Source organism: Leptonotus elevatus, chromosome 6 (assembly GCF_054856555.1).
Source record: "Leptonotus elevatus isolate MCC_2025b chromosome 6, RoL_Lele_1.0, whole genome shotgun sequence".
NCBI classification, from domain to species: domain Eukaryota; kingdom Metazoa; phylum Chordata; class Actinopteri; order Syngnathiformes; family Syngnathidae; genus Leptonotus; species Leptonotus elevatus.
This window is the reverse complement of record NC_141244.1, coordinates 5,984,371-6,128,549: the sequence shown is the minus strand read 5'-3', so window position 1 is coordinate 6,128,549 and position 144,179 is coordinate 5,984,371. Positions and strand designations below refer to the sequence as shown.

Here is a 144,179-nt window from a genome sequence, read left to right as displayed (position 1 = left end):
CTAATGAGAACTCATTGGGGCATGAGCAACGACTGCTGTGAGGTCTCTCTTTTCTTCAGTAGGAATTCTTCTTAGCTGTTATTATTATTCTCCGCAAACAATTGAATTTTTGGGACCCTAAACATGAACAGAAACTCACCAAACCTTCCTTACATATCAGTAAAAAAAGTATATAGTATTCATACAGAATTACAAAAAAAAAGGTGTCTTTAGCACCCCGTACAAAGGTTTAAAGGAGCCCTATGCAGGTATATTTGACCTAGGGCTATGGAATTTATAGGGAGGGGGAGATCGACAGGCGGATGGGTGCAGTGATGCAGACTCTGTAACGGTCTGTTGTGGTAAAGAAGTAGCTGAGCCAAAAGGCGAAGCTCTCGATTTACCGGTCGATCTATGTTCCTACCCTCACCTATGGTCACGAGCTGTGGGTTGTAACAGAAAGAAAAATATCCCGGATACAAGCGACCAAAATGAGTTTCATTCCGCAGGATGTCCAGGCTCACCCTTAGAGATAGGGTGAGAAACTTGGTCATCCGGGAGAGAAAGTCGAGCCGCTACTCCTCCGTATGGGCATCTGGTTAGGATGCCTCCTGGACGCCTCCCTTGAGAGGTGTTCTGGGCATGTCCCACCGGCGGGAGGCCCTAGGGACGACCCATGACCTGGCCTGGGAACGCCTTGGGATCCCGCTGGAGGAGCTGGTTGAAGTGGCTGGGGAGAGGGTAGTCTGGGCTTCCCTCCTAAACCTGCTGCCCTCGCGACCCGGCTAAGCGGTAGTAAATAGGTGGATGGATGGATTTTGGTTCTATGTTTCACCAACATCTGTGCAAAGGGGTTTAATCCGGCCCACAAAATGCTCTTGTAAAGTAAAATAAAATGAGTAATGTCGGACCAATTATTCTGACGGCCAAAATCAAAACATACATATTTGTAATTTCACAAGCAATCGTCAGATGAGCAATGCAAATTGTACATGGAATTGACCTGGATGTCATTATTTTACACGCAACCTAAAGTTACGGTTTGTTGAAAAAAAAAAAACCCATATAGACCAACAAAAATCAAACATAAACATGCTGAATGTGACACATATTCAGCAACTGGTAATACAAACACATGTGACATGGATTAACGTCCTATAACTTTATTAACTGTGCCACGCAATGTATTCTGGGAACAATATTATATAGTGTATGCAAAACAGGTAGGTATAACATGCCCGGAACTCATACGGGTAAAGTGTTGCCGCGTTACTTTTGCATTCATGTTATTTTTGGTACAATATATTAACAGTTGAGCCACGCAATTTAGCGAATATGTGTGTTTAACTGATGCCAATTGTTTTTAACAGGATTCTCGCGGGGTCTAAAAAAGCCTTAAAAAGTCAAAAATTCAGAAACTTACATTTTAGGCCTTAAATGTCTTCATCCCAGGTCTAAAATTTGATTTACCCAAGTCTTAAATTCTTATATCCGCTCCGTCCATTTCGAGAACAAAAAATGCGCCTGTTGCGTTGTTTTTTCTCCTGTTTCCGTGCTGGAAAACGTCCTCACCCAAACCAAAGGGGTGTATTTGAGGGGATGCGTTTGTATTGTAGTCAATGCAGTTTGGGCGGGTGGGTAGTTCGTAGTAGTTAGCATAGCAACTAGCTTGTTGTGTTCGGACCACGGCAGATAAAAGCCTTCAATTGCCGCAAATAGTTTTAAATCGGGTGGGGGTCGCTGTCTTTGCCTGTAGCGGACATTGATTTTGATGACCTGTGCAGCATTCTCCGCAATTAGTCTTGTATTTGTCTTTATTCATTTTATTAACAGCTTCGATTTGAAGTTAGCGCATGATCTTCGCAGCTCTCTTCTTCAGCTAAAGTACGTCATTTTGTGGATGCGCCCCAGTGTGCCACCAATTGTTCAGACGGAGACACTACAGTTTGTGTGGAAACCGGTCAAATGGGAATTACTTTAGCTACTTTCACACTGTTGTATATTGAATTTTAATTAATTGCACTTGCCTTGAAAAAAACTTGTACAACTACATATTTCAAATGTGACTTTTATGGCCACTGAATATTTTACTTTTATTTTATTTACGTATTTAGTTTTTAAAATTAATTTTATTGTGTATTGTACAGGGTGCCTGGACACCGGTAAAAAAAAAAGCCCTAGAAATTTGATCAATAAATGTGATGAAATCAACATTTTAATATACAAAGTTTTAGAGTTATGTTTTACTAATTGTGAATTACTTTTTCTCTTATTAGGAATCAGTACATTACGTATTCTCTTTTTTTTTCTCTCTCTTATTATTACAGCTATCTTTTTTTGTTTTGCCGAGTGATGTCGTGCTTGCGGTGATGAAGTGACGAGTTCCGGTGATGTGCTGTGTTGTCGTCATCCTCAAAAACAGAATGTTTGTTCAATCACTGACATTGCGTCATCAAAAAAAGAAAGCGATTTTCAACACTCGAGATTGGTGAATCATTTGTAAAAATAATAATAATAATAATAATACACATGCGGGGACAATTAATAGTATTGATTTTAGATTTTTTTTTTAATTGACCAAATTCTGATTGAGGTATTGGCCCAAGGCTAGCAATATACAGAGCCAGTGCTGGTTCTGGCAGCGCCACCACCCGAAAAGGCTTAACGTAGAACCCTGCATTAGCTAAAGTATTATAGCACAGTGTCGGCCACAAACTTTTTTTTTTTCTGGGAGGAGTTTTGCCGTAGTGGTAGTGGTCGCGATAAGAGAAGCAAAGCAAAGCCCCTCTCTCCGGTGTGTGCAAATCAAGCACCCGTGTACACTCCGGCAGTGAAAAGCTAGTAAAGCGAGCCGATACGCTCCCTTCGCTTTTAGTGAGAATGTAACATTATAATTAGGCGACTCAGTGTGTCCACTAACGCCTACCGTACCTTTCAAGTTTCCACCGAGTTTATGCAGTTAGTCAGAATGGGTCAGTTTAACAAGAATTGGCTTGATTTCCAGCTGGTTGGAAGAGGTAGAAGGCGATATGCACTCGGCTCGTTGCAAAGTATGCAAAAAAATATATAAAGTTGGGAACTCTGGGCGTGAAGGCCCTCGAGTCACACGCGAAAGCCGGAAAGCGACTTGAAGTGTTTCACATAATGGTCTAAAAAAAAAGGTCTAATATTTAACTTACTGATTCCTGCAAGAACCCTGTTTTAAGTTATATACCATGATTTTACCTGTCCGGCCCACTTGGTAATATATTTTCCTCCATGTGGCCCCTGAGGTAAAGAGTTTGACAGTTGTGTTCTAAACAGAACAGAAAGTCCACCATTTTGATTTTAATGTTGAATTTTGGGGCCATTTTTGACCTTTTAAAGGTCATATTTTCACTAACTCCTCCTACAAAATGTATTGGATCTTTTTCAAACTTTGGGTGTTTCATCTAAAGATGTTTATGGTAAAAAGTATCAAAAGCTTTTTATTATTTTGCGCGCTGTTGCAATAGCGATGCGCTGTTTGCAATGAAAAATTAAGCTGTTTTTGAGGGTCTAAGACTCTAAACCAGGGGTGGGCAAACTCGGTCCTCAAAGGCCAGAGTCCTGCAGGTTTTGGAGGTTTCCCTCTTCCAACACAAGCTGATTCTAATCAACAGGATCATTATCAGGCTAAGGCAGAGCTTGCTGATGAGCTGATCATATACCGCTTCTCTTTATAGCTGGTAGCAGCTCTAGTTTAAATATTTGTTCTTCTTTTTATTCTTTGATTTATATACGAATGCAGACCTACAGTATGTTCATGGCAGGGATTTCATTAAAAAGGTAAATCACTAAGTGACCCAAAGAAACAGTTATGAACATCTTATGCAGCCAAACATTCCGTGGCATCTCATTTGTGAGTCCCTGTATAATGTATAGGGTGGTATATTGTGTGTTTGAGGCACTCTTCTTCAGCTCTAACCAGGGGGTGAATAAAATCACACACACAGGCTTTTGCTTTTCGTTTTTAAGACAAAAGGTTTTGTTTACCTTGACTAGTTTCGGCGTCGGGTTGCCGATTTGAAGACAAGATGAACCTTTTTAACCATCACTCCACAGGGTTCATTCATTCCATTTCTGTCTCACTGACCCTTATTTACAGTTCTTTTTCCCCCCACTTCAGTATTTTGTTCTGTATCTATTCCAAAGTATATAAACAAGAAAAGTAATTAGGTTTTATAAATAAATTACATTAGCTATACAGTTATAAATTCCATTAAAGTCCCTTTATTAAAATAAGTTGACATTAACATTAACGGTTGACATTAAACGTTAACATTTTAACTAGGGGTGTGTCTCGATCCAATATTGATATTCGGTCCGATATCAGCCAAAGAAAAAAATATTATTGGATTACATCGGTCTACATCCAAAATCTGTGATATTAGTACTCGGATAGAAGCAGTTCTATGTACCCCAAAAGTTTGGTATAAATTGATTATATTTTCTCATACTTAATGTTGCTGTTGCTGACTATTGTTCTTTGTTTGAATAGTATCACTTGATCAAGTCTCTTCTAACATTTTATGCTAAAAAATTAGTAAAAGCATGTGTCATTCCTAGTAATATCGCATCGGATCTATTTCGGTATCGGACAGTACACTAGGCTGCAATATCGGTATTGTAACAGAAGTGAAAAAGTTTTGGGACACCCTTACTTTTAACAGACTAACATTCAACTCATTGACCTTGTGAATTAGGTAGGAAAAACATGTATCCGCATGCGTGTTTGTTAATTGGAATGACTAAGTAGGATAGAGTGTGGGCGTGTGTTAGTTGGATCTGTTGATTTGGTTCATTATTTGGCTGGCTGGAGAAACACAGAGGCAACAAAATAAAGAGGGCACAATTTAGGGCATACAAACTTCTGGGAAGTGATTAATTTGCACGCTTCTTGTGTGCTTATGCGTACTTGCTTAGAACTCAGTTCCATACTTTTACAGTAAGAATGTTAGTATTTTGTTTATACTTGAAATGCCCTGTGATTTACTTACAGTATCCAATAGTGAATTGTTGCAGTAAACTTGGATTGGTAGTTCCCAGAAAAATATTGTGGCATTTTGTAACGAGACATGATATGATTTCACAACTTCCGGTCGAAAACAGAGAAAATACTTATCATGTTGGTATCTATGTTCTGTTCTTTGTTTCTGAGTAAGGATTACAATGGCTGCAAGCAAGATGAAAAGTAATCTGAGATGTTTTACAGTAAGTAGTTGCTTTCCTTGCTTTTGAGACTGCTGAACTGACTCTGAATGGAGAATGAGCAATGCGAGGGGGTTGGGATGTTGTATGAGTGGGTGGGTGGGTATCAGAGTGGGTGTGGGTCTCTTCTTTTGTAGCCTGCACTTCTCTCCCTCGCCACCAAAAGGGGGAATGGGCTGAGGCAGCTGTCACTTAACATGTGAATGTTTCGAGGGCGGCCCGGGGGCCTTTAGAAAACTCTTCTTTTTCTTGCCCCCCACCCACTCAAGACCCAGCGGCGTGGAGTTTTTAAGCCGCATTCAAATCCAGAGGATGGGCTTTATCGGGTGAAAAGAGGGAGGGTGTGAGGGGAGAACCGGTGAAAAGGTAGAAAGGGGGACTTTGCCATCCAGCTGCCTGGTACAGGACCAACCTGAGCAGCATCAGAGCTGGTGAGAATGACATCATCTCCTTGTTAAATGGATCTGTCAGAGTCTGACCTCCATGGATAAGCTCCTCTTGGCGGGGAACTGTGGGAGTTCAACGGAGTCGTTGGAATACATTGTCTCCATCTAGGCGCGCTATCCCATCAGCGACGTTAACAAGGAAGGAATTCCTCTATCACAGCTCCCACAACAAAGAAGAAAGGGAGAAGAGCAGAGCCAGTGGGAGGAGAAGTGAGCTGAGGGGAGGGGTGCACTGTGAGGGGAAAGGAGGAGGACATTGTTTCCCTGTGACTGTGGGCAACGGAAAAGCATGAGTTATCAGGACATGTGCGTGGTTGTGTTTAGAAAGTGTGTTTGTAGGTGAGCATGGGTAAATGAGTTGACGTGATTGGGAGCATTCAAGAGAGCATGGATGTGTTTGTGTGGACAGTTTTCAGTTTGGGATGTTGGAACTGGGAGGCCACTCAAAGGATGCTCAGACAAAGCTTTTTTTCTTTCCCGTTTGAATGCTGAATGGGGACTGGCTGGATTCCTTTACTCATGCTGTTGGTCCCTGGCATAGGGTAAGTGTAGTTCACGTAATCTCAACAGACCAAAACTCTCAGAATTAAACAAAAATTTGTGTTTGGATGTTGCTGGCCAGTGCTTGAAATAGGAATCCACATCATGAAAAAGCGCTTGGGTGACTTGGTGTTTTGGATATATTTAAATAAATAGCAATTACTTCGAACAGACATTGCAAAATCCCAGCCCCCAAAAAACATTTTTACATGGACCTTAATCAGTCCTTATTAACTTTTGAATGTTGTTGATCCATTTGGGAACTGTTCTATGAATAACTATGGACTTATTTTGTTTTATGAGTCCCGGGGGTAAATGCATTGCACCTATATGCGCGTTCAGGGACCACTACAATGATTACTATTTTTAACACCTCACTTAACGGAGAGTGTCAAAACAACATAGTGCTCTAATGTGATTGATGAATATTACTCTGCTGCTAATTAAAAATCCCATATATATATATATATATATATATATATATATATATATATATTGATTAATAGCTTCAAATGAGTGCATTAATTTGCCAGAAATAACTATTGAGAATACAGAGCCGACTGGTTAAGTGATGCGCTGGTTTGGTCATCCCAAAATGAATGAAATGGATCAGTAGTACTCTGGCTGCTATTTCACAGTTAGTTGCATATCAGATGCAGGGGCAAGGGATTTTAAGGGTGCTTTGATTATAATGTAAGTCAGGACAATGAAAGGAAACATTATTTATTATTTTATATAACGTAACCTCACAAGTTACAAACCTAAAAATAATAATAATAATAATGTCTGGTGCTACTAAAGTGTATAAAGTGACTAACTAACACATAAGAAAATATGGAATGTTTAAAAGCCCTGTTTTTGGCAGTACAATGCCAAAGCTATTTATGTAAGAACTTGTGGAATGATTTTGGTTATGATAAAGAAAACCTTTGGAAAATGTCTCGATCAGCTCTTAAATTCAGCTATCATGAGCTGTTTTTTTTTTATATATATATATGTATAAACTAATTTAGAAAATGAACAGGAAACTGAATAAACAAGGGTGGTCTCTTAATTTTTGTCCATGGCTCTATATTGAAGAATCTGCTTATATACTGTAGCTTAATGAATGGTTTTGTAAGATCACTGTGGAGCCAAACCAGTAATTTATCAAATGGCTACATCTGGCAATAAAATGACACACCCTTTCTCTTGAATTGTAAACCTATGTGGACATGGCCACAGATACTCTGTGCCCCACTAAGACTCACTGGTGGGCAGTGATGTGAGCTAACTGGGTAATCATTGATCGAGATGCTGGGGCTTTGTCTGGGACCACTCTCTGATTTGACTTAGTACTCCCCTGTGGATTTCTTGACAGCATCAGCTGCCTGGCGAGACATACAGTACATGATTGGTAATTACTAATGCACATGAAGGCATCATATTTAGACTCTCATTTAGTTAAAAGCCATCTCCTCTAGAATGTCAGTGATTTCAAATTTTAGAGGAAAATGAAATTCAAATTCAATATCGTAATTAATGATTCCTCATTTCCCATGGCTACAGACTCTTTGCATCCCAAAAGTAATTAAAAACATTACATACACAGTCAATTCTGTAGAGTAAATTTGACTCTATTTAGAGTAAATTTGACTCTATTAAGATAGGGACCAAATAGACTCAGTTGTAGAATAGGCTAAGATTTACACTAGGAGGAGAATAAAATAAAGAATTGAAAAAAAAAAAAATACAAAATAAAAGTCACTTAAGGGTTGAGGAACGAAGCTTAGGAGAAAGCCACACTACAACCTGAGCTTTACCCCTCCTACTGTTTGCTTATCTCCAAGAGACCAAAGACATAGTTTTTGGTCTCTTTGAGTTAGGAAGATTCCAGCTGACATGAGTGATATATTAACACACAGCAGGAGCTGTGTGGTTCAGGGAGTAGATCGGCTGTCTCCCAAGCTGAAGGTCGTGAGTTTGTTCCTCCAACATTTAGTGACTTTTATTTCCCCAATACTTTATTTTACTCTCTTCCAAGTGTAAATATTACTCTAAAACTGAGTCTATTTGGTCCCACTCTAAATAAAGTGAAATTTACTCTACAGAATGTACTGTGTATCTACTAAAAGTATGAACTACAGCCTGCCAAACATTTAATTCTCACTTTTATTTGATTAGCCAACCATCTATTTGTCTATTTATTGATGCAGTTACCATGTTGCAGATCCACTTTGGTCAGCAAGCATGAACTAAGGTGATCTTGAGAGTTCTGAATTGGGACAATAGAGGGAGGACACTATTGCACCAGGGACCTCTCCTGTGATCACCTGATGGGCTCACCTTAGCTCCTCTAGCCTAGCTCAACATAATTGCATTCACCTTTAACCTTTAACCACAATGAAACAATTAAAACAATGAAGGCATGGCACTGGGGAGGAATCAAACAGCAGTGTTTTTTATGGTCCTCTTAGGTCAAAATATGTTGATGGTGTTAAGAATGGTGAGACAATTTTAACAGAAAAGGTCCCCTGGACTTGGCTGAGTGAATAGAGTTGGATCATTGCCACTGATTCTTCATGCCGACAGTGGGATCCTTTACAAGCCCGTCACATAGATTTGTAAAACCAGAATATTTTAGCTACGGGAATGAGCATGTGTGTATGTGGCCTAAATGAAAACAAAGGCACAGCAAAAATCAGAGCCAAGTGTCTCGCTAGGGTTCCCTCTAGCCAAGAGTGGAGTGATGTAGAGTGCTAGTTTCATTTTAGCTGTGGAATGTTGTGCTGTTAAAAAAATAGTATTTTATATTTTTGCATGATGATTCATTTGTCCTATTTTAGGTAGCTAAAGGAGATTCCACATGCATGGCTGAGGGCTCTTACCTCAGTTATTACCTCATTAGCCTCTGGGCTGAAGGATTATGGGTAACCTCATAAGCCGGCCCAGCTGCCTGGGCCAAAAGTCAAAACATGTACGATCGGATGAGAACTACCTGAAGGAGTGCTATCAACGGCCAAAAGAGTGGCAGCCTCCTCAGCATGGGCAGGATAAGAACAAGGACAGTGTGGCGGAGACAGAAAAGGAGACACAAGAACTTCATCACAAAAGAGAAGAAGGAGCTTATACACCAGTTTCTGACAAACCTCTCCACAGCTCCCCAGCCTCCACAATCAGGAGTACCAGTACTTTGGATAATGCCTGGCAGAGGACCCCCTCTCCTCTAAAAACATCACGCAATGGGACACTGACAAGAAGAACCATGCCCCCAGAGTTGTCAAGATCCCCATTGGCTTATCCTGATAAAACTGCTGCAGAGAGAAGGACTAGTTTTCAGAGGAGAGACTCTCGAGAAGGCAGCCCCTGGTCCTGGAAGACTGTGGCATCACGAGAAGTGACGGAAGTGACAGAGGTGACAGAAACTGTCGTGACTGAGATTGTGGAGGTCACAGAGTATCCTACAGGAGATAAGGGAGGGGACCCTATAATCACAAGAACTGTTCGAGTCCTGAATGGAGTTGCGCAGGAACTTGCTGAGGTTGATACAAAAAAAACTTTTAACCCTATCAAATCACATCATTTCATCCATTTCATCCCTTTGTTTTGTCTTCTAAAGTAACATTCTGTTTTTTTAAAAGCAATGTTTGCTCTTAATGAGTGTTTTTGTTCTGACCTTCAGAAACTGCATATAACTACAACAACATTAATTTTAAAAAGAATGATGCAATCTTGTCTACTTCACAGCTCCAAAGTGATGGGCACTCAAGCTCAGATCAAGATTCCTGTGTGGCTAATTGGAAGGTATGTTTTATCCCCAACCCTGTTACAGTTTCACAGTTACAAAACGGATCACATTTTCCATTTGCCTTTCCATCTTTCTAAAGGAAACCAAGTCTACATTGGCTCTGCCAAACATATCTACCAACTCTGAGACTTTCCTTAAAAGTCTGGAAGCCTTGCTGACATGGGTGTGTGAAATAGAGGAGCTAACAGCAAATCAGAAGCCTCCATCTTCAGAGGTCAAAGTGGTGAAAGCACAGCTTCAAGAACAAAGGGTTTGTTTCTTATCACCTCATTTCACACCCCATTATCATATTAAATTGCCTGCAGTAGGGAAATACACCAAAATAGTTATGTTACAGAGGACAGAGAAGGTGGAGCAAGGTGAGAACCCTTTTAAAAATGCTCTGTTCAGGGGTGAGTGGGCAAAGTTTGTGTCCACAATGACCTCTTGTATGCTTGGCTTGCCCTTTCCTTGGGGAAAGAACAAACAGGCAGATTTCTCACCTTTCCACTATAACCTCAGCTATTGTGAGCTCTTCCAATGAGGTGGAACCAACCTGGCAATAAACAATAGCGTCTTGACACATGAGAAGGCCACACTGATGAAAAGGTACCAAGTTGTAAGAACCAAACAAGAACAGTCTTATGAACATGAATCAAACTAATCAGAAGCATACGCCCAAAGCAGGTTTGCTAACATGGTCGTCAGGAGTCAATATGTATATAAATAAATGTTGACAATAAAGTTTCCATGTTTACCTTTGTCATGTGCATGCCTATGGGCCTAATATTGTTGACACAACCAGTCGTGATGCTTTTTGATATAGTCATAAATCATCAACTGAACGTAATCTGTATTTTTTAGCTCCTGCAGCGCCTCCTAACAGACCGACGGAAAAGTATGCATACCATGATGTTAGAGGGTCCTCGGCTAGTGGAGGCCCACCCAGGAGAGGAGGGGGAGCAGGCTAAGATCGAGATCTCTGCTCTCAAACAGAAGTGGGAGTCCATACAGTGGCAGGCAGATCAAAGGTCAACCAGTTTCACAGACAATGTCACACTTGAGCACACACACTTTGACGCATCTTATTTATGTTTAACTATATTTGTTTATAGGAGGGACAGCCTGGAGTGCATTCTACCTAGGGCCCAACTCTTCCAGGAAGGTGTAGACAATCTGCAGCAGTGGCTCATATCTGTTGAGCAAGCCCTTGCTGAACTACGTAATGCTGAAAGAGTGATGCTGCATCTTTCAGAAGCAACAGAGAAGGCTAAGGTTGGAAGTGTAGCCCTATTCTACATAAGTTTTTTTTGGTTTGTTTGTTTCTTGGAGAAGTAGAACTTAACATACAGTAATTTCTTTTCAGACCATCACTGATGAAATTCAGGCTAAAACTACTGAGCTTGCAAAAGTTCAAAAAGCAGGGCATGAGCTCATGGAATTGATATCAGGTAATAGTAATTAACACCCACCCAAATCATGAGGATTTGTTGATGATTTCAGAACAGAAGGTTACAGTAAACTCTTGTTTTTGTTTTACATTCCAAAAACAACAATGAATTAAAATCTGCAAACGATGCATGCCACTCCGTTTTATGCCACCCCTGTAGTCAAATTGCAAATTGTAGACAGTGAAGCTGCTCAATGCAGGAAATTTCAAATACATGCTCCTTCTTCACGTACACAGTGCGCGCATGACATTCGCAGACAGAGGGTGGAATATTCGAACCCAAATCCTGTGTGAAAACGACTGGCCAGAGGCTTGCAGGAATACCCATTGTGAACAGCTAAGGTGTTTAATCTACTAATAGAGATCCTGACGTTGATGTCAAGCGTCCCAAAATGGCCGTAAGCGCAACCATTTTGGCAGCATAGAAGACTCGCCTGCCACTCTGAGTAAACGGCAAATGCCACACTTTAACAATGATTGACAGGTGTTGTGGACACGCTGCCACAACGAGAAGAGGCACACAAAAAAAAGGATCAAGCATGCTCCAGGCTACCAAAAGAGGAACCAATGCGTAGCCAATGTTGCACTTTGTACATGGTGGCTAAATCAGCAGATGCTAACTGTTACCACCCACAAAATATGGAGGAAATAATCTGTTTCATTCATTTGTGCTGCTACGGTTTAATAGATATTACACAATTGAATTTAATAACTGATCAACACCATAAAAAATACTTTTTACGGTATAAAAAGACGGCGGCCGATTTAGCAGCATTTTTAGCACACATAAATGTATGATTTATTTGTATGATCAGATTTGAAAGGACTCACCGGCAGTGCTCTTGGGTGGAAAGTTGTCATATACAGTAAATGCTAGTATTAGCACTCCCCGCCATTGTCGCCCATTAACGCTGTACCAATACTTTCCTGCTGCAGGGGGCCTTGTTCAGAAAAATAGTCACGTGACGTCAGGATCTCTATTAGAAAAAGTTTGAGTCATAAATGGTCAAATAAAATGGCTATTGTAAAGATAACTTTGGGAAAATTTCTACATTCAGCAGCTTTAATACATATTGTAACAAATTTAAAAGTCAGCATACTTTCTAGTGGCGATATGAAACTTGAATGAAGATTATGGTGATGAACAAAGTTTAATTAATAATTGCCTTCGGCCCCGGTCACTACCAAAGGAACGGCATTAATTTATTTCTTGTAATATCAGTCAGAGCTGCCGCATTGATTATCTCACATGAACATTCCGAACTATTGTATTTTTCTTATTATCAGCATGACTGTGATTTCAGAGGAAGAACAACACCAGGTGCAAGAGAAATTAGATGGACTTCGTATCCGATGCTCAGTGTTAAATCTGAGTAGTCTGGATGTCCTCCAAAGGCTGGGGCAGGCTCTGGAAGCCTCAAGTCGCTGTACATCCAGCCAGGAGGACCTCCACCTGTGGCTGGGCCGCATTGAGAGAGAACTCCTGGGTGCAGCAGGGGCACATGCTGGAGATGCAGTGCTATGTGCAGCTGAAAGACAACAAGTAAGATCAAATATTAAAATGTTGCTCTGTTTGACTTTGGCTTTGTTACCAAGCTTGTCAGACATACGGTTGTTATTAAAGCCCATCATTTACATAAAACATTTTCGAATTTAGCACAATAATCAAGATGGAATCATGTCAATTGCTGCACTTCACATTTAACTCATTTGCTTCCAAAAATGTATAAATACGTTCTATTTTAAATGTTTTAAATGTCCTAATGCCGTATTTATACGTTTAAAAAAAAAAAGAAAAGAAAGAATTATGCTAGAGCATACAGAAGGCTTTGATGCAGCCCTCTCAACAGCAAAGAACGGTAGAAGAAATGGTAGTTATTACACAAACGGCCAGCTGGGGGCAGCAGAGCAAAAGAGATGAACGAGGGCTATGTCGAACAAAAATCTATTTTACTCACATTTCTAAATAGATTTGTGAATAATGATGAAACTTAGCTATATTCTAATGCTAAATGCTGCAAAACGGAAACCGATATAAATGTACTTTTTTCCTGATGAAAGAAGAGACTAATCTTTCTTTTGGTAGGTTACATGTTTTTATAGCATTAAAACACAATATTCAGTAGGCCTTGCCAAATCAGTCAAAATCCAGTAAAACAGTCGGAGTGAAAGGGGTTGCTTTAGCGAAAATGGCTGGGAGTGAATGAGTTAAACATAATGTTCCTCTCATTAGCAAGACAGCTAAGCAAATAAGAAATAAATAGCTCATTAACTTCAACTATCACTGTTGACTGTGTATTTAATGCTCGGGTAAAGCAAGTGGAGTTAAATATCTTGTGACTTAAAGCATTAACATCTGCTAATATATAGCTAGTTGTAGTAAGTATATCCAATCTAGCATTGCATTTTGTGAAGACAAAACAGATTGCATTGTCAATTCACTGTTTGCTTAGTAGCTGTAAAGTAACTTAATTATTTAGGAGTCACATTGACATCAAAAACATTTGGCTTGGGCATATGTTATTTTTTATTAATAGGCTATTAATATTTCTGTATTGTTGACTTGTAATGATCTTTTTAGTTTCATACTTAATATAAATAATACTATAGACCTAAGCCTACTTATTCTTTTTTTCTGTGCACTACATAATGTTACTTTAGTTGTCAAATGTGTATATTGTTATTTATGACCTTATGAACACTTTTCCAATATATGTTTTAATAGCTGGACCAGGCTGTCGTGAAAGAGGTGGCTTGGTTTAAGGACGCAGCGCAAAGGCTTGAAAAGATGAAAACTGTTCACCTTGATTCAGTCCTCATATCAGAACAACTCAATGAGCAGAAGGTTGTGAACAATGAACAATACATTCAATTTGTTCTGTGTGAAAAATGTGCAATTTTACTAGTTCCGAGCATAAACAAATGGAGTGTTTTGTCTGCTAAATAGATTTTGGCTGTGGAGATTCTTCAACACAGGTTCAACATTGAGAAGATGGTAAAAATAGCTGAAATCTTGCAAACGTACAGCGAGGAAAGTGAAGCATGGAATCTGCAGGTAATCTCTTCATTGCTGTAAATGTGATATGTTCAATGAAAAATGTGTTACATTTCCTTTTATCTCTGTATGCAGACCCCATTAGATGCCTTACAGGAACAATGCGCCACTACGTCAGCAACAAATTCCCATGCAGTTCTGCAGCTTGAACATGCACAATCACTTCTTGTTCAGTTCTCAGAGGGCCTTGCTGAAGTTTCACCCTGGCTAGAAGAAACACAAAGCCTTGTCGGCCAGCTCTCCCTCAGCACAATTAGCTTTGAAACATTCCGTGGGCACCAAGATCTTTTACAGGTAAAAGGAGACTTCTCCACATTACATCATTACATCACTCTTGGAGTTCTCTTTAAACAAAGAAACCCTTTTTACCTTATATTTTACTGTTATATAAATATCAAGGCATTGATTTCCGAAGATCATAAATCATGGACATTAAATTATGTTCACAAACCAATTGCGTGCTCTGTAGGTGGGTGTGTTGCATGTTATCTACTCAAATTTAGATCCTTTACTAAAATCCCAAATGACGGTCAAGGCAAGTTTATTTGTATTGTTCATTTCATACACAAGGCAACTGTGCAATGTGCTTCACGCAAAGAAAGACAACACCTACAAGCATCAACAAACACAGTAGTTAACAACATTCAGAGCAAATAAGAGTAAACAAAGGTTACAAAATGTACTAAATAGCATGTACACTCATTGTAACAAAGGGATGGACAACTTAAAAGGATACAAGGGGCTAAAAAAAATTGTGAATACGGAAGAGGATTAGTGCCAGTAAAGAAAAAAAATTGTGGGGAGGGGAGGCACGATTCTCACTTTATTCTCAGAATTCTCACTTTAAAGTCAGAATTTTGACTTTAAAGTGACAATTCTGACTTTAATTTCAGAATTCTGACTTTAAAGTGAGAATTCTCACTTTAAAGTCAGAATTCTCACTAATCTCATAATTCTGACTTTAAAGTGGGAATAATACTAGCGCTAACTAATAAAGTCAGAATCCTGCCAAACTTTTTTTCTCTCTCTTCACTGGCCCTAATCCTCTTCCGTACGTGAATGCTCCTGGGTAATTATTATTCATTTGCAGCATAATTAATTAATCTAATTAACGCGTTACACTGACAGCGCTACTTTTAACTTAAATGAATATATTTATGCACTAAAGCATTTCTGACGATGGTGAAACTCATGTGAGCAGCTACCAGCTCCCCCCTTTTGCAATAGCCAGTTACATATATAAAAAAATCCACTTCAAAGCAATCGTAACTGCTGTTGTTCAAATCAAATAAAAAAAAAAGTTTTGAAGCAAACAAAAAGTAACAATATACTTTGATGATTTATTTTATTTTTGCATAAAAATTCAGATTTAAAGATGGCACAAAACTGTTAAACAGCAAGCCAACATTAAGTGTAAGAACCTAAAACCTAAATTATAATTTAATTTTACACACTGTTCATCCCCAATGCAGTAATTTTTGTTCATGGTGTTTCTAAAATGTTAATACAAGCAGAAAAAAAATATTTTCTGTCTTGCCTGTGCCTCCTCATCCTTGTTATGCTCAGCCTATTTATAGATGCAAAATCAACCATTGCAATTTGTCTCAGGCTTGATAAATCACAATGTGCAAGCATACTTGATATACTTCTCCTAAAACATGCAAGATGAACTCAAGTTTTGCAAATTTGACTGACACTCCTTCTGTTTCCATGAGCAATCAAGTTTGCGCCCGTTTTTGCACACGCAAGCCTTAAACAAATCAGGCCCAAAGAGTTTAAACTCAGTGATGTTAAACTATTTAAATCTTTTCCTCCAATGCTAAGGGTCTGAGAGAATCAATAGCTGAGCATCGGCCGTTGATCTCACGCTTATGCTCCTTGGCAAAACGCCTGTCAGAGCTAAACCCAATTCAAGGAGAGGGATTTTGTCGCAAAGCTACTGAAGCTGAGGAGCGGCACAGAGCCATTAGAGACCGTGTCAGGGAGACCGCCGTTCTACTTGAAGAGTCCTTACCCAGATTCACTCAAGTAAGGTTTCACATTTTGCAAATTACCGCTAAGAACATGCAAATACAATAATCTGATACCTCAATTTGTGTCATTTTATGTATATTAAAACAAAAAAAGACGCTCTACGGTAATAATGGTTGTTTGAATGACAAATCGGGGCTTATCACGGCATTCTTGTTACTGCAGCTCAACGAGAAGATGGTTCTTCTCAGAGAAAGTCTTGACCGCCTGCGCAGTCGCATCCAAACTCCAACACCTCTTCAGTGCCTGTCCCTGAGGATTCAAGAGCAGCTGCATGACAACAAGCACACGCTGTCTGAACTTTCCAAGTTGGAGCTCAGCCTCAAAAGTGTCAAAACACAGGCACAAGACTTGCTGGCTAACACACAGGCGGCAGGGGATACGTCCATTGGCACAGGTGATAAACATTTCCTGAATGTAACTTCTTTACACATAGTGATGGTACCCTAATCCATATTACATGCATCATCCATGTTGCTTCTCAACAAGATTTTTCTCAACATCCTTACAATGCTAGCAATCCAGGAGCAAGTCTTGACTCTTTCCCGGCTGTTGGGTGAGACACAAAGTCAGGTTCAAGAAAGGGAGAGCTGGTTGCTCAAACTACTGGATCTGTCCATGAAGTTCTGGAGTGGTGTTGCTGAGGTCACAGCAGCTCTCAGTAATACACAACAGGCAGTTTTGGATCTTAATTCAAGCCAGACAGACTCTGAAACAATTCGCCAGAGCTTAGAGACCATGCAGGTTAGCCTGGGAAATCTTAAGCCTTATATTGGTATAAAACACAAAGTTTGACTTAATTATCCTCATTCTGACTAATAATAGACGCTCAGGGAGGATATTGACACTTTGCAAGGAGACTTAGACACTCTTGGTGTTCTCGGAATGGATCTGATGTCAGCATGTGGGGACACAGAAAAACCAGATGTAACAAAAAGCCTGGACGAAGTAAGCAATACATTGAAATTCTTCATTTATGATGATATGAGATGTTATGAGAAAAAACAATGTGTTTGACCTTTTTAAGCTTTATTGCCTGTGGAACCATTTGAATAAACTGTGCAATGAATGCCACGACAAGCTGGAGGAGTCCTTGCAAATAGCCTTGGATTATCAAGACACTATGCAGGTATGTATATGAATATGAACTTTAATGTTCGTTTGTGCCTCTTGTTTGTTGTAGAAATTTGTCAGCCTAACATTTCGTATCATAGGGACTTTTTGAGTGGTTGAAATCTGCAGAACTGAGGTCAACTGAAGAATTCATGGTTGAAACTGACTTGGAACCAGTCAAAGAGCAGCTGCGTGAACTCAAGGTGAGGACTCACAATGCAAAAAGGACAGTAGAAAATTTAAGAAGAAGAAAATAGGAAAATTATTACTTCAAATAAGCAAAATTATCTGCCAACAGAACAAGACATTTTTACTTAAATTTACCTGTAAGATTTTGAAAAATAAGAAAATAATACTCAGCCCATGTCAACCACATTGGTCTTGAAAACAATATTTTTAGACTAAAAACAAGTCCTATTGAATTTTTTCAAGAACTATTTCCTTAAAACACATACGTATTCATTTATGTTTGGCCAACTTATCTTAACTTAACAGGTTTTTATTGTATGACCCAGCCAGGGATTGAACCCACAACCTCCCAGTCTGAGGGCAGACACTCTACCACTAGACCACTGAGTTCATAGCGCATTTACTGGAATGAGGAAAAATGAGCTGAATAAATATAACGAAACAAACAGATTTTACAAGGAAAAAATGCAACAAATGCTACAATAAAGACCTAGTTTGCACTTTTGTCTGATTGTTTCCAGACTTGTATTTTAAGTCTTAAAATAAGAACAATCAACTTATGAAACCCCACTTCAGGGCCTTTGTTGTTGGTTAGTCATCTTAAAATGTGGAAAATGTTTGTTTTAAGCCTCACAGTACTTAAAACTGGCTGTTAACACTAAATACCAAGACTGCTTGATCAAATAAGATAATTAAGTAATAAGTATCTTAAAATAAGGTAACATGATCTTGTCTGCCAATTTTATTTAAGTAAAGATAACTTGTCAAAGCAAAATAAGCTAATTTAGGTTACATGTCAGAAATTATGTCTAAAGATTTCAATTTTTGCAGTGTGCACGATGAGATGACCAATTGACCACTGTGGCTACAATGGTCCTCCATATGTTTTCATGATGCTATTTATAAGCAACTTTCATAGCAGACCCCCAGTTTAACTTTTTTGCAAATATTTGTTTTCAATATTAAAAAAAAAAGCCGTATATTTTATTCAAGAATTTTGGGTGTTAAAAGAAGAAAAAAAATACAGACTACTGACACAATTATGGATCTCACTGTGGATTCGTCGTTGTCTTAATAGCCGTCAATTGTTCATATATTTTCGCTATTTGGGGGCCGGCCCATTCCCTATACCCCAGAAATAGCGGGGCTCAGTTTATTATCTCTGTATTTGTTTTCCTCAGGAATTTAAGCGAGAACTGTACCAGAAGAAGATTGAAATAGAAAGCCAAAACCATCGCTTTGTGTGCCGATTGTCTCCAGGCTCAGAGCGTCCATGCTCAGTCTCGCCCCTGTGCGACTTTCGATTGCGTTGGGACAGTCTGGAGTCAGAGACTGTCAGTAGACAGGTGAGGTTCCGCCATTTTAGAGTTGAATTTTCCAATAAAACTGGGAATGATCATGCTGTTCAAGTCTTACTTTTCTGTTTTCAGCATCAACTGGAGTGTGCTCTACTGGGTCTGGGGCAGTTCCGAAACACACTGGATGAATTGCACACATGGCTTGCCCATACTGCTGAACAATTGGAGGGCAAAAAACCCATCAGCATCGACCTGCAGGCTTGCGAAATAGAGCTCGCCAAACACAAGGTCGGTGATGAGATAATGATTTAAAAAAAGAAATTTGCTGAGTCAAATATGTTTCAAACATAGTAAAAACATACCACAGCCTTGAATGACAAACAGAAACATACCTGCCCGCTGTGTACCATATCCTGAAAAGTTATGTATAACAAATAACAATGGGCACAAAAATCTACAACAAGAATTTACCAGCATTGTATAACATTAACACACCAACAGACAAAAGCCATGAGTTTGCTTATGAAACTAACTCTGGAGTGTCTCTCTTTTCTTACAGGTCTTGCGTAATGATGTCATGTCTCACGTTCGCACAATGGAGTCCCTGAACCAGGCAGGCAAGGAGTTGCTGGAGGTTGGCTCCGGGGACTGCGCACATGGTCTTCAGTCTCGATTGGACCAACTCAGTGAAAGCTGGGAATTTGTTCGTTGTGAAACTGAACGTTATCAGTTGGAGTTAGAGAACAGACTCAGTCAGGTAATGCTTTTCACTTGTAAGGCTACAATTATGGGGTGTCGTTTGTAAAGCGGCTCACACATTTAGCCTCAAACAATATTCAATGTTACACATAAATGATTAATCTAAATGTTAAATATAAATGTTAAATCTCTGTTTTTAACTCAAAATGGTTTGTGTGAAGCTAAATATTTAGATAACATGCAAATTCAAACTGCAGATAACAGGAAATAGCAAAATAAGAGCTTGACGAGGTCAGTGTTTGTAGTGTTAAAGAATGAATAAAAAGCACCTTGGACTCTTGGACATAGAAAATGGTGATAACGACTACCTGAAATACCAAACATGTATGGAGAAACTTTATTTGACATGTACTTTTGAGTTTTTACGGCCCATGCACTCAGGGCCGTAGTCTTCCGTTCATGTATAAGTCCTATTTTACGGGTTTCCTGTTGCATTATTCATCGGTGTGTATTCATTTGTCCTGATTTCTGGCACACACGCTGCCTATAAGCTGAGAATGAATGGGGAAATACCAAAGAGGTGTGATTCACTGAGAACTTAGGCTGTGTGAATGTTTGTTTCCTGAGTCTTACAAATGTCATTTCAATGTATGAAAAAGATCATTCACACTTTAAATTAGAAAATACTTGATACCAGCTGTGAAGTTGGCCACAGATGCGCAGACCTCCCTGGCTGACGGCCACACTTAAACTTTGAAGGAGAGCATGTGTTTTATTTATTTATTTATTTGTCTGTTTGTTTGTTTACACCATCTTTAAAAAAATACAAATATGGCAGTAAGATTTAAAATAAATACAACACATGTAAATACAACACATGAAAGTGAGGTAGAAACCCATTACGCGTCTATTTATTTATTTGTTTGTTTATTTACTTCTTAAGTTATGTTTTAAATAGTGCTGTGATTCTGACTCAGTAAAGTTTGGAGGTCTAGCAAATATACTTGTCAAATAAAGTTACTCCAAACGTGTTGGTTATTTCAGGTATTTATCACCATAATCTATGTCCAATAGTCCATATCCCTAAATTAGCTTTTTTTTACGTTGAGCTTTTATTTTTGGTACTTCCAGTTTTCAGCAGTTTGCATTTACATATTAGCTGAATAAGTAATTATAATTTCGTTCAAAACAATTGAAGTATAGTTAGATTTAAGTGTAGATTCAGATTTAGACTTAACATTTTTATTTCATATTTTTATTTTAGGGGTGTCAAAATGAGTGTGTTAATTATGAGGTAATTTAAAGTTCCTTTAACGCCACTAATTTTCTTCATGCACGATTAATGACCACCCTTTACTTGGAAAGCCTGTACTGGGGGAATTCCAGAGCAGACATGTCCACGTCAAAATTTTGCAGTAATAAATGTAATAATAATGCATATATTTGTGGAGACAGGGGTCAAGTTGTATTTTAATATTTTTTTAAATGTGCAGCATTTCACAAGTTACTTCATGTTAAAGATTAGATAGCGCTTAATATGAAAAGAAAAATGCACTCAGCTTTCACCAATGTCTTACAAATGCAATTATGCCATCCAGTGGCAGAAAAATGACCTAAACACAAATCAATATCACATTTGTTTTTACAGTACAGTACATCTTTTTAATTTTAAATTGTTTTTATGATTATGAAATTACTGTATCAATGTTTAAAAGACGCATCTATATTTATTTTAGTTTTTTACATTAGTTTTTCAATTTCCACTTTTAGGTTACAATGAGGATGAAAACTTGGAAAAAAATTTTTACTGTACATTTAAAACAGATATAAAACTTGTGATTAATCGTGAGTTAACTATTGAAATCATGCGATTAGTTCAGATTTAAAAAAATTATCACCTGACACCCTTATTTTATTTACATTTAACATTTAGGTGTAAACTATTAAATTATCTTTAAGTTGACAAATATTTTTGTATGCGCAAAAAAGTAACTCTCAAAAATCCATGCCAGTTTTAAAAACATTCTTGAAAGGGAAATGTGGCAAAATATTGCTATTATGTTCATCGTGAGCTGCTTTACAAACAGCGCAATACTGTATACTGTAATTGTGAGTGTCATTCCATTCATATTTCCACCCATTCAATTTCTATGCGTTTGTAATGAGAGTGGCTTTGTTGGGTTGCCAATTATGTGTGTGTACACTTACTCAAGCAAAATGCATTTTATGTCGTCTGCTGCAGGTGCAAGATATTACAATGGAGATTCAGGACCTCCTTCAATGGCTCGACAACACAGACATCAGATTGCCATCTTCCAAATCCATGTGGGGTATGCCGGAATCAACCACTGAGAGGCTTAATGCTCATTTGGTGAGACACACAAACTCAGTTACAACTCTTTGAAGTAGCTCAAAGTTAATCTCCTACTTCCTTTGTTCTGCACACATGCGACAGGAGTTGTGCAATGAGATGGAGTCAAAGCTTCACACCTACACAGATGTGAAAAATGCCATTCAAAGAATGCTGGAAAGCAGCAATGTTGTGCCAGGATCCAGTATAGAACACAGCCTGTCGATCTTAGAACAAAGGTGGTCTTCGGTGTACAACAAAGTTCAAGAGCGAAAGGTTTCTCAATTTATCCGTTTGTTTTCTGTTCTAACTGCTTTATCATTGCACAATTAAGTGTGTGTTGCTGTTTTTAGGCAAAGCTTACAAAGGGCTTGAGTCTGGCCAAGGAATTCCACGGTGACATCCAGGATATTCTCACCAAGATGTCCAAGTGTAAGGAGTCTATCGGACTCCTTCCATCTCCCAGCTTCGTTCTGAATACAATTTATAACCAACTGCAGGATCATAGAGTGGGTCATTTTGTATACCGTTCAGTATATTATTTTCTTCTTCTGTCTTCATCTTGTGATGCCTGTTTGTTCTCAAATGTACCTATCTGTAAAGACACTGGTGGATGAAGTGAATGGTTATGGGGAGAAGAAGACCACAGTGGAGCGTGCTGGCAGTAGACTCGCTGAGCTTAGCAGGAGAGAGGATTGTGATGTTATTCATAACCTCATCATGACTGTCCAGGACCGCTACAAAAATCTGCAGCAGTGTATTTCAGACAGAGGCATTATGCTGGAGGAGGTGAAAAAGAATGCCAAACAGGTATAGAGGATTTTCGACATTTATGTAAATGTTTACCTTAACTGGGAAACTTGACAAGTCACCTACACTTTATTTCAGTTTAATGAATCTTGGCGCCTCCTGGTGGACTGGATGTTTGATGTAGAAGAAACATTAGACAACCATAAAGAGATTGCACCGTCACATGAGGAGATTAAACAACAACTAACTGAGCAGAAGGTGCAGTCCACTTTTAACAACGTTTATTTGTTTTTGGGTTTTTTTGTTTTTACTTTGCATATTCACTGATCCCATTCCCAATAATTTTCTTCAGGAGTTCCAGAAAGTGCTGAGATCCAAGAGGCCCATGTATGAGGCGACACTAAAGAGTGGCCGCAAACTTCATGAGAGAGCTCAAAGCAGCCAAGACCAACAACACCTGGAAAACCTCTTGGCCGAATTGAAAGACACGTGGGACACCATCAGTGGAAAGTCTATGGAGAGGTATCGGGATCTGTTGCTGTTGGCAGGACAACATTCATTCCCACTACATTTAACAGCTGCTTATGTTTTTCTTTTTGCAGACAACACAAGCTGGAGGAAGCTTTGCTGTTCTCAGGAAGGTTCACAGATGCTCTTCAAGCACTGAATGACTGGCTTTATAGAGCTGAGCCCCACTTAGCTGAGGACGTTCCTGTCAGTGGAGACAAGGACATGGTCAACAATCTGATAGACAAACATAAGGTATGGCATCAAAACAGAATTTATATGTCAAGTTACATTTTCTGCTAAACATACAATCATTGTCTTATTTTCTTTCTTTGTTCTGCTGAACATATTTCATTCTGTTCTTCGTGATTCTATAAACCTGTGAGAACTGATTTGGAACTATTGGTTGACACTTTCATTCAGATAATGATGCTCTCAGTCACTTTATATTTCACGGGCTTTGCGTGTAGTGTATTAGTGTCACAATTCTGCAGGTTGTCCTAATTGTTTTTATCGCAAAGGCATTTCAAAAGGAGCTGGGTAAGCGAGCAGGGTGCATCAAGACCCTGAAGCGCTCTGTAAAGGACCTGACTAGGAGCAGCACTGCTGATTCACACTGGCTGCAGGAGCAAATGGATGAACTAGAGGGCCGCTGGGAGGTGGTGTGCAAGCTGTCAGTCGGCAAACAGGACAGACTTGAGGCTGCATTTCAGCAGGTACGTAGTTCAAGTATAGTATTAATGGTCAATGGAAGTGCACTTATGTATACAGCGCTTTTATCTACACCATATGCTGCTCAAAGTGCTTTACAAAGGCTCACATTCATCCATTACATTATGGTATGTGGAATACACGCTTGATACTTAAACCTGTTAAAATAAGTCAAATATAAATAAGTTGAACTGTTTGGGCCCTATTTTCATGCCCAGCTCAAGTCTAGCACAAAGTCCAGTCTAAATTTGGGTTGTGTTTCCTTTCTTTTTGTATTTTGCCTAGCACAGACTTCCGGCCAATGGAAGTCGCTGCCCTCATTTCCTTTAAAATCAGGGCGGTCAAATCGCACACAGACATTGACATTGCTGAAACAGAAATTAACCCGCAGTGGTCCTTGCATAAGATTAGCGCACACAAAGCCCGATTATTTAGGTAAACTTATGGATGATGTTGTCGGCCGCACTTATGATATATGGGCAATTAAGACCTAAACATGTGTCAATGTGTGACCCGCCCATGGTTGTACCACATGGTCAGGCTACAATGATACAGAAGGATTGTCCCACACTTCTATCACATTTCTGAATGAAATACGATGACACCCGCCACACATGTCCGCGGAACACCAAATCTGTCTGCCCGCGCTTCGATTAAATCCACCCAAATCACATTACACAACATTCGTCACCACTTAGACCTGTTTTTTACGAGTCTAAAATCAAATGGAATTTTTAGTTATCAAATTGCCTGGTTTGCGGAGACGCGGCAGCTTTCAGCTTTGTCTGCTGGAATGCCCAGCGAGGCACAATGCAGTCTCAAATACGCTGAACCATACTTGCTCCGGCTTGAAAATGAAGACGCACCCGTTTTTACACAGAGCGCATGGACCCCTTAGTGTCTATATTTCACTCGTTGTTAATTCGTGAAATTGAAAATGAAATTGAGGTTTTACATCAGGGGTTTGGTCCGCAAGAGCCCCTATCCAGCCTGTTGTCCATGTTTCTCTCCACTAACACACCTGATTCATGATCAGGATTGTTATCAGGCTTCTGCAAAGCTTGCTGATCAGCTGATCATTAGATTCAGCTGTGCTGCAGGAGGGAAACATGAAAAACAGACTGGAAAGGGGCTCTCGAAGACCGAACTTAAGCACCCCTGTTTTACATGATGCTTTCTATTTGATTGACAAATATGATAATGTTGCTAACTATCGTGTCTTAATCTTTGTTCTCTTGAGGCTGAGAAATTTGATGGCCTTGTCCACTCTTTCATGGAGCATCTCAGTGAGGTGGAGAGGCTTTTTAAATACGGAGTCGTACCAGAGGAAGAGCAAAGTTTGCTTGCCTTCTACAAGCAAAGTCAGGTAAAGACTATTTACACATGTGTTGAAAACATGTGTGAAGGTTATATGTGGGGTGAGGTCAGGGCCACGGAACAAGCCTGATTAGGATTTAATAACATCCAGTCTGGCAATGTGGATGTTCCTTACGTGAAATGTTTTTTGCTTCCTTATCCACAGGAGACAATGTTTACTTTAAAAACTCAGGCAGCACAGTTAGAGAATATCCAGTGTCTGGGTGAAAAGATTCTTTCCTCTTGTCACCCAGACTCAATAATAACACTCAAGTCCTGGATGGGTGTCACCAAGACCCGCTATGAGGAGGTGAGCGATTGTGTGTCAATTACTGGTTAGATAAATTAAATGAATTAGCAGCAGTATTCATCAGCATAGGATCCTTTTGTGATTTTCTGAGATAGGTTCTGACATGGGCCCAGCAACAAGACTTAAGGGTTCAGAAGAGTTTAGCTTTACTGGAGGAGGAGAGAGAGGAAGTCCAGAGGTTGTTGGAGTGGATCTCCTCCGCACAAGAAGCTCTCAGCATCCGAGATGAAGAACCTGTGCCTGAAAACACAGAGCAGAATCAAGAACTTATTGAGCAGCACAGTGTATGTGTTTTTTCTTTCTTTCTGTCATCTCAAAAAAAAAGAAGAAAAAAATCTATAATTGTTCACTTGTGTGATTTCCTCCTGTAGGTATTCACGGAGGAGCTAAATAAGAAGTTGCCAGAAGTTGAACATGCAACAAAGTCCTGCAAACACAAGAGTGTTTCTAAACTGCAAGTTTCCCCCAGCAAACGGCCAATCATGAGTAAGGACACCAGTTTTAATGTGATATAAACTGCTTGTGTTTAACATTGACTTAATGCAACCAACATTCGACTTCCACTCTTTGTCTACGCAGAGAGGCGGAGCACTCTGAAGTTGCAGCCTCCAGCACCACTCCCCCTGGAGCATCTCGAACCCCACACCCCACAGCTCAGTCAGCTGGTCAGTCAGTGGCAGAAACTTTGGCTCCTGGCGCGAGCAAGACAAAAACATCTCGAACAACACCGGCAAAAACTCAAAGAGGTTATTGTGTTGTTTTTTTAAGGATGTTAGTATGAAACAAGTCCATGTTAGAAAGGTACAACGTATATGCACCTATTTTGATGTCTCATGAGGTAGTAAGCCCTTCATTTCTGCTTTTTTAAATACAGATAGAAGAATTTGCCAACTTTGACTTCAATATTTGGCGAAAACGCTACATTCAGTGGATCAGCCATTTGAAGTCTCGCATTCTAGATGTATTCCGCAACATTGACCGGGATCAGGATGGCCGCATCAGTCAGAAAGAGTTCATCGACTATGTTCTGGCTTCCAGTAAGACCTTTTGTTGTTTTGTGGAAATGTGAAACGAATACCTTACCTGATTTCAATGACAAATGGCCAGTAAATGTGATGCAGTTTAAAGCACAGAAACCATAACAAAATAATGTCTGTTTATAACTACTATTTATTGAAGTCATAAAATTACATTTCAGAAGTATTTGCAGCAAAGTACATTTACAAATTATCTTTATTATTACATTCTTATTATTATTTTATATTATTATTATTATATTATTGTATTGTACTATTGTTATTATATTAATATTTGTATTATTATAATTACTATTATTAAATAAATTAAATTATCTTCATTAAATGCAACATTTTTTAGACCCATGTGCACCATTGTCACAGACATTTTTTTATGTACTGTATTTTATTATATTTTAGTAGTCTTATTATTTCCCTGTTTCCCCTGTATGGACCAATGATGCATACAGATCCTACACAGTACATTTTGCAGAGTACATTTTACTCTAAAAAGAGTCTGTTTGTTCCCACTCTAAATAGAGTAAAATTTACACTTAGAAGGTAGTAAAATATTTAAAGTAAATTTTACTCAAAGTATTTTTACTGTGTGCGAATTGGCCTATCCAATAACTAAAACCTAGCAATTTTTTTTTCACTTAGAAATTCTAATTACATTTTAGAAGGACATTTTGCGAGTACATTTTATAAGTTACACAGGAGTTGAGGAACGAACTGACGACCTTCAGCTTGGGAGAAGGCCATTCTACCACCTGAGCTATTTTACTCGAACTCTTTGCTCCTATCCAAAAATAAACCCCCCAAAATTATCTCGTGCACACAAAATACTTTGAGTAAAATGTACTGAATATTTTACTCTCTTCCAAGTGTAAATTTTACTCTGTTTATAGTGGGACCAAATAGACTCTTATTAGAGTAAAATGTACTCTAAAAAATTCACTATGTAGTTTCCATAGTACATCAAATAGGATACAGTTATGTGTTAACTCTGAACAACTCCTCGTCACTGCAGAATTCCCCACCAACTCGCTGGAGATGAATGCCGTGGCAACCATCTTTGACATGAACAGTGATGGTTTCATTGATTACTATGAGTTTGTGAGCGCGCTGCACCCCAACAGAGATCCTTACAGAAAAACTCTGGATGCAGATCAAATCAATGAAGAGGTACAAACAATTCATACTAGCCATACAATTACTTGTCGTGACTCGCATGTTACACAAATGGCTCTACACACTTTTCCAGGTGAGCCGCCAGGTATCACAATGCAACTGTTCCAAGAGGTTTCAAGTGGAGCAGATAAGTGCTAACAGATACAGAGTGAGTTATCGTTTGGACTTTACATTTGCTTACAAGCAATATTTTCACAATGAATTGCTATTGCAAATTTTCAATTGTGTGCAGTTTGGAGATTCCCAACAGTTGCGCATGGTTCGTATGTTGCGGAGCACACTGATGGTCAGAGTGGGAGGAGGCTGGACTGCTCTAGATGAGTTCCTGGTGAAGAACGATCCCTGCAGAGGTAACGTCACTACAAACTGGGCGTGCACCAATAGCATTTTTACATCAAGGACATTGTTGGATGACAAAATGTGCCAATAAAAATAAACAAATAGTTATTAATTCAAATGGCAACAATATGAGAATACAGTGTTCTCTCGCTACTGCGCTGTTTGGTTAATGCAGATTCATTTTATTGCAGATTTTCATTTGTGACATTTTTATGGTTAAAGCAAGACATGTTAAGATTAAAAAGAGAAACTTTAATGTAGTTATTCAGCCAACATGTCATCGTACTTGTGCTCAATGTGCTGCCGGGGTGCTGGCGCAGAGCGTGCATCTGTCCACATGAATTTATTAGCGTAGCCTTTAATCCAGGGATGTCAAACATACGGCCCGGAGTTTAATCCGGCCCGCGAGAGGATTTTGTAAAGTAAAAAAAAAAAAGAGTAATGTCAGACCAATTAATCAGCCGGCCACAATCAAAGCATATAAATTCATAATTTCACAAGCAGTCCTCAGATGACCAACACAACTGATGATGTGTCTCGCTGGTGAAGCCTCTTAGCAGTCCCCCACACCCCCCACACACCCACACCCCCGATCCGGACCACTTGGTAATATATTTTCCTCCATGCGGCCCCTGAGCTAATATGAGTTTGACACCCCTGTATAATCAATAGCTCGGTATTTGTTTTACATTTTGCATTTTAAAAGTTTAATTTATTAAGTGTAAGAGCTTAACCCAAGAGTGGTATTTTTTTTTATAGACTTGTATTAAACTCAAAATTGACTCTGCTCTTGAAGTGTGATAACTAAGTCAATAATGAATATATTCAACAACTCAAAACGTTCATGTTCAATGCACCAACAAAATATTAAATTAACAAGATGCATGGTCCAGGCTAGTTTCATTAGTTTTTCTGCTGGACCATAATACAAAAGCAACACTGATTGTTATTAGTTGAGTTTCAGTCTATTTTGTTTTTCATTAATTTTGAACAATGTTATTTCAGAGAAGGGTAACAACAACAACAAATTGGTCTAGTGTGCACATGCCGACATCAGGCAGTATTTTGATGAATTGCTATTATAAAATAAAAAACACTTTTTACAACATTGTGAAAACTGCTCTTTTGCCAACAGTAAAAGGTCGGACCAACCTGAAGATCAAAGAGAAGTACTTGTCTCCCACGGGGAGCACCTCGAAAGGTTTGACTGTCAGCAGGTCCAACTCAAGCCTCAGTCTCTACAGCAGTGCCTCCGCCCCCACTAGCCCAATGACACGCAAGGCAAGCTATTACTCCTACTCAAACCTTGGCCACCTTTGCTTTGAAGTCCACTCCCCTGCATGACATTTAGATTTACTCTTGTACATGATTTTACCAATGACAGCTGATTCGCATCTTATCTTGCTTTTCAGGCTTTACTACGTCGAAGTTTTTCAGGCGACCGTTGCATTCGTCCTCGAAGTTCCATTGCTGCATTGGGATCTGAACTCCTGTTCGTCACAACAGAGGGGCACAACTCTCTATCACCATCAGGTCAGGCAATCACCACAGTTATATGAAATATCAAGTTTATGTACTAGTGGTGCAACGGATCATCATTGATCCGTGGTCGGATCGGATCAGGCCCCACGGTTCGGATCACCCATAATCCACGGATTGGTTGGTGGGGGGGGGGCACACCAACAACAAACAGTGCGCATTCACCATCATTCAGACATGTCAAGGAAGCTGAAACATACTCAACGTAACACGCTAAGCCAAACTTCAAAATAACGTTGACCAAATACAGTAATACATTGACGGCAATGCAAATAGCCTTAGTAGACTTTTACCTCGGGATTACACCAACTGCGTGTGCGTTGCGTCTCCACTCTGCTCCGTCGGCGCAGCCGATTTGTTTCCATTCTATCAGCTTGTTCAAATTACACCGGCTGCGTGTGCGCTGCGGATCGACTGCGGAGTAGCTGCGTCGTGGCGGAGGCCGCGCGCACGGATAGACATATTTTCTATTTTTGCCGGACGACGCATCTGTCGGCATCCGTCAAATGGCAAACTAGCACAGAACACATTGAGCGGGACAGGAAGACCGACACAGTTTCAAAATAAAATTTGTGGTTACCTTTCAGAATAAAACACTCGCCAGATCCTATTTCGCAATCATGTCAGTAAACGTCATAATGGGCGTAGCCAGGCCTGGAGTCAACGGGCCAGGTGCTTATTCATGGTTTAAACACCGGCGAACATGGATGAAAATAGGTTTATATTGGAGGTGGAAAGCCACAAAATAATATATGACACGGCACATCCTTTTTAAGGACAACCCCCCCAAAAAAGGCAGGAAAAAAAGGTTACATCAAATTAGGTGAAATCAAAGGTTCCAGTCCACCTCTATTTCTGCTTCTCTGTTGAACACAGACAAAAGTGTGTTTGTCGTTGTTTTTAATGCCACATTATCGCGCGAGATCACGCGAGACATGGTGGGAAGTTGTCCGCGATGCAGCTGCCGGACCGCAGCTGTGCGCAGCTGGTGAGTTTTGTCCATAAAATTGACATGTCCGGAGCACGCAGTCAAGATGCAGCGGAGCGGAGACGCAACGCACACGCATGCGGTGTAATCCCGGGATTAGTCGGCTCACGTCGTGGCATGATGGCTAGCTTGACTTCCCTTTTAGACATTTAGGCTTTCTTTATCGTAGCTTTGATCGACATTGTAGTTGCGACCAACATCAACACAACGCTATCCTAAACTCATATTCAGTCCCTAATTTAGGATGCTAAGAAACCGCTAATTAATTATGCCGTCATTGTATGATACGGCAGAAGTCTTCGACGTAAATCGCTAGCAGCTAAGTTTTAGCATTACCAAGGAGTGTCTGGCTAATAGCTGTAAGTGAGTTTGACAGCTGGTACTGTACCTGATTTACTTGAATTATTTTTCAATATTCTGGACCAAGGCTACTTTTTAATTCACTCTCCATGTTTAAAGGAATGGAATGTGCCATAAATTGCACTTTGAGGTCTTTTCATAGTTTTTTTTTTTTTTTTTAAAGAGAGCGTTAGAACATCCTCATTTATTTTACAAAACACTTTTGCCATTAAAACAACATTCAACTCAAAATTTCAAAAATAGTCGTTTTAGATTTTAGGAACACAATTTTAAGCCATTAAAACTTTATTTACCACATGGACCGTGTATAAAATAAGAATGTTTCTGCCTCATATTGCACTTAAAGTTATGTTCCTAAATCCTAAAGGGCTATATTAGACATTTAGATTTTTTAAAAATGGGAAAAAGTGTTTTACAAAATTAATGAAGACAAAGTATTTTTCTGATCCGAAAAACTATCCGATCCGTGATCCGATCCGTGATCCGATCCGTGATCCGATCCGTGATCCGATCCGTGATCCGATCCGTGATCCGATCCGTGATCCGATCCAAACTGTGACTTTTGTGATCTGTTGCGCCACTATTATGTACGGTAATGCAGTTTATAGATCATTCACTGTATATTTATACAATATGTCGCTTTGTTTTCATTCTTCTTCACCCCCCCCCCCCCCCCAGAAGAAGCTGAGAGCCTGCTTCCCACATGATTGCCTCTGCCTCCATGTGTGCACTAAATCCAAACAGCCTTATGGCCCTGAATGACAGACACAGTGATAAGTAGGAATTTTGAGATTGAAGGGCTCTAAACAAAAACACAAAAAGCAGACCCTAAAGAGAAACTACTGTAAAGGTAAAAAAACAAGAAAAAAAGAAAGGTCTGTATCTTTGGGTGTATGCTAGTAAGTAAAGACATTGAAACTGTTGTGTATAAAGAATCAAAAATTTTAATTCCCCAGTTCCAATTCGCACACAAAAATATAATTGCATACAGAGTAGTTTTGTAAAGATTTTGCATGGAAACTGAATGCATGGTAGCTTGATAAACAGTGTTTTTGTCCCCTGTTAGCATTACTTTCTGATTTTAATATTGTCAAAATCAGAAAATCTCAACTGCTATGTAGTAATTGCCTGGTTAACTTAATAGTGGAAATAAATGCTTGAGCAAGAACATTTATATAGAATGGGACTGACATGAAAAAAAGAAGAAGTGCGCTCACTTTGTGTTGCTCACTGAGTAGCCAAAAACACAAATACCAAAACCACTATGCGTATGCGAGGCTTCAGTATGTGAATTGTTATTTTGCTGCAAAGATGATATTGTGGCAGGGCCACACTTTTGCATCTTTTACAATTTCTGCTGCCGTGTGTTTATGCGATTATTTGAATGCTCTGCAGTTTTAGGATAGTTTGATCATTTCAAATTTTGTATCCAACAATGCAATTACATTTTGACAAGCCGATTATTTTGTCCGGATTGGTTTTGATGGATTTTTATGGAACATTGCTGTGAAAGTGTAGATCTTAAATTTCCTTTTTATTGCAATAAGGGTTTTCATTTTCTTCACATATTAAGCACTTTCTGTGTCTGACCACTTTACAGTTCGATTTATATGCAAGAAATGTAGTAGTACATGTTAGTGTCTGAAACTAATGTTTTTGTACATCAGGTAATCTGTCTTTTTCAACATTACAGACTTTAGAATTTGCAATATGTGTTTCTGCTTGTCTAGCCAGCAACTTGTACCAAAAGTGCATCTTGTTCCTTGTTTTTACATACGCACATACGCAAAAACAACATTGCACCCAGAGTTGTATTGCTCATTTCAGTATGGGGAATATGAGAGATGCCGCACAACTTTACCCTGGGGTGACATGAAATGAAATTTCCCTTTAGGAACTGTCACTAAACTGGTCAGTGGTAACGCCATACCTCTTTGCAACATTTGAAAATACGTAGCATAAATGTACCATTATTTGTTCTTCTTTTTCAAATCTGACATTACAGACAGAAGTTGAAATACTGTAGGATTGCATTTGGTCTATGCAGTTGTGAATTGTTGAATATTTTTACAGCATAAAATACTCCTTTATATCCCAAAGTCCTCTTTGGCCTCAATTTGGTTGTATTATGGTGTATACGGGGCAACATTTCAATTTGATTACTATGCACCCTTAACTTTAATCTACTGTACATGTTTCTGTACCCAGCAGCACTCATTTTAATGTCCAATTTTGGCGACCTCTCGATTAAGGTCTTTAATAATTTTCTGTTTATATGTATCGAATAAATGCATCATTTGTTAAAAAAAAATTAATATTGGTTGTGATTATTGTAGGGTACCTGTAAGATTCTATCAAACAAGCACATAGTAAGAAATGTATTGATTTTGGTGGATTTTTTGCGCAAATATTTTTTGTTAGGGGTGTTTCCAATAGTTGCCATGTTTTGCCATTACGTGGTAGTAGAGTAGTAAATGTAGGTCATACATGCGTGCATAGACCTCTGTTGTGTATATTATATCATGATCAACTTGGCAGACATTTTATCTGTGGATCCTCAGCGCAGTTTGCGTTCCTGCCGTCAAAAAAAATAAATCCTAATCTTTCCACAATCACGCAGAGCTACAAACAAAGTCCTGCTGCTTTTAAACACAGAGGCCAGGAGTTTTAAAAAAGAAAGCAGTGTGTTGTTCTATGAAAATACCGACCATGACTCTAGATCACAACAACACCCTGCTGTTATGTTTTATCAAAACAAGTCTATGCTAGCTAGCCTATGTGGCCTCTTTGGCTCATACACATTATATGGGACATTGAATTGGAAAATTGTACTAGAACAACCCTAAAAAGTCCTTCATAAGAAAATTCTTAACCTGTTCTTTACAGTATTTACATACAACCACTTGCAGGAAAAATTGCACACTGAACAAGACCCAAACATAACTGTAGCTTCGAGGGTGCGACTCAATAGTTGTTTTTGTTGCTCAAAAAATTTATTTTTATTACATTCTCTCTGATACTGTATTTTATTTTTGCTCCATCCTTCCTCTCTTCTTTGTTACCTCCCTCTAACCTTACTCCCTTGCTCCACCCAGACATGTTTCCTCAGGCTGTGGTTCCCAGGCTGGACCCCTGGCTCAGCCCTCAGTAGTCACATGACAACATCCCAGAGATCTAGATTAGCAAAACACTGGAGTCAAAGTGAATAATGCATACTCCACTGGAGCATCAAAAGGCCACCACTGATTTGCTGCACAGTGTCTGTATCGCTGCATACTTTTTTCTACGGGTGTGAAACCTTTCACTACAGCTGACTCAGCATTTTCATTTCCACAGGAAGGTAGGTAGTATTTGATGTCATTGGCATTGATTACAAAGTCATTGAAAAATAATAATAATTGTGAAGCGCTTTGAGTGTGTGAATGTCAAAGAGAAAGAACCATGTGTTATTATTATTATTTAAAAAAAAAAATGATAATGTGTCCATATATTTTATGGAAGTAAATCTTTATACTAATGAATAGTACTGTAATACAAATATACATATATGTTTTTGCTTCCAAATACACATTAAATGTGTGCGTTATGTAAAAAGTGAGCGTGTTTTTAAAGACATTTCAGTCCATTTACTTGCTTTTTTTTGTTTTGTTTTTTGTTTTTGATTTGCTGCTTTATTTACATTCCACAAACACAAATATTAATCATAATTCAATCTTTACACTAGTGGGGCTGGATAGAACATAATACTGTATACTTATTTAGTTTACTCCGACCTGCCACGTCCAATATGGCGGGCACACTCACGTACCGCAGCAATGGTCAACCCGCTCAAGAGGGGGTTCTATGTTGGTCTTTGTCAGCTCACCGCCCTTGTGGATACACCGGCATGTATGCACGCACGCGCAGTCCTGGCTCTTGGTCAACTGTTTCAGAAACCCAAAGTACAGTAATATGGCGTAATGGATGGAGGCGCTGTCACCTGTCTGCGCGCTCATATAAGCGCGTGTACGGCTGGGATGCAATAAAGTCATAATAGGTTGTGTGATGTTCGCGGAAGCCGGTAGAGAATAATTTCTTTTGACCGGAACACGGTAAGCGTACCTTCACGCCTTTGATTTATCATACATTATTTTTAGACAAATGTGTGGCTTCATGATGTCCACAATGTGTGTAGAACTCTAAAGTAAAGGTTAACAGTCATTATGTATTTAGCTTATTGAGTACATCCACGTGCTTTTTGTGTGAGCAGTGTGTTAGTGTGTGAAAGTTCATGGCATCCTTCACCAGAGGAGGAGAGAAGGTCAAGTACAGCATTGAGCAGGCAACTACGCCATTTTCGTTGAGTTTGGACTTTGGCCGGTATTTTGAATATCTTAAGCATTTGATGTACGAAACATGCACACCAAACATAAGAGTATTTTGAAATCGGAGCATAATTGTTTACCCTCATATATGAGATCTAGTTCAAGGCCAGGGCTGTGTCAAAAAAGTAAATGATGTGGAAAAAGTATTGCTCCTCTTCATGAGTTTAGTTTAGTTTAGTTTTTTTGCTTATTGGTGACAATGAAATGTTTCAGATCATCAGGCCACTTGTATTATCGCACAAAGAAAATCCAAGTAAAAATAAAATTGTTTTATTTGCTGATTTCACAACTCAGGGGGAAACCTAGAACACCGTCTGACTACTGTGGGAAATTAATTTACTGTAAACACATTCAAAATTGTTTTGACATTAATAAATTATTACTACATTTAAATAAAATAACACGAGACAGATTTAAAAAAGGGCCAAAATGATGATTAATTCTACTAAGACTGAAAGATGAAACATGTACTTTTTTTGTGGAGTTACCCTTTGAGATTAGTCATTTTAGAATTTCGAGGGTTTTCAAAATAAAAATCCAATAAGACATCCATACAAACACATCTCTCCCCATAGACAGTGACACCCAACCCTACCCAACCAACCAATCAACCAGACTACACACCTGACTATTTGACTGAATGGGCTGCTCCTTCCAAAAATGCCAAAACTTGCCATAGCTGAATGTTCGTAGTGAAAATACAGTCTGTAAAGCGTATCCCTCGGCAGATAAGTGTGGTCCACCAAAACAAAAACAGCAACCCGTTGTCCTCCTTTCGTTGTGAAGAAAGTATTGGCCACTCTTAGCTTGCCTCGGATGCCGCTAGCTTAGCATTAGCTTCTTGGTTGGAGCAAATGTTTAACCTCACCAACTGCTAAAAGTCCACAAACCACTGTCACCAATGTAACGCTGATATTTTCATGAGGTAGTATAGTTCCAAGTGAAGGCCACGGGGAAAGAACAGCACACGAGAGGGAATAGTTCCACAGTCAACTTTATTCAGTGTCTACACTCCGAGTGACTACAACATAACTCTCTCAATCCATCTCATCATTTGCCTTATCACCACAGATATCCTTCCGCCAATACAACTCACAAATCACAGTAGTTCCCCAAATAAGAAACAAAATAGGTCCACACAAATGCATACATCAATGTAAAAATACATATTTTTACAGTAGTAATGGGTGGTAGGCTTGCAAAGTGTGGTCTCTCTGAGGCACCGTAGTGTGTGCGCGCTTCAAAATAGTTGCATTCTATTAGTTCACCACTAGATAGCACTAAATATGACACACTTTCTCTTTAAGAAAAAAATATTTTACATCAAATCATGTGTGCCACAATGGGGTACCGCAAGATATACGCACCACACTTAATCAATATTCATGAGTCTAGCGAGGGGGTCAAACTCGGCCGGCCCGTCATGCTAGATGCATGTAAACAGTCTACTAGCGAGATGTCTACTGCGCTAAATCTACTAATTGTGTCAGACATTGATATCCCTGGTGCCAAATTCTCTGGTAAAGACATCGAAGAACATAATGTTCAATTAAGGAGATGGCTTGAGTGTTCAATGGCTGAAAAAGACGGGAAAAGAGCCGACCTGATCCAGAGGAAATGTGTTTTTTTCTTCTCCCCCTCAAAATATTCTCCTACGCAACTGATTCTCCAGTTTCAACAAGCTATCCTTCCATATGCCCTGTCTGTCATATCTGGTTGTCTTATGTCTTTGATAGTTGTTGGGGTACATTTTTATTGCTTTGTGTGTGTGTGTGTGTGTAGCAATCACATTTCTACTCGGAAATTCTTGGGCACGACAAAGAAAACTCGCTAAACCCATCATATCCTTCCCGCTTATAAACCCGTTTCCTCAATTCAGAAAAGGCCCTACAGATAAATTTTCATACATGTCACAGCTGCACAAAAAGCTAAAAATAAAAAAAATCAGGCGGTAACCATATACTAGGGATGTAACGATAGTCAGACACCACAATATCACTATTAGGGTTGTGCCAAAAAATCGATTCTCAAAAAGTACGTTTTAGAATCGATTTTAAATGTTCCAAAATCAATTTTCTTTAAATTATTTTATACTGTGTGCCTTTTATTTGGAGCGCTGTTCATGTTGTACCCGGTTTGGCCACTGAGGGGCAGTGTGGTTCCACACAGTCTAATACTCTGTTAAGTTGTACATTAGAGAGTAGAAGGAAAAAGTCACGATCAAGTTATTCCAATAAAAGTTAGTTTTTTTTCCAGCGTGGAGCCATTCTTTTGAGTGATAAAAGTGTCGCGATGAGCGCGCTAATTAACATTAGCAAGTCAGACTGGAGTAGATCATTACAATTCCTTGCACATCTATAGATTGAAGCAAAAATCATTGTTAATCAAATCATTTTGAATCAAAAATCGCTCTCAACCGAAAATCGATTCTGAATCGAATTGCAGGCCCAAAAATCGGAATCGAATCGAATTGCAAGACATTCAAAGATTCCCACCCCTAATCACTATATTGTGGGAAGGTTGGCAAAATCAAAAAATAGTCATGATACTGTGTAAAGACAATAAGTTGATAATTTTTTTATTTAAAGAAGCTAATATTGGGAAAAAACACAATATTGTGTTAACAGCACTGACGTTGAAATAAGCTTGGCCATGTCATTATCAGCGGCGCAAAGCATCATGGTCTATGTAATTCACAATGGGTTTTTTTTTGTTGGTTTTTTTACTCGGATGTTGAAAAATAATTGCTGTTATGATTGATTTATTGGAGTGATAACCTCCGCAGTGGCCAAAACATTCCTAATTAAAATTAAACTGCACTAATAAACTAACCACCAGAGGGTGCAAGAATGGCACAATGGAATACAACCTCACTTTTTTTTCTTATTTTTTTCTTTTTTCTTTTTTTTACAGATGTGCTACTTTTAATATGACGATATTGTGGCAATTTTAATATTGCAATACACGATATTGCCGTTATCGTATACCATATACTGTATTAAATTAGCCAACTAAAAAAGTTATTTAATTGACATTTTACACAGATTTTTTTAATGCATATAAAAGTGTGATGTGAATTGTAAATCAGATGTCTTACAACTAAACATTACTACATTGTACATAGGATTGTCAAAAAAAAAACAAGGTACAGTATCTCCCCCCCACCAAATCATCTGATCAAACTTGCCTTTCTTGATGTGTTTCAGATTGTGTAGATCTTCGTTTGGTCATTGACTTCCTCAACGCCACCATCATGTCAATGCTGACTCACGTGCTGGCATGTTTGTTTGGCATGGGCTCCTGGGTGGCAATCAACGGAATGTGGGTGGAACTCCCGCTAATTGTACCACAGATCCCCGAGGGTTGGTTCCTGCCATCCTACCTCACCGTCCTCATACAGATGGCCAACGTCGGCCCCCTCATCATCACCTTGATGCATCGTTTTCGCCCAGGAGTGCTGGATGAGGGTCCGGTTGTGTACTGCATCGTTGTGTTGGGGATCATCGCGACGTTCCTTCTGGCTTTCTTCTGGAATCACAGAGTGTCAATAGGGAGCAGCCAGCACAGTGTGCCTCTCTTGATATTATGTTTACTGCTCTCTGTGGTGGACTGCACCTCCTCTGTCACCTTTCTGCCTTTCATGATGCGTCTGTGCCCCCAGTACCTCACCAGCTACTTTGCAGGTGAAGGCCTCAGTGGCCTGGTGCCTGCACTGGTAGCTCTTGTTCAGGGTGTCGGGGTAGTCCGATGTCATAATGCCACTTTGACAGTTTTATTGAACAACACTTTTGAGAATTCCACAGTTAACACTGGGGAGCTCCAAGCGGTCTACCAACCAGCAAAATTCTCCGCTCAGGTCTTCTTCCTGTTCCTCAGCGTTATGATGGTTGTTTGCTTAATAGCCTTCGCCCTACTCAACCATCACCCAGCTGTGGCTCGGGAGAAGAAGAACGAGCGGTATTTCAGGGAAGATCTGACGGCGGGAAAAGACCAAGTTTTCTCTTTACACAGCCAAACACCAGAGCAGAAGCCGATGTTAAATCCCTTCCAGTCTGCAAAGAGGGAACCTCGCAGCTCCTTTGGCAGGGGCACGTACAGCAACTCCGAGGTGGCGTTCATCTTTGTTATACTTGCCTGGGTGAATGCTCTGACCAATGCGGTGCTGCCATCAGTGCAATCTTATTCCTCTCTGCCTTATGGGAACCAGGCCTACCATCTGGCTGCCACAATGGCAGCTGTCGCCAACCCACTGGCCTGTTTTATTGCCATGTTTGTGCCAATCAGGTACGCGTGACTAATGGAGCATTCTGAAAAATCCTCATGTCCAAATATAAGCTGGTCAAAGGCTAAATATTTCTATAACAGCACCTACTGTACCTTAGCTAAGGATCAAGAAGCATATTAGTAGCATGTATACTGTGTTTCTAATTGAATAGTCTTATATAGCTAACTGTTTAAAGATTAAATAAAGACTGTAAATAAAGGATTCTGTTTAATTTGTAGTTCTTTTCTTCCAGGTCTCTCATCTTCTTATGTCTTCTGACTGTGTTTGGCACGGGATTTGGAGCCTACATCATGGCAATGGCTGCTCTTAGTCCGTGTCCTTTGCTGGTCCACAGTGCCTCTGGAACTGTTGTTATAGTAAGATTCTGTCAACACTCCAGTTTTTCATTGTAATATTTACCACGAAGAACATTACACATAGAGGAGGTGTCAAAATTAGTGCATTAATTTCAAGTTCCACTAATTTGTTAAAAGTGCGATTAATGACCGCCCCTTACTTGGAAAGCTTTTACTGGGGGAATTAAAAAAAATTAATAATAATGCATATATTTGTGGAGACTGGGGTCAAGTTGTATTTTACAATTTTAAAAATGTGCAGAATTTCACAAATTACTTGATGTTAAAGATTAGATTGCTCTTAATATGAAAAGAAAAAAGCACTGAGCTGTCACCATCTTACAAATGCAATTATGCCATCTAGTGGCAGAAAATGACCAACACAAATCAATATCACGCTCGTTTTTTTTTTACAGTACATCTCAGTTTTATAAATTCTGAGCCATATTTCTATTAAACATTTTTTTCCACTTTTATGTTAACAGGAGTATGAAAACTATTATTACTATTAAAAATATTTTATTGTACATTTAGAACAACTGAAAATGTTTCGATTAATCGTGAGTTAACTATTGAAGTCATGCGTATAATTACAATATAAAAAAAAAATTATCGCCTAACTTATACGCTATATATATACTATATCGACTTTGCGCTTTATTGCATCATAATCTGTCATGGTACCATACAGTACAACATCAGATGGAGATACGTTAGCTGTTTATGCACAAGCAACATATAAAAATTTATCTGTCTATTCTTCATATTCCTCTGACCGTGCGTATCTAAACGACCAATGATAACTTGTTTTATGGTTTGTTAATTTTAATAAATCAAATGCTGACAACCTGGAATGTATGTTATGAACTGTTGCTTTACAATAAATGTACATTTTCACTGTCATGGAACGCAAAATAGTGTAAGTATGTGTGCTAACATTTCGATGTGTGTGAGTTATTTTCTTGATCCTTGAACAAAGTTAATTGACCACACGCTTTTCAGTTATTTTGATGTTTTTAAAGAAGGCTGTTTTTTTTAATGTTCACTTATTTAATTAATTTAATTATTATATTCGTATGATGTGGTGCAAGACTGTGACTATAATTTCCCCACACTTACATAGATATAATTTTCCCCTATTGCATTTTTGCCATTAGTGCTGGGGAAGAAAAACAAATCTATCAAGATGTAGGGCATAAGATATACATTTTTATTCTCACACACTATTTCAAGGTATTGGTACTCGTGACAGCAGCTGATACCAATATCGGCTACCTCCTTGTGGCCGTTTGAAGGTCAGGAACTATCCATCCATTTTCCTAATCGCTTATCCTCATGAGGGTCCCGAGCATGCTGGAGCCTATCCCAGGTGTCAATAGGCGGCATACCTCCTGAACTGGTTGCCAGCCAATCGCAGGGCACGCATAGACGAACAACCATTCGCAGCCACAATCACACCTACGAACAATTTGGAGTGGTCAGTTGCCCTGCCATGCATATTTTTGGCATGTGGGAGGAAACTGGAGTAGCCGGGGAAAAAAAACACGCAGGTACGGGGAGAACGTGCAAACACCACCTCGGAAGGCCAGAGCCAGAATCGAACCCTGCACCTCAGAAATGCGAGGCGGACGTTCGTTCTTTAAATTGTATCTGTCATTGGTCTTTTTTGGAAATTGTATGTATCAAAAATACTAGCGGTATCGGTACTTACTCAAGGATTAATAGTCCTACTGGTATCGATTAGAAAAAAATGGGGGTATCGAACATCCATACCAATAATATTCTTTTTATTATGAATATTTATGAATAAACATTTAGTTTCCCAGGCATCTCATGCGTATGTGGCAAATGTGAACAGAACAAGGGTGAAGGTGATAGTGTCTATTTCAAAGTTATTTAGGATATTGAGTCAGTTCCCAGTTTGAATTATTGTCATTGCAGTCATTACATAAAAAAAAAAAAATAGTTTCAATGCATGCATGTTGTGTAAAAAGACAGATATGTGTTTAATGCAATTTATGCACACATGTTTAGAATGCACATTCTGAATGAGGCCCAATGAAAGGTGTCTAATCTTTTGTCCCACTACTACATTTAAGTATGACATGACTGCATGTACTGTAATTCTATACTACAGCCAAATGCAGCCCAAAAAAAAAAATCAGTTCATACACTCTTCCTCTCATTAATTGAGCATTATGCATGCTGTAGTATGGAGTAAAGGTAATAATTAAGACTCGCAATAGCATTAACTGATACTTTTGCCCATGGCGTCATCTTTGAAAAGTAAAAACTGATGATAACGTTTCAACCTCAAAATACCATCAATGAACTATTTCATATACCTGTTACACAAACTCTAATTATCCCACATTTAACTTGTACCAAGCACATTGACAGCGGCAACTGTAACTTATGCCATCTGCCCTTTCCACCAGAAATCTGTATTGTGCTGTAGCCGAGTACACAATGACCATGTTTAATTGTTTTATTTTATATTATTTTGTCTTGTGCCTCAATTATTAATCCTTATGCTTTTATTTTGCATCTTGTGTCCTTCAGGTGCTGGTTTGGATCCTATTTGTTCTCTCGCTGTCCTACGTGAAGGTCATAATTGGAATCATTCTGCGGGACGAGGGCCACAGCGCCCTCGTGTGGTGTGGGGCAGTAGTCCAGTTGGGCTCAATGGTTGGTGCTCTTTCCATGTTTCCGCTGGTAAGCGTGCATGGCCTTTTTAAGTCAGGCGATGCCTGCAACACTAAGTGTCCCATGTGACAAAGAATTATGTTGAAAACACTACTATAACAAACCAGAAATTCAACATGTATTTGTACTGTAATATGAGCACGTTACTGTAGTGGGAGTGTTAAGTAATAACCCTGACATTTTGCAACTTTTCAACAGAGCTGAGTAGCCTCAGGTGTTTTTTTATTTTATTAAAATGTTGATTTCAGAGTAAATTGTTGCATTACTTTACAGACTGCTGTATAAATGTTACTGGGGAGCAGAAAGCAAAAATAAAACCAAAGTGAAAAATCTCTTCTTTTTATTTATTTATGATGTCACAACACTGAAAAGTAAAAGCACAATAGGAAGCATTGCATTATTATAAATGTCACCTTCATTGGAATCTCTAAAAGCATCTTTAGACTGAGAGACCGGGGTCGTCTATGCAAACAAACAAGGTGAGGCTGGTCTTTTCTTTCTGTTTAATATTGGGGTTCGAGTACTTAAAGTTTGTTGCATTCCACCCATGGGTTGTTGCCATTGCTTAATTAAACATTATAACACTTAATTTTTTAGAAGATAATCAATTACAATCTAAAGTACGGTACTACATGTATCATTTTGTATTTTAAGGAAAAAAATGTCTGCGTCAATCAAATATCTTTCTGACAGTGTGCATCACACTTGCAAAACAATAATAATAATTTGAATTTTAAAAAAGTACGCCAATAGCACTTATCTTTTTAAATTGTGTAACTTTTTCCGATGCTTTGGGCTGGTGAGTGTACAGTATTTAGGTATTTAGGAGACCTACCTTGCACATGCTGTAAATGACCACTAGATGTCTCTGTTTGAAAGGGAAAACAAAGAATTGAAGCGCCTTCATTTCCTTCAACTTGAACCAAAAAATTAACTTTTGCTAATCTAAGGACTTCATTATATTTCCCAAAAATGTACATAAATGCAGGGTGGCCTGGTGATCCATCCCTCTGGAGGGGGTCTGTCCATATTACAGTGTCTGCATCATATCCCCTTCACCCTAAATCAGAGAGTGTATGTGTGTAAGGAGTGAGTTCATTTTTCTTTCCTTTAATCCACAGAGACAGGTAAAAATGAGAAAGTCATAACTAGTCAGTGCCTGATTCAGATCCCAGAGGTTCCTTGTGAACATCTGGGCTCATCATCTCTGTGTGGCTCATACATCACCTGCTGGCTCTTATCTCGTCCAGTAGTTTCTATGACTTATGGTGTGCTTTGTGTAAATACAGCAGGCCAGTTCGGAAGGATTTGCAAGTGGGGTGACTGAGTCCATACATTTCAAAATGTCTAGTGATAATTGTCAGAATAAATGTAAATTAAAAAGCAAAAATGTTATTCCCTGACATTCTCCCTCTGCTTTATGCACTTTTGTCCATAATTTCAATCTAAAACACATGACTAAATATCCTCATTTCAATGTGTAGTTGTGGCCTGGGACTGCAGTATGCAGGGAATGATTGAATTTTGCAAAACGGCCAGGAACGATCACGTCTTGCCTGCTGTTATGCAATCGGCCATTCCCCACTCGCAACGCAGTGTCTGCTCAAACCTCAACAAGGGGGGGAAGGGGAGGGAGGGGGTGTCGTGGGGCTGGAAACCTCTGTGTCAGGACCAAAGGACTGTTAAAAAAAGAAGAAAAATCTTGTAAATGACTCAAGACTATATATAAAAGTGAAACTAAACCATTGTGTATGTAAAACTGGTCAACGTGAGCGAATGGCCACATCAGACGAAGAGTTTTTCATATGTGATTGCTCTTTAAGGTTTTAAATGAGGCGTTTTACACGCACATGCCCCACATCCTACATTTTTTTCTCACATGGAAAAGTGGACTATATACAGAACTCGCTGTTATTTTATTGTATATATGTCCCAACTGTTCGCTGTCCTTTCCGCAATGAGATTCAAGGTGAAAAGCACGTTTTAAAAAGCCAAATCTTCCATTTGTCCAAACATTTTCACAGAGTTTCACCTCCACATTTATCATTCCAGTGCATGGGAGATTACCTTTCCCGTTAGGTCCATTATATTCAAATGGGCTGGGCCTTTTTTCTTCTTCGCAACAAGACATAAAGTAATCAAAAGTTGAAAGCAAACACTCAAGGAGGCACTTAGCAAAAAGAAAAAAGAAAAGCTTTTATGATAAAACATTCATATAGCGTGCAGGAGACAGGTAATCTTTGAAGATGATAGGGTTGTCTTGTGGTCAGTTTCACTATAGTATAGCTTGGGGAGCCTTGGAGATGAATGCTGCTAATAACATCCCCGCCCACCCATCATCCACTGGACCATCCAGGCAGGACTACTAATACCTGAGCGTGTCTCCTCAGTGGCGTGAATGATGCCTTAAAGAGCTGTTGGAGGCTGGCCCAAAGTACGGTTCATTACCTTGACAGACTGATGACAGCTGACACACACAACAAATGAAGTCAATGCTCATAGAATTAGCATCAAGATTCATTTTATATAAACCAAAAACAAATTTGCTCAAAATTATATAATTAATACTAATCATGTAAAAGGGGGTTTCAACATATTGCTCATCTCTATGTCACTCATATCAAAAACCGCCACTAGTTGTTAACAAACGCTGCATATTATTCTACAAAAAAAAATACAAGACGGCTGGGGATGTTCCGTGTAAACAATTCAAACATATATCATGTTATGTTTCAATTGCTTAATAACGATCTGCTGTTTAACTAATGTTAGCTAATAATATGCAGTAAACCTTTTAAATTAATGGTGAGACTAGTTTTACTTCGCATTTTTTCTCTTCATCCTCTTGTTTTTTATGTGCCCCGAGGAATGACTTTGCTTCACTTTTTGTACTTCTTGTGTATTCCACCAAGCCTTCTGCTAGGGGGCCCTATGTGAGAGGATTCTCGACAGTGATATGGGCCAAAGTCAGTCGTTCCTCGGACCCCTAGACAAACCCGTCCTCACAGCTGAAGGCGGATCGAGGCTATCTCAAGAGGAAGCCATGTGTCGAGGTCAGCCTGACTGTACCTAGTTGGAACCTCTCGACCTCGCATCGCACATCAGCCTGGGCTCCTTTCCAGCCAGAGAGGTGACGTGACATTCCTTGTCTATAGAACCAGCTTCTAATCCTTATGGTGATGTTTTTGGAGTAAATTCTCCCAACAGCACAAAGTTTGAAAGCATTGAAAACACAGTATAATACCTGGGGTCCATTTCCAAATCAGATTTAGTGAGAAGCCTGAGTCTGTTAACCCTGAAATGCGGGAAACTCTAACTAACTGAAACCAGAGAAAGAGGCAACTCTAGCCTGTTTCATAAAAATAAGTAACTTAAGCACTTGGTCAGTTACCGTGGTAACAGACTCTATGAACCTAATCTGATCAGTACCAGGTTTATGTCAATGAACCTCGAGTTTCTCTCTGTCGCCGTCTCCTTTCAGCCACACACGACATTTGATTTCCTCATTCATTCAGTCAGCTGGCGAGTTTTGGCGTAATATATAGTTCTGCCGTCTGTTATTAAATAAAAAAATTAAAAAACAGTCAATAGGCCTATACTAACTGATTCAAACCCAAACATTTATAAATAGGTTTTGTAATACTTTGTTCTGCACTCCCAAAAACATATTTTTACTTTATTTATTTTATTTTAATTTTATTTTTTTTAAAATGTATGCTAGAGCATACAGAAGACTTTGATAAAGCTTCTGACATGAAGAGGTCACTTAAAGCAATGGTAGTTATTACAAAAAAGGGCCAGCAGCAGAGTATAAGAGATCAGCCACTCTTTCTCCCACTGTTTTCAACAGGTTTGTGAATAATGATGAAACTTAGTTATATTCTAATGCTAATTGCAGCAAAATGGAAACAGATACAAATGTACTTTTTTTGCTGATGAAAGAAGCGACTCTAATCTTTCATTTGGTAGGTTCCATGTTTTTATAGCAATAAAACACAATATTCAGTGGGCCTTGCAAAATCTGTCAAAATCCAGTAAAACAGTCGGGAGTGAAAGGGGTTGCTTTAGTGAAAATGGCTGGGAGTGAATGAGTTAAACATAATGTCCCTCTCAGTAGCAAGACAGCTAAGCACGTTTTACGTATTTGTTTGTTTTTGCTAGAGCATACAGAAGGCTTTGATGCAGCCTCTGACCTGAAGAGGACGCTTAAAGCAATGGTAGTTATTACAAAAAACGGCCAGCAGGTGGCAACAGAGTATAAGAGATCAACCAGGGTCATGTTGCAACAAGCTCTTTTTCCCAGTGTTTTCAAAAGGTTTGTGAATAATGGTGAAACTTAGCTATATTCTAATGCTAATTGCTGCAAAACAGAAACAGATACAAATATACTTTTTTCCTGATGAAAGAAGAGACTCTAATCTTTCTTTTGGTAGGTTCCATGTTTTTATAGCAATAGAACAGAATATTTTGTGGGCCTTGCAAAATCAGTCAAAATCCAGTAAAACAGCAGGGAGCAAAGGGGGTTGCTTCACTGAAAATGGCTGGGAGTGAATGAGTTAAAAGTCCTCTTTTTCTCGAACATGGCATTTCCTTTTGACAATTAACCTGTTGATGAGGGTGCAATCTAAAAAGAGGATTGATGAATTGAATTGTTGACCAACTTAATAAAATTGCTTCAATTGGTAATTAATTAATGTTTAATTAAATAATATATTCACTTGAGTTAAGATAATCCAAAATTAATCCAAAGTGAATATATTAAGTTCATTAAACAATATATTCTATTTTATTAAATTAATCCAAAGTGAATATATTAAGTTTACCATGGTGATCACTGATGCGGTCTTTAGGGTGGTGGTGCGTAGGCTTAACTCCAGGTAAAACTCAAACCAGCTGTCCTGGAACCGAAAATATTAGTTCCTATCTCAGGGTAGATCAACTCACAGTTCAGGGTGAGTGTCACAGTTTGTTGAACCTGCTTTGTGAAATGGATCCCTGGTGTTCAACTTGATTTAAACTCTACACCTGTAAAATTTTACAACTGCATCTTATGGAAATCATTTGCCCACATTCAGGGGAAAAAAACAGGTCTGATGAGTGAAAAAGAACAAAACAGGGATAAATAGTTTGGAATAAGAGCCATTTGGCAGAAATCCCAACTCAGACAGTCTAAGATCAGGCAGGCTGTTTACAGTTGTTGATGGAAGGGATTTGCAGTCACCTCATCATATGCTCGCTCCATGCGCATGCAGTCAGTGAGCAGACAACTGCAAGTAGACTCAACAATTTGTCAGGTACGCAAGCTCTCTGTTTGATGCACGCAGACATGTGGTGGACTCTTGCATATTTGCGGACACGGCAGGTATGACGAGCAGCTTTTGTAACCTTGGGACAGAGTCTGTCTGGCCCAGTTTCAAGTTTTTGTGCTAAACTAAGCTAACAGACTTCAGTCTGCGGCCTTATAAATAAGTGTGCAGCAGACATGTGCGATCCATTTTGTCATCTAACTCTGAAAGAAAGCCAATCGACATATTTTCCAAAATGTCAACCGCTTTGTCTTTCTCTAATAAGGGGAGTATAATAGTCTTATATTATTAATATTATTGTAATCATGTTTTCAATGTGCTTTGTCTTTGGAATCAATGATCACAAACCACATTGTATTTGTGGGTAGGATAATTCCCGCTCACAGTTCCACCCTCGATGATGTGAGAAGTTGTAACCAACACGGAGACAAAAGACCAACACAACAATCTCCAGCATGTGCGGAAGTCCTGGATTGCAAGCAGGGTCAGTCTGAGGTCACAGCGGGCATCCCATTAGTGGCCTTATTTAGAGTCTGATCCCTTTAAGAGGAGTGATTGGCCAGCAAAGACAAAGAATCATTACCTTTACCCGCCCCCTCCCTGCCAGCAGTCAATAATGAAGGATCATTAAAATGAATAGATGGACATTCCCCTTTTCTCCGGATCCTTATTGCAAAATCAGTGTCAGGGGAAATGAAGATTGAGCTCGGAGAAGGCGTCTAAAAGCCTCACAGTGTTTGTCATGAACTCATCTTCAGTGCCCGTCTGCTTTATCTACTGTAAGAGTCTGCACCTGCCTCAACTCTTGACTAGCCAAGGCTTTTACTGAAGTCCATTAAGCATATCTCTAATGTGCGCTACAATATACTTCAACGTAAACATTGTGCATATGTGCTAAAACATTTACAGCCAGCAATGGACGACTGATTGCTTGGGAAAGTCTCCGTGAAGAAGTGCAGCCTGCAAAGTGAACCAGAAAGGCCATATTGACTCCATTCACTTCCATGTGGACAATTGACAACAGTTGTGATTGCATAAACACACACTTAAAGATAATGAGCAGCAGTGGCGTTTTCTTTGACTAAGAAAAAAACGGTGTAAAAAAAAAAAATGGCTTGCTACAATTAATAAATTAAAACAAAAACAAATTCAGTCTGACAGCTGAAATAATTAAGGCAAAATGCAAATATTTGCATCATGCTTGCTGAATCTATCCCTGAAAGTGACACTTGAGTTGAATAGACAAAAAAAAAAAATAATATAAATGAGAAGTTTGGTAGAAGTATATTACTTAAAGAAATAATTTAGAATCTTGATTGTTTTAATTTTAATACTATTTGTTCACTTGATTGTGATTTCTTTTGGGGTGTGTGTGATGAAATTAGTGATGTTAAATGCCAGTTACTTTAAGACTGGAAGCAGTATGAGTTTGCAACTCTTTAGTAGTCATAATTACCGATACCAAGTATTGATCCCAATTGTACTTTTTATAAAGATAATTTCCCCCAAATACAATGACAGATCATTTTAAAGAAAGACCTTTATGTCCCAATATAGCATTTTCCCTTAAAATTACATGAAATTAATTGCAATTTTCTATTCTCAAATTTCTAGTTCTTGATTGTAAAACTGCCACAAGGAGGCACTGTATCAGCCGCTGTCTCGAGTATCGATACCTTGACACAAGGCCAGGTATCGGCCCGATACAATACCAGTTATCGGTACTCGCCCATCCCTTATTTATAAATGAAGGTGAATCAACAAATTAACTTCACATCAGGGAAAATCTCCTGCAGGCCATGGAACTAGGTTGTGGTGACAGGTGTGGAGGCATGCCAAGCCTGGACACAGCATGCAGGTTACGCAGGTTAAAGCATTGTGACCGGATGTCTCCTCCGTGAGCCGGCACCTTACCGTGGTGGAGGAGTTTGTGTGTCCCAATGATCCTAGGAGCTATGTTGTCTGGGGCTTTACGCCCCTGGCAGGGTCACCCATGGCAAACAGGTCCTAGGTGAGGGGCCGGACAGCACGGCTCAAAGACCCCTTATGATGAACACAATATAAGGACACATGTTTCCCTTGCCTGGACGCCTGGAGGTGGGGCTCATTGATGAGCTCGTTGACCCTGCACCCAAAAAGGCAACGTGGGTCCCACTTCCCATGGGCTCACTACTGGTGGGAGGGGCCAAAGGGGTCAGGTGCATAGTGGGCTGGGCGGCAGCCAAGGGCGGGGACCTTGGCGGTCCGATCTCCGGCTACGGAAGCTAGCTCTTGGGACATGGAATGTCACCTCTCTGGCAGGGAAGGAGCCCGAGCTGGTGTGCGAGGCCGAGAAATTACGACTAGATGTAGTCGGACTCTCCTCCACACACGGCTTGGGATCTGGTACCAATCTTCTCGAGAGGTGTTGGATTCTCTTCCACTCTGGAGTTGCCCACGGTGAGAGGCGCAGAGCAGGTGTGGGCATACTTATTGCCCCCCGGCTTGGCGCTTGTACGTTGGGGTATACCCTGGTACACGAGAGGGTAGCTCCCTCTACCTTCGGGTGGGGGGACGGGTCCTGACCGTCGTCTGTGCATATGCACCAAACAGCAGGTCAGAGTACTTACCCTTTTTGGAGTCCTTGGAGGGTGTGCTGAAGAGTGCTCCCCCTGGGGACTTCCTCCTTCTGCTGGGGGACTTCAACGCTCGCGTGGGCAATGACAGTGAGACCTGGAGGGGCGTGATTGGGAGGAACAGGTCCCCATCAGAACCCAAGTGGTGTTCTGTTATTGGACTTCTGTGCTCGTCACGGATTGTCCATAACAAACACCATGTTCAAACATAAGGGTGTCCATATGTGCACTTGCCACCAGGACACCCTTGGCCCCAGTTCGATGATCGACTTTGTAGTCGTGTCATCGGATTGGGATCGGATCGGATCGGGTAAAGAGAGGACTGGAGCTGTCAACTGATCACCACCTGGTGGTGTGTTGGCTCCGATGGCGGGAGAAGATGCCGGTCAGACCTCGTAAACCCAAACGTATTGTGAGGGTTTGCTGGGAACGTCTGGCAGAATCCCCTGTCAGAAAGAGTTTCAACGCCCACCTCCGGCAGAACTTCTCCCTTCTCTTTTGACTCTCCCACCGGGGGATGTGGGGGACAGTGGACCATGTTCCGCGACTCCACTGTCGAGGCGGACGATCTGAGCTGTGACCAAAAGGTAGTCGGTGCCTGTTGTGGCGGATATCCTCAAACCCGCTGGTGGACACCAGCGGTAAGGGATGCCGTCAAGCTGAAGAATCAGTCCTATCGGGCCTTTTTGGCCTGTGGGACTCCGGAGGAAGCTGACAGGTACTGGCTGGTCAAGCGGAATGCAGCTTCAACAAGGCAAAAACTCGGACATTGGAGGAGTTCGGTGAGGCCATGGAAAACTACTTCCGGACGTCTCAGGAGAGGAAAGTAGTGCACCATTAACACTGTGTATAGTGGAGATGGGGTGCTGCTAACCTCCACTCGGGACGTTGTGAATCGGTGGGGGGAATACTTAGAAGACCTCCTCAATTCCACCGACATGTCTTCCTTTGAGGAAGCAGAGTCGGGGGACTCCGAGGTAGGCTCTCCTATCTCTGGGGACGAAGTGGTTGGAAAGTTCCTCGTCGCAAGGCCCCAGAGAGGATGAGATCCACTCGGACTTCCTAAAGGCTCTGAATGATGTGGGGCTGTTGTGGTTGACACGCCTCTACAACATTGCGTGGGCATCTAGGACAGTGCCCCTGGATTAGCAGACCAGGGTGGTGGTCCCCCTTTTTAAGAAGAGTGACCAGAGGGTGTGCTCCAACTATAGAGGGATCACACTCAGCCTCCCTGATAAGGTCTATTCAGGGGTGCTGGAGAGGAGGGTCCGTCGGGAAGTCGAATCTCAGATTCAGGAGGAGCAGTGTGAGTTTCCTCCGTAGGGTGTCCCGGCTCTCCCTTAGAGATAGGGTGAGAAGCTCGGTCATCTGGGAGGGACTCAAGGTCGAGCCGCTGCTCCTCCGCGTGGAGAGGAGCCAGTTGAGGTGGCTCGGGCATCTGGTTCGGATGCCTCCTGGACGCCTCCCTGGAGAGGTGTTCCAGGCATGTCCCACCAGCGGGAGGCCCCGGGGATGACCAGGACACGCTGGAGAGTCTCTGTCTCTCGGCTGGCCTGGGAACGCCTTGGGATCCCGTCGGAGGAGCTGGTTAAAGTGGCTGGAGACAGGAAAGTCTGGGCAGCTGCTGCCTCCGCGACCCAGGCGGTAGTAAATGGATGGATGGATGGTGACCGGATGTATCAAATATGATTCAAAAGTCATATGTGGAAGTTGATTTGTTTGTTCAAACGGACCAATAATATTATAATATTTACAAAGAATCAGAATTTTCTCACATACATTTCATGGTTCAGGCTTTATAGGGTTAAATAATATAACCTCGACGATCATTAATTTTGTCACGGAATAAATCTCAGGCATTCTGAGAGGAAGGGAGAGAGGTAGAATGAGAGAGTGAGAGAGAGAGAGAGAGAGAGAGAGAGAGAGAGAGAGAGAGAGAGAGAGAGAGAGAGAGCATCAGCTATACAGCCATACAGTAGATGTTTTGTTGTTAAATACACCTGAGTTTACTGACAAGCGCCTTCTATGAACTACAGTATAATATAGATGTTACAATGTACTGTATTGTTTAAAAAAAAATCATTTTGTATAGCCTGGCAGCAAGCCTTACTGAAAGCTAGGTAAAGTCACCCCTGCTGTCACACCTCATTAAACACCAAACAGCTAAAAAATACTGCAAACTACATTTCACGGAGATTGTGACATTTGACAGACCATTTGAACATATTAGACATAATGCCACCACAAGAAAATTATAGCTTACTCGATTGCGGTCAGTCTGGGGTAGTGGAGGTAAAATGCACTTGACATTTTGGTTTTTCATAATTGGTGGCGATGTAGGATGTAACCATTTTTTTCCTGAAAGGAAGGGGGAGTTCTATACTGGTGATTTATTCACAAAATTCAGGTATTATCAGGAACATTTCTAATAAAGTTCAGAATTTAGGATTGATTGATTAATTGTCAACAGTTAGGGGTAGCAATGTGTTTGGTAAACCACCCTATAAAACCAACTATGTGCATTACATTGTGATGTTTTTTGTCTTAAATGTATATATTTTGTTGAAGTGGCTCAAACTTAACCGATACAAATTCCTTGTGTTTTTTCTTCTTTTGGGCACATTAACTTGAATCATAATCTATTTTATTTCCAATTTACAAGTTCTTTTAATGGCAGGCAAATTATTTATATAATTAGTGACTCGTAGAGCAAGGTAAAATTCAAAGGGTACAACTGAACATAGGCCAATTAAAAAATAGTACCAGCTACAAGATTATTTTTGTTGTTTTTAAATAATTTGGAATTTGAATGGCTACTGTGTATTTAAAAAATGCATGTGTGAATAAAAAATACATTGGCAGGCAACTGGGTTGCCACTGATGCTCACTTGTCACATTTTCGGTCTCAAACATCTGTCACAACATGTTTATAAAACCAAGCAAAACAATTCACACATCACGAGAAAGAGAATGTTGAATGTTTGCAGGTGGAGTGTAAAAGATGCCGTAAGAGTTTCCACCGCCCATCTGGTTGTCTTCCTGGGTGTCTCTTAAAGTGTCTTTTAAAATTTGTCTGGGGGTCTTCATGTGATCATGTCAGCGGGTCATCTGCAGCAGGTGTCATATTAAATGGAAGGTTTTGTGTACATGTGTGGAGAAGCGCTACCCTAAAAAAAGAAAAGAAAAAAACACCATTTAAAAGCACACATCGTTGTTGTCGGGCAGAATCCTCGTACCTCCAAAATCATCACTTTTAAGATCGCAAAATGTTTACACCCATTAAAGCTGCTCAATGTAGCAATATTCACAGAAAAATAAAGAAATCTTTACAATAGCCTTTTTATTCGACAATGTATGTCTCAAACATTTTCTTCTTAGCAAATGAACACCTTAGCTGTTCACAATGGGTGCTCCTGCAAGCCTCTGGTTAATAGTTTTCAAACTGGATTCGGGTTCATATTTTCCGCCCTCTGTGGATGTGACATCATGCACACAGGGTGTACGTGAAGCAGGGAGTGTGCAGTTTCGTTTTTTGGCCACACGTGGCAGTAGTGATTCGAAACTTTAAAAATGCATCATTATAGAGAGCAAGCCATTTTCAACACTTTTCATTAGTCAATAAATAACTCCCACACTTGACTTGTCCAATAGATAGATTTGCGAAAAAATATGAATACAGTGGTCCCTCACAACTTCACAGTTTGCAGATTTTTATTCGGGTCCATTTATGCTGCTATTTTTGTCCTTTTTCGTAATATTTGAGTAAATAAAAACAGCTCTTTCTTTCATTCAACACAATCTATAACATTTGTAAACCAATATAATAAAATATAATATATATATAAACAAAATATTTAATATATACTAGTAAATTAAGAAACGTGTACCATGATAAGTTGTAAAGTAAAATGTTGACATTTTTCGTCTTTTAATTCTTTTTAGCAAGTCAGTGTCCCGTCACTGGTGAGCTATATAAGAACAGACCACCGCCGCCCCCTTCATGCACTGCAGGAGAAGTAGACATACAAGTTCCTTGAAGGCAATTAACTTCAACAAGGCTGCTTGTTTACGCACCTCTGCAAGAAGAGCTCATTAAGGTGGCAGACAATATTAGCGTTTATTGAAGGGGGGAAAAAAAACAACTTTTTTTAACGACTTCTACTTTGCGGAAAATTATCTATCGCGGGTTGGCGTGGAACATATCACCTGCGAAAAGTGAAGGAACACTGTAGATAAAGATGTCCACCATGCGACAATACTATTTCACATTGGCTCACAGCGTACACGAGCCATGTATAGTTTGTGTATACTGAATCTATGGTTTTCAGCATCAAATAGCTTCTCAGTAGCGGAGCTGCATTCGTGATAACAGCAAATAGCAAAAATCCGCTAAAGTTCGTATCCCAGCAAATTTTGAACATGTTCAAAATTTCTTTGCGATAAGAAAATGGTTTGAGAGGGTTTGAGCGTGTCCTTCAAGTGTCTTTTCAACGCTTTGCAACATTGAACGAAGCCTGCCGAAAAAGCAACACGTGCACACCCTTGCAAAGCCTTCACCGCTTGTAGTGAGATAGACGCTTAATTGACAGCTACTGAAAGAAGAAGAAAAATGTCTTCAAAAATGCTGATAAGTAGTGATGGGAAAATGAAGCTTCAACTTGTAATATTTTTTGACTCCTCTAGATGCCACTCTTGGTTGAAAGATGCAGTGGAAATGTAATCAATTTCCTTTGCACTAGCCTTTATATTTAAACCAAGAGCACCATCTAGGGGAGTCAAAAAATATCACAAGTGCTTCATGAAGCTTCATTTTCCCATCACTACTGATAAGCATTCAATTAGCATTTTCCAACAATTAACGAGGGGAAAATTAGGGAAGAAAATACTTAGAACCCAGCCCCCCACCCACACTCCAAATATTAAAACAATTATTTGGAAAAAAAGAAAGAAAACAAAAATCAGTATCAGTATCAAGTATGTGTGGGGGTCAACTGTATACAGCAGGGGTGCTCAATGCGTCGATTGCGATCGAACCAGCCGACCGCGAAGGTTTATTGTGCATCTGAATTCTTCTGACATGCACGCAACAAGCATCGCTGTGGCACACGCCCCCTGCCTTATTTTTATGCAAGCGAGGCAAGAGGTGCTTGCTGGTCTTTCCAAAGTCATAAAAATACAGTATATACAATAAACATAATAATGTTTTACAACAAGACTGAACTATATTTACCATTTAAAAGGTACTTGGATAGACTTGGAATGATTGTGGTTTAAAAAAAAAATCACTAGTGCACACCGCTCGCCTGGTCGTGTGTTCCCATTCACTTGAATGTGATGCTGGTGCTGCAGTTAAATGAATGGGGCTGAGTTCTCCATTCAGAATTTGGCGAGCCGGTCGTGAAATCAAGATCGCAGTATTTCATCCATGGTGGTCCAGATTAAATTGTAAATAAATATGGTTTAATGTTGGCGCAACTTCCGTGCTGTGCAGTGCAGTGCCGTGCTAATTTTAATAAAAAAAAAATTAAAAATAAAAGACAAATCGCAGGAGGTTGAAAAGTAGATCTTGGGGCAAAAAAGTGTGGCCACCCCTGGTACACAGTATTGCTGGTGTCGTTCCAAAACCTCATAAATCACAATTTGACAATTTTTTCAAAAAACTATATTTTGGTCAGTCCGCACGCACATGTGGGGGTTATTATTAAAAATTATTGACCAATCTAAAGGGTTGAAAATGGCTTTCTCTCTTTGATGATGCAATGTTCGTGGTTGAACAAACATGTCGTTTTGTTAGTTTCCTGAATTGTCTATTTTGGAGGTGCAAGTTTCTGGTCCAATGCCACCAATATATTATCAGTCAGGGTTAGGTCTTGTGCATCTATCTGTAGTTGGGTTTCTATCCACCCATTTTTATTTGAATTTTCAAGAATGCGAAAATAAAACTAAATGGAAACGCTAGAAATTAAAAAAAAAGGGCCCAAAATTTGCAAAAAGGTTTTTACGCTTAGAGGTAGTGAATTTTAAAGCGTATCAAAAAAGGAAAATGTGAATTTTGGCTATGGAAACAGGTTTTGCGAATAACTGCTGACAAGACTGGATAGATGTCGCACGTTTTGACCGGATATTACATCACACATACGTTTGTAGTCACAAAGCAATGGCGGACGATAAAGATATATTTGGGGGGGGGACGAAACAAATCTTTTTGGAATTAATTGAAAAAGTGAATATTAATGCAATTTTAGATGGAAAACAGCAAAGAAATGCTACGGTTTATCAAGAATTACAAAAGCAAACTCATACGACGTCATCGAACGGCGCAGTCACTTCCTGGTTTTCTTCTTCTACTTTTAAATTACTGGTGGATCAGATCTCTCGCATGTCCATTTTGCGCATTTTCGGTGAATTCACGTAAAATTTTCAAAACAATTGGATGGAAACCTGGCTAGTGTTGGGGCTTCTTATATGCATTTTTGATTTACAGCTCAAGCCCCACAACGACCTGACGGGATATTTTCGAACCACCGGATGGTATAAGCATATAAAGTATCTTCAAACTTGTACATATGTGTAGGCATAAGAAAGTGTTGTGGTATTTGATTGGTGCATGACGCCCGCAGTGTTGGAAACGGGTGAAAACCTCTCACAGTTTTTCATGGTTTCTCAGCCTCATTACATATACGTGGCAATTCTTCTAATCATTTCAATTTGTCAGGGTTGTTAACGATGCTCTTCTCCATAGTGTGTCAAATTTACAAGACACTTTCATTTTCAATTTACAGTTCCATTAGTTCCATTGCCTAAAATGGTCATTGACAGCTTATTTCAAAGGTAAAAGCGCTGGAACTGGAATGGAATGGCTTTGATACTGATGGTGTATTTGCACGGTGCACAATAATTGATATTATATATGATATTGATGTTGCATTACTATTACCAATACTGTAAATTTCAGAATCAGAGTTATTGGCCAAGTAATTTGTAATTTGTCTCCACAGTTACGACCCGTCCGAGAAACATGAAAATAACAATGACCGCAACAGAGGGAGAGGAGTGGGGGGTAAGGAGGAATTTCAATTATTTAGCGTTTAACCTTAAGATATTTTTAATTGTGCATGCTCGTTTTGTTATCTAGTAACAATTTATTATTATGTGAGAGGTCTCATTTCAGACATGAAACAATTTTTTTTCAAGCAGTGCAAGGCTATGAAAGTTAAAATAAGCCAAATCCAACTGGGTTCAAGTTGAAAATTGCCGAAGTATGCATAAATGAGTGGAAAGCATGGCCTGGCTGAGTCATTTTTCTTTCTCACTGTCTTCCAGGGAATCACGATGCCAGTGGAAGAAGACCAAGGTAAAGAAAGGGTGCCAGGAAAAAGGGGGTGTGTTTGCCAATGTACATATATTGTGTGGCTATTTTGGGATTGCCACGGTCATCCAGGGGAGCACCGCCCAGGCCTGCCCTCCGTCTCTATGGGGATGGGCGCTTCCTAACTTTGATGGATGGAAAAAGATTGGAGGAGTGGCAGGTGGTACACAGGAGTGTGGCACCTGCTCCCACGGCGAGGAGCGTTTCACACAACGACCCGCCACTAACGACTCTCCCCGGAAAACACGCAGGCCTCTGCTTGCAGCTCCATGATAAGCAGCTTGTTGCATTTGATAGCTTGACACAACAGGAAAGTCATGGCCAAAAGTTTCGGCAGTGATTCAAATTTGGTGTCCCACTGACTTTGCTGCTTCAGCATTTTCCCACATTTTTTACATTGTAAAAAAAACAATAACCAAACTATAAAAACACTTTTTTTTTTACTGATGTTATTTTTAATGTTATTTTTTATGCACTTGTGCAATTGAGTCAATCCCTTCCAATGGTGACCCGTCGTTTAAATTAAATTAGTCCTACCACATTGTAGAATAAATAAATAAAACATGTTAAAAAAAAATACATCGTAATTTTCTGGCAGTTGGGGTACCCAAAAAATACATTGAAATAACAAAAACTTCTTCTAACTTACTTCTAATAAAAATAGGTTTGTTTCCATCATTAAAATACAGTTTGCAGTTTTAATTTCAACAAGATTCTGCCTTATTTTAAGTTTTATTTTACAGTTTATTTCCTTAAATAACAGACACATATTTGGGAAATTATGTTTCAGTTATGAACATATTTTAACAATAAATATATAAATATATGTATTTCAATACTAATGCGTTATTTGGGGGGGGGTATTAAAAGAACAGAAGTATTGTGTGTTTTCGCAATTACAGTGATTTCACGTTATTTTACATTCAGTGAACAAGATCATAGTCTATTGTTGAAAATTAAATGATATTTAAAAAATATATTTTTTTAATATAAATAAAATCGACATCGAAATTCTGTTATTCTAGGATTATTATTTTTTTTTAACAGTTCAGCTTTATTTATTATTATACAACATATAAGCAATTCAACTAATAAAGTCATACAATACTAAATTGTTGTAGTATTTTATTTAAACAAAACATGAAACAACCAAGAATATTTTAATATAACCACAATAATAAAAAGAGAAACAAAACTTTCAATTATTCAAACTTTAGAGAAAACGTCAACACACAACAAACATGTTACTTTAACAGCTCAACAAAAATAATTGGGGACTTAAGTTATGCATGGTCACTACACCACTTATTAATTCACACTTGAATGCACTCAAAACACATTTCATTGTTCATAAATATATCATACTAATGATACATATGGTTCACCTTGTGCCTACACAGAAAAGCAATAGTCAATAATGATCTTGGATCCCAGAAGGGCATAAGGCACATAATAGAAACTTTGCTCATATAGTTTAGTCATGCTTTTATACTATAGTTCCCAAAATGTATGCAAGAGCTACATTGAAATCCATTATCAGCTAAATAAGAAACATTAGGCCAATGTGCATGCTCCGTAAGACAGATAACATAGGAAAGAAAGGTTAATATGAGAGCAGGAAAAAGCATAACATTTGGTGTGGGAGCACTACCACCTGCCTCTATATCTATGGTAAAGTGCATCATATTTTTTGTATTGGGCGGAATCACTGGAAGTTAAAGTCTGGACAATAATATCACCAAAGATAAAACCCTTTGGTTTACACAGATCAATTATTGCCAGTTGTAAGTAACAGTCCTGCCAGCTCCTCATTTAAATGACCAAAATGAGTAAAACTGAAGCGGTAGCATACTTAAATTACCCTTCTGCTCATTTACACATCAAATCTGCAGTGCAAGAAGTTAAAGACTAAATCGCTTAGGAGTACTGTATTTTAGTTGAAATTCAGCAGGTAAGCATACCATTGTTTAACTATAAATGTGAGCAACAACAAACAAACAAAAAGTTCTATTTTCGGAATGTGGCTTTGTATGGTCAAGAAGAAACCTCGGTCCCACGTTGCGTGTTGAACGATTGTCTGTGCATTATTATGTCATGGTCTGGGCATGACAAAACAGGCACTAGGGTGACAACTGGAATGAAGCGTAGTACAAATAGCAGAACACCAAAAAAAGAACAGTATATTGGAGGAGACAATTTCAAAGACGTAGCAAAATGCGTAGAATAAGCATAAGGCATATTGTCAAATTTGTGTTTATACAAAAGAACATGATACACAACATTCACTATAAACTAACAATGAGAACAAAGAACAAGAAAAAAATCTATATGTTCACATACTCCCTTTGTCATTTCCAACTTTTGTTACTTTTCCCCATAAACAAAATCATCAAAATGATACAAAAGTTGTCATATAAAAAACGTTGCACTTTGGGTTATAATTGACCATAATTTGCATTTCTCTGTCTGCTGCTGTTTGTCATCTTCACAACAAGTAAGGCACCAATTCATTTTCTGTGGTCTGACAGCACTAACGAAACAAAGTGATGACGCATGACAGTTATTATTGTCGCATACGTTTGTCCATGCATGAACATAACATCAACATCACACTCCAAATGAAGATTGTCATTTGTCAATTAAGGCCAGTGTTGCCCTCGATATCACTTCCCGTTTGTACAAATAATATTACAAATGATCTACTTACATAATTATAATAGATATTCAAACTTTGCCAGGCAGTCGATGTGAGTCTTTGCTGAGGAAGGAACTGAAGTTAGCAAGAGTGGACGGATGGGATATCCTGATTGTGGTGGCTCTTCTTCATCTCCTCTCATTTGTACTGTTTTTACTTGATAGTTGTGTTTGTGTGTTTGCTGCTGCACAACCCTTGATCGATGAACTATGCATGAGTGTGAACGGAAATGCTGGAAAGGTCATTCCTGATGATCTCGTTAACTGTGGAAAGAAAAAAGTACACGGTCATTTTTCTAAAATCACACCTGAGTGAATACAATATAGTCTAGTGCGACTTTGCTGGAGGTTGAGACGTCACGTAACTATTGTACATTTACATAAAAAAAAAAAAATCTGATTAATCTTCTTGAGTCTTTTTTTATGCAAGTGGTCTCTTATAAATTTCAATTAGGTTTTTGACCTCACAGTACGTATACATCTCTTATTAACTTATTCACTCGCAGCCATTTTCACTGAAGCAACCCCCTCCGCTCCCTGCTTTTTAAAACTGGATTTTGACTGATTTTGCAAGGTTCACAGAATATTCTGTTCTATTGCTATAAAAACATGAAACCTACCAAAAGAAAGATTAGTCTCTTCTTTCATCAGGGAATTTTTTTTATTTTTATCTATTTTCCAATTAACATTAGAATATAACTAAGTTTCATTATTATTCACAAACCTGTTGAAAACACTGTAAAAAAGAGCTTGTTGCAACATGGCCCTGATTGATCTCTTATACTCTGCTGCCAACTGCTGGTCGTTTTTGTAATTACTACTATTGCTTTAATTGAACTCTTCAGGTCAGAAGCTGTATCAAAGCCTTCTGTATACTCATTCAAAACACAAACACATAAAAATACGTTGATGGGAGTGCAGGACAAAGTGTTAAAAACACTTTTATACATTCAAACCGAAAAACGTATTTATATGTGTTTGTGTTTGAATGAGTAAAAGTACTAAATTATATAAGATTGAACACTAATGCAGGGAAGGTGTCAGCATTAGTCTTGCTGGATCTCAGTGCAGCATTTGATGCAGTTGATCAGAATGTACAGGCTATTAAACAAGCTGCAGGATTAAACAGTACAGTCCTAAAATGTTGTGATGATTGCAAAATTTTTAATCTGATCGAACAGTCATGACGTGGGGTCCCTCAAGGGTCAGTGATTGGAGACCTTTTTGTTCAGTCTGTAAGTATTAGAGTCAATTGCTTCAGAACGCCAATATTGGCTATCATGGCTATACAGATGACGCACAGCTATAGTTATCAATTTCCTGAAACGACAGCAGTTAAATTATTGTGTTGTATCACTGTTTAAAGCAAATTAACAACTGCTGGTAACAGCAGGTAAGAGAATGTGTTACTTTTTTCATTTTAACATGGTGTGTTATAAATATTGACCACAGATAATACACTTAAAAACAACAACTAAAACTAATACTGAAACTAACTAAAACTAAACTACAACTAAGCATTTTAAAATAACAAACTAATAAAAACTTACAGAACCACTCTGAAAACGAATTAAAATTAACTAAATTTTAAAAGCAAAACTCAAAACGAAATCAAAACTAACTAAAATGAAAATTCCCAAACTATAATAACTCTGGTCGTAATGTAATGTTGACTATAAAAAAAAAAAAAATTACAATAGTGCATTGATTGTACCCCTCCTACCACCAAAAGACAGCTGGGATAGGCTCTTGTGAGGATAAGATGTTCAGAATTTATGGCTGGGTAGGGTATTAATGCATTTAATGCATTTAAATGAGCTGATGCTGTCAAGTTAAAACTTTCTAATTGACTGACACAAGTATGTCTATGCAAAGCTGACGACTGACTGTACTACATATTAAACGGATAGATACTATTCAACTACAGTCATGGCCAAACCATTTCATTGAAACAAGATGACACCTCATTAAAAGACCAAGTTGAAGAACACAACTCACGCAACAGGCTGTTGCTGTGCTGTACATACACGAAGGCTGACATCACTTTGGGCAAAAATGACATCAAATTAGTGCTATTCGGAAATACCATTGACCAGGAATCCAAACAATCTATTGTCCTTGAAAAGTCATATCGGCCCCATACACACATCTCTTTACACAAGTCATCCTCATGTCTTTCCTGTGCCCGCGCCTTTCCCACAGTCAGGCAGGCGCAGATCAGCCTGCTGCTTTTATCTGCTTTGTATTCTTTGGCAAAACAGAGGGAAGTGACCGAGAAGATGGCGAGGACCTCGAGTCCTACAACTCAATGCAAACAAGAAGCTCCCCACCTATAAAGTTGTTTGTGATAAAGCCAACTGATGTAGACAGAGGCAGACGGAGTCTAACGGTGAGGAGTCAAGACAGGAAGTCCACCCACCTTAAGGGAGTGTGTTATTACAAGATACTGTTTGGTGACATGCTGATTCACTCAAGGCATCTTCTGAATAAGAAATGCAAGTAACACTCACTGGACAATTCAAGAGGCACAAGTGCACAATTTAGTGCAGTGGTTCTGAAACTTGTTGGAGGTATTGAACCCCACCAGTTTCCTATGTGCGTTCACTGAACCATTCGTTACTGGAAAATAAAATAGGTTCCCAACCAAACCAAATTCAAGACATAGCGTTCCGTTAGTTTTGTTATAAGTCTATTGTGGTTTCGAACTTTGAACTCAGCGTGTGGCAGGCTTTACATTCCTGAAAAACAACTGCACAATAAAAATTTATTTTAAATTAAAATTTAAATTAATTTATGTGTATTAATTATAGCCTATTTCAGTAATAGTAAAATGTTATACCTTTATTTTTTACTATTCCACTCTGTCTCATTTGTTTCAAATTTTAAATCATCATATATTTTGAAAAGTAATTGTTATATTGATTTTTTAAAAAGATTGTACTGTTAAATAAACAATGATGAACATTTATTTTTACCAGCCAAATAAATGAATAAATTTAATTAAAAAAACTAAAAGTGTGTGTGTGTGAGAGAGAGAGAGAGACACACACACACACAGACACAAAAGAAAATTGGTACCGTTGAGTACCGGTATCGATTCTCAGGTACCGAGAATTGGAACAGTACCGGTTCAAACGTGAAAGGTACCCATCCCTAGTATTGAGAGAGTATAACTGGGTTTAATATATACTGTACTGTATAATAATAATAATAATAATAATAAAACAGGCCACACACACACAAACACACCCCAACACGCACAAACACACACCCACACACACACACACACACACACACACACACACACACACACACACACACGTGTTGTACGGGACTCACCTCCTAAAACAGGAGGAACTCCCACTGGAAAAACACAACCTGTGCCAACACTGCAGGCTGTTTTGAACTCTATTTGGCTCAACAGGCATTTACACGCTCAAGGTTATTTTTAGCTCTGCCATTGCAGGGCATGAAGGAAGTGTGCACACGTTTAACAATGAAAACATCTAACTTTTATATTACTGCTCATCTCTGGAGCCATGGTGAGCAACAGCTCCAGGTATAGTTTTGAAGAGTGACGGGAAAATACAAAAGTTTGGTAACAAAAATATCAAAGCCACAAATAGCTTTTATATTGCTGTTGATTTAAAAACAATACCGTCACATCCTTTCTTTGTTCCATACAGTGATGTATCTTCCTTTATCAAGTCATACTTTCCACCGGCATCGTTGATCATGTTCCATTCTGAGAAAACGGCTGCTTAAGTGACACAAAACGTACAAGTTTTCCAATTAGTTTTGGTCTTACGTACACAGTGTCAGTGAGTACCGCAGAAGCAGGATGTGGTCACAAAAACACAAAAATCGTTTGCGCTTTAATGTGGTCGATTGCATGTATGTGGGAGCCTCTTCCTATTTTTTATGACAAAGATCTTGTAAAACCTTGAACAAAACAAAAAAAAAGTTTAAAAAAAAATTGGCATCAGTCAAACAAAACAAGACAAAGGTATGTGTCACGGCAGACATATGAGAGAATTTCATTTTGGAATCAATCTCACTTTCTGTGAAGTGACTTGATAACCTCAAATATGCAGCATTAAGGAACGCAGACATGCTTGGGAACATTTTGTTCAACATGGAGTCTGCCTGCAAAATATCATTCTGTTTCATAATGAGCAAGGACAGGTGGACCGCTTTAAAATGAGGGCTATTTTACACCATTACACTATTTTATGTTTGAACTAATTAATCTTGTCATCTCAATGGACAGCTGGACAAACATATTTGGCTTGGTTGTTTTTTCTGACTTAGTTCAGTAGCTCAGTCTAATCATGGAAAGCTGTAACTGAGAGGATACACTCTCATGAATAAACAAAAACAGTGGAAAAACGAACGGCGTTATTCCCCTGGTGAAAAAAGAAAAACATGTTGCGTTAAACTGACTCAATTATTAGTGACATTGTTCATTAGGTGCAGCGCTTTTGCAATCGGTGGAGCGTAAGGACAACCTGGCATGACTGAAATTGACACTGCTTGGGCAGCTGGGAGATCTATTTAATAAATAATAAAATATAAATGCTCTACAGACATGTCAAATCGACTGAATGATTGAATGGATAAATGAACTTGGCACACATATTCAAATACATGTAAAACACTTTGAAGCTTGGCACCAGTATGTGAACCAATATGTAGATTTAGGCATGCTGAACAAAAATCGGTCTACCCAAAAGACAAAAAAAAAAAAAGAGTACACTCTAAAAACAGTTGGGTCAAAAATAACTCAATTATGTGTCAAAAATGGAACGATCCTCTACTTGGGTCAATATGACCCAACTTTGAGTCAATAAATTAGTCTTTTAGTGTAAAACATCTCATAAATACTGGTCAAATCCTTTACTTGGGTCAAAAAATTGGCTCATTTGGTAGAAAACAACTCAAACAAAGTTGGGTCATATTGACCCATAAAGTGAATTGGTCCATTTTTTATCCATAATTGGATTACTTTTGACCCAACTGTTTTTAGAGTGAAGACTACATGAGGCTGCGTAGGTGGCAGCTTGTTGGTTCAGGTTCTAATAGGATAATATAATCTAGAAGGGTCAATAAGTTAGAACATCTATCAGACACCTCCACTTGACAATTGCGGCAATAGACATTTTATTTTGTGCCACTGCCCAGAAAAACAAAAGTTGAGCAAGTTGAAATTGAATAGAAACAGAATGGACACACTGGCTACAGGTTTGATTTATCACTGAACCACATTTGTGTCAAAATGGTGTCCAGACTGATGCAATCCCTGACACATTCATCCAATTTGTCATTTTCATTGAACACAGCTGTATTAGCTCTGATTTTCATAAATGTCATATGTTGATTGACTGAGTTGCTACTTCTGAAAGTCCGTCCATCCCAGATCAGCCAAGATCCAAACACAAAAGCACTCGAATGTGAGGTTCAAGTGTGATCTGACTGCTCTTCTGTAATTCAGCCTAAAATCCAATGAAATAGAAAGATGGCCGATGCTTCTGTCAGAATGATCATTTTGGTTTTGCCCAATTTAGTGCCAGATCACACGGCACTTAGCAAATAGATGGATCCAAAGCAGTGATCCGAATTTACATTAACAAATTCAAAATATAACCTATTTATTGGGAATGTTCAATGATACCGATACTAATACTGCCTTCGAGGAAGGTGGGAAGTCGCACTTTTCTGACTTTACACTAGGAAGTACGCACAAGAACGCCCCTATGAACTCAGATATCAGAGTTGTAACGTCGGGAAAAAAAAGGACTCCGATTCACCGACTAGTTTAAATCTCGACAATGGCAAACCTAGCAGAGACAAAGACCCTGAATGGCAAAACATAATTGACACCATTATAAACACATTTAGCTATTTATTTCTTATAACATTAATTTAGTTACTTTACGTAACCCAATGTGATTTCGACTGACTGTGTTCACCGGAACAACAAACAATTTATCGGAATCAGTCATCATCTCGAATGCTTTGAGGTCAGAACTGTGACAATCCAAGTGGAATATCGACTTCCCACCGTCCTCGAATGCAACATATGTACTCCTAGTACTTTTCATACATAACACTTCACAAAAAAAAAAAAAACTATGACATAATTTTTTGAGATAATTTTAAGAAAGACCAATTTATTACAATACTGCACAGGGGTGTCCAAGTCCGGTCCTCAAGAGCCCCTCTCCAGCCTGTTTTCGATGTCTCCCTCCTTCAAAACATCTAAATTAAATAATCAGGATCGTTATCAGGCTTCTGCAGATCCTGCTGATTATTTGATCCAGGTGTGTTGGAGAAGGGAAACATGGAAACCAAGCAGGATAGGGGCTTTTGAGGACCCGACTGACTGCACCCCTGATATACAGTTGCGTTTGAAAGTCTACATGTTTATTAGCATAACTGCAAATATACAAAAGCTAAATGCCGCTTAATGACACATAAATGCTATGAATCGTCACCAAAATTCACGTGCACGTCTACGCATGTCAACGTAAACCTTGAAAAATATCAAAACAATTGCCACAGTATTTTGGATTTTATGGGCATTAAACATTTTTCTCACCATCATAAGTTTACATACCCCTAAGTTAAGTAAGCTTTCAAGCACAACTATAGCATTTTCCTTAAAATTGCATGCAATTAATGGAAATTTTCTATTCTTCCCATTTCTAATGACTATTTCCTGATCGTAAAATGGCCATAAGAAGTCGGCCGATATTGGTATTGAACGCTGTCGCAAGTACCGAAACCTTGAAATAAGGCATTGGCCCGATACCGATATCTGTAATCGGTACTGGCGCATCTCTACTAATTAAAATTAGGAGTGTCTGGCGATTATAATTTTTTTATCGTAATTAATTGCATGGCTTCAATAGTTAAGTCACAATTAATCGCAATTTTTTTTAAATCTGTTCTAAATGTAAAATAAAACAATAAAATACTTTTCTTGAAGTTGACCTGTTACAGCGTCTTTATCAAGACTGTTAGTGAAGAGTGTTGTGCACTTGGGTTCAATAACGTAGGTAGAAATCATTGGAAACCTTGTGGTCTGAAGGCCCCATAGCCGCTCTGAGTTTTAGCAGTTGAAACCCGATCTTCAGCTAAATCAGTTGTGACTGGCAATGAGCTGGCAGAGAGTGACGCCACCCTCCAGCAGCTTCTGAACTGACTTTAGAAAGCGGGACCTCTGACCTAAAGGCTGTAACAGAGGTTTCCTGCCAGGGACTTCTGTTCTCACATTTAGTCTCAGGATAGCAAAGGAGAGCGGGGCACCTTCCTGAACTTTAATCACTTTCACTGCACGAATAAAGTTTCAGCTGCTGGGGTCATGGACCTTCATGCTGTATCGTGAAGGCTGATGTTTCCTATGCTTTCTCAACACTCGCGTATTAGCACATCAGCCTTGTGAGAAAGAGGAGCTCGCTTCCTTCTATTGTGGCATCCAGCTCTCGCTGCATGTGAGGAAGTGTGTCTGTCATACAATATGGGTAATACAGTATAAACACTACTCACAAGACTCGAAAGAGACTGGTAAGAGCAAGTTAAACCTCATTTGAACTTCATGTGGAATTGATTTGGTGGGGAAGCCAAACTAAAGGTCCAACTTGCTGGAGAGAGACAATTGAATTTCCTGCTACATATTACTTTTGTTTCCCCACTATATCAAATCTTCTCTTGGCCTCAGCAGAAACACTTAATGGACAATTTGCTGCCTCCCACACACGCGCACGCACAAACACACACACGACTCAAATGGCTGGGCGGAGAGCCTCTGAAAACGTCACTTATCCTATGCCGATAAGAGCAGCATGAAAAACGAAAAGGGGCTAAGTTTCCAAAAATGAAAATAAAATAGAAATTCAAAAGATACAATTATTTTTAAAATGACCTCAGACAGGCATATGGTGAGTAGATATAAAAGGACTCATTTGAAAGAGACAAACACTTTTGTTAATAATAATAATTAAAAAAAAATTAAAATTAATCAAATGAGGTTTTGCCAGTAGACCTCTAATCTATCACTGTAATCCCTACGGGCCTAATATAGAGGAAGTAAATTTCCACAGCCAAGTTTAAGTGTTAAGTTCTGGACTTTCTTGAGAAAACTGTTGACTACTGGCACAGAAGACGGAGGCATTAAAAAAAAAAAATCCTAAATCTCAAGTCATGTGACGCTTCCGGGACAAGCATATCCTCAGATCAGAATCACTCCCCCTCCCCAAAAATCAATTGTGTATTTTGTTTTTTAAAGTCAACCTGTCATTACATTTATATGCTATGACTCCTAATTGTGGGGCCAAATTGAACCAATCAGAAACAAAATAGCTAATAACAAGCACAAATAAATACATAAACAAATAGATAAACAAATAAATAAATAAAAGTACAGAACATGGCAAGCACATCAGCCTCAGACTTAGTCGGAGGTTTTGGGTTTTAACCTTAACCTGGGTCTTTTTGTTTGTTCTGGGTATTCTGGTTTTCTCTTACATTGCAAAAATATGCATGGTTGGTTAATTGTAGACTCTTAATTTGGCTACACAGAAACATAGCCCTGTAGTACATATGCCATGCCTGAAGTGGCGCTGTCACGCCTAACAGGAAGTCACTCAAAACTGAGAATAAAACTGATGTAGACCAAGGCTGTGTCCGAATGTCCACCCTTAATTAATCTATAACCTCTCATTCACTATATCAGTGGTCCCCAACTGGCGGACCGCGGTCCAGCTCTGGACCCCGAGACCCTTTCATTCGGACCTCCAAGAATATGTACTGGTGGGACGATTTTTTTTTTTTTTTTTAGAGCTCAGTATTGTTCATTCGGAAATGTCATCATCATTGCTCTTTTTTTTTTTTTTTTTAAATATATATATATATATATATATACACATATATACATACATATATACATATATACATACATACATACATACATTTTTTTTTTTTTTGTGTGTGTGGGTGAGTATGTGTGTGTGCGTGCGTGCGTGCGTGCGTGCGTGTGTTTGTTAGCTCACCAGAAAACCTATTAGAAAAAAAAAATCTCATACCGTTCACCTAAATCGAACACCAGGAGACCCGAGGGGACCGAAGAAAACCAAGGAAGGTGAAATCCAGCACCGACCAGACACCCCCCACCAGAACTCCTCCCCAGCCCAAGAAACATCCAGACCCCAACAAATCCAAAAAACATAAAATCAGGGAGGCCTCAAGAGACCAACGGAGAGACCGAGAAAAGGAAGGAAGGACAGACGAAGCCGCGTGAGATCCGAGACACCAGCCTCCACCGATTCAATAACCTGAGGAGGAAACAGATTGTGTCTGAGTTTCGGTAGATGCTGGTGTGGTGGATCTGGCATGCATGAAAATCTCCACCAAAGAGGGGAGCCGTCGACCCCCGCCGGAACAGAGCAAGCGCAACACCTCAGGGCCCCCCAGGCGGTGGGACGATTATTTAATAGGAGCGCGCGAGGGCACGAGGGCAGCTATGCCTGAGCCGGGGTCCGGTAAGCTCGCAAACTTTAGTTTTTTTCCCTCGGGTACACGCTTTCTCACGACAAACGTGATGAAGTATGGCGTTGTCAAAAGTCAGAAAAGTAAACCCTGAAAAGTGAATGGACTGAGGCGTACGCTTTAATTTTACCGGCATCGAGGGCTCATTGCGCGTGCAGGGGATTTTGGGCACAACACAAAAAAAATATTTTACTGACTCCGGAATGGTCGAGGAATGTTTGGAAGCCATGGCAGACACGCTATTTGAAGAGAAGGAAGGCGAGCAACTCAAAGATCAAATTCCCTTGTCATCCACAACAACAATAAGCAGAGCTGCTATCGGAGGATGCACAGCCCCAGATGGACAGCGCCATCCAAAGTGCCGGTGTTTTTCGCTAGCTGCTGATGAATGAATCAACTGATGTAAGTGACAATACTCAGCTTTGAGTGTATGTCCGGTTCTATCACGAGGAGACCAAAACATTTCTAGAGGACATTTTGGGTATCAGCTTAGAAAACACATACGAGAGGAAAGGACATATATTTGGCCATAAAGGAAATGCTGAAAGAGAAAAGAAATAATGTGACAATTGTTGTATCCATAACTAATGAAGGGGACCCTTCCTTCAAAGATTTAGTTTTTGTCATTGACATGTTTACAATTGAATAAAGGGGCAGAAAATGAAATTATTGCGGTTGGGTGTTTTTCATGTCTGGACCCCGGTCAATTGGGCTGATCGGGTTAGTGGACCTCTTGCCAATTTAGTTGGGGACCCCAGCACTATATAGTCCCACACTATATAGTGGCCTAATATATAGTGCCCCCATTTGGTTTGGCGATTCGGACAGCCGGCTCACTACTTTCTTCTCGTCACATATCATGTGACCACCGTACATGTCATGACGCACCGGCACATAACTCTTCGACTATTTATTGTGAATGAAAATGTTTTAAAATTGTATTTTATTTCCTTTGCTGTACATATTTTCAAGTAAAACAAATTAATTATTTCCATAGTATATAGTTAATGTTCTGCGATTGGTTGGCAACCAGTTCAGGGTGTACCTCGTCTACTGCCCGAAGCCAGCTGGGATAGGCTCCAGCACCCCTGCGACCCTTGTGAGGACAAGCGGTTAAGAAAACGGATGGATGGATAGTTAATGTAGCGCTTTGATTCTCACGCTTGCGCTGCCGCTCGCGCCACGTTTTTGTCCTATTGTGTTCTATATCAACGGTTTGAGTGAGCATCCATGTTCACTTCTTTTCAAAGTGTAGTGTGGGTAATTTTGAGTACACTACATTTTCGCTCCCTGGACATTCGGACACTCCTACAAAATGGCGTGAGCCCTGAGTAGTGCCCTGTAAAGGGAGTAGTGTGTACATTCGGACACAGCCATACTCGCATCATTGGCGGGGAAGGAGACGTGAGCGGGAAATGAGTGCGGACTGACGACGAGCTAGAACTTGTGCTTTGGAACTGAAGCCAAATCAACGTCAACCAGAGAACATCCGACACGATAATCCAGCATTGTTGTTTTAAATGTTGGCAGTGTTCGCGCATGGTGACATGAGAACTGAGACAACCAGCTCATCATTTCAGGAAAGATTTGTATGTGTTGTACACTGAAACACGGGACCCAATTGAAAATATATATATTTTTCGGGCTACTAAAACGATGAAAATCCTAAAGTTTACAGTAAAAAGCCTTTGTGGGTACACTCTTATGCATTCCATTGCGGACGTAGCCTAAATTGTGCAGAGGGTTGAATGTGAGTCCAAATGGTTGTTTGTGTAATGTGCCCTGTGATTGATTGGCCACAAATTCAGGGTGGTGCCAAGCCCAATAAAATCTGACCTTGGAAAATGTGCATAGTTGTTCACTTAAAAATTGAAAAAATAACTTTAAAAATAATAATAATAATGTGATCTGAGCTGAGCAATATCCCAAATTAGATTATCTAAAGAGCTTCAGTGAAATTTCCACCTCTGGTGTGCTTGTTTTGGCTGCAGTGGTGCGTAACCTATTGTCTTTGATCATGCACTCAATTGCTGTGCCTCTCCCTATCTCGCCTCCCTCTGTGTCTCATAGCATCACTTCCCTCTCCTCCTCTTCCTCAACTTCTCATTTCCTCCAAGCCCCAGGAGGCTGCGGGTGTGCCCGTGAGAGGGTGGTCTCCAAGGAGGATGAGGAAGAGGTGTTTACAATACATGGAGGCTGCTGCTTTCTATGCTCACCGTGAAATAATAGAGCAGTTAGTGTCAGGCTTCTCGGCAAAGTATAGTTTGGGCATGGAAAGATGCCTCAATGAAAATGTATAAATCATGTCATCAAATTTACCAATATCAATACTACTGAATGTGAGGCTGGATAACAACACTTTTCATCTTTTTTTTTTTTTGTTCTGTTATGGATATGAACCAGCCATATTAACATGTATTGTGTAACTGGTCAAATGTTATGATACCGCACGTACACACACACACTCCCACTGATTGATTTGAGCGTGCTAGCCAAGTAAGCTAAAATGGCATGGCTGAATGGTAGAGTGGCTGTCTCACAACACAAATGTTGTGGGATCGATCCATGTTAAAGTGTCATTGAATAAGACTAGGGGTGTTCGAAAAAATCGATTCGGCAATATATCGTAATGTTACAGTGCGCAATTTTCTAATCGGTTCAATATGCGGCCGAATACATTTTTATCACTTTTTGATGGAAATATTCAACAATAATGTCTTACTTAAGGTTCGGGTTCACACTTTAAGCATGGAAGAAATTTGTTATATTAATGGAACATTAAGCCTTAATATTTTATTTTAGTGCTGTTCAAACATGAAACAGACTGCAACCAGTTTGTTAAATACAGTGGCTCAGTTATAAGCCTGAAGTTTCAGATAAATAAATACATTTTCATACAAATCTTACATTGTACATGTACAAGTTTACTCATTAGTATTTTCTAAAGTAGAGTAAAAGAAAAAAAAATAGCAATAATCATATATATATATATATATATATATATATATATATATATATATATATATATATATATATATATATATATATATATATATATATTTATATATATATATATTTATATATATGAGTACACCCCAACAGGTTCATTCCGAATTTAAATAGACTATGGGATACCATCCATCCATCCATCTTCGTAACCGCTTGTCCTCACAAGGGTTGCGGGGGGCACTGGAGACTATCCCAGCTGGCTTCGGGCAATGGTACACCCTGAACTGGTTGCCAGCCAATTGCAGACTATGGGATACTATACTACAAAACACTCCCACAAATGTGAGCCATTGATTGCAAACAAGATTTGTTTATTAGTACTCACAAAAAAAGTATTTTTTAAATTAAATATATTAAAGTACACTTTGCACAAATAAGTAGACCCCGAGAAAAAGAGGAGTCATGTTGCTATCCATAACAGTCATGAAGGTCATAGAAAATACTATAAGTAGTCGTTGTTGTGGGTTGCATTATTTTCAGCATTAGTTAATTTGATTAAACTGAAGATTTTGTAATCTATGCATTCTATTACAACCTTACTTTCATGTTGTGAGTTGAGTGCATATTCTGCAGAAAACATTTAGTCAAAATTTTGGGAATTGTTCTTATGTTCATTGAGATTTTGAATAAAATCTTTCTATTTTTCAAAATAGGTGTACTGATATATGCTCAACTCTATATATATATATATATATATATATATATATATATATATATATATATATATATATATATATATATATATATATATATATATATATATATATATATATATATGTGTGTGTGTGTGTGTGTGTAAGCTTGTTATATCCACTATGCAGAGAGACGCACATAACTGCAAGATTGAGGAATGAAAGGAGACGGTTTTTGTAGGGCAGATTATGAACAGGCTTATGATAAAAATCACTCAACCATTTTATAAACTCACAATGCCGGATTCAGAATTAGAAACGTATGCTCCTGTGGAAGCTGACGCCGAATATGAGCATACTGAAACAATCATACTACAGCCAGTTTCCCTCATCTGAGTGAGAACTTGGCTGTGCGACGGAAAAGATGATGATTTATAACTGCATTTGTACATTTGCTTGAGCTTCTTTAAATCACCTGTCGCATGTTAGTTGTAAGGTGGGATTTTCAAGTTGTTTTCTTTTATTTATACACAGAGAAACAGTGTTCTCCCTGTCCAACAAGGTTAACCTCAGTGCACGCTTTATTGTTTACTATCCATCATAGACAGATGGCTTAGACGGACTCCCTCCTGTAACTTGTTTTGTGTGTGTGTGTGTGTAACAAAAGTGTGACCTTTGGTTAACATTTCTTAAATATATAAAGCCCCTCTGTGACAAGCGCATTTTTTTCCTCCTATTTGCATTGGTTGGTTTTAGGTCAAGTTTGTTCTGATTTGTAACACCACCTTTCACAAGGATTTCAAACGATTCTGGCAAAACTAGAACATTCTCCTCCACACGCAAGCAGTCAAAAGTCACAGAAAAGACACTCATTATTACTCTGAGGGTACTTAAATCTTACAAAGCTCCTGCTGGGCGTGCGAACATGGCTTCAATTTTTAAACAGCTCTTGGGATGCGGTTGGATGTGCTGAACTGTTGTCTGATTAATGCTCTGTGCAAGCTGCCCTCTGACCTTGAAGCCTAAATTGCACAAGACACAGAGTGGGGTGTTTACTTGGGGTACAATCGGAACTTGTTCAAGACTCAGACTTTTTTTGTTTTATGTTCAAATATTCTAGCCATTTCCTCATCAAAACAGTTTTGTTTTTGAATGTAAGTTGAGGATATGGTGACATTATTTTGTTTAAAGCTATCAGGGGTGCATCACCATGGGAGGGAAAAGCAAAAATAAAGATAAACAATTATACAGTAAACAGTATTATTATCCATTTGCAGTAATATTACGTATGCATTGTTTTGGGTTAGTTGTCAACAGGGCTGGACTGGCCATCTGGCATTAGGGCAGATACCCGGTGGGCCGGCCTCTTTTGGGGCCGATGCAGTGCTTTTTTATTATTTTTTTCCTACATTTTACCACAATTTAGAGGGACTAGTTCGGTAATCCAGTTCGAATATAGATCGCAAACTGAAACATCATCATAAACATCAGTGGCAGAACTACATGTTAGGCAAGAGTCAGGCTGGGCCGGGCCAGACCGGGTCAGCCTGAGTTAAAATGCCATGGCCAATTTTTTTGTGCCAGTCCAGCCTTGGTTGTCATGTTATTGTAAGTATGTGCAGCTTCCCCACTTGAAAGAGATTTATTCATCCACAGATTTGATTTGGATTGAATTCAATGATAAAGCAATGTTTTTTTCTTTAGTTTCTATTTATTTCACTATTTAGTAGGTTAACAGTTCATCAAGAAGCTTCATTTCTGATATTAGTCACTGGCAATTAGATTTAGGATTTTGAGAAAAAACTTTCAAAAATAACAAGAGAAATGTGTTACTGTAAATAAGCGTAGATAGTAAGTTAATTTATATACATTTTCGTATTGCCCTTTACTTTGAAGTATTTCAATTTTGCTTTACAATCCTTTTACTTTCATATACAATTTAAAGTGCAATCGCCGCTATAATAAATTTAGAGCAATTTAGAAGCAACTAAGATGAGCAATTAAGAGTTAATTCAATGCATGTGACGCACAGTGCATAAGCTGCCGTTGAAGAATACTGATTTAAAATTAATTAATCTTGCTCTTCTTCACTTATTTGTTTATATTGAGTTCAGCGCCCCCTAGAGTCCACAGCACCCTTTGCATTTGCCTAACTCGCCTAATACTGGATACATGAAGCCAGAAGACAATGATTCCATTTTTCAGTGAGTTAAATTCATTCCCAGTTACTAATGTTGTCATGTTTCATTCACCTGACTTTGATGCGGGCAGTGTGGGTGCAGTTTACACTCAGTAACTGGGAAAACATTCTCATACTTCAGTGTTAAATACAGTTTGTCCGCTTTAAAAATGAATCCCTTTTCCTGACTAAAAAAGGTTTGTGAGCATAAAATGATTGTTAGAATGTTGCTTTGAAAGCAGTTGAGCTTGGTCAAATACAATCAGTAGAGTCCGGGGGCCTGTTGCAATTAATAGCTGCAGTGGGTAACATGCCAACATTAAGACAATTGCATTTCAGTTGTTATGATCATTCCCTCCTCAAAAATAAATATGTTCACCCACTGCTTTGTAGGTCCCTACGGTGCAAAGAAATTAGTTGCGATCTTTAACTTTGCTGCTGTTTATCGCTATTATATTTCTTCAAGCACCAAGGGGGCACATTGAGTTTGTGTGTGTGTGTGTGTGTGTGTGTGTGTGTGTGTGTGTGTGTGTGTGTGTGTGTGCGTGTGTTTGTGCGTGTACGCACATGTGCATGTGTCAGGCAATGGGAGACGCTGCCAGGGAAAAATCACCACGATCTCAAGCAACTTTCTTCCACCTCACTTTTTCCTCTCTTCCTCTCAGTCTGCCTGTCTGTGTCTACGTCTCAAGTCTTCATATGGCTGACCTGCTTCTTCTCATGCTCTTTGAATATTCCTGGATGGGAGGATATGATGAAATTCCTCTGACTCCAAATTTTCCAGATTCCTATCTCTAATTTAGGCCTATCAGCACACTGAGTTTCAACATTTGAAGACTTTTTGGCAAGTTTGCATGATCTGACAGCTTCAATATTTTGAAAGTTGCACTTTGTGTTTACCTGTCAACATGAATGTAGTGGGTTCCTTAATGCACTGTAACATTGATAGTGCGCCCGTAAATTTGTATAAATTATTGCAGATAGTACCTGTACTTTTTATATTCAAAGTCATCAAGACTACCTCCCCACGTGTATATTTTTTGCTTCAGGGTTACGACTACCTCTTCCAGATTTCCGCCTGCTTCTTTCAGGACGTTACGAATTGTGCCAAGTGTTGCAAACCCATGGGCTTTCCCTATCTCCCACAATTGGATCCCAACTTTCTCCTGGCATCTGCGCAGCAGGATGCTTTTTCACTGAGCGAACAAATTTCAGACAGAGAGGAGCTGTTATTAAGTGGTCTGGAATGGAGACCTGTTTCTGTTTACTGATGCTATAACTTAACATTAAAAGCAATCCAATTCATTCAGCAATTCACTTTCTTCTGTTTTTCCCGTGGCAAAATGTGAATGTTAATTCCAGCTTTAGAGAAGTTACACTTGAATTCAATTGATTTAAAAGCGGGCAATTTGCACTTTCGCTACTATAACGGTGACTTTCTTGCGGATCTGTGGATCCACCCAAATGTGTTGAGATTTGCTATGATTTTTCCACTCTCATTGCCAACTGGAAATATCCTCCATTAAAGGCTAATGTATGGTTTCTGTGTCTGTAGCATTTGTGGCATTTTCAGCAAGATCTTCAAAGAGAAACAGTTGTTGAACAGTAGTGCTAGAACAACATATAAAGCATCTTAGTCACGGCCATTCAGTCCATTCAGACTAAGGGTAGCAGTTAGTGGTGGGCGGATCGATCCACATATAGATACTATCGATACCAAGTCAGTATTGATATCGGATCGATACTGTCACTATAATATCGATCTAGTAGTTTAGTTTATTTTAAATATATACCATAATTTTCAAAAAGCATTGATATCGGTATCGACGATACTGGCCATGTACTTACTTGGTATCAGATCGATACCAACTTTTTTCAGTATCGCACACCACTAGTAGCAGTGGACCTAACTACAAAAAAAATGAACACAAAATCACAACTCGAGCGCAGATAAGGAAGATAAAGCTTTCTTGGGAAAATAGACTACCTCCATGATCATCCTGTCGTTGCAATCGACCACACTGACATTTGTCATATTCCGAGGTGGTAGCTGCATGATCACAGATACTGTGTACACAGATTCATATCCCAGCCAAGCCGCAGGCCCTGTCTGAGTCGTGACCCGTTACGATCTGTGTGTCTCTGCGGCTTTTCGACTTGTGTTCCCCAAACCTCAGAATGTGAGCCACGTAAACCGACCCTCTAAACGGCTGTGTCAGGAGAAAGTGTATGAGATACGTCATGCGTGATTAACTTAAGAAACAGAGCTTCAAATATCTCGTGCTGCTTGAATCAACAGCGTTCTTGAGTCAAGTCCAATTGTACTTTTCAAGCAGTATTTCATATTCTATGCAAAGTGTGTTGTTCCTTTTCTACACAGCTTGGGTGAATTATAGAAAATAAGTTACACCTTCCTCCAGTAGCAAATCTGACAAATTGATGGTGTTTTTACAGAATAAACACTAGTAATTGAAAATCCGAACCTAAGAATCACATCGACAATTTATGAGTGTCACATCCCAGATTAATGGGAAAATCAATTTATTTGGATAATTTAGTGTAGTTTTTTAGCAGACACATTCTTTGTTCGTGACTGTGGATATTATGACAGAGCAATTGAAACCAGACCAGATCCTTTGCCTCTTCTGCCAGGGCTGTGGTGCGCACGCAGGCAAAAGCAAGCCAGCACATTTGGGCAATGAATGGATTGATTTTACACATTAATCTTTATGCATCTGATCAGGACTAATTATGTTCCAGATAGTTTGAAAAATATGTAATACGCACGACGTGACCCCATTGCCGCTTTCATATGTAACCACTTAGATCCAGTTATTTGTTCAACGTGCACACAATCCTGACAGTAGTGTCAAATATGTCTTACAAAAAAGCAAGCTGATCACTACCAGGAATCTAAAATCTCTCATGTTCGGCCAATGGTGATAAATTATGTGAGGGGAGACAGAGGGTAATCCAAAGGTCTTCTACTAAACTGAAGTGACATGGTGGCTCAACTCTCCAGCACATAATTTCTTCATTTTCCTTTTAAAAGTAACAAAAGGACACAACTATTTGATTGTAAACAGAATCACCAGTTAAACCGCCAGTCCGCCCTCATGCGTTTGCTCCACAATGTTATCTGTGTCCCTCTACTGTATGTCATGCTGCACTCAATATTGACACCCAATTTGGCCTACTTCTTAGTTCAGGTAAAAAGCAGACTACACCTTGGACTGGTCAGTCAGTTGGACAGTCGATCACAGAGCACATACAGAGACTATCACTGCGTTGGAGCTGAACCAACACTGGCTGTAATATGGTGCGGTGCAAGTAAAATACGGTGTATGAAGAAATACAGTCTGTATACATTGCTGTTATGTAGCATTAAAAAAGGCTACAAGTTTGTTGGAAACAAACAAATATTTTTTTTGGGGGGTTAGAGTTTCTCCCAAGTCTTCTACTTATGGCTTGTCATGTTTAAGTCTGCCAGGAAAACAGTATTCTAATGACAAGGCATCAATAACAACAATAGTAAAATACCTACATCCTGTTTGCGGTCATTAATAATAAAAAAGCCATCACCATTTCTCTGGTACCTGTCAATATCACTTTGTCTAGAGGGCTGTGTTCTTGGCATTGCACTTAACCACAGCCTTTTTTTTCTTTTTTTTTTCGACAGACATTTATCCAGTCTTGACCTTCATAAAAGCGGACATAGGTTAAAAGGTTGGGGGTCACTTGCCCGGTGAATACTTAGATATCTTGCTGACACCACTACTTAAAGACAGACAGGAAGTATAAAAATCATGCAGTATTCAAGCAACTCCGCTTTAGTTAGTCCCATTAGACACTTCCAACTTTGAATTTAATATACACCCTTCCCCCTAACTCCATCTTTTCAGTCGTCCCCTCTGATCCTAAAGCCAGCCTTGCGGCACACTCCAATGTTATCGACTCAGCATGTTTTCAGCGTGGTGTGGACGCACTCTCAATCATCATTAAGGGTTTTGGAGAGTCCTGGGGTCTGGGAAACGTTCCAGAATGTGTAAAAGTTTCCATGAGGAAACCTCAGTTGCTTTCAGAATCATCAGCGGTAGACGGAGATCCTCGACAAGAATAGAATGCCCCTTTTTGTTCCCAAAGGGAAGGGGATTTGACAACATTTTGATTTTCTCGTAGAGAAAACAAGCCTAGTGGAGTTGCAAATGCAGAAACCATGAATGGAAGAGGAAACAATCACAAGTAAAACTAGACTGAAATGCAAAGCAATCAGAGCACATATGTTAACTGTCAGAAATTGACTGAGGCTGCTATGTGTTGTTTTGTTTTGGAGAATAAGGGTCCTCTGTGTCCCAGACAGGCAGCTGGTACAAATCGGACCCCCTGATTAGCACTACTGTGCTGCATTCAGCTGCATTTCATGATATCACCAATCACTACAGCAGCTAATAAGACAAGACACACTGCAAGGAGCCTCACAGGACCAAATGCCTGGCCCAGTCAGCATTTTTCTCTTGCTCACACACACGCATCTCAATACACATATATGCATACTGTGCATATGTTGCAAAATTATATCAAATATAATTATTTCTTGAAATATATACAATTCATGGTGAATTACAAGGTACAATAGCCCAATATGGTATTAAAAATATCTATCCATCCATCCATCCCTTATTTTTAAACTAGCAGTTTTAAGAGTGTTATAATAATAACAACAACAACAACAACAACAATAATAATAATAATAATAATAATAATAATAATAATAATAATAATAATAATAACAATAAAAATAATAAAACAATTGTTCCCATTTTGCTCTAATTAATGAATGTAAAGGCTACTAAACAAGTTAAATGTATTTTGGAAAATCATATTGCTATAGCCGCTGATGTCATTTAACTTTGGTCTCCACCAAGGTTATTTTAGTTAACAAAAACTAACAAAAACACTCAAACTAAAATTCACAAAACAATTTCATTAATGAAATAAAATAAAAACGAAAATGCTTTTTAAAAAAACGAAAACTAACTGAAACTACATTTAACGTTTACAAAACTAACTAAAACTAACAATAATTACAGCGAAAATGTCATTTGTTTTAGTTGTTGGTAATTAATTTAATACATGAGCCTTTGGGGATGATTGTAAATGTGATTTTAAGTATATTTATTTCAATATTATTCGGAATAAGGACGTTTGAAAAGTGTGTCACACTGAAGTGACGTCATCTAGCAGCAGCCAATAGAAAAGCACCTTCAGATGACGTTGCTCCTAGGCAACAATTTTTGACTTTTGGCTCAAATAGCTCGGCTCGCCTGCTTCTTCATTTAACTCAGCCGAAATGCAACACTATTAAATGCATTACTCTTTTACCATAGTGTTTATTAAATATTGTGCATAAGTAATAAACTTAAAAACAAAACAAACGAAAACTAATATTGAAACTAACTAAAACTAAACTAAAATTAAGCATTTTTAAAAATAAATATAACCAATAAAAACTAACAGAACCACCCTGAAAACTAATTCAAACTAACAAAACTCTAAACGAAATAAAAACAAGCTAAAATGAAAATTCCAAAACTATTATAACCCTGGTTTCTACACAATTTTGATTTTTACCAAAAACATTTTGAGAATTTTTTGAGATGTTAAGAGGGCAAACCACCACTGTGCTTGATATCACACTAGACCACATCTTATTTTGTGAGACTTCAGCTCAGTGAGCATATAAAGCAGGAGTGTCCAAACGTTTTCCTTCGTGGGCCACATGCATAAAACTTGAAGGTCGTTGTTATAGGTGGAGGCAAACAGTTTGGGATTTTCCATAATTTGCGGTGGCCCGCAGCCCTTTATCCCACTAGAATAGCTCCGCCCCTGCCATGAGACAATTTCCACATTCAGAACCGATAATACTAATCAGTAATAAGATGACAATTTTTCAAGGAGTGTTTATTTGAAGATCTTTGTTAGACCGTGATGCAGACAGCAGAAAGTGGAGGATAACATTTTTGCGTGGCGAGAAATATTGTGACTTTTACTTGTAAATAATTATCTCTGTAAGTAATATTTATTAGTAGCAGTAGTCCAGTGCGTCAGGGTGACATACACAAAAGAACAGTACCAATTGTCAAAAGTTTAATTTTTTCAAGATATGCTGAGGGCCGCTCAAAGATGGCTGGTGGGCCACAAATGGCATCCTTGCTGTTAGCGTTACATCTCCACCTGTGTTTTCCATCAATCAAGTCTCTACGCTGCTAATAACAAATCTGTTCATCTAACATCCATTGTTCTATATGGGACAGTTATTTTAAATTAGGGATGCACGAGTACCGATACTAGGTAGCACTATCACCTTATCAGTACTCGGGACTGTGCCACTTTCGATACCACTTTCTTGTGGATATTTAAAGGTGCATTGTGCCGTTTAAAAAGGTGATAATAAAGCTTTTTCTACATCATGCATGCTCCACCAATGCCCAGATGAGTACGAAGAGCCCTGAGTGTGCGGACCCTGCATACTCCACAGTTTCTTTGGGGAGGGGAGGAGCGGAGTTTTTCTTACCTCATTTGAAGTCATGTTTTTGTTTGTTAACTGTGGCTGTCGCTTTAAGATTGAGCACATACTCGCACCATGAATGAGCCTGACGCAGATGCTGCAGTTACGCTTTGGGCCAGAGGTGGCAGTCGTGAGTAAAAAAGTGACAAACTGCACAAAGATCTTTTAACAATCAGGAACATAAGGGACACGTGTCTGACAGATGAGGTGGTATTGCGACCCGTTTTGGGGTTTTTGATGGTTCTGACCAGGCTATTTCAAAATAAAATACAACCCACGGGTTAAGAATGTATTTATTTATTTAAATTAATTGTATTGTGTGTTTTATAAAAATATGAATTTTATGTACAAATGGAAAAAAGATCACAAAATTTCCACTAATTCCCTGCAATATTAATGAAAAATTGATATTGCTGGAAGTTTTATGGATCAAAATTACTAATGGTATCGGTACTTGTCATCCGTATCTTTAACTACTCAAGAGTTGAGTACTCGTGCTGTTGTCCATCTGAAAAAAAGTGGTATCGAACATCCCTATTTTGAATTACATGAAAAAGGTCTACCATCATCCTTGAAACAGATTGTACGTGACCTTAGACGTTCCACAATGGATAACTTGTATGTTCAGTTGTATGAGATTCACATTGCACCTGATGCATGTAGTCTTCAAGCCACATTTGACATGCTGTTGTCTTGAAGGCCATTTTTAGGTAGGAGCAGTGATACGGAAACCGGCAGCGGGAGTATTGCATTCTGCCGTTCTCGCAACAAGTACAAGAGGTAAACAAAATCTACTTTGGAGATTGTGTATTGCAGTCAAGGGGTTTAAAGTTCAGACTCCCACCATGCTAACAGTGTTCCTTGTGGTACAGTAGCTCACTGTTGATAAGTTGAATGATTTCTCAAAGGCTATATAAAATCGAGTCCTGGCCAGAGAGGCACATTTTCTTTGCCTGATGAGAGCTAGAGGCCTAAGCATTGGAGCGTGGGAGGCGCTGCACTCTTGGGGAAGATCAAGTGTGCGCCCATGGACTCCAAATCGCCAGCCCCCGATTGCTGAGGAGCAACACAATGCTGCATCCCTGGCGTTAAATCACTGCTGCTGAGGTGAGGTCATCCGCTTGTCTTGGTCTCTAATGGAGAGCTCAGCTCACTAACGCACAGCGGTAATGCATGGAGAAGGGAAGCAGGAGGCACTGTGAGCTACCTTCCAATCTTATTTATTTTAACTTAGGACTCATTTGAGGAGTTTGAAAGAGAAGTGGGAGCGGCAGACGCTTTTGGAGTATGCTGTTACCACCGCATACTTACCAGGACTCCAGGAGCTCACCGCAGAATGCATGAGCAGATGACAGGTGATGCAAAACGGTAGTATACTGAGGTTTTTCATGGCGCTTCTACACTGTCCTAAGTCAATCAATACGCATTCCTGTGCGTCCTTAATGCAACTGTAATCACGGATAGAATACATTTGGCCATTGGGTGAAGAAGGATTGCGCCCACTAAGTGACAATGGATAGAGTAGTGGGGAAGGGAAACAAGGTTACATGACTTTATCCTGGCATTTCAATGGACTTCTGGCATGCCTTCATTACTGGACATCTGTGTAAAAGAACACCAAGGCCAAATAAAAAATGAAGCTGCAATTTCACCTTAATTTGATCATTTAAGATGAAATGAGAGCTTCAGTCTGTCATGTTGGTAACAGTGAGAACAAAATTCGTTTTACATGGTTTTGGGTGTGTTGCATGAATGCAAATATAAAAAAGGGGAAAAAAACAACTATGCTTTGTCTAAAATCTTTCTCCGCTTTGCAACAGACTGGTCTGGCTGAATTTATAGGTGCAACAATTATTAATTGACAACTAATAAATTATCAAGTTAATCAACAACAATTTTGAGTTATTGTGTAACTTAAAATTGTCCAAATCCTCTAATTTCAGCCTATCAACAATAAATATTCTTTCATTTCAGTAGTTCTTCATTAAAGCAGACTGATTGTATTCTGTGTTTAAATTTGTAAACATCTGCTTTTACTTTGGAAAACAATGATTGACATTTTTCCCTAGTTTCTGACATGTTCCTGAATCAGAATCAATTTATGGAAAAAAAACAAGTCAGTTAACTTTATTTAAAAAATTATTACTTTCAGCCAGAGTACGAACAAATCAGCCTCAGAAGTGCATATCAAACTAGTAGCCCATGGCATTAATCAGTACCCAAGAAGTAACTCTCACTTTCCACAAGGTTGGTGAGTACGTCACTCCCTCCCCTGTGATATTTTTAATTGTTGCTTATTTGCCTATGTTTAATTAATCATGAAACAATACTAAATAAAAATAATGGGTTAGTAAACTGTCATCTGAAAGAAGATGCTGCAATTAACTTTAATGCAAAGCATTTGTAATGCAATTATTTGATTACTTGATGGGAAAATATGTAATAATGACAACCCTCGCTGAATTGTTGAGTGTTGTCAGTGAATGGCATTTCAAATCCAGCTTGCAAACTTTGTTGTGTAGATGCTTGTTTAATATCGCTAATATTGCTTGTTTGTGAAATATAATTTAAGTAAACAATCTCTGTCCGGACATCATTTTTGCAACACAGCAATTAAGTGCTAATGCACTGTCTTAAGGCTACCTGGTAGAACAACAACAACCTTTCCCTCATTATTACAATTGATAGAAATCCATCACAGTGATTGGAAAAGTCTTTGAGACCTGTCTCAGTGTCACTTTCTTTGTTACGCAGAGCAACACTAAACGATCCATGGTAAATTCCAGACAAATAACAGCAAAATAGCTTTACTGAAGAGTCGCACTTGTGAAAAGTAATTTGGAATTGATTCATAGGTCCCATGATAATCAGTACAATTAGGAATGTTCGATACCACTTTTTTTCAGACCAGTACCAGTACGAGTGCTCAATAGTCTGCTATTAGCTGAATAGTCACCGATACCAAGTACAACACTTGCACTTTTGATACACAAAATTTCCCCCAAAAAACAATGACAGATAATTTTAAAGAAAGGTCTATACATCCCAATATAGCATTTTCCTTAAAATTGCTTTAATGGCAATTTTCTATAGCCTACTTCTAATTTACGAGTAACGATACCTTGAAATAAGAGCAGGTATCGGCCCGATACAGAAACCTCTTATTGGTACTCGCCCATCCCTAAAATAAATGAATATAAAAGTCAAAAACTAGCTTTGGCCAAACTTTGAAAAATCACTTAAAAAAAGAACTAACATGAATTGTCATTAATTCATTCATTGAGCGTAAAAATAAATTATCCACAGTTAAATGAAATACAATCAACAAAACACTTTCTCTGATAAGGACTGAAGACCAATTCATATCATAGCAAGAATCCAATTGCCAGCTAGAATTAGCATCTAACGCAGCAGTTGAACCCACTATTCACTAACTCACTAATGCCTGTGGCTGATGGCGATCAATTCATGAGTCAACGTCATATGTCTCAGGTTGGCATGGATAGACACTCAATTGGAATGCTGCTTTTAATAGGAGTACACTTATTGTTGAGTCTTTTACTGTAACAGTGCCACAGTGATGCCACAAAAGCTCAAAACTTTAGCTTATAGATGTGCAGAGTTAATTCTTTAATGCTGCTGATGACCCTAATAAGGAGACAGTACAGAAAATGGATTGATGGACTGATGAATTGAAGTGTGCAATGTGCTTACATCTTACGTAATGCATGATTGTTTAACCTACAAGACATTGGCATATGTTTTGGTTGAACGGCCGATGGCATATTTTATATATATTTTTAAATTTTTATATTTTCTATGTTTTTATATTTTATATTTTATATTTTATATTTTATGTTTTTATATATTTTATATATTTTTTAAATATATATTTAATATATATTTAATATATAATTTATCTTTCTAATATAATTTTGCGGACTACCGTGCTTTACACATTCACAAACGTGTGTGTAAAGTGTGTATTAACTTAATATAGCTGATAACAACATCCTTCTTTGTCTGCATTGCCTATTTATGACGACAAATGGGACTCATCAAAACTGGCAGATATGCTGACAACACAATTACAGTTGAGCAGCACCAACTCCCCACTCCCCTATTCCCTTCATGCCTAACTCTGTGTGTTGTAGACACAAGCACACACACGCACGCACTAATGTGAACAGGATGGGTGACGAGGCAGGAGTTCAATGGGGGTCAGTGGTTCCCCACCTGTATTACGATGCAGGGGGTTGTTACAATTTCAAACTGCTATGCTATGAATACATATCATAACAACAAGCGGTGGCTCTGCTAACACAGATAACAGGTTGGTGACCCTAGAGACAAGCTGTGGGATGGACACAGGAGGCAATAAACTCGGCCTTATGCTCCCTTGGGTGTGTCTGATCTCATTGCCAGGGTAGACCCATGACCCTTTCGTCTCCCTTGATGACGACAGCTGCATGGCCTGTACTCCGGAGGGAAAAGACGGGAAAAGAATGCCGCTGGAATCCCTCCCAAAAAGTCAGGCGGGGATTAGGAAACCCCTACCTATTGTTTTGCTTCCTTCATTAGTCGATATGTCAACAGTTTGGTTTGCTTCGCGTGTGCCACTGTTTTTGTTCTGCTGGAACCTGGCTGACCCCAGACTCTCTGTGATGTTTTGACAGATTGTTTCAAAATCCCATCAAGGCAATGTTGTGCTACAATCGAAAGCAGCTACTTGGACAATACAAATAGGACCACAGGCTATAAGAAAAGCAAATACATTTTCTGGGACTAAAATGTAATAATTGAATTTGTTTCTGTTTATTTAGATTTCTGCTTTAAAAAAAAAAACATGTGACCTAAATCTGCAGCCTGTATTATGTAATGAAATTCTAGAGAGAGGTAAAGTAGGTTGAGTGTTAATGTTAAATTGGATACATTTTTTGAGTAATGAATCTATATTGTTCATATAATAAAGACAACCAATCACTCTCATACACAGCAAAAATTGGAGAGTTAAAATTGCAGAGTTAAATTTGTCAGCGCCATTTTCCTCATCCCTTTTTCTTCCTTGCTTATCAGTGGGAAATACTGAAGTCTTGACAGACAAACGGAGATTAGGGCCATGAATTCATTTTCAGTCTGATTGTGGTCAACATTAACATAGTCTCTTCAAAAGAGGTGTTGGGTTATAGTTGAAAACCGTCGTTACAGTGGCCTCATTGACACATTACCACCTTTCGGCGAGTGTGCATCCTTATTTTCGGCAAATACTTTATGAGCTGAAGCCTATAAAAAAATCTTCCCGAGGCTTCACTAAAAAATAAAAAGCCTCACAACGCAGAAGCTTTCGCTCGTGACGGGCCAATGTTAACCAAACCATATTTTCAGCGAGTACTTCATGAGGCGAAGCCTAAAAAAAATGTCAGTGTATTTTTTCCAAGGGATTGCTACTCATTCACTCCCAGCCATTTTCAGTGAAGCAACCCTTCGCTCCCCGCTGTTTTACTGGATTTTGACTGATTTTGCAAGGCCCACAAAATATTCTGTTCTATTGCTATAAAAACATGGAACCTACCAAAAGAAAGATTAGAGTCTCTTCTTTCATCAGGAAAAAAGTATATTTGTATCTGTTTCTGTTTTGCAGCAATTAGCATTAGAATATAGCTAAGTTTCACCATTATTCACAAACCTTTTGAAAACACTGGGAAAAAGAGCTTGTTGCAACATGACCCTGGTTGATCTCTTATATTCTGTTGCCACCTGCTGGCCGTTTTTTGTGATAACTACCATTGCTTTAAGCGTCCTCTTCAGGTCAGAGGCTGCATCAAAGCCTTCTGTATGCTCTAGCAAAAACAAACAAACACGTAAAACGTATAAATACGTTTTTGGGAGTGAAGGACAAAGCATTTTTGTTTTATATATATACGTTTTTGTTTTCAATGCGTTAAAAAAACTAAACAAAAAAAGTGACGGGCCAAAGTTACAGGTTATGCCCTAAACACTATGTGGCTACATGGTATCAGAGTGCACCAGTTTGATCCCTGTCGTGGTAGATATTTTAGAAGGAGTGTCTCAGAAGAGTTAATTGCCTACTCCTGTAGTGTTGCATAACTCTGCTTAGTGAGTTAAAATGTACTCGCTTCAAGTATTAAATATTTTCACTATTTTAAAAGTGTTGGTTTGAAGTGTAGAGCTATTTAAACTCTGAAAAAGTGTTGAAATCTACTCTGTGAGAGTCAATTCATCACTTGGCTTTTTGCTGTGTATGCAGTTTGACATTTAATTTTTACTATTATGGTATTGAAACTCACCATCATCTAGGTACATCTGGTCCAGTTCTTGGGGTTCCTGTTTGACGGTGATGGCAGGTGGACTTGATTCCTCATGAAGCAGGCTGGGTGAGTTCCCTCCAGCCTGGGCTCCTGCCTGAGTCTGGCTGGGACTGTAGGCCTGGATAAATGGACTCTCTGCGGGCCCACTGGGAGTAGAAGCATGGGAGGTTGGGGAAGATGAAGGGCTACTGTTGGCATAGACAGGGTGGAATCCATGGGTTCCTGGGCTGTTGAGGTGACTGGGACTTCCCTGAGTTTGGAGCATACCTAGCGAAGAGCCATGGTCAGGAGATGCCGGATGGGTCATGATTGGCCTGCCATTCTCCTGGAAGGTCGTCACCATCTGACCTGAAGGTGATGCATGGGTGGGACTATTTGGGAGGCACGTGCTGAATGCCACAGGGGAGAGATCATGCAGAGTCGGGCTGGAATTGGGGGACAATGACGGTATGGCAGCATTGAGAGAAGGGCAGGGAGGGTAGCCACCAGCCAGACAAGCGTCTTGATCGGCAATGGGCATGATGGGATTAAGTCTGGGATGACTGAAGTAGGGTTTTGAATGCATTGGCAGCACTGAAGTCCCCAAAGAATCATATTCATCACTGGGTTCTGTCTTTATCATCGGCACTGAAGGGTGGAAAGTAGAAAAAAAAAAAAGATGGACATATTACAAAAATGTGCAGAGGCATCCATGTGGCACAATGTTTGCATGAGGGAGAATGAGTAAATCAATGAACATGCACACTTGTGGCGGCTATGCCTCTGATAATCCAAACAAATAACCAGTGAATATGGCTCAGTGTTTGACCAAGAAACCCTCAGTACTCGATCATGAAAAAAAAGCCAAAGAATAGGGGGGAAAGAAAAATGAATGAGTCATCAGAGTGGAAAACCACAGCTGTTTCTAATAATGAATAAGACCTATTTTCTTTGGACTCTTCTCCAGCTCTGATATCCAATAAAACACTACTTTAAGGCTGAAGGTTGCTGCTGTTGCTGCTGCTGCATGAAAACGAACCGCAGGTCCCTTGCACTCTACAATCAATTGTTTCTCTTAGGACTGAATGATTGGACAAAGAAGTAGATGACTGGATTTTGATTTGGCTGCTTGGGTTTCTTAAGTGGTCAAAGAGTTGTGCCTCACGTTTCAGGAGCTTCAGCCTCAACTAATGCAAGAGAGTGCAGTGACCCCCACTTGGTCATCCTGTCTATGGAACTTCCATTCCAGCACAGGCCGTCTGCAAAGTTTCCTGATGCTTTCTGACTGACAGGTATCACATGCTTCTCAACACACCCATGTGGGGCCCATGTGGGGCCCATGTGGGTTGGATATGGGCTGGTGAATGGGTCCCATCTGGGCTGCCCAGCTGGGTCCCAGTTAAAAGTTGATTTGATTTGTTTTTTAGCAGATCAAAGAAGCATGGCATGTTCCAAAAAGCCAAACATAGCAATACATTATAACAAACAATCAATAAAGCAAAAGTTGGCTCCTAAAAATGATTGTCTTAACAGAGATTTGAACCTGGGTACCACGGAACCTAATTCAGACACCCTATCCACTGAGGTATACAGTCACAGGCAAATTGGATGTTTTCCATACATTTAATGCAACATCGGCCGATCTTAGACCCAAATTTTAACAGTCCAGTTTTTGGGGAAATCTCTTCTGTAAGTGAAAATTACATCCAGTGCCCAAATTCCTTTTGTTCGAATGTCAGTGTTTCCTGTGACACGTGAGGAAAAGGAAAATGGTGCCAATTCGTCTCAAACTAAGCAGTGCCAGTGCAAAGGTGGAGCTTAATTAATTACATCTCTAATCTGAAACTAACACCTAGTTTGTGCACCATGTAACTCTGAAAATATTAAAATGACACTTCAGGAGTTGAAATCTGCTCCCAAAAATGTCATCCTGAAATGAAAATTGACGCACTACTATCTCAAAAATTAAAAACAATATAAAACTCTAGCTTGGACACGTGTTGTATATACCTTCAAGTTTTTATAAATATCGATGAAATGAAAGATCAAATCAGATCAGCTGCAATCAACAATACGGTGGACTGTGACTTCCTGAGGTTTGGAAAGAATTCTCACATCGGCTTGATGTTGTCTGTGCTGCTGGTGGTGGACTTATAGAGCACTTGTAAAACATGACATAAAAACTTGAAGGTACCGTATGTACAACATGTGTGTTTAAGCTAGTTTTCTATTGTGTTTCATGTTTTGAAATATCGTGTAATGATTTTGGTGTATTCTTTGTGAATCACACTACTTTTAACCAATTTTTGCTGTGCAGATGGGCTCAAGTTGGGCCTCATATGGGCCTAGCTAAAACCCACATGGGCAACCCAGCATTCTCCCATCTGGGGCCCACTGGGCTGATTATGGTGTTACTGATTGTACCCATAAGGGCTCCTTTCACACTCATGCCACACAGTTATTTCCTTACAAGCTTTAATAACAGGAGACCAATTATATGATCAATTACCTTTGTATTATTATTTAACGCCAAAGAACAACAAATGGTCAATGTTCCATCACTGTCAAACAGAATTATTAATTTTTCAACTCAAATGAACCCTCAAGCCTAAAGTACTTGTTGAGGTGGCAAAATGTTGCTAGTTGGCAGACATCCTGTAATTGGCTCGAAGGGGGAGGAGTTTTCCCATATCTTTGTGGAATGTTGTGCAGTGCTTTCTTCTAGGTTTGAGTATTAATCTTGTGCAATCAAACTTGTATTATATGGCCCATTAATAGTCCAAATAATACATATCGTCACTCTCTTAAAACAATTGCCTAAGTCGTTTTTCTCCCAAAATATTTTTTCTTACCTAAATCATCTACTTATGATGCAAATGGTGAATTTTTTTGTTTCCTGAAACATCTGAACAAAATGATGTTGGCGTTTATTTTAAGAAGGTATCAATAATACGTTAAAATAAATTTTTTGTGTGAATTTTTTTCCCCATAAAGAAAATCTTACTTAAAAAACAAACAAAAAACATCTTACTTAATTGTAAAGAAATTAGGCCAGGTAGTAAGCTTTATCGTGCATGGTGTTACTGAGTGAAGCCCAGCCAGAGCACACTTATTGCCCATAATTAGTTTCGCCCATCTACTGCCCAAGGGGCCCAACAACGAAACCCACTCTAAGCCTATGCCCAGCCAAAGCCCAACTAGACCAAGTGGTGCTCATATGGGCCCCAACTGTACATCTCCGCTGGGAACAAGAGAAAGAGAGAAGGGAAGACCAACTGACCAACCATGGAGAAGTCTCCTCATTAGAAAAAAAAAACAGTCTGGGGTTACTAACATGTACACACCACTCGCAAAAATTAATATGGTAGAATGAAGACCCAAATGTAAAAGAAAAGTTTTGAAATTCTGGTTTTAGTTACAGTGAGCAGTTGATGCCAACTATTAGTAATATTCTGTTAAAACAGGAGTAATGTTTGATTAAAAGTAGAATGATTTCAATGAAAATCCAATTTAAAATAACATTGTTTTTTGTCTACAAATTTAAATTACAATATATCAAGAGTCAAGTGAAACACAACCTGTTTTTCAATGTGTTTTGTATTTTTGTGGGAGGAGAGTTTAAAAGACAGTAAGCGCTCCTGTCTGCCTCTGGGGTCCTGAGCTGTGGTGCAGTGATAACAAAGCAGGGAGACCATTTACGTCAGTCCTGTCTGCTTTCGGAGCCCAGGGAACAGGTTGTCTGGAGAGCATCGTAAGGCAAGTCCCATGATTCGAGGGCCTCCTCTCTCTTGCCTGGGGAATAACAAACCTCACATGGTCCACTCTGCTGTTACACTGTCATTTTCCTTTTTCCTCTGCCTCCCTTTGCTCTCATTTCAACGGATGGCAAAGGTCCATGGAATCAATAGTTTTGTTAAAATGCAACAGTAAGGTGGTATTGCCTCAATGACATAATATTGTTCTAAATTTATATAAATGAAATAATGAGGCATCACTGAGGCCTATGTGACTGTCTCATGCAACGTGTCACATCCGATGTAAATCCAACAGATCTCTCTAAAGCTTAATCCATGTGTAGGTCTCTTTTCACTTCACATCAGACTTCAGAAAACAGATTCCTCAGTAAAGTCCAACTTCATCTGGCTTTTATTTCCACCCCCAACCTGTGGGTTATGGCCCAAAGACAGCTGATGCTTTGCACATGTGACACCCCCCTTATTTCTAGTCGTGTCTATGGGCTTGCTTTACTAATATAATAAATAGCGGGCGCTAAATTGTGTGTTCACTCTAACAGATTGGACACACTGTTGGGGGTATTGCTTACTAAGATCGCAATTATGTAAGAATTATGCACTATGGTTCAATCTAACCCGAGGGGTTGTCAAGGCGCTATCTGTGACCCCTGCACGATCTGTGACGCGCATGCGCGGAAGATCGGCCATCTTGGATCGCTAACTACGGTAACAACACTAAAACAAAATACCTTCATATGCCTGCGCGATATTGCACGTTCGGAAAATGATACATGAACAAAAATCTAAGTAACTTTTGATCCTATACGTTTAAAGATTAACATTTTACTTTTGACTTCCATTATATTTCCAGTGAGTCTGCATTGTTATACTTTACAGTAGGTCTGTGGTGTGTGTGTTTTAAATGACCCCCACCCCTCACCCAGTCTCATCCCCTTATGCTATTGTAACCCTAAGATATTGTTGTTGTTTCCGGAGGCTGGGTAAAAAGCGGGCTACAAATAGTTTCGAGTTGATGTTTTTTGGCGTCTTCCTGCTAAATTAACCAGACACGGCAGGACAGGATTCAAACACGTCTCTCTTATTTAACTCTCTTCTCGTACGAGGCTCGCTCGGTTACACCTCTATCTCCTCTTTCTGCGCTCATGACATGCGCAGTACACAAAACACTTCAGCATATAAAACTAAAATAAATACAAAACCAAAAGTAATAATTCACAAAACAAATATAAGTCAATTGCAAGTAAATAAAAAAATATATTTGCAAACAACGTGTCACACTATGATAATGGCCACACATTGTTCTAAAGACAATAAAAAATAAACCATACCCACTCTCACAGAAAACTATAATTACAGTATGTGTCAAAATCTTTTCTGTACGTACAAGATATGCTTGGGTACAGAACTTTGCTTACATTAAAAAAAAAAAAAAACATACAACTGTACCTTTCGCAATGTCTGTTTTATTTTGCGGGTATGAACGTGTTTTGACCTATGTGGTTGCCGTAGTTAGCGATCCAAGATGGCCAATCTTCTGCGCATCCGCGTCAAAGATCGTGCCTTGACAAGGGTTTGTGAGTTAGTCTCAATCCGGACGTCACGTGGCTATTTCTCAGACCACGCCCCCCTGCGGCAGTAAAGTATCGGTGCAGCGTTAATGGACTACAACGGCGAGGAGGGATAAAACTAGCATTTATCTGTCAACTTTCTGCCGAAGAGCATTGACAGTTACTTTGATGAAAAGGACATGATGTACATGTGCGAGGTGGACATTTTGGATTGCCGATGAAGTGTCAGGAGAGCTTTTTTTAAACTCGCCGAATTATCTCCACCCTTGCCGGTGAGTGCTTTAAAATCTGATCATACAAAGGGTTTACAAGTTTGTACAATCTGGATTTATTTCCCCTTCATGTGTAGTCAAAATGCAATTGAAGTTAACAGTTTCGCGCAAGCCTTGCAGTGTTGCTGAAGTACGTTAGCAACTTAGCAACTGCTAATTCAACCGCAGCTGCCGTCATTTGTGACGTAGAAAGTCAGTTATTAAATTCAACTGTTTAAGTTCTAGTAAACTGTAACAGCACAAATGAACAAAACTGATTATTTCCCCCACATTTTGCATGTGGTAACAGTTAGCATCTGCTGATTCAGCCACCATATACAAAGTGAACCATTGGCTACACATTGGTTCCTCTTCCGAATCGCTGTGGTTCAGCAGAGTTCTAGACACTGTGGATGTCTATTACGTTCACTTTACTCGTATGATTTGCGACGTCACCCCAAAAAATATTTTAAATTTTTCCAATGACAAAGTTTTCAGTGAATGCACATATGAAACTTGCGGGGTTCAGTAGCTCCTTGGAATGATAAGGGGTTAAATCAACACACCACTGAAAATTAATTTTTCTTCTTTAGGAAGTGTGTATACACATTAGTAGTGTAAATATCAATGTCATCTAATTCCCTAAAAAAAGGTTTAAGCCAATGACGTATGAAAATATGCGTGCGGTAACACGGCACTGCTCATTTTTTACTTGTTTCCTGGTCTACTGTGCTTTAAAAATGGCGAATGATTTAGTCGAGTATTGCCATAATTTAGATTCATTTTCATTAATTCATTTTCCTGTATAAAACATGTTTCTGTCTCTCCTCCTTTTAGCCCTAACCACTACACTAAGGACACAAGTTTTGGTTAAGAAATGTTTAATATTACAAAGGCACTTCCTACCCGCCTGTAAAAATAAAAGGGGTTCCGAGAAGCTCATGCTTTGGTCACTGTCAGCCATTTTTGGCATCTTTTTTCCAGTGTGGTTGGTAAATCTGGCTCTTATTTGAAGATCAACACGTCACGTCTATAGTCACGCAAGAATGACTGGAAGAGCTTTCGGAAAAATCGCAGCCGGCTTCGGGCAGTAGGCGGGGTACACCCTGAACTGGTTGCCAGCTAATCGCAGGGCACATAGAGATGAACAACCATCCACACTCACAAGCACACCTAGGGACAATTTAGAGCGCCCAATTAACCTGCCGTGCATGTCTTTGGAATGTGGGAGGAGACCGGAGTACCTGGAGAAATCCCATGCAGGCAAGGGGAGAACATGCAAACAACACCCAGGAAGGCCGAAGCCCGGACTCGATCTTACACCCTCAGCACTGTGAGGCGGACGTGCTAACCAGTCATCCACCGTGCATTATTATTATTATTATTATCATCATCATCATCATCATCATCATCATCATCATCATCATCATCATCATCATCAACTTCTTATTTATTCATTTATTTTGCATTTGTAAGTCTTGCATATGGGTTTATTTAGATTATGTAGGTCTAGCAAATGTTGTGGCTAAAACTCTAAGGTAAACATTTCCATCCATGCTGCTATTTCAGAGGTAAATGCTGCTTATGAAGTTTGAAATCACTTCTGGGTTGAGGTTTTTCTGACATTCTGATCCTGGAATGCGTTCATAAGCTGCACTACAGTTTGTGTGAATCTACTGTACACTGACTCGCAACAATTGACCGCAAAAGTTTTTTCTGGTAGCCGTGATTTCTCTAGCACGTTTGAATCTGCTGTCTACACGCTGTCGGGTCCCACTCCAACCATCATTGCTCCTTTTTGCCACCTTCTTTAACAAAAAAAAAAACTTTAGCTGACTTTCTTACCCGTACAGTGTGTCCTCTTTCTCTCCTAACATAATCCTACATAATCCTTCTCCTGTACGCATTAAAGCAGTGGTTCTTAAAAAGAAGACAACTGTCAAATTTTTTGCATTTATTGAGACATTTCCATGAGATGCATGTGCATGTGTGTATATTTTAAAATCTCACAAACCCCCTGAAGTGCTTTCACGTACCGCCAGGGGTACGCATACACCCATTTCAGAACCACTGCTCTAAATGACACATCTTGAACTTAATCTGCTGTTCAGATTTCATACCCTCTGACCTTACAACTGATAAACCCCCTATAATCAACCACATTTTTCTCTCAATGCCAGTCATACTCACTCTCTCCATCACCAAAACACCATCATTTCATTTCGGAATATAAAGAATGTTAACCCTGCCCATTTCACATGAAGGATCGATTCCTCTTGCTTTTTCCAACCCTGATGACCTGGTCTCTCATTACACCACTGGACTTCATAACCTAATTAGCCGCAGATTGGTGATGGTTCTCATCTTATCTCTCTGGCTGCACTCAGTTCATCCAACTCAAGTCCTTCAAATCTATCCCCTTCCCTTCTCTGTCACTTCAGGTGTGCCACAGGGATCTGTCCTGGGGACTCTGCTCTTCATCTACCCTTGTCCATTTTAAACAACCATCTTGTTTCCCGATTGCATCTCTGAAATAAAAACTTGGGTCACCCAAATCTTCCTGAAAATAAAGATTAGCAAAGCTGAGGTTTTCCTCATCACCGCCAATCCTCCAGCAGTTCCACCGGCTCCTGATTCAGTTCTGCAGTTCAAAACTCTCATCTTTGTATTCAAGGGTATCCACAACCCCGCCTCCACTTCTCCATGTCCCCACTCCCTCCTGCACCCTCAGCTCCTCTTCTTCTGGCATTCAGCCACTCTGCTCACCAGTTCTGCAAGTCACTTTCACCCCAACTCAGAAACAGTTATTTTTTGCACCCACTTCAATTCACAACTTCCTGTGGTTTTTATTTGGTATCTTTCAAATCACAACTTACTGTTGTTTATATTTCATTTCTTTAATTGCACTTTTTATTGTCATTTTATTTATGTAATTTAATCAATTGTACGGTGTCCTTGAGTCTCAAGGGTGGCATCTTTAAATAAAAATGTGTTATGGAAAAATAGAGAATTTGTCGGACTGTATGAGCTCTCTAATGTAGCCAGCTACATGTGGGTGATCATCAGTTACATTTGCGTAAGCAATCAAGAATAACAAGACAGCTCGACCAGAATGGAAAATAAAGGTAGTTTCGCTCGCATCTGTGGCGCAGAGGTGTTTTGCTTCGTCCTTCCGCTCTTTCAAACAAGTCTATTTTAAGGGTGGGTGTTTGTCTTTTTATAGATGAGCAGACACTAGAGTGTGAAAGAAATGTTCTCCGTTAATAACGTCAGTGACCACAAATGTGCTTCAAGTGGGACAGCGGGCCGGAAGAATCCCTTTCACAAAGGAAACGCAAGAAAGTGTTGACAACAATGTATGTGTGTGAAAGTCTGCGGGTGTCCTCTGAAGCTCAGCCTAGAACGTGGTCACAGCATTAGTTGTTTCCTTAATAGCTGACACACCAAAGCGCTGAACAGCCCCCAATAAGCAACGGCAAAAAGCTTAGACTTAGACAGGATTTCCTCATTCTTTGTAGCTTATATTGAAAATATGATTGTATTTCAGATAACCTGACAACTGTGGGTGTACTCACAGTTATGATAAGTTTAATGCAGTTTTTATTGTGAATGGTTTTGCAAGAATTATTTAACTGCAACCTATAAAGGGCATTTGATAGTTTCTCCCACCCCCCCATAATATATTAATAAGTGGTTTTGAATGACTAGCTCATCTAGTCCCACCAAATTGCTTGTTGTTGGCGGGCACCTTGGCTTTAACACCAGAGAGCTAATTATGCTGTCTGTGTGGTCTACCCTGTACTTGTGGTTGACTTGGCAGCAAATGCAAAACCTTTTAATTAGACTTGTATTTATGCTCAGCGAAAAGATTGAGGATGCGTAACTTGCTTTCTTTGAGGCAGTACAGTATATAAAATTAATATACTAAATATGGCCACAGTTAGTCTGTCTTGAACTGGCCAAATTACCCACTATGCACTTATAAATCAAAGCAATCAGCGATCTCCAAATAGGGCTCTCCTCTGCATTTCTCTCAGAGCCTTTTCCAAAATGTGTCTTATCTCTTGTGGACATAAATACATCTGCTGATAATTCTAGACAACACATCTTATTAAGAGCTGTATACTTATAACACAGTGCATGATACCCCGGCAACAGTAGACCCATTAGATGCTGATCAATGAAAACATACTGCTGTCTAAGACAGAGCTCCAAGTACAAGTGCAGTACAGTAAGAGTTTCTCATTAATTGTCAATATGCAAATACGCTTTGCTTTGATTAGGTCGCTGTTTTCCTTAATATGATATGGAAAACAGCTTCCTCTGATTGGTAGTTACAGTATGTCAGTGTCTTGTGGCCTCTAAGGCGGCCACGGTAGTACAACGGCCATGTCACCCCGGGGGAAAACATTTCCTCCCCCAAGTTCACTTCCATGGTGGCGGCCGGCGACGTCAACGAACACTGCAAGGCGGAATGACCAATGTGTGTTTATGTGTGGCTGTCGCTTAAACCCGGAATTTTATTCTTTGGGTGTGTGCAAGCTTACTTAAGCTTTCTTTCACACTCTAAAAACAGTTGGGTCAAAAATAACCCAAGTATGGGTAAAAAATGAACCGATCTTCTACTTGGGTCAATGTAACCTAACTTTCTGGGTTGTTTTGCAAAAATAATAATAATAATTTTGTATTAAAAAAAACAGAAAATTGAGTTGGATCATACACTTGGTCAATTTGACCCACCTTTCCGGGTTGTTTTGCAAAACAAATAGGTAATTTTGTATAAAACAAAACTGGGTCAGATTATCTACTTGGGTAATTTTTACCCAAATTTGGGTCAAAAATTTGGTTATTTTGTATTCAACAACCCAGAAAGTTGGGTCAGATCCTCTACTTGGGTTAATTTAGCGCAATTTTTGGTAAAAAATTGGGTCCATTTGTATGAAACATTTGAGAAAGTTGGGTCAGATCATCTACTTGGGTCAATTCTACCAACTTTCTGAGTTTGTTTTGAAAAAAATAATAAAATAAAATAATTTTGTATAAAACAGCCCAGAAAGTTGGGTCAGATCATCTACTTGGGTCTATTTGACCCAACTTTGGGTCTAAAATTAGGTCATTAAAACAACCCATAAAGTTGGGTCAGATCCTCTACTTGGGTTAATTTGACCCAAAAATTGGGGCCATTTTGTATAAAACAACCCAAAAATCTAGGTCAAATTGACCCATAAAGTTTTCTATCCATAAATGGGTTACTATCCATAAATGGGTTACTTTTGTCCCAACTGTTTTTAGAGTGCATTAAACATGCCGTAACACAGCACAATTAGGGTTACGGAATACCTAGGAGTGTCTTTAAAAATAAACTGAATCCGTTTATTCCTCAACTCCTCTGAAGTGGGCAGGTGATGCAACATTTTACCTTAGTGCAAGACACAGGTACATTGTCAATCAACCATTTTTCCTGAGTAGCGAGGGTATGTAGCAATCACAAAGTGGGCTGGTACTTGAATAATGTCTTTCCAATAATGACACAAAAAAGCCTTGAAAGCCTTACACTTTTGATTTCCTATTCTAAACAATCGACAAACTGCAGATATGTCATAATGTCACAAACCCATTTTGAACATTCTTATGCAAAAATGAGTGATTTTGATGGAATAGAGTGGGAAACTGTACTTTTTTAAATAAAAGAGCAACAATGCTTGTCAACAATGTAATAACACAGTATTATGTATGTAATAAGCTGTGTTTTTTTTTTGTCCCATCTTGATTATACCGGCATGACACCGTTCTACACTCTCACCAATCCATTTTTTAAATTCCAACGTGAGGGCCAACTATGAACATTGAGAGATGTATACCTGAGTTTTCAGGTTGCTACACGAACGACAGAGTAAAGCACTGCACACGTGAGTGCATACGTGCACACATCCACAACCCTGCGCATTGGTGGGTGTGTCGGTGAACCAGGCAGGCATTGTGTGATGCAGGGGTGCGAGAATGAGGTCGCAGGGGGATTGACTCGTCTACATCAACACTGCTCCAAGGCTCTGTCACTCAGCAAGTACACCTCATCGCTGGGGAACGTGCGCTCACTATAGAATAAACACACCTCACACACTCACAGGGTACAGTGCACTGCTTGGCATTAGTGTAAAAAATGCACACAGAAATTGTGTTGACAAAACGCTATAATTGTGGGAATGCTGAACGCATTCATATCACTATGCATGTGTCCCCATTCAGCATTGATAGCTTTCAGCATCAGATGACACGTTTCAATATAAATACGCCATAAGCCAAGATTTTGAACAAGACAAGTTAGGACAGTGGTTAGAGTAATTGCCTGCAACCAAGGAGGACCTGGGTTCAAACCCTGCTTGGGCAAGTACAAATGCAATATTGAATACAAATCATTGTCATTCAAATTCAACGCAAGGTTTTCAGCTTCATACATCAATATTCACTACAATTACATACAATGTCACAGATTCTTCTATGGCAGCAATGGCCCAGTGGCTAGTTCAGCGGAGCTTTGACCGATAAACAGGAGGTGAGGGTTTGAATCCCGCCGTCACCAGATCGCAGTTCAAGTTTTTTTTTATTCATTTATCTTTCAACTACAATTAATACTTTTATATTTTCACTAAAGGTGTCAGAATTATTGCGTTAATATCTCGTTAACTTGAAGTGCCTTTAATGGCACCAATTTTTGTATTGCTCGATTAATGACCGCCCCTTATTTGGAAAGCCTCTACTGAAGTGAATTCCAGTTGCGACGCAGCAGAAACGTCCATGTCAAAACTACCCATTAGAAATGCACTGTACTGCACTGCAGCTACAATACGCAATGTTTAAGGGGCAGAATGTTTGAGTGGTAGAGCCATTTAGACTGTGTAGCATGGCCGCCGGTTCTCTGCTTTGAAAGAAAGCACTCGATTAGCCGTTAGCAACAAGCTAGGTTGCTCCAGCTCTCCATAAGGTGTCCATGGCATTAGCACTCTCAAACTCCTGTGAGAGCCGAATGGACGCTGTTTTGTCAATTGGAATGACTCCAAGCCACTTGATCTTTAGATCTGAGGCGTATTTTATTCAGCAACTCCAGAAAATAGCTCTTACTGTGCTCTTGGCTAGCTTGCAGCAGAGCGCCAGCGTCTGTGGCTTGCAGTAAAACGGCATCACTTAATACCAATGCGCATCCGAGAACGTAACAAAATAAATGCAATCAACATCGTGAAAATGAGTCACTATAACACAATTTAGCAGTAATAAATTAAATAATAATGCATATATTTGTGGGGACTGCCGTCAAGTTTTAAAAAATGTGCAGAAGTTCGCAAGTTACTTCATGTTAAAAATTAGATAGCTTTTATGAAAATAACACGATTATGTGTCGTTTCCAGTAAAGTTACGTCATTTTACAATGCGCATCCGTATTGAACTTAACAAAATAAAAGCTATAACACAATTTAGCAGTAATAAATTAAATAACAATGCATAATATATTTGTGGGACTGGGGTCAAGTTATGCTTACAGTTTTTCAAATGTGCAGAATTCCAGTTACTTCTTGATAAAAATTTGTCAGCTCTAAATATGAAAAGAAAAATAACCATTCTCTTACAAATGCAATTATGCCATGTAGTGACAGTCACACGTTGATGTTTTTTTTACAGTGCAGTACCTATTTTAATTATTTTTAATTTTTTTAATTGTTATGAAATTACTGAATCAATGACACAAAAATGCAACCAAATTTCTATTAGGTTAACATTTCTTCCCACTTTTATGTTACCAAGAGTGTGAAAAATTGGAAAAAATATTGTACACTTTTTTATGAATTTAGATATAAATTGAGATATCAGATGTTCAATTAATTTGTGATTAATCGTGAGTTAATTATTGAAGTCATGCGATTAACTACGCTTAAAAAAATTAATCGACTGACACCTCTAATTTTCAATTTCAACTTTCAATTTACTTCATAATTATTCAGCTTAGCATTCAGCTATTAGCATTCAGCTTTCAGCATTCCCATGCAATTTCTGCAGAAATTGCACTTTGTCTGGTGTGAATATAATAATGATGATGATTACCACTGGGAGGAAGATAGGTAAAATTCTGGTACTGGCTCCTCTTCCTCTTGCCATTGCACACGTAGAAGTTGACCTGCAGCGGGCTCGATATTCTCTGGTTTCGGTATGGTGGGATCTCAATAAAAAGTGCATTCTGAAACAGAAATAATATTTTCAACCTTCTGAGACGCATGGCCAGACAAACATACAGTATAAATGGTTTAAATGAGCCCATCTGGACGGTAGAACCCATGAGGTTGGACCAGTGCCCATGTTTTTGTCTAAGGAAACCCCAGGGCTTTAGCTTTATCCCTGTACAGCATGAGCAAAGAGAAGTAGCTGGCTTATTTGTTGCCTGGGTTCTTTTTTTTCCTTTTTTTCTTTTTGCTTTAACCCCAACTCTGCAAGTCTGGACGAATGTGAATATTTTGTAACTTTCATTTTGACACAGGAACAAGGAGCAAATTTGTTCAAGTATTTGTGTCTAATTATTTCAAATTTCTTGGCTGCCGATCTGGTTGAGCTCTAAACAGGACAAAAAAAATCCATGGTGACACAGAGCAGGTTTACATTGGTCATAGCTGAACAAAAACGATGGGTGGGACAGGGGTCTGCCGTCCAGATGATTACAAGAAAAATATGCAGGTGGTTGAGTGAGTGTAAAAGTGTGTGCGTGTGTGTATTTGCTAGGCTTTCCCTTGCAGTGAACGTTAGCACACTTCCAACGCCAATAAAAGTAAATGCAGGTCGGCAGTCTGGAGTGAGTTAAGGCAGTCTAGTGACATAAGAAAAGAATTCCAGTGCTCTCCTGTTTTCTCTTCCTACTGTGGTATTTGCATTTCATCAACCTCAGGTCTATAAACTAGGGCTCCTCATATAGCTAAGACTTCAGCCATATACTAAATCAGGTCAAGGGCCTGATGGCCAATTTTCAGAGTCCATAGCTCATGATGCAACTAATTTAATTGAAAAACAGGGTTAATTTGCTGTGTTTAGGTGTCCATGCTTGATCTCAGACCCTGTGCAGTTTGACAAATTGACACACTGATGGAGATAGGCGTTACCGGTTCAAAGCACACTGCCACCACTTTGTGGTTTATTGACTGAAGCAGCTTGGAAAACAAACAAAACAAAAACAACATAATAATTGTAGCCTTTCCTTCCCTTTGGTGATTGTCTTTTTTATTATTTGATGAAACAGTGTGTGAAAGTGACTACGTTTACATGCGGCCAATAACCCTAAAAGGCCATGATGCGAAACCCCCCCAATATGCTCTTATTTCAGGTTTTTACAAACCCCCCAAAAGTTTTTTTAGACCCGAATAACGACGCCTTGTCTAACCCCAATATTTGATCGAATACACACGTATGGGAGGACAGCATTTGTGTTCTGTGCATGCTCTATTCGCATTGAATTTTAGTCTGAACGACTTGTACTTGTATCTTGTGTTGCCACTCACTAATGAGCCTAACTTAGATACATTGATATCTCGATGGCGTTTTTTCATTATATTCTGTCTCTACGGCGGAAATGCCACAGTGTATAAAGCTACACACATATTTGCGTGTGTATGTACACCAGAGGTGTCCAAACTATGGCCCGGGGGCCATTCTTGGCCCGGCCACCATTTTTCAGCGGCCCGTGGCATATACTAAAAACTATATTTATAGCCTACAGTTGATGGAGTCTGCCACTACTAGTATTTAATTCATTTCATATTCTGTAGAGGTTTTCTAGATATGAAGATACAATTGAACTATTTACAAGTAAAATGGGAACATTTATCTTCCTAACGCTGTGGTGTATACTTTTTGGTTTATGGTTTTATTAAACATATAAACATAAAGAAAACACAAAACACATTACAAGTATAAAATATAAGTTGAAGTAAAAAGAAAAACAAGAATAGGAAGAAAGAAAAGTTAATATGTTCAAAAGTAATTGTTATTTCATTTTTAGAAGCAAATATTGTTCCTCCGAATTGTGAACCTATTAAATTAATTAATTAACTGCTTTAAAAATGGTCAGATTACTACAAATTGCTCTTGTTGAAGATGGGATTCAACTGCGGTTTAGTAGAGGTGTGACTCTAATCTAATAGGATAAAGGGCCGGGCCACCCTAATATAAAAAATCTATTTGCCTCATCTCATTTTACGATATATTTTTTCAAAGTAACTGTAATATATACCATATAAAATTGCTTGACTGGTTTTGGCGCATTTAATTAATAAATTAAACTTGAAAATTTGTGGCCCTTGCATCCTTAGATTTTCTGGATGTGGCCCTCAGAGGAAAAAGTTTGGACATCCCTGACAAGTCTGTGCATCTGGCCCACCAGAAGTACACAAGCAGAGGTGAATTAAAATGGTGAAACATGATGACGCATGACAGAACCATGTGGTTTAGATCTATGCAGTAGTAACTCAGTCCACTCACGCATGAAAACGGGTTATCACGATTGTCTCAGAAATGGGTATTTTGTACTTCACTTATATTGACTGCATGTAAACGAAGTCTATGTGACTAAGGGTGTGTTTACTTTCACCCAGAATATCTCATGAAAAGCTCCACAGCCCCAGCAAAGATGAATTTAGCCTCTAAGGAACCTTTGAAAGGAACCTTTCACTTTGAACTAAGCATCTGGCTATGTTGGGAGTGTCATATTGCGAGTGTGTTCGTGCGTGTGCTTGTTTGCTATCAATGTGAATGTTTGCGAATCATTCATGCGCAAGCAATATGCTTGCTTGTGTTTACCATGTGTTGCAGAGATTGAAAATTCCATTCAAGATTGCATGTGCTAATCATCAGTGTCTATGCAGCAATGCCTTAGCAAAAGTTACATCATAAAGGGGGGACAGATGAGAAGGAGACAGTTAGATAAGTAGCGAGTGTCCGTGGAGGATATGGAGAGCTTGAACAGTGAAATCATGAGAGTACTTACAGCTTTGACAGAGTCCTTGTCAACTTTGGCTTCCGTCTCCCACAAATGATGACCATCTACGCAACAACAAAATGACATCATTAGGATATCATTAAAATCACTGTGGACTTTGTCAATAATGTATGCATATATTTGCAATTAGATAACATAAATTCCCAGTATAGTAGATTGTTTTAAAAGAAGTGTGATTGTGTTATGACTCAATATAATTAACTGTAATTAATTCATCATTTTGTTCAATGGAAATCTCTTGAAAGGTTAGGGGAAGGGACAAACTGTCACGTAAGGTGCAGGTGTAAGACCCAAACACAGACAAGAAGACACAGGAGTTGGGAAAGTCTTTACAACACAGGCTGGATTCAGAGTGCTTCGGAAAAAAAACTTGATGGAAAAACCTTGACTGAGAAACGTCGATTTGCAGGGCTGGATGCATGCAAGCAACCTCGAACCCAGAAGAACAGTTTGCATGGAAGAAAGCTTGCATGGCAGGATAGGGATTAGAAACCTCAATGTGCTGAAAGAAAATTCGCTAATAAACCTTGACATACTGTCAAAAGTGTCATTCAGTAACTCTTGCTAGGGCAACTCACAAGTCTATATAACAGAATAACGCTCTATATGATAAAGGCCATTTTCTGTACCGTTTGTCCTCAATAGGGAGCCTGTCTCAGCTGACTCTCTTAGTTTATTTTTTATAGCTACATACTTCATTAAACATTTCAGTTATTAATTTCTCCATCGAGTGTTTTTTTTGTCTGATACTGTATGCAATAAAAGACATGCACTCAAACAAATGTTGCGCTGCACACATTTTGTAGAATTTCACACCTTAAACAACAATCGGTAAAGACTGTATAGGCAATTAGCACTGACCATAGTGCCATTTTTATCTCTTATTTACATGAGCAATGACTCATTAGGGCAGGCAGAATTCCAAGGAACACAGAGCAGCATTTTCGCCACGTCATACAAAGTGGCAGGATGTGCAATGTGGTACTGCACCACTATTATACTTTATTAGACTATGCGGTAGGTGTGACTACCAGGCTTAAAAAGCAATATAGTAGCTGCTGCTGCTGTGCTGAGGTGTGTCCCATTTGCGATATTTGAGCACCTCTGGAAAATGTCAAAACATATTGTTAAATGTGGTTTTCACATTACATGGGAAGTGAAAGAATGAGGGATCACGATTGGTTTAAATATAGTGAGCTGTAGAAACAGTGTCAGAAATGCCTCCACAATGGCCAATGAATAGGATTTTGGGGGTTGTTCTGGGCCATCAGGATTAGTCAATGTTAGTCAAAGAAAGGGAAGGAGACTTTCATTAGGCTACATCAGGGGGGACCTAAAATGTATCCGGCCAGACTCAGCTATGAGAGATACTCTGAGAGGGCAATCTTAGATTACATTACCTCCAACGTCCACATACTCTCATAAACATTTTTTAAAAATGTATTCCTCTGTAACTGCCTTTACTCCTATATTTCACAAGTCACAATCATCCTTTTATAATTAGTTGAATACTCACCTTGGCTGAGGCCAGAAATGGCATTGCTTTGCAAACCAAGAGTGTCATTCGACTGATAACCACAGACATTTCCGTTCACCTTTTTTCCCCTACCACATTTGCAAAATACTTCTGTTACTTCTCCTTCATGCTGCCTTCACCCACCCATGCATGGTGCAGCCACAGCATCATCAGCTTTTGCTCCATCTTTTAACTGTATATGAGACATGAGCACACACTGTAGGAGCAACCCTTGTTAGAGTCAGATCTAGGAAGTTTTTGACTAAAATCCGGTCCCGATTAAGCTGAGAAATGGATGAACACATCCTTCAATGTACACTTAGAAACTTTCCCATGAGTCACTTAAAGGTGTATAAGAGCTTGACAAACGCAACATAGACAGACAGTCATATAATTAGACCACATGTAGGGATTGGCTTCTTTGTGCTGCCACTTACTCAGTCTTGTTCAATAAGATTTCAATATCATCATCTTACTTCATGTCCCTGAATAGACAGTTGATTAAAGGTTTGAAAATGGAAAACTGGTCCATCGCCAGGGCAAAATCTCAACAGAAGTTCAGTGGCACAAGGGGTGTGCCTTGAAACATCAGTGGTACGCAAACTTTATGGGTATGAAACTTGCGGGCCTGACCTGACCTGACATATCTATCCCCAAACTGGTCACACATGCTCCACTCCAAGTTCCTTTCCCAAACAAAGAGTCGGTACTGTCACAACTGCAAAGATCCTTCTCAATTGCTTTGGCTCATTTGCATTCACTTAGTGCTTTTGCCTAAATTAACTTGGATGATTTTGCTCAACACCATGGATCATCTGCAAAAGCTCATATTTCTCTCAAAACAGCTCACTTATGTGTCAAAATCCAATTTCTATGTCTTACAAGTAGTTAGTGCCCCCACAAAGCATGGTCCCTTGGCATTGTGTGAGCACTGCAAGTCAAAATCATTAGATGTTTTGTCACAACAGCAGAGGTGCCACTAAAAAAAATAAAATTAAACATAAAACTGAGGGAATAAAATGATTTTTACAAGAGCAGTTTTCAAAGTTTGCGGTTTGACATACTCCACTCACAGTCAAGGAAATTGCAACAGTTTTTATTCAAGCAAAGTTACTTACACATTAGAGTGCAACTAAAGAAAGTGTAAGCCGAATTGTGTATATTTATGAAAAACTAAAAAACCAATAACTAAAATTATATCTTGTGCACAGCATAAATGAAGAACAAACCACTGTAACACTTTCACTACACCTTAAATTCTGTTGAGTAAGTTTGACTCTATTTAGAGTGTGACCAAACAGACTCAGTTTTAGCATAACATTTACTCTTGGAAGAGAGTAAAATAAATAAATAAAAGTCACTCAAGGGTTGAGGAACAAACTCATGACCTTCAGCTTGGATAGATAGATAGATAGATAGATAGATAGATAGATAGATAGATAGATAGATAGATAGATAGATAGATAGATAGATAGATAGATAGATAGATAGATAGATAGATAGATAGATAGATAGATAGATAGATAGATAGATAGATAGATAGATAGATCGATCGATCGATCGATCGATCTGTACATCATACATGGCAATACATCTGCTATTTACTCTGAAACACCTGGTGTCTGCCACTCAGATAACCGGTGAACATCTATTTCAGATGATGAGTTCTAAATTCTGACTTGACAGAAGAAACGTGACAGGGTTTGAGTCATGAACAATTGCTTTCACTTCTTTTCGTCTGTATCCTGAAGCAAGGGTGGTGGCTGACCTTATTGTGAAACAGTGCCAAAAATGGGTGCCAGCAGTATTCAAGGCAAGCTTGAGACAAATGGCAGTCTAGACACTGCTAAAAGTACAATATGTGGAGCAATCTTTCTGATGTTTAGACTTGCCCCAGATAGCCAGACTCAACTAAGCTGAGTTTGAATGAAACCTGACTGTGCCAGTCATCGTCTAAGTTCTATTAAAATATGTGGGACACAATTAATTTCTGTTTTGTACAGGTTTTGTTGTGGACTATAATATGTTGCTGCATCTCAGAATTCAGCCTGTCCCAGACGTGGATAGGTGCAGACTTTTGTCTGCTGCGGCCCAGCCTGTGTGAGGCTGCTGAACTCCGGGCAATGCTCCAGTCTAACCAGATGTAAAAACTATCCAACTCACGAGGGAATTCCCTTACTACTCCCCCACACCCCTCCAAGTCAGAGTGTAGGATTACCCAATCTCTCTATCATGCCTGTTTGTCTGTCTGTCTGTCTGTTTTACCTGCTGCTAACAATCATTCCATCCAGGAAAAGCAGGGCAAGCCAGAACACACACTGAATGAGGTGTGCCAGGTACTGTATACCTTCATATATCAGCATTTAAAAGAAATCTCAGTGTTCAACTTTTCATGTGCATGCATAGTGCACAGTATTGAGGAGGAATTGCTTTGTATTGTTATTTAAAATATAATTTTACATTAAATTTTATGGCAAAAAAAAAGAAAAAGAGGAAAATCTATAATCTATTTTCTACATTGCCTACATGGATATCCCTGCTGATGTAATTCAGTTTAATTGAAATGTTTGTCAATACAGTACTGCTCAGCATCAAATCACAACAGATGTTGTCTCAGGGCCCTTTACATATGGAGGAGGTCTTATAAAAGACCAACTAAACCCCACATGAGCAAACACTCGGCAATGGACAGATGAAAAAAAAAGTCTCTGTAAGGAAGAAACCTTGTGCAGACAATTTAGTCAAAAGGGCCGGCATTTAGCATTTAGGGAGCGGGCGTACCCCGGACGCCAGTCAATCGCAGGGTACTGCAAATGCAGCATTGAATAAGAATTCATCCAATGCTACATGGATGTAAGCAACTGCTGAAGACTAAAAATCAGACTACAGCAATTTTGTATCAATTTCATTTGAACCTGAAAGAAATAGGAAATTTAAATATGAATATTAAGCTGCAGCTAATTAAGACGTCTACAAATCACTGATATGGGTCCTGAATACATTAACTAAATGCTGATCAAATATACTATAAACCCAGGAGGGCTGCAGACATGGGTCAATTAGTGGAGCCCAGATTTCAAAGCAAACATAGTGAAACTGAATTTAGCTGTTATGCTGCAAGCAAATGGAATAAGCTATAAACAGAAGTGTGTTCATCAAATCCAGGTTAAAAACTAAAGTCAACACACAAACCAGATAATCTCCTCACTGACTTGTTTCAGTGCAACAGTCAAGTGCACGACTTCTAAGGAAGCCCCGGTCATTGTCTGCTTTTCTTCTTTCTCACTCTTCCCTCTAATATTTTTGTTCTTTCTGTTTTGCCAAGCTAGGAAATCCCTTGGAGATGATGAACACTTCTAACAAAAGTGGGCAGACAAAAATAACTTGTAGTATTAGCGGAGTTTTCATCAGTTATCCTGTTGGTCAAGTGATTGAAAAGTAAATGTCATTATTTTTCCAGACACATTAAGGTTTCACTTAATAGAGAGAGATCTAGTATATATACTATGCTAAGTGGATATTGAATATGTTTCCCGAGCTGACAGAAATAAATCAAAATTATGTGAAAAGAAGAACAGTTGAGTACCATTATGTAATAATACAGCAAATTGTGCCTCATTCTTTTGAGCTTTGACCTTGGTAATACAATTGCATAAGAAGGGTTATTTATTTATTTACTTTATTTAAATTTTATCTCAGAAAATTTATAAAATGTATAATGGTTTCAAGTTAAATTTGTATTCACATGTTGAAATACCACAGCTGGCATTTGTCATGAAGGCAATCTGAATATACATTTACATGTGAAAGAGACACCGCTTAGAAGCTACTTGAAGCTTTCCCAATGAACAGTTTTTCCTGTCTCCTCAGTTGCCTCTGATTATTAAATCAAATCTAAAATACAGTTATCACTTTTATGGATGACCTGCCATGGTCTAGGAATGACTGTTGGCTTTCTTTTAATGGAATGTGTTTGGTTATATTATCATTATATTACAGGAAAGAAGACAAACAAAAAGAACAAGTGTGTGAGCATGACCAGGGACAGGCTTAATGGACTGTGCATGTAATGTGCGACACTTCTGACTGAACTTGGATAATGAGAGGGTATTGTTTACTTAAGTGGGGCCACTCATACTGTACAATTACAAGAGGTGAAGAAGTCGCATTATATCAATATATGATAGGGCATCATTTTTGTCAAGGTTAGTTTCATTAGTGTGTGTTGAATAATAAAATGTAAAATAATATGGAAGCACAAAAAAAGCAATCCTTGGTTTTCATTAGCACATTTTCAACAATTAGCACGTTTTCATTATTATTATTATTAGTATTACTTTTTACAGTTCAAAGTTTTTCTTTCTTTAAAGGCAGGATGACAAAAACTTTGCCCGTGTGTGAAAATGTGTTTGTAATGGCCTTTTGACTTGGGGGACCCTGGAAGTGGTGGGTCATAAAAGTTTACATAAACGCAGACTAAGTGCTAGTCAGGCACCCTCACTCATCTTACTGCAGGTCACCACAACCATGGAAACCATGCAAGTCAAACCTTGATGGCAAGCTAGGGTGCTTAGACCCAGCAGTGCCGAGCTCCAAAATTGTTAATGTCTTTACCCGATATTAAGGACAGGGGGAAGAAAAATATGAGGATAAAGTGCAGGGTTGTTTGTGAAAAGAGAGACAGAAAGGAAACTGCAGCGAGAGAGGAAGAGAAATTGTGGTTGAAGGAAGGAAAATACATCCTACACGAGGTCATACATCTCATATGGCATGAGGGGTTAGACAAAGGTGGTCTGGGGGAACCCCCTCTGTGACTAAGTTAAAGGCAGAAAAAGGAAGAGCCCCATTTGACCAAGTTCATCCACTTCCTCTTCCTCCACCTTTGTCTCAGCCTTTCAGTTGCTGAAAAATGTTGACAGTATTTTAAACTGGATGCAGTTAGCTACGTAGTTGAGAATATTAACAAAGTTATTTATTAGTTGTCATTACGAAATGACGAGGCTGTGAAACAAAATTGTGTACTTGGCCATTTCTGGTCGGAAAGTTAAAAGAGGAACCATGACAACGTTTACCTCAGGTTTGGTTTAGATGAGTGCCCAATCAAGGAAATTCACGGTCAGTATTGTTTAATATTTCTGCCTCCCACATTAAGAGAAAATAAATAAATAATCAAAATTAACTAAAAATTGCATATTCTGCATGAGTCACTGCTACACAGATTGGGGTAAATTGACTAGGTTGAGGAAGCCGTAGGTGAAAACAAGTGAACTGAGTCTAATGTCACAAATTGTGGCATCAGACGTACAGAGACAAAGAAAGTCGTCAAAGATGCCATGGTTGTGATTCATTCCTTAAACTTGTAGCAAGCGTCAGTGACTGGCTACGGAAACTTCAGCAAATGTAAATATGCTTTGGTTATAAATATAGTGGTCTAATGCACACCACATGTGGCTTGATGGCAAGTGCTGCTGTATTTTGATGAACGGACTTGAATGAGGAAGAATTGTGAAGGGAGAGGAGAAGCTGGAGCACATTTAAAAGAGATCAGTGGTGGCAAATCCAAGTCCAGAAAGTAAAAACCCTGCCACAGTTTGGCTTTAGCCCCAGGTGCTAGCTAGCTAGAGCCCTAGCTAGCTCCCATGGTGCTCGTTTACCTGCTAGGGAGCTAGCCATATAGCTAGCATCAGGGGCTAAAGCCAAACTGTTGCAGGGTTTTTACTTTCTGGACCTGGATTTGTCACCTCTGAAAGAGATACTACTTGTACAAGAGTGAACACAGTAAATATGTACTGGTCACTGTGACTCACCCTGGGCCTTCTCCACAAACACCACCTTTGAGTCAGGAAGGAAATTGAGACCACTCAGGACCATCATTTTGCCGCCAGTTGCAGGGTAGCTGTCCATACTCTGCTTCTCCACCAAGGGAAGCTCCTGCGCTGAGCGCTGGGCTGTAGTTGGAAAACAGGCACATACAGTATTAAAATGTAGAAAAGTTCGATTTAACCAGAAAATAAAGCCGAACATTTAGTGTGCTATCTTCATGTCCAGTGCAAATCTGGAGATACAAAAAAAAAGAGCCTTTAAAATTCTATTTTCTTAAGAATTTTTGGGAAATAAAGATGTATAAGATAATAGATTCATGGTTTTATGAATCAATATCTGGCTTAATCCCAACCTTAATAATTTGCAGGACATCAATCATCAGTAATATACAGTATCTGGGAACAATAAATCTAAAGTCTAAATTTAACTGTCCTCCCCGTATGCTAATAAAATAGCTTATGTGGAACATGGCTGATGAAGGAAAGGAAATGTGCTTCATTGTACTCATATTCAGCCCTGCCAGAACTGGTTCTTTGTGAAAGACAGTGGTTCTCAACTCTGATCCTCTCGTACCCGTACCAGCCTGTTTTACATGTCTCTCAGCCAACACAGCTGTGGATCGTTATCAGGCTTCATGCAGAGCTTGCTGATTAGCTGATCGTTTGAAACACCTGTGTTGGCTGTTGAAGACATAGAAAACAGGCTGGATAGGGTTACTCGATGACCGGGGTTGAGAACCAATTCTCTAGAAATTAGACACTTAGTTTATTGTAACCATTTGATGCCACAAAGCCAGGAGAAAAGCTTGTCATTGCATGTGTGGGAGAGACTTGGATTGTAATACTTACAACACTCGATGGGGTTAGAGGAAGCTTGTAACGACACGGTCCTGCCATTGGGCTGGTTGATGTGTACTCGGAACACCAACCTCACTCGGGTGTTTTTACGTCCAATGTCTGTTTCCCCTTTGCGAAGCTCAATGTCTGAGTTGCGCAGCTTTAGGATGCCTGCACAATCGATTCTGGGGCAAATAAAAAATACAAAATAGAATAATCTAGTACCATTTAAAACTGACTGGCAGTCAACGGGTCGGCGCCAAGCAAGGTGTGGAACCGGTTCAATGTAATATGATTTTAAGTTAACTTACATAGCCCTCATGTTGTTTTCAGGAAGCAGAGGGATCTCCAGAATTTTGGTGTTGGATTGCAGGACTTCATGACTGGCAGTGGAGACGGTTTTGCCAGTGATGCGATGGACCTGGTAGAAGGCATGTGGCCGTAGGAGGCGGTCGTCTGCCGTTCCTATAAATAGCTGTAGGGTGAGCGGCTCACTTTCCATGTAGCCATAAAGCTGCCGGGAAAACAAAGGAGTCAGGTAAGAGCCAACACCAGATTTTAAGACTTACTTTTAAGCAATTGCGTGAGGACCAAAATATGTTTTTAACTAACAGAATGAGGACATTTTTGTGACATATACACAAACACACACACACACACACATACGCAATATAGCTTATTGTTGACTTTCTGGTCAATGGCAGATAACTGTAACCACCACCAATTTAATTTCTGCAGCAAGGATCATTTTCTGACTGTCTACGGTAACACAATTATATAATTTAGCCAAGTGTATAATGGCACAGAAATCTGAGGAGATATGCTGGGCTGCAAATTCTAGAAGACAACTGATACTTTATGAAGTCTTTCAGTCCAGACCAAAAGCTGGATTTGTGCTGTAATCCAGCTGTCTTCTGCAGACCTCCCAGGCTATGCTCAGTCTTTACAGCTCAGTGTTTATGCAGCGTTATAAGCAGATGTTGGGGGTTGGGGGAGATAAACAATATATGTTTCCTTAAGATTTCAGAAAAGTCTATTTGATACATCAAAGTGGTGTTGTGTTTATTAAGTTGGCTACTTGACTGTATGGCTTCTACTGTGAATGATCACATCAAAACCAAGGCTCAACAAGCCATGGCCATCTGACAAAATCACACTAATTGGTCAATTACCCCAGCAAACACCAGCACATCACCTCAGACCAATTTTCTTTGAGCTCAGTCCGAGTGAAAACAGCAGTACTGTCGAAAGGAATAAGAGACCCCGGCTGTTTGTCTAATAGACTGAGTCACCTAACAAAATAAATACCACGTGTAACCTATGACATGATCAGATTAATGGGTTTATAATTAGTTTTGAAAGGGCATGGATAAGGTCTGAGGATAAGGAAAGCGGGCAGAGGACCAAAGAGGTAGAGTATGTCACTTGACATTTGTGGACATTGGTGCTTCATTGGCAACCTACTGTATATTGCATGTATTCAGTACATCCACTTTGGTAGCAAACTTTTAAAATTCGATTCCAATATCTAATGTGTATTCCTGACTAGATTGTTGGCTTGTTTAAAAGGAAATTCTACCTATGTAAAATAAATATCAGTCAATTAGAGGTTGACTGGATTTAGTCTGTAATTTAGAATAATATACTTAATTGATATGGCACTTTGACAAGGCAGATCTCAAGGCAGCTGTTTTAGTGCACATTTGGACTTATTGCATATGTTGAAGAGTTGATTAATTATTAACTCATTCACTCCTAGCCATTTTCACTGAAGCAACCCCCTTTACTCCTGGCTGTTTTACTGGATTTTCACTGATTTTGCAAGATCCACTGAACATTCTGTTCTATTGCTGTAAAAACATGGAACCTACCAAAAGAAAGATTAGAGTCTCTTATTTAATCAGGAAAAAAAGTATATTTGCATTGGTTTCCATTGCAGCAATTAGCATTAGACTATAGCTAAGTTTCATCATTGTTCACAAACCTGTTGAAAAAAACTGGCAAAAAGAGCTTGTTGCAACATGGGCCTCGCTGATCTCGTATACTCTGCTGCCACATGCTGGCCGTTTTTTTGTAATAATCACAATTGCTTTAAGCGACCTCTTCATATCAGAAGTTGTATCAAAGCCTTCTGTATGCTTAGGCATCAAAAAAAAAAAGTCAGTTTTTGGGAGTGCAGGACAAAGTATTAAAACATTTATTTATACATTTGGGGTTTTGAAAGAATTAAACAGGTTGAAAAGCAGCTCTACATCTACACAAAACCTGATATAGTTTTTTTTTCAGATAAGAAGAGGGACTGACAAACAAAGGGACTGACAAACTAGTCCCATTTCTACTGTATTTGTGTGTCCCCCCCTCTCTCACAGAGGGTCTCTCGCAGCTGCCTCAACCTGTGAGCAAGTCACACATGAAAGTCATCAGTGATGTAGGCCGAGGTCAGGAGCTTCTTGAAGTCTTGCCATCCCAAGGGACCACTTCATTTATGTGGTGATCTCACCACCAGAACCCCCCGTTATACTTTACTTACGTTGCCACCAGGAGTAATTAGCCATAGCCGCACATGCTACTAGTTACTTGTATTGACTCTTGAGAGCACAATGGCTGATGGTACGAGTATGACAGATGACAGCATTGACTTTATGATTTAATATAACCCAGACAATCACTGCACAGCTGTTTTTCAATAGTTTGGTGACCTCCAGCTATTACCTCAGCTGCCATGTGGCTATATGGAGAAAGGCAGTAGGGGGGGACAGGGTATTAGGTTGGAGGGTGGTTCTTTATCCCCTCACTCATCTTGTGGTAGCACACAATGATGGTGTCGTCCCCACTTGAATCCTTGTGAGCTCATGGAGTGTAGGAAATGGTCCTTCTTGTGATTTCTCAGCAGCCCCCTCAATCCGATTTCCAACTATTTCTTTAACATATGTGCTCCTCTGACCTTCTCCCCATGCCACCAAGCTGCCCCTTCTTGCTACACCTCACTGATGCTCATTCAAATACTGGAGTGAAGTTCAACCTCTTCGTGTTACAGTATTCCCAAAGGGGGGACTCCAAGATGGTGCTTTAAACTTTGAGTGTGGTCTATCACAGTGGCTTCCCTAAAAAATGTGGAGGTTGGACCACATAGTTTGACCAGATGAGTGGTCCAATTCCCCCCCTCGCTTATACTTTATATGTATTTTATAATTCTGAACAGAGGCTTGATTTTTAGATTTCCAACCTCTGCCTTTGTGTCAGCTAGTACAACCCCCACTGCAAGCGAGTGCGGCTGAGCGATTTGCCAACTAGAAACATTATGAATATGGCAGGTGATGCTTTAATTGTGTAACTAGATGCAGCTGTATTGTCTGGATCAGTTGTGGTGACGTGGAGGGGTGTCAAGCTGCAAATTATTCATAAAAGATCCACACATTTTCAGTTTCAATTGTTCAATATTTGTGTAGCTTTAAAATTAATTTCGAGAGACTTAAACATTTCCAGCCTGATTAAGTGTGAATACACTATGCAGGCCTGCAGAGGCGGACTTTTCTTCCTGATTTCATCACTGCCTGGAGAACAGTCATGACTTGAAGAAGTACACGTGGCGCAGAGATTTGGGAAAGAGAAAAGAAAATCAGTAGCAACAGCAAAATAGTTGGAAAGGGAAAGGGGGGGGGGGAGAAACAGAAGAGTGGATTGAGCCTCTTCGTCAATATCACATCTGCCTTTCTGCCATATGCTGACAGTCGTGCAGCATGCCTTTGCTGTGTCCAACTCGCTCTCATCACAGCTATCCCTTCAATCGCAAATTACGCCACCATCACAATGCTCTACTGATTAACAACTTGATTTGCATAATATGCTTAAATATGGTCCCATGATGAACATTGCTTGTGATATTATAACAATAATTATTTGCAACCATTTTCCTGTTAAGGGATGTACATCATACATCACTAGATCATATCAAAGCTATCTTGAGGCAAAAATAAGACTCCAGTACCATTCATTAGACATTTACAAAGAACTGAAGCCAGAATACCTGGAGAAAATGCAAACTCCACACAGATTTCACACCAGTATAACAAAATAGACATTTAAAAAAAAAGAAAGAAGTAATAGGACACCTGGGCAACCAAACATACCGGCCATACAGGTCAGTCACCTGTTCCAACACATTTGCTTTTCATTGTGGGAACGTTGCGTTGCATTTTGTGGGCTACTGGTTTCTAGGGTGAATGCAAACAACACAGCCTGCCAACTAGCTGTCACTAGCGACTCGCCATCGGAAGGAGAATTGTGGACTGTGGACTTCCCGTCGTCCACACCTGCATCCACTGGGGACAAAGGTTTGTTTTGTTTTTCTACTAGTTTGTGAACATGTTAAGAGTATTTGAGTATTAAGAAGAGTACTATACAAATTGGATTTGTTAGTCTAATAATTGATTAGCAAGACCAAACTTCGTCTGTCCGTTGCACAAAAATGTCCTTTTTAAATGATAGTAATTGGCTTCCTAATAACATATTACTTACTTACTTACAAAAACAGAACCAATGATGGTTGATGGTTATGCAGTGCAAGAAAAAAACACAACTAATCATCCATGCCAATCTAGTAAATTGAATATATATACTACCACCAAGTATAAGTATCGGCCTTATTCCAAGGTATTGGTGATACTCGCAATGGCCCTCTTGTGAATGTTTTACAATCAGGAACTACCAATTAGAGATTAGAAGAAAATAAAATTGCCAAAAATTTCATGCAATTTTAAGGATAAAATTTATATATGGGGATGCATAGGTCTTTTGTTTTTTGGGGGGAAATGAGAAAAAGCTGTACAGATAATGGATGGCTGCATGTTATGCATCAAACGTACTATTGGTATGAGAACTTGGTATCAATATCAGTAACTACACAAGAATTGAGTACTCTTACTGCTGGAATCGGTCTGAAATATATATATATATATATATATATATATATATATATATATATACAAAGCCCAAATGGGTAGTTAACAACTAAAGAACAACCAGTATTATGATGTAAGTTTTCCAAGTGGAAACACCATCAGTTGCATAAATACCCCTTTTGGATATTAAATCACGTGACGACTTGGCACTCTAACAACGCTCTGGTATGGCACTAACGCCTTGTTAATATCAAACAAGTGGCGGCATTACATTTAATAAGAAACGAGACATTGTATATTGTGAAGAGTATTTCTTTGGTAGATGACACAGAAAGTAAATTGCATGTGCAAAGGACTGAACATGTTTTCCTGAAGTCTTTCATGTCGTATTGGTGGAAAACATACTGCAAATGTGATGTGTATTACATACACGTTCAGAGGAAAGGAGATGGGTATTAAGTCACGCACATGTTAATAGGGATGATGGTCACATCCTGTTGAAATTACACCATGTCTGTTGCTGCTTTAGACTTAATGAGAGAGTGAGTGAGGTTGTGTGTATGTGTGACTGAGGAAGGCCTGTCATTATCCTATATGAAGCAGCCATATGCAGGATTGTCCTGTATGTTCGGGTTAATATTCCACAGGTGTTATTGTCTTTTGTTACTATAGGCCTGTTGAATGTCTGTGTGTTTCCTGACAAAAGCTGTTGCATCGTCTTCATCCAAACGATCACAATGAAAACAATACATATTGCATTACTTCCCCCCCAATTGTTTCCGTCTGGACAAAAATACATCATTCAATGTCAGAGCGATATAGGTACACCAGGTTGTTGGTTTCCCAAAGCACAGCTTTGAAAATCATTTTGTGGACTTTTGGCATATTTGTGGTAAAAGAACAGATTGGTTGGAAAACTATGATAGAAGCCAATAGATTACTGTAGACCCTTTCAATGCGGCAATGATCGGCTGCTGTAAATAAAGTGAAAACGCAGCCGTGGGTGTTGCTAAGAGTGAATGTCAAATTGGAGTCAGAAGGATAGTGTGAGTCCAGAATACATTTCCAAATTTTGGAATTGTAATCAAATTGTGACAGCATAGTTGAAAGAATCAGTTTAGTCACCCCACCATGCCACCATAAATGAGTGTGTAAACATGCGCACACTGAAAAAAGTGTTTTATTGGACTAAACTAAAAAAATCATAATAAAAATGCTGTAATTTGTTACAGCTAATTTTTTTAGTTTTTCTTGTTATATTCATGATTTAGTCAAAGCATCATTTTCAATTTAACTCTTTGACTGCCATAAACGTTATAAAACGTTTAGCATAAACCTAGGGAAGGGCGCCGAGGATGTTAAAAGACGTCCCCTATGTTTTTTTTTTTTTTTTTCAAAAACGGGTGCAGGAAAGCCTTGGGCAGCTGTGCTGAAAGTATCAGGCAGATCTGATTAGTCAAAGACTCGTTTTGGCCCCTAGAGGGCAGCGATGACTCTCTTTGCACAAGGTTGGATGGGCCGCCCACCGTGGGCGTCAGTAGAAGACGTGAGGCGGAGCTAGAGTGTTGAGGAGACATGGCTGAATAAGCCCACAATGGCTGCCCAAGCAACCGGTTGCAAGCAGCTCACGCTTGAGCATTTTTTTCAAAGACGGAAAGCATCAATCAATACTAAAAAGCGCATTGATGTCAACGATGATGATGACAACGAGCTCTACGCCAAAGTTGGAAGCTTTGGCGTGACTGTTATGAACACGTAGTAAGCCTCACCGGTAAGCGCGGCTAGCGCGGCTAGCGCTGCTAGCGCTGCTAAGGCCGGAAAACGCGCACAATAGCCGGCCGGGTACTTCTACACAATCGGACATTCGATCGGGCGATGGAGAGTTGGCATCGACCAATGCAGATTGATGATGATGATGAGGAGGACTCCGAGCTCTACGCCAAAGTTGGAAGCTTTGGCGTGACTGTTATGAACACGTAGTAAGCCTCACCGGCTTAGCGCGGCTAGCGCTGCTAAGGCCGGAAAACGCGGAGCTGCACAAGCGGACATTCGATCGGACAATGAAGAGTACCCCGAGTCCAATGCATATTCATCGGAGGAGCGGGTACAGTCTGATCACGGAGAAGACACTGTTTCTGGACTACGATGCCACCATGAATGGAGTGGATAAAATGGATCAGAACATCTCCTACCACCCGGTATAGCAACTGAAGGACACGGGGAAGCGAGACGTAACGAAACCGTAACGTAACCGTAGCATGATCCTGATATTAGACTTGATGACACACTGCAGTATATACTTGCTATTCCCCGGAAAAAAACGGCCGGCAAGAAAGTGGCGCACGCGAAGAGGCAATCTGTTGTGCAAATGCTGTTGCGTCTCTTTGCACGCAGGAGAGTGTTACAAAAAGAAAAACTGTCGTTGAAACATCCACATATTTGTAAATAGCACCACAGTTGCACACATTTGTAAATAGTTTGCCAAATTGTTGTCAAATTGTTACACTGTTGAATGTAAATAAACGTATTTTGCTATCAAAAAACACTTTTTCATTCTTGGTGGTAGTGTTTTATAGAAGTAAAGCACTATTTAGGTGTTTGTGGCATCATTCATGGACAAAAAGAAGTGTAAAATTCACTAGAATGCATGAAATAATATCGTTTCACTAAAAGCTTGATTTCTCCGTATTTTGGTCCAACACAGGCGAAATTGGGTCAAACTAACCATTTTCTATTGTTGATTACTAAAGAACGGAATAAGGTAGAAACAAACTCTTTTTTTCTGATGAAAGATGAAAGTCCAATCTTTCATTTGGTAGTACGTGTGCTTCCATAGTCCAAACAGAACATTTTCTGTGGACCTTGAAAGATCAGTCAAAATGCTTAAATCGGCTGGCACTGGCGGCATCCCTTTTCTGAAAACGTCTGGCAGTCAAAGAGTTAATATTAATCAAATACATTGATTTTCCCCAAGCCAAATAAAAAAAAGTTACATCCAAGTAACTTTTTATCTTGGAATAAACTAATTGCAGCCAATTTTATTACTTTACCCCAAATTGAATTTCTGATTCAGTATGAACACAATTTGTGGGGTTGAACCTAAGTTAGTTGTATGGCACACATAGGTGAACAAACTTGCATATCAAAGGACAATTTAGTGTCCTACTAACCAAGCATGCATGTTTTTGAGATGTGGGAGCAAACTGCAGTACCTGAAGAACATGGAAGCGCCACACGGAAGGCTGGAGGCTAGATTTGAACCCTGGATTGCTGAATTGTAAGGCAGGCATGCTTACTAGTGGGCCACCAAAGTTGGCTAAATTTATGTTTAAAGCAAAAACATATTTGCAATTAAGTAACAAAAAGCCAGTAAAGTCAGGAAAACTGTCCCTAAAAGATCTTTAGAGTATTTTGCAAACTTGTGCAATCTTTTGTAGAATTACATGAGTCTTAATTTACAATCCGTGTTTTTGTTTTTGTTTGTTTTTTGTCTAACTTGCGGGGGCACATACAACTAATCTTTTTTTCATTTAGCTCCCCTATGTATGTAAAATTAAAAAAATTAAAACTAATACATATGAGAATTTATGAAAAAAACTTTCATACATTTTGACAGTTCTAGCTTTTTTTTTTATGGCAGTTTGTTATTTGACTGCAAATATGTTTCTGTTTTAATACCATTAACTTAGGAGGCTTGGTGGCCTACTGCTAAGCACATCCGCCTCACAATTCAGTAGTCCAGGGTTCAAATACAGCCTCCAGCGTGGAGCTTGCATGTTCTCCCTGTGCCTAGAATGAACATTAATTGAACAATAAATTGACCCTTAATGTGATTGTATATGTTTGTTTATCTATGTGTGCCCTACAATTTTCTGGCAACCAGCTCAGGTTGTACCCTGCACATTTTGCTCATACTGAATCAGAAATTCGATTTGGGATAAAGTTATAAAATTGACTTTATTAGTTAAATAATTAGTTTATTCCGAAGTAAAAAGTTACTTGGATGTAACTTTTTTTATTTGGCTGGGCAAAAATTAATGTATTTTATTTACAATAAATTGAAAATGATGCTTTCAAGCAAATCATGAATATTACACAAAAAACTAAACAATTTAGCTGTAACAAATTACAGCATTTTTTTTTTTAGTTTAGTCCAACGAAACACTTTAATACCCAAACTTTTTTAAATCTGAACTGGACTGCGCCAAACTACGACGGCGTATTAGGGCCACGTATAAATATATATATTTTTAGAGGGCGGGGGCAATATAAAAAAATAATAATAATTATAAAGAGTTTATAAAGTGACAGATTGGCGAGAAAAAAACTCAGAAAGTTACGAGAACTACACATAACATAGTACTCGACTGTTTGTGCCAATACTTCGGTCGGGTTTCCAAATGAGATAGTAATTGCTTTAGCAGAGATTACCCATATGATGTTAAGCATTCGCTCTTTGAAGCATTGTGTACGGCCGCTGGCCAGCGACAAAGACGCCTCACTTTGCAAAGGTCCACACCCGTACGATCAAACATTTAAGTTAATTTGTTAAAATGTACATTTACCTTTCGAGAATTATTATTTACACGTTCATACATTTTTGTATTTTTTTGTACAAATATCTAAGTTGATGTGTCGAATCTGCTGTTCTCAGTCATTCACTTGCATTTCCCTAAAGTATGCTAGCTTCTGATTGGTTAGGGTTTGTCAGCTGATAGGGGATCAGAAAGTGTTGTCGCTCAAGCTGCCGTGTATGACGAGTAAAGTTTAAATTAAGAATGAATCTGTCTCCATCCTACTTTTTCATTTTATAAACAGTGTCCCATTAAACACCAAAGAATCCTCACATGATTATACTATGGCTACGTGTATTTCTCGTAAGTTTTTGAGTTTTTTTTCTCTCACAAATTTGCCGTTAAATGAAGTCGCAAATTTGCGAGAAAAAAAACTCGTAAATTTGCGAGTTTATAAAGTGGCAAATTTGTGAGTTGTTTTCTCGTAATATTGCCCCCGCCCTCTAAAAAAAATCATACGCCCTAATACGCCGTCATACCAAACTGATGATGAAGTTCTAATTAAAAAAATGTTGCAATTACTCGCATATGCTGCGCTGAATGTCCGGACATGACAACAACAATAAATGAGCAGTTCAGCATTTCCACTTAAATGTGTGTCGCTGTCTCTCGGGCACCGTACAAACTCTGTATCCCTCGATGTTTTTAATCAAGGTGTTTTTTCATCTTTCATCGCTTTCCAACACACATCGACACTCACAGTGTGTGTGTGCCCATGAGCATGACTGAGCTTCAGTGCAGGGCGTCCTGCTTGGGAAATGGTTGACGGATGAGCAGTTCAAAAGGAGTGACATTCTCAACTCCCTCTGAGAGGAGGGCACTCAAGTGCGGAGAGGGGAGGGGCAGTCCGAAGGGCGCTGCGATTGTGACTGTTAAGCGCAAACATCCCCGCTGCCTCCACCACCAGCACCATGCTCAGCCAACCTCAGGGCAACCAAGGCCCTAATCAGCAGGATACAGAGCATCTCCAGAGGCAGCCCAAGCGAGCCCCAGCTGCGCTGATTCCCTCTGCCCCTTCTCATTCTTTCGACGCCGTATTTTGCACACACACTTCCTTGGCTGCTTCCTACACTCGTGCCCCTGTGTCATTATTGACTTATTCTCCTTGACTGCACCTCACCCATCCACCGCCTGCCACTCATTACTACAGGGCACGGGGGAATATGACATGTCCCAGCCTTCATGATTACAACAACACAATTGAAGACACATTAAATTAAATCGGAAGAATGAAGAATAGGACTTGGTACCTCACAGTACTCCCTGAATATAAAGTGCATACTCTTCCTATATCAGAGTCTCCAGTATGGGGGTGAGCAATACATTTTCCAAAGGGGCCAATTGAGAAACTGGAACGCTTGACAAGTGCCATGCCAACATGCTAATCTCAACTCATACTGGATGTGCAATATCACTTTTTTTCCACAGCAATGCCAGTACGATACTCAACTCTTGAGTAGTTACCAATACCAAGAACTGATACCACTAGTACTTTTGATCAAATATAATTTCCACAAAAAAAAAAAAGTGACGACAGAGCATTTTAAAGAAAGACCCGTATATCTAAATATAGCATTTCTAGCATTTTTCTATTCGTCTCATTTTTAGTTCCTCATTGTAAAACTGCCCAATAAAGGTGGCTGTCATCACAAGTACTGATACCTTGAAATAGGCCTGGTTTAATGGACTGATACCGATACCTGGTAACAGTTACTTGCCCATTCAATACGTTCAATCTGTGGAATTGATGATAGGCATATTATCAAGCAGAATTTGTGCAGGAAATAAAAATGTTGCTAACATTAGATCCATTGCGCCTTTTTCAAAAGTAGTTGCTAGAGGGGTCACCAAATATTGTTACATAAAAAGATGGCAACACTGTAGCACTGTAGTTATAGCGCTTGCTAGCTGATACAGTCCACATGCGTGCTCACCAAAACAAAAGCAGTACTTCCAAAATAAAAGCATATTTTACATATAATTTTGACTTCATGGTCACTGTGAGTTCTGGTCAGAAACTGTTGGTGGACCAAATGTGGCCCGCAGGCCGTACTTTGTCTGTTCTAGCACGTACTCATGAATCCTTGTATGTTCCTGGCAACTGACACACTACTAGTCGTTGCCACGATTCCCATGTGACAACCCAATTGACTGTGCACACATTATCCGAGGCATACATCAGCTCTCACTCGAGTGTTAAAATAAAGTATGAACTACAGTTTGGATGTGGAACATTTTTGGGTAGCAACTCGCAAGTGCTGTTACTTCTGGCTCTATAAATATAATTTTCATAATTTAAAAAGGTAAATATTTATAATATATCAGATGCTTATTTAGTTACATTACTTGGTTAATTTTCTTCAGAAATAAAATTTGTCTTTCTTGTAAGGTTAAAAAAATTACTTGTCACACAGCAACTTTTTTTGTATCTATCTTAGATTATGTAGACTTGTTTTATATGAATATTTCAGCACAATGTTGAAAGATTGATTTGGTGTTCCGTGCTTCTGAGATTTATTAGTAAATGTAGGGCCTTGACCCATCATTGTGAACTGCACTCTTGGGTGGGATGGCCTCCATTGGCTACCAAGAGGTTAGCTCACTGGTACATCTTTATCTACAAGAGACTACTGCCCTTTTATATTTGCAACTTCATCACACAGAGTTCTTACAGTTTGCGTTCAAATGACATTTTGTAACTAACCGTTCCATTTGCCCGCACTGAGTTTGGAGGGGAAAAAAAACTTTTGTCTTCTCTGACCCTTTGACATGGAACCTGTTGCAAACTACACAAATTGCAGACTGAAAATATGTATTTCTTACCATACTCAACTCCAGTAACATAACACTCAAAATAAAAATCTGAACAAAATAGTTTTCCTTACTACTGTTAGACAAATTCAAATCTGTAGACAAATACAAATGACTGCACAACATATTTCCAATTAAGCACATGCGTGCTTCCACACTTACTGGATGTGATTATCCAACGTGTTTATTGGTGTGGTCATTGCCAAGCCAGTGCTTTGTAATGACTAGGAAGTAACCTCACAATCCTTATCTGTGTCTAAAGTATGAAAATGTGTGTAGAGGGGTGTAGTATGCATGTGCAAATCACTGTGTGTAATGTTTTGCAAAAAGTGTGAGGCTGAGTCTGTGCTTTTTCTTCTTGTGTCAGCAAAATCAGCAATTGTGTGGAAATTTTCATTTTAGTGTATACACGACTGTAAAAAACTAAAAAATTAGTGTGGCTTTTTTTAAATGAGATTTGTTTTAGTATCTTTTTGGATTGTGCCAGCGTACCCAATAAAGTGTCTGCTGAATATAAAAGAGTGTGTATTTATTTATTTATTTTAAATAAGTGGGGGGGGGGGGGTAGTCAAGTCAAATCATCTTTATATAGTTTAAGGTAACCCCCGAATTTTGTGTTTTGTTTTATCCTCTTTTCATAATAAATAGCAATTTTAAACATTTGAAACCACCACTCATATAATTGATAGAATGGATCTGATAATTCTTTTAAACTGTTGTGTACAGAAGATAGAGTCAAAGTGTTCTTATTTCTTCATGGCATAGTTGCTCTGCTAGATCACCACCTTGTGTAAACCAAGATGTCCACACAGAGCGATGAGGATGAAAGAAGCTCTGTGCTGTGCTGTTGGCGATATTAACGTGCTCTATAAGTGTTTGCCAAGCACATCGGTGATGCTCGCGATCTATACTAATCGAGTCAGCATGAGCCGCTCGACGCTAAGACAAACATTTTCAGCAGTAGATTGAATCTTTTGGAAAGTCAATTAAAAAACAATGCAATACTGTAAATTGTTGTATTGTACTGTATTAAAGTAATTGGCAAAGATGAAAATTAAAGCTAACTAAACATTTTTACTATAATTCTAGTTTTTGTTAGTTTTGTATAAGTAAAAATGTAGTCAACTTAATAAACAATAAAAACAATAAAAATGATTGTGATTGTTATTTGATGTCCAATCAGCTGGAGTTGAATGTGGAGTCATCAGTTGACAGTGACTTGAAAGAAATATTCTTATTTGAATTAATAAAGCTGTAATGACACATGTATTGTCTTTGTTTACTGCGTTGATCTCAGACAATCTAACCTGAAAACTATCAAGTAGGCTAATATGTGTTATGTGCTTTGCACTTGTCAATAACATGACAATTTTAGCAGGTTTTGACCCAAAAATGTGCCCACCCAAAATGGATTTATACTGTCCATGAAGAAGAACATTGTCACATTACATTATGTCTCCAAGCTTATACTTTTGATCAGAAAAAGAGTTTTGTCACTGCTAATACAGACATGACATTCAGATCAGAACCAGTTAACATGTTAGAATTCAGTACAGTCAGCATACCTGGACAACTGGGTGGCCTCCAGAAAGAGCCTTGACTGCCCCACGGCTGCCTTCAGTCTCATAGTGGGCCCTGTGGTGGGACTTTGGCTGTAACTCGATCTGTAAACTGTATGGACCGGAGCAGGATGGAAGTTGCCAGTCAAGCGCTGGCATGGACGGGCTGCAATGACATTTCACATTATGGATTCATATTGGCGTGACTTCTGAAACAGTCTTAATGCAAAATTATTGAAGAAAATCCAACATTGTGACATGGCTGCTCTGTTTAACATTTCCAGCCTACTTTGAACACATATGTGACAGATGTCTGCAGGTCTTTACATTTGTCTTTTCATTACCCTCCATTATATTCATTGAAAACTGTTTGAGGTTTGATATTTTTCCACAGGCCCCAGTTCTGTCAAATAAGTCAAAATCGTCTGACCTTGCTTTAAATTGGCCTTAATTTTAGACACTTTGAGTAATTCAAACTGTCTTAATCCTTCTCCAATTCATCATAGTCTGTAATAGAATCATGTGTAATCCCCCGAGCCTGGATAATGATATGTGTTGATTATTTTTAATGAGAAAAAGACAAAGACAAAGAGACCAATCTACTTAGGCTACAAGTTCAGTGTGTTAATACTATATTGTCCCAAGTGGTAGCAAGCACTGTGAGCTTGCAAGGTGAGAGGGACGACATTTCCGGGCGACAAAAAGAAATATCACACGTACACACATTCACTCAGCCCCATTGATACGGTTGTTGATTGATTTAAATTTGATAACAAGAAAAATATCAAGTCTATAGAGTAAGACAGCGTCACACCCTGCATTGGATCTGTTATGATTGGTGTCCTGTCTGACTTGTAAGGTTTTGTTCGCACCTGTACTCGTCATCCTGTTCCCTTGTGTCACCCAATCATCTCCCCCAGCCACTTGTGTCTTGTCCAGGTGTCTCTCGTTGTCTCGTCAGTTGGCTTGTATTTAGTTCCCTGGTTTTGTTCAGTCTGGGCTGAATCATTGTCGCTGTCACCACTGGTGTTTTGTTTGTTACTTTGATTTTTGGTCTTTTCAGATCTTTGTTTATTTAGAGTTACCCAGTACCCCTGTTAGTGTTTTTGTAAAATAAGTTATGTTTAGTAGTACATGCTTCCCTGCCGTGGTTCTCCTGCCTCCCTGCATTTGGGTCCTCCACTCCACTCCGTTTCGTGACAAAGTCAACTTCAACCGTGACAGAATCATGCTAGCTGCCACTTGAAACTATGACTGACCTCCCTCAACATCATTGTTCTCAACATGGAGAGTGAAGCGCTTCCCATGTGATCACCGCGGCGATATCTTAACCAAAACAAACATGTAGAAGACAATGGTAAATGCAGAATCCCTGACCTGAAGGGTGGCTCAACTGAAACCAATCGCTGGCATACTTGTGGAGCTTGCATACTGTTTGTTGACCCAAAACGAACTGATTTCCCACCACAAGACTTTATCTGTCCGGTTGGTGCATGACATCATCGTGGCTACAAAACGAGATGGTCTGATGGCGCGACAGACCGCAGCAGAAAGACGGCTGATTAACCCACAGACTGTTTCCACTTCAGCCAGGCCTGTCACTGTTACTTCCTGTTGCTCACTATCTTAATCAAACACGTTATTTCCGGTGGGAAGGTGTGCTATTGGCATTGAAAACGATGTCTTGAGGGGCACAATTTGAATTTAAACTTGTACTTTGCTGAAAAAATGATGTAAAATAAGGTATGATTGGTGCATGGGGCTTTACTGTACTCTACTACATAGTAAATTCAGTAAATTTGACTCTATTTAGAGTGGGAACAAATAGACTCAGTTTTAGAGTAATATTTACACATGGAAGAGAGTAAAATAAAGAATTGAAAAAATAAACAAAAGTCACTTAAGGGTTGAGGAACGAAGTCACGACCTTCAGCTTGAGCAACTGTTACACTACCACATGAGCTATGCTATTCCTACAGTTTGCTTATCTCCAAGAGAAGACCAAAAACAATGTTTTTGGTCTCTTGGAGTTAGGAAGATGACAGCTGACACGAGTGATATACGAACACACAGCAGGAGCTGCGTGGCGCAGGGAGTAGATCGGCTGTCTCCCAAGCTGAAGGTCGTGAGTTTGTTTCTCAACCATTGAGTGACCCCCCCCCCAATTCTTTATTTCACTCTCTTCCTAGTGTAAATATTACTCTAGAACTGAGTATATTTGGTCACACTCTAAATTGAGTCAAATTTACTCTACAAAATGTAATATGTATACTGTACTTTCATTTATTCAACTTCAAAAGGGCAAATATGGTTGTAACAAAAAACTTTTTGAACCGCAAATAATTTTTTTGATTCGTGCATTGAAGTGAACCAAATTTAATTGTTACACTTTGAAATACATCAAGATACGTATTGAATCGTCTTATATTGGAGAAATACATCTGAGAAGGAAATTACACTTTTACAGTACTGACAAGTTCATTAAAATTTATGTAAAATGATAACAAAAAAGTCATTGCATCATACCCTCTCGAACTAAGCCGTACCATATTGAATCAAATTGCAATCACACTCAATCAAACCGAATTGAATCAATTTCAAATCGAAATGTCGTTGAATCGGTTCGCACCCCATACATCGAAAACTGTATCAAATTGTCTTTTATGGAGAGATGCAATCCCCTTGTAAATATTGGATCTCAAAACAGATTTTTTGATTTTGGCTCTAGTGCAGGCTTGCCCAATCAGTCCTGCATGTATTAGATGTTTCCATACTCCAACACACCTGATTACTATAATCAGCTGATCAGCAAGCTCTGCAGAAGCAGAAGCCTGATGACGATTCTGTTCTTTAGAATCAGGTACAGAAACATCGAAAACAGTGGTTGGCAAACTCGGTCTTCGAGGGCCGGAGTCCTGCAGGTTTTGGATGTTTCCCTTCTCCAACATAACTGATATATGATCAGCTCATCAGCAATCTCTGCATAAGCCTGATAATGATCCTGTTGATTGGAATCAGCTTGTGTTGGAAGAGGGAAACTAATTTAATTTAAAACAGAAAACTAAAGATACATTAACAAATAATAATCATCTTACATTTTTCTGTCTTTTTTTTCTAATGCCAAATCAATTGTCCATTTGAGTTTGACTGACTTTGACTCTGACCATAAGAGAATCATGAGGTACCTACCTGAGGTAATGCTTGGGTTTAGACCAAGAGTAGGGATTCTGGGGCACCTCCAGGAACCCTCCACAGTAGTTCTCCTTCTTTAAAACGAGGCGAGAAGGATAGTCCTCGGGGATAATCTCCCCATCACGCCTGAGCTCCTCACCACTTGGCTCCACCTTGAGGCTCATGGAAGGCGAATGGTCCACCATCTTGCGTGTCTTGATCGGGATCCCTTCTACCATGTCCACCACTCCATCTGTGGTCAGAGCGTTGATAGCAGCCACGATTGCGGAGTTTGTGTACTGGTTGGCATTGGCAAGCCAGTTCTCATCTGCGACGCTGATTCGAGGGGAGCCATGCGGGGAAGGGGTAGCAGATTGGCGGGGTGAACAGGATGTCTGGTGGTAACGAGTATCGTTGAAGCTGTACTTCCTCTTCCCTACTCCAGCTGTGCTGATATTGTTGCATCCACCACCTCCACTAAGGGAAGGAGAGTTAGGCCTGGAGTCACGCGGCTGAGCCGGCCAGCCTTCCTCAGCCACTGCTCCGATCTGAGGGGATGTGGAAGGCGAATTGTGAGGGGAGGCCGCAGGGCCGCTGGCGTGCGGGCAAGACAAAAGTGATGACCCTATGGGAGATACGCAGGGAGACTGCCAGGGGGAATTCTGTAGGGAGTTGTCATAGTTGTAGAAACCGGACTCGTAGGATGATGCTTCAGAGTTACAGCTGCGTGATGAAATGCTGCTCGCAGGACTGAGGCAGCTGGGATCACGGTAGCCGTCTGCATTGGGCAGCGTTAGTGTCACAATGGAGTTAACACCTCTTTTGATGATGTGTTCGTCACAGTTCCTTTCTTCTACTTGGTCCTCAGGGCACTGGCTGTAGGTAGTGATTTCAATGCGAGGACTCTCCAGGGCTGGAGCCCCGTTTGGTGTCAGGCCGTGGGGTAGGTAATAACCTGATGCTACATGGTTCTCATTTTGGAAGTTGTAGCCTGTCTGGTGGCATGACGTCACAGAGATAACTGGGCTGGACTGTAAGGTGTGGTATTGAGTGGCCAGACATGGGTTGCCCATCCCAAGTGGAAGGGAAAGGGTGACATTTGGTGTGTAGCTGAATGCATCTGAAAATAAACAAGCAAATTTTCAACATAGAACCATGTGTGCCCAACAGATTAACCTACCCCGAGTCATTATACTGTAGCAATAATTAACTGTGATTACATGTGCAAACAATACCCCTATACAAATCTTACCAGCGACAGACTGACTCCTTTCTTTATTCTATGAACATCTGGAGAAGCTTAGCAATCATTTCAAAGCATTTACTGTATATGTGGTTCATCCGTATAGTCCCAAGTTGCACAGCCAGCCTGTTTGCTGGATACGTTCATTTAAGACTCTCTTTGGCACTCCTTGCCGTCAAATGTACACTACAGGAATCCATCCAGCAGGAGACTGATGGATGCTTTATTTGATTGATTGCATCACTCACTGAGTGAATTAGGCCCTCCCCTGTGGAAATCTGACAGCACTCTCGCTTCGCTCTGAGCTTGTGATTAAGTCAAAGCGAGGCCGTTGCAGCATAACACACACTCGTACTCGGTGCAAGCACAAGAGAGCGTGCAAGATAAACAACAACAGACAACACACTAAGACGCGAAATCCTTGTAGGTTTGCCTCCTCTGCCAACCAGCTGCTGTTGTATCAACAGTTGTAAACTTCATGTCTGTCTTTTATTAACATTGTCAATGAGGGTGAATACTCAACGAGTATATTGTGCCAATCAAGGGCATTCCCCTTGTTATATTTGCTCACCGCAGTACATGAGATCTGTCACAAACCACATCCTATATAGGTTGGTCATCAAAAAATGTTGTTTGTGCGAGTTGAAAATGTGCAGTGCATTGCACAAGGTTACTATGGCACAAGTGCAATGCCATGCATGATATAGATGATATATACATATAATTTCAGTTGTTCATTTGAAAATATGCACTTTCTCTCATAAGCAATGATAAACATAAACTTGGAATTTTAATTATTGAAAACCTACACTTTTGTTACATTGCATAAAGAACAAATAATTTTCATTACTCACCTTTCTGAGGCTGATAAACACACTGGCTGTGCTCAAACATATAACTAAAATCAAATTCTTGCTCTTCTTGTTGAAAACTCATCTCTACTTCCCTAAACGTGTGTCCCAGCTTAATCTCCTCTGATGCTTTTCTTTTCTGGTTTATGCTCTTCTCGAGCCCACCAGATGACATACCCGCTCCACCCAGTGTGACACACCTCCTTACTTCAAGCCTGACTTACTTTGCAAAGAGTTGCAGCCGTTACATTTTTTTCCCCTTCTGTTTATGTACACATCAGCTGCATTTGTCACACCGTACTTTACCTAATGGGGCTTTTCGCTCTTCCTATTTTATTTGATTATGTCTTATTTGAAAGGTTTCCTCTCCCAGATTAACAAAAAGAAATCAGCATTTGCTCATTTAAAATCCTATGAGTTATACATTCGAGTTTCATTAAGAAAAAAAAAGAAAATAATAATAATAATAATTATTATTATTATTATTATTATATAAATAATTATTAGTAAATATGTGTATTATTATTACATAGTTAATAATACTTTAATAAAATAATAATAATAATAAAAATAATAATAAATAATACTATCTTACACATTGTAACCTTACTCATATCTATCTTCGCTCCACAAATGTTATCAATTATGCCATTGGTCTTAAAGCACTCTTAGCACAACCAAGCATGCATACCTAAAGAATGAATATATTTATCCACAGGGATTGTGGTCTACAGTGGGGTAAGACTGACGGGACCTCAGGGACAGATAGGTGGTTGCCCACAGAAGCCATCTGTATCTTCTGGAGCAAAAGGGTCCTGGGCCCACATTCATTACGCAGGCTGAGTGCAGTCTATGGCAAGACCCCAAGAGGATGTGTGATTTTAGCTCTGTGTGTCAGACTTGTGAAGTTGTGTGATAATAAAGCAGACTTCGGCATACTGCTGAGGCTGTGAGTGGTTAAGCATGACTCCCTGCCAAGCAAGCCACTTGGCATCCCTAAACGGACACATCACAATTCTATGCCTCTCTCGCTCACACATACACACACACACGTACACACACTAACATCTGTTGACAATTATAAGACTCTTGGCCAAAATGAATAATAATAAAACCCGCACCCGTTCATCTGAAATATCAAAGACGAAATGAAATCCCAAATCCGCAAAGCCAGTGACATCAGCACTGGAAACCACACAAGGCAGACTATCAACGACTTTTGGTGTACCCAATGAAATTTTGCAGCATTAATCATGAAGAAGAGGCAACGTAATTCACATTTTCAAACCAGGCTGAAGCATACACGAACAGAAAGCAAAGCACAAAGTTTGTAGCTTGATGCCTGACCTCAGACCTTCCTGTACAGATAATCAATAATATTTTGTATTTTTATATGATGATTATTTGAGTTACTTTGAGGTTAAGTGCAACGTAGCCTGCTAAAAACTGTACAAGAAGATGTGAAACACCTGCTGGAGAGACCAAATGGGGTAGAGGATGCCCATGCTGCTTAATTCGTTTGACAAGCATGTCACAATAAATCCATATCCGAGTTAACATTTACACAATACAGTGCTGCCTTGCACAATAAAGACTTATTATTGGTGTACTTAATGCCACAGTAGCCTATTCATTTGCGTGTCAATTTCTACAAATTATATTGAAGTGATCCTTTTCACTATAAGTTTGCGTACGGTGCATGAAAAGCTTTGCAATCACATATTGCAAGCTGAGATATTGAGGAAGGTGGTACCTTCTTCTGCAGATTTCATCGCGGCGAGTTAGGTGATTGAACGAGTGGAGTCCCCACTCCGCGCTGGCTGGAGCTTCAAAGCTGAACTTGCAAGAGACGCTCTGGCTGAGTATCCTGCTGCATTCAACAAGCGGTGAGCAACTTTCTCCGGATAAGATTCTGCATGAGCAACGAAGTAATAAAAAAAGAAATAAAATAAAATAGTGCACGCTATATAAATAATAAAGTCACGGGTCAAATAGCTATTTGGATTATAGGATAATGAATGGATTATTAACTTGATGAGTATTGCACACCGAGTGAAGGAGGATGTCAGCGCTGCTCAAGAAACTAGAGCGGCTGAGGTGAGTTATTCTGCCGTGTGCCCATTGAAGATCTCCAAGAGTCTCCCCAGGTCGATGACGCAGCGCGGCTTTGTCAAAGGGGCAGTCTCTGGTTCTTTTAAAGCTGGAAAACACCCTCCGCTCTCCGTCAGCGCGCCGCCCATCCATGACGCCAGCGACCCGGCTCGCACCGTAAGATCCCAAGGTGTGAGTGTGCGTGCGTGCGTGTCTTGCGCGCACGCACGTATTTGCCTTCGCGCACTTCTGTACAACCATCAGCGTGTCATACAGTAAACAGTTTACTGTATTGCTTTACCTTACCCCCCCCCCCCCCATACAGAGATAAGATGAAGTTAGTAGTATTTATATCCCTCACATTGAAATACGTTATAGTTAAAACACCAACAACAACACAATGAAAAAGGCAGAAAGTGATATTTTTCACCTTTTTTTTTTTTAACCCACGGACATTTTGTTGTAACTTCAAAGGCAATACAATACAATACTGATGTATATGGACACTGTAACAAATTGACTGTAGAATTTACAAGAAATAACTGTCAAAAAAGTTTCCAGCTAATTCTTGTAAAATCCCATTTAATTACTGTGAAAATCGATTACAGTAGATTACTGTATATATATTTTTTTACATAAGTATAATATAAGTATTTACTGTAAATAAATTACAGTTACTAATTGTGTTTACTTTTTTTTTAAGAAAACAGCAATTCACTGTATATGTAATCTAGTTTATTGTTTTCTAATTTACAGGAATTTACTGTCAACTAAAGTTGCCAGTAAATTTGTCACGGTGAGTTGGTGGGGAAGGATCCCAATGCAGGGCGGCAGGAGAACCACGGCAGGGATGCATGGGATACTGAACACAATTTATTTAACAAAAACACTAACAGGTGTGCTGGGTAAAACTCTAAATAAACAAAACCAACAAAGTTCTGAAAAGACCAAAAACAAAAAGTAACAACAAAACACAAGAGTGGTAACAACGACAATGATGGCACCGTCCAAACGGAAGCAAAGCCAGCTTCATCCCTCAAACAAATCTCGTACACACAGAAGCATTTCAAGACTTGCATGTGTCCAAAAGAAGACGCGGAGGACGTTTAACGGCTGTAATATATATATATATGCTAAGTCTGGAGTGGCGCTGTTGCGCAGCCACAGCGAGTTAACGGAAAGCGCAGAAGAAGAATCAGCGAAGAAGACGAACACTTTTTTTTCTAACTTTATTGCAATCTACAGAACAAACATGGCTTTGCATGTATCGAAACAACATGAAGAAGACGAACACAGGAGAAGTGACAAAGGCGGGTGATTCAAGTACAACACCGCTTGTTGAACGTGGGAATGGACTATATGCCACAGAGGAGGCGGGACTTCCGACTTCCAGGTTTTACCCATCAACTTTGTTTCCGTTTCCGGTTTGCGACGCGTGGGCCACGTGCCAGTACTTGCGCTTCCGCCTTTGTGCCCCTTGGTTGCCCGTTCCCATCGACGAGGCTGCGAGTGTGTAGTGTCTGTCTCAGTGTCCGAAGTATTTCAGATAGCCGAGACGCTCTCCCGCCGATGAGCCGGTTCGGGGGTGCAGGGGTGGGGGTGCGAGTGTTGGAACGCGGCCAGCAGTGGCTGGAAATGGCGCTGATGTGTAGAATCCGGAAGTCGGAAGTCCGTGGCATCTACCCCATAAAGAAGCAAAATATTTTGCTGCAAAAGCATAAGCAAGCTAAGGAGGTCCGCCATTGTTGTTGACAGACTGATGGTTGTTGTTGACAGACTGATGGTTCGCGCGCAGTCATGCGAGAATTGGCACATACGTCATCAATCTGCGACAATGCGTCGTCATCGAGCTGCGACCATTACGTCATCACTGGAGGAGTATCCTGCATATGGTGTCCAGACGGACGCGTACGGGGCGCGTTTTGAAATCTTTCCACTCTGGAGCCTTGTTTCAAAAGTGATCGGTTTCAAGCTCCGAAACCGCACCATCGTGTGGACGAACTGCCTAAACGGTAAGAAACTTGTGAGGATACATTGAAACTGAAACCTTTTGTGTGGACGAGGCCTAAATGCAAGCCAACGGACGAGACACCGAGAGACACCTGGACAAGACACAAGTGGCTGAGGGAGATGATTGGATGACACAAGGGAACAAGATGACGAGTACAGGTGCAAACAAAACCTAGCGAGCAAAACCAAGCAAGACAGGACACAAAGCCAAAACAACAAAACTAGGCAAGACATAGATAGACAAATCATAACAAAATTCCAGTAAATCCTGTAAATCAATATTACAGTATGTCATTTTAAAATCCATCCACCATTTTCTTAACCGCTTACTCCTCAAAAGGGTCGCTGGGGTGTTGGAGCCTATCCCAGCTGGCTTCGGGCAGTAGACGAGGTACACCCGGAATAAAAAATTAGAAAATGCTGAATTCTTTTTTTTACTGTAGATTTTACAGAAAAATGTTGCAGTGGACCTAAAAAGAAAATTAATAGTGAAGAATGTGTCCTCGTCATTTGCTTGAGAACATTCTTCTCAATGTTCTGTTCTGTTGGTTTTTTTTTGGGGGGGTGCACTTTTTAATCACACAATTGTCTGCATATGCAAAAACAAACCAGCTACAGCAAAATAAATTAATAAAAGTGATACTTACTTGAAAAATAAAAACCTAGTAAAGTTTGTTCACTTGGAAATTCTTATTAAATTAAAAAAAAAAGTGTTAAAAATTTAACTCATTAACTACAAACTACACAAAACTCTTATAAATGGTACTTTTATATTTGTATGGCATTTTTCCTCCTTACAAGGCCCTCAAAGTGTTTTTTTTAATTGACATAGTCACGCTGACCTGGGATCAAACCCACGTTCTCAGGGTTGCGAAACTAGCACTGATCCACCTCCCCAACAACAACAACTGGATGTATATTGCTATTGAAATGTCGACAAATGTCGAAAATAGAAACTTGGAAAGTTTCTCATTCAACGGAAATGAGGATGTGGTCAATTTAACACTCAAGGTAGTGCTATTCAGGTTACACCCAACATCCACCTCAATACTCACGGAAATGTTCTCTGACAGTGTAAGTTTTTATCCTAACAATGTTAAAATAACACTGCTTACTGCATATTTGATCCAACATTGGGAATGTAACACTGACCGGTTTGCTGTGTATTATTAGTTTATTATAAAAACAAAATAAGTCAAGTTTTTAAGTTTTTTTTGGTCAACTTTACTAGACACTAACAACAACAGACGGTAAGCGTGGCATGGCTCAGGCGGTAGAGTGGCTGTTTCCCAATCTGAAGTCTGTGGGTATAAACTTAAACCCTTGAGTATGTGTTTCTTTTTTCTTTTTTCATCTTTCTTTCTTTCTTTCTTTCTTGATAAACTACGATGCAAGCATAATGTACTCAAAAACTCTCTTTGAAAAGTTTTCTTAGAATTTCTGAGTGGGGAAAAAAACTTTACTAAGTAAATATAACTTCCTTTTTCCCCCAGTGAATTATGTACAAGGAAAGTGGTCTGTGGATCTACATCTGCATTCTGCACCAAATTGGTGTGTTATTCCGTGGCTCATGCAAGCTGCACTCATGTTTAATTATAATTGAGTAGATTAAGTGGGTACACAAAGTATACATATCCCATTGAATTCTCCATTCCATTATATTGCAACCATTTTGAATAATCAGCAAAGTTATTTCCTCCCACATAAACGTACGTACAGCACCCTATTGATGGTTGAAAAACGGAATTATAGAACTTCTTTGCAGATTTAGCCTATTAAAATGAAAAACTGAACTATGAGATGGCTATTAAGTGTTCAGACCCTTTGCTCAGAATTGAGCAAGAAGCCCGTTTTTTGACAACCACGGGTCTTTCTTGGGAATGATGGAACAACCTTTTCAATATGGGATCTTATAGCCATTCCTCCTTGCAGATCCTGTCCAATTCTGTCATGTTGAGTGGTGAATGTAGGTGAACAACTCAAGTGGGTTAGCCAGTCTAAGACCTTCCACTTTACCCCCTGATGAAGTTCTTTGTTGTGTTCAAAGTGTTTTTTTTTTTTAAGGTCATTATCTTGTTGTATGATGAAGCATATCCTGATTAGTTTGGATGTGTATGTGTTTTAATTGCCAGACAAAATTGTTTTGTAGACTTCAGAATTCATTCTGCTTCCACCATCATAACTTACTTCATCAATAGTCAACCCATTTCACAAGCAGCTGTGCAAGCCCAAGCAATGACATTACCTCCACCATGCTTCATAGATATGCTTTATTGATTTTTTATCATAATCAGCTCCTTTCTTTCTCTGTACTTTGGCTTTTACATCACTTTGATACAGGTTGATCTTGGTCTCCTAAAACTTCGTTCCAAAACGTTTGTGGCTCATCTCTGTACTTCTGTGCAGACTGTCCGATCCTTTTTGCTGATGAGGGGTTTGCGGTATTTTTTCTTTCAAAGTCTTCTTCAAACAGTGGATTGTGATACCTCCAGGAGGTTGGCAGTCATGTACCTGATTTTTCATAGCTCTCACAATATTTCTGTCATCAACTACTGTTGATTCTCTTGACCGACCCGTTCGATGTCTGTTGCTCAGTACACCAGTATTTTTTTCTTTTTCAGGACATTCCAAATTGTTGTATTATTGGCTATGCCCAATGCTTGTGCAGTAGCTCTGATCAAATTGTCCTCTTCTCTCGGCTTGCCCCAGACAACTTAAACTCATGTTTATTGTATAATAAACAATCTGATTTCTTTAGCTAAACTATTGGTCACTGACCATGCTTGTAGGCATATTTTGATGATCAGAATTGGAGGCTGTAGGAGGCCTGAAATGTATCTAATGATATAGTGACAATCCTAACCCTAAGTTGCAGTCACAATTTTTATGTCACAAAATGTATTTTAAAAAAAAGAAGAAGAATTATAATCCAATCCATCTGTCCATTTCCTTTACTACTTATTCTGTTCGGCTTCATGGGGATTTGGAGTCCATTTTAGAAGTCTTTGAGCAAAAGGTGGACTACAATTTGGCCATGTCACCAGTATGTGACAAGGTACATATTGAGACATATTGACATTCACACTGTCACTAAACCCACACTGTCTGTGCCGAAATCGGGCAACTACTCCACTATAAAGAATAAACAATCATAATGTTAAAAAATACTCATTCACTCCCAATCATTTTCACTGAAGCAACCCCCTTCACTCCCGGCTGTTTTACTGGATTTTGACTGGTTTTGCAAGGCCCACAGAATATTCTGTTCTATTGCTATAAAAACACAAAACTTACCAAAAGAAAGATTAGAGTTTCTTCTCTCATCAGAAAATCTGTTTTCGTTTTGCAGCAATTAGCATTAGAATATAGCTAAAATCTCTTATACTCTGCTGCCACCTGCTAGCCGTTTTTTGTCATAACTACCATTGCTTTAAGTGTCCTCATTAGGCCAGAGGCTGCATCAAAGCTTTCTGTATGTTCTGGCATAAAAATAAAAATAAACATTGAAAAACATATACATACGTTTTTGGGACCATTGCAATATTTAAAATACAAAGTTTTTTGGGGCGGAGCAAATGAGTTAAAGATTATCTTATGCTTGTGTTTATTGTATTGGAAACATAGTTTCACAGAATAAAACAAATATTCACATGAAACAAACACATAATGCTTTAGGTCTATCTGTATGGGTTTCTGTATATATCACATATTGCTAAACTACAACCACCTAAAGACAATAATATACTCCATCAGGCAACACTGATATAATTTGTGATTGCTAGTTAATACAGTTAAGTAAAACCACATGTAGGACTTGTTTACTGAAAACGTAATTCTATTAGTTCCCTGAGGACATTGGAATACAGTGTTGCAAGGTTTAACAGAGTTGAGTATTCAGCAAAATATAGCTGTGAGCTCACATGAATAATTCAAATTACATATTTTTAATGATGTGAATTATAATTATATTTGGAGCGCAGATTCTACATAGTAATGACTGGCACTATGAATGTATATGGCAGAATACAGTCACCATTATGTGGGTAACAAATAGTGTGGAAATATTTATAACTTTCAAGAAAAAGCCATACATCAAGATGAGTTGGACTATCGCTGGCCACAACGACAATTAACCACAGCTTAGACAAGCTCCTATGTAATACATTTTGGTTAGGGGCCAGATTAAAAAAAATAAAAAATAAAACTCTTGCGGGTCTGAAAGACTGATGGCAAACCCAAAGGATGATCACATAATCAGAAACAGACTAAAGTTTGGAGGTAGGCACAAGCAGACAGCATGGGGAGAAAGTGAGTGTGTTGTGTTTTCTTTGCCTGCAGTAGCTCCATCTCTGGCGTCAGCTGTGGCTTGGCCGATGTGCACGTGTGAGCTCCAAGATGAAAAAGCAGCATCATATAGTCAACGTGAATTATGATACGAACCTGCGGTAGGAAAAAAAAAGGAGCAGCGCAACTGATTGGCACCGTCAGCAGGATGGGCTTTCACTTGTTGGCAAGCAGTTTTAAAACCTTGTGGTGTGGCACGCTTCAGTAGCAGTCTCTTGTCTTATCTTGATGGATTCCGTGCTACCGAGCAAAGTATCATTAGCTTCACTGTCTGTCAACAATAGAGCACTTAAGATCTTCTCTGAAGCAGCAACTTATCAAACTATTCAGCAGCCTATATTTCATTAAAATGTGCATATTCTCATAACCTGATGTCATGCTTGTCATAACATATACAGCCGTGTGTTAAGTGAACATGTATTATATTACTAATTCCTTTAATTTTATTATTTAATTAACATTATTACATTACTTATATTCCTAAATTGTTAATTATAAAAAATAAATAAATGTATGTATATATATTTTATAATATTCATACTTCTCAAATCAAATCAATATTTTATAATTTTAATAAATAATAATAACAATAATAAAATATGTATAATAATTTATTTAAAAATATAAAAAATATTTAATAATTATTAATTAATAACAACAATAATAATAATAATAATAATAATAATAATAATAACAAAAAACCTTAGAAAATATTAATTGATTCAACTATTTTGAAAATGAGTCAAAGCTGATGCACAAGAGTCTTTTTATTTATTTATTTTTTAACCATGCTTAATTCTTCCTTGGCAAGTCCGAAAGACGCTTTCATGTGACATTGGTGGTGTTCCCTTTTCAACAAATGTGATTTTTGTTTCAAAAGCTTTTTATATGGATTGTGTCAAAAATTTGGCTGTACCATTGTAGAATTTGGACTCAGTTTTATGTTCAAATCCCCTACTAAAATGTAATTCTACATGAGGCAAGCTTTTTAAATGAAAAAAGATCCATACTGAGACTGTTATTGTGCCAGTACAAACTTGTACTCTTTGGAAGAACTTGAGTCTACTGATTATAAAATGTGCTTTTAACAGCAGTGACATGACATGACTCTTGATTGTCATGAACTCACTTCCAAAATTTCCAACTCAGATACAACTCCAGTTACTACTTTGTATTTTGTAGATATTATTCTGAATTATACTGTTTCTAGTTTGACCGGTTTTCCCTCCTCAAATTAGGTTGTAAAACCTTGTTGTTGTTTTTTTGGGGGGTGGGGGGTTAAGGAAAAAATACATAAATAATAATAATAATGATATTTATTATTGTTATTTTATTTTTTTATGTTGTAAAACCTTTCATTTGCTTGTAAAACCTTTCATTTGCTCAGTATAACTCTTCTACCTTCAAGGTAAACAACTGTAAACAACAGTATTTAATTTAACAAATTTCCGTCATTCATCTACTGATGATGATGATGCAGTGTTAGGAGCAAATGGGCGGTGAATTTCTTGCTAATGGGACTAATATTGTCATAGTGGATTGGTGGATGGAACCGACGACCGTCAGATGAGTTTTCTCTTCTTTTTTTTTTTACAGTACAGCGTCAAATCACAATAGAAGTCGTCTCTGGGAACTTTAAACATAGAGCAGGTCAAAAGTCCAGACTCCTCACTTTATTCAGCGTCACAACTGAATTTAAGAGTTTTGGCGAAAATTGGACATTTACTGTTTGACTAATGAATGGAATTACTTTTTCTTCTTTTCTCCATTGAATGTTTGGATGCTTTTGAGTTACCAAGCCTTGTCTGGAAGCGTTTGACATACTGTGAAGAAATGTAAGATTTTAATTTACAGTGCTGCTGCATCTGGCCTTGTGACAACACACGTAGAGAGAAGCCGCAACATGTCTGTGGAGAGCATGAGCGACATGTTGAGATTTATGAACAGCCTGCTCCTTGCTCTTGTTTCACACAAAGTGATCACTTCTCTTGGTGTGTAAATAGAAACATGCGGCCAATTGAGATGTTGCACTGGCATTTTTCTTTTCTTTTGCTTCTTTATTTAGTTGCATGAATGAATTGTCTAATGTCAAGCAGTGATAAATCAAATATTTGATTTCCGTTTATGGCCTTAATGGTCTCTGTTTTCTACATTGCAGTACAGGGACTGGGAATCATTATCAGTTGCCCTGGCAATATAATAAATGACAAGAGTGGATTTGGCTTTAATAGCAGTGTAGTTGGCAGCCTCTCTAATGTTTACTATGTGTGGTTTGGCCCAGGAAGCAGACTACAACTTGACCTCACCAGGGAAGATTTGCGCCATTCGCACGGACCACGAAGCATTAATATTCAGAATTTAGGCTAAATTTGTCTCTTGGTTTTTGGTTTGGTCAGTAGTCCTCCAGTTTGTTTCTGCCGCAGACTGGTCCATACACATCCATGGCTGATTATTAACCATCCCTCTTTGGTGGGTGAATCAACTGTATATTTTTATGTAGCTGCATTAGCAGCCCAAACACCAACAAGGAACCACAACAAAATCTTTAATATGGTTACTGTGGTAATGCTTATCATGAATGAGGAGTATTTTCAGTTCCACTTTCCAAATACATTAGGCCTATGTAAGAGTAAGTACTTCAAAATAATATTACTCAAGTAAAAAGAAAAAAGTAGTCATCAAATAAATTACTCATGTACAAGTAAAAAAGTATTGGCA

General features: G+C 39.2%; 3 protein-coding genes across 8 annotated transcripts in view; 2 read left to right on the top strand and 1 right to left on the bottom strand.

The window, feature by feature from the left end:
- macf1b (microtubule actin crosslinking factor 1b) overlaps positions 1-33,504 on the top strand; it is a 45,677-nt gene extending 12,173 nt beyond the window's left edge. The window contains exons 1-40 of one of the 3 annotated variants that reach the window (XM_086078169.1): positions 5,912-6,196; positions 9,020-9,714; positions 9,921-9,977; positions 10,061-10,231; positions 10,825-10,991; positions 11,076-11,235; positions 11,327-11,411; positions 12,715-12,953; positions 14,136-14,255; positions 14,358-14,465; positions 14,541-14,759; positions 16,290-16,493; positions 16,662-16,893; positions 17,014-17,240; positions 17,322-17,444; positions 17,524-17,625; positions 17,711-17,812; positions 18,980-19,144; positions 19,229-19,384; positions 19,656-19,853; positions 22,038-22,166; positions 22,251-22,421; positions 22,499-22,654; positions 22,749-22,955; positions 23,034-23,153; positions 23,248-23,417; positions 23,498-23,657; positions 23,924-24,118; positions 25,354-25,479; positions 25,636-25,779; positions 25,875-26,063; positions 26,151-26,265; positions 26,359-26,525; positions 26,654-26,816; positions 27,826-27,980; positions 28,060-28,134; positions 28,219-28,336; positions 29,461-29,606; positions 29,738-29,858; positions 31,891-33,504. In XM_086078169.1, coding sequence (XP_085934295.1) covers positions 9,100-9,714; positions 9,921-9,977; positions 10,061-10,231; positions 10,825-10,991; positions 11,076-11,235; positions 11,327-11,411; positions 12,715-12,953; positions 14,136-14,255; positions 14,358-14,465; positions 14,541-14,759; positions 16,290-16,493; positions 16,662-16,893; positions 17,014-17,240; positions 17,322-17,444; positions 17,524-17,625; positions 17,711-17,812; positions 18,980-19,144; positions 19,229-19,384; positions 19,656-19,853; positions 22,038-22,166; positions 22,251-22,421; positions 22,499-22,654; positions 22,749-22,955; positions 23,034-23,153; positions 23,248-23,417; positions 23,498-23,657; positions 23,924-24,118; positions 25,354-25,479; positions 25,636-25,779; positions 25,875-26,063; positions 26,151-26,265; positions 26,359-26,525; positions 26,654-26,816; positions 27,826-27,980; positions 28,060-28,134; positions 28,219-28,336; positions 29,461-29,606; positions 29,738-29,858; positions 31,891-31,919 — 6,306 coding nt within the window. In that variant the 5' untranslated portion in view covers positions 5,912-6,196; positions 9,020-9,099 and the 3' untranslated portion in view covers positions 31,920-33,504. Of the gene's footprint in view, positions 1-5,911; positions 6,197-9,019; positions 9,715-9,920; positions 9,978-10,060; positions 10,232-10,824; positions 10,992-11,075; positions 11,236-11,326; positions 11,412-12,714; positions 12,954-14,135; positions 14,256-14,357; positions 14,466-14,540; positions 14,760-16,289; positions 16,494-16,661; positions 16,894-17,013; positions 17,241-17,321; positions 17,445-17,523; positions 17,626-17,710; positions 17,813-18,979; positions 19,145-19,228; positions 19,385-19,655; positions 19,854-22,037; positions 22,167-22,250; positions 22,422-22,498; positions 22,655-22,748; positions 22,956-23,033; positions 23,154-23,247; positions 23,418-23,497; positions 23,658-23,923; positions 24,119-25,353; positions 25,480-25,635; positions 25,780-25,874; positions 26,064-26,150; positions 26,266-26,358; positions 26,526-26,653; positions 26,817-27,825; positions 27,981-28,059; positions 28,135-28,218; positions 28,337-29,460; positions 29,607-29,737; positions 29,859-31,890 lie in introns of those variants that run through there. The other 2 variants (XM_086078171.1, XM_086078170.1) reach the window with 2 other exon arrangements.
- Positions 33,505-34,412: 908 nt separating this feature from the next.
- On the top strand, positions 34,413-43,234 carry slc52a3-2b (solute carrier family 52 member 3-2b). 2 transcript variants are annotated; one of them, XM_086078392.1, is made up of 4 exons: positions 34,413-34,552; positions 38,783-39,860; positions 40,094-40,217; positions 42,759-43,234. In XM_086078392.1, the coding sequence occupies exons 2-4, from the start codon at positions 38,830-38,832 to the stop codon at positions 42,969-42,971; spliced, it is 1,368 nt and encodes a 455-aa protein (XP_085934518.1). In that variant the 5' UTR covers positions 34,413-34,552; positions 38,783-38,829; the 3' UTR covers positions 42,972-43,234. The 2 variants fall into 2 exon arrangements, with proteins under 2 accessions (XP_085934518.1, XP_085934517.1); XM_086078391.1 differs by lacking the exon at positions 34,413-34,552 and adding an exon at positions 35,104-35,303.
- A 16,147-nt stretch (positions 43,235-59,381) lies between these two features.
- Positions 59,382-135,172, bottom strand: LOC147171872 (nuclear factor of activated T-cells, cytoplasmic 1-like). 3 transcript variants are annotated; one of them, XM_086078413.1, is made up of 11 exons: positions 135,066-135,172; positions 134,770-134,928; positions 130,941-132,042; positions 127,758-127,917; positions 114,218-114,420; positions 113,919-114,091; positions 113,055-113,195; positions 105,720-105,775; positions 102,797-102,929; positions 89,129-89,776; positions 59,382-61,150 (listed from the first exon to the last, which is right to left on the bottom strand). In XM_086078413.1, the coding sequence occupies exons 2-11, from the start codon at positions 134,786-134,788 to the stop codon at positions 61,095-61,097; spliced, it is 2,691 nt and encodes an 896-aa protein (XP_085934539.1). In that variant the 5' UTR covers positions 134,789-134,928; positions 135,066-135,172; the 3' UTR covers positions 59,382-61,094. The 3 variants fall into 3 exon arrangements, with proteins under 3 accessions (XP_085934539.1, XP_085934540.1, XP_085934538.1); XM_086078414.1 differs by having other exon boundaries at positions 135,048-135,148; XM_086078412.1 differs by lacking the exons at positions 134,770-134,928; positions 135,066-135,172 and adding an exon at positions 133,020-133,133.
- Between the last annotated feature and the right edge of the window lie 9,007 nt (positions 135,173-144,179).

What these genes read in the sequence shown, in the direction of transcription:
- slc52a3-2b (XM_086078392.1), top strand. Translation starts at nt 38,830, where the DNA reads ATGTCAATGCTGACTCACGTGCTGGCATGTTTGTTTGGCATGGGCTCC. An exon ending in GCCATGTTTGTGCCAATCAG is followed by an intron (nt 39,861 to 40,093) that starts GTACGCGTGACT and finishes CTTTTCTTCCAG; the next exon opens with GTCTCTCATCTTCTTATGTC. An exon ending in CCTCTGGAACTGTTGTTATA is followed by an intron (nt 40,218 to 42,758) that starts GTAAGATTCTGT and finishes TGTGTCCTTCAG; the next exon opens with GTGCTGGTTTGGATCCTATT.
- LOC147171872 (XM_086078412.1), bottom strand. Translation starts at nt 133,101, where the DNA reads ATGAGTTTTCAACAAGAAGAGCAAGAATTTGATTTTAGTTATATGTTT. An exon ending in AAACCCAAGCATTACCTCAG is followed by an intron (nt 127,918 to 130,940) that starts GTAGGTACCTCA and finishes ATGTCATTGCAG; the next exon opens with CCCGTCCATGCCAGCGCTTG. An exon ending in CTCTAACCCCATCGAGTGTT is followed by an intron (nt 113,196 to 113,918) that starts GTAAGTATTACA and finishes TTCCAACTACAG; the next exon opens with CCCAGCGCTCAGCGCAGGAG.